General features: G+C 41.1%; 1 protein-coding gene and 2 pseudogenes across 4 annotated transcripts; 2 read left to right on the plus strand and 1 right to left on the minus strand.

Annotated features, from left to right (window-relative positions):
- The first annotated feature begins 37379 nt into the window (after positions 1–37379).
- On the plus strand, positions 37380–119404 carry RNF24 (ring finger protein 24). 4 transcript variants are annotated; one of them, XR_012018364.1, is made up of 7 exons: positions 37380–37621; positions 82168–82317; positions 97668–97710; positions 99874–99915; positions 111242–111429; positions 112401–112480; positions 113408–113466. XR_012018364.1 is itself a non-coding variant. In XM_072800208.1 (7 exons), exons 2-6 carry the CDS (start codon positions 82175–82177, stop codon positions 112417–112419), a joined length of 435 nt encoding a protein of 144 aa, XP_072656309.1. In that variant the 5' UTR covers positions 37380–37621; positions 82168–82174; the 3' UTR covers positions 112420–112458; positions 113408–113546. The 4 variants fall into 4 exon arrangements, 3 of the variants coding, with proteins under 3 accessions (XP_072656309.1, XP_072656308.1, XP_072656307.1); XM_072800208.1 differs by having other exon boundaries at positions 112401–112458; positions 113408–113546; XM_072800207.1 differs by lacking the exon at positions 111242–111429 and adding an exon at positions 63997–64132 and having other exon boundaries at positions 37439–37621; positions 113408–119404.
- Positions 67937–68394, minus strand: LOC140617858 (ATP synthase subunit g, mitochondrial pseudogene; annotated as a pseudogene).
- On the plus strand, positions 103572–111230 carry LOC140618164 (small ribosomal subunit protein eS27-like; annotated as a pseudogene).
- Positions 119405–119835: the final 431 nt, after the last annotated feature.

The following is a 119835-nucleotide window of genomic DNA, read 5'->3' on the forward strand; positions in this document are numbered from 1 at the left end:
TGATACAGTACCACAGTCATGTCAGATGTAACCATTGGGGGGAGCAGGATGAGGGTTACAGGACACATGAGACATTTCTGTACCATCTTTGTAACTCTCTGTGAATCTATAATAATTTCAAAATAAAAAGTTTTTTTTTTTTAAATCAATATAGGATAGTTCATAGTGATGACAGCCTGGGTTAGACTGTGTTGGCTTTGAAGTTCCAGAATGGGAGAAAAGCAAGCATATATTTTTGGTATGTGGGAGAGGGGGAGAAGAACAGAACAGACATATGAGTTTCAACTGTGGCTTACACATCTTCCGTCTTGGTGGCAGAAAGTGGCAGGCAGGCTGTAAAGACCTAGAAAGTAAAGGCTCTAAGGACTTCTTACATAGCATTTCCTGGAGCTTAGGCGGGGGGCGGGGGGGTGGGTGGCTTTTACCTCACCATGGGGTTACTCTCTGTCCAGAAGGCAGCCAGCCTCTCAGAGCCATGACGTCCCAGAAACAGATCTGTTTTGGTCCTTGGCAAGCCTCTGGACCAACTTCTGTGACCAGGGAGCTAAGACTCCGAGAAGAGCAGCAACTTTCCAAATATCACACAGTTAGATTATTGCACCAGAGTGAGGACATGAATAACTCTGACATCTGAGCAAAGATTGAAGGAGTTTGGTAGTGAGGTAGCAGGGTAGTAAAAGAGGCTGTGGGGAGACCAGCTAAGAGCCACTGAAATAGTAAAGGGATCAGACAAGAGGATTCAGAACTTAGAGATTGAATGGGGTGGGGAAGGGGGGAAGAGGAGATATGAGAGTAGGAGACATGCCCAGGCTGACCTTAGCCTTCTGGCTTGTACACTAGTTGGATGAGGCAGCCATCTTACCAGGACATGGAGTAGTGTGTGGAATACTCCCCAAAACTGGATTTTGGAAGACTCTGGGTCCTATCTCCAATTTTCTCAGCTTGAGGTCCCTGGGAGACAGACATCCAGGGAGAGTTGGGAGAGTTATTTAGGAAACACTGTGCTACTTGAGTCCAGAGCTCCAGGAAGAGGTCCACATAGGTCATTGGAATAACCTTAGCACCAGGCAAGCACATGAAAAGAATGTCGAATTCCATCAGTCATGAAAAGAATGGCTGAATCCAGGCAGTAAAGGAACACGAAGAGAGGAGTAGTTCACAAAATTCTGAAATAGCCCATCAAGTTGGCAAAAGGTAGCCCAAGAACTGGGCATGGGAATTATTAAAGTGGCATTGATTCCTGCCATCACATTAACAGATTAGAGACAGAAACTAAGAATCAAAGCCATCCTCTAATAAATGTAGAATCATTTAAAAAGTGTGTGGCTCCCAGGTTCAGTTCAGGGACCCTCTATAGCCTCCCACCTCCCCAGCCAGATTGCACCCCCACCCCGAGTGCTTCCTTTATAGAAATTCTGGAGCTGTAGTGCCTCTTCTCACATCCAGCAGGGAACCATGATTCAGGGCTAGGCAAACTGGCACGAGAACCCTTTGGTTCATCCAAGTCCGCTGCCCTGGGTCCCAAGTCTGCTTTCACAGACCATTTGCATGTTAATTTCCACTGCTCTGCAAACCCTGGATTCTTCTATAAAGGGCTAGTGCCTCTTTTTTCATTTCATTCTCATCTCTTCACCCATACTCCTAGGTAATGTGGGCTTTGGTGATGAAAAAAAAAAAAAGAAATTGTCTTGTTTGTGGGGTCCCTAAGTTCCTGTATTCATTCAAAATGTAGGGATCCCTGGGTGGTGCAGCAGTTTAGCGCCTGCCTTTGGCCCAGGGTGCAATCCTGGAGACCTGGGATCGAATCCCACATCGGGCTCCCGGTGCATGGAGCATGCTGCTCCCTCTGCCTGTGTCTCTGCCTCTCTCTCTCTCTCTCTCTCTCTGTGTGACTATCATAAATAAATAAAAATGTTTTAAAAATGTCTTATTGAGGCTTAGAAATCCATTATGGGAATGCAGGCTGCCCTCAAGAACTGGGGACTCTGTTATTTTCTCCTACCTCCATTCTCTAACACAGTCCATATCATGGGGAGAGGGCACAACCCCCAGGCTCCTGGGTGGGAAACTGAGCTGGTGGGGTAGGGGGAAAGGATTGTGGTCTAAGGACCCATACGCGCAGTCGAGGATTCAACTCCTGGGGAGGAGCCCACCAATCAGAACTCCCTGCAACTCAGTTGAAGTGACCTATTTATTCATAAAGCCTAAGGCCAGATAATAAAGGTCCTTAACAGGTGAAGGGTGAGTCCTGTTTCCTGTCCTGGAAAGGAGGAAAAGTGTCATGGGACCACACTCTGGAGACTGCCACTGCCTTGGCTTCATGGTACAAAGCAGATCCCTCACACACTCCCTGCCCTGCCAAGGAGACTCCAGTATGAGAAAAAGATAACCCCTTGGCTTTGGAAATCATTCTTCATCAAAGTGTTTCTGTATCCACTGTGCTTGAACTTGACACACCAGCTGAGAGGCTACCTTGAGGATCCTGAACCCTTGTTTCAGGATGTATAAAGTAAAGACCAGATGATTCCTTTAGTCCCTCCCATTGGGCCTAATTAACCCACACCAAGCCACACTGTTCACTGTGGCTGGCCCCTGGGGCAGAGCTACATTCACTCAAGAACCCATATACTCCAGCCTGGCCATGGCCCCTCTGCACAGCCTCTTGAGCACTGCAGTCTTCTTCTTCTTCTTCTTCTTCTTCTTCTTCTTCTTCTTCTTCTTCTTCTTCTTCTTCTTCTTCTGCTGCTGCTGCTTTTACAGCTCCACTGTGAATGAAGCCCCCCCAGGGATACTCAGGACTCAATGCATTAATCTCAAGACGTCAAAATATGTGCATATGCTGCTCTGTGCAGAACAAAGCAGGGATGACTGCATTAATCCCTGAGGCACCAGCCTCCAAAATGGCCCCTATGACCCTCCCTTCCTACTCTTCATGACTTCATGCAGAACCCTACAACACTGAATAGAACTGATAAATAGTTGGTAGGATATACAGAAATGTCAGTATGTATCTTCCAAAGCTAGGTCATGAAAAGCATTGCAGCTTGGCCTCACTTTTTTGGATCACTTGTTCTGGGAGAGGCTAGCCACTATGTCATAAGAACACTCAAACAGCCCTACAGAGAGGCCCATGTGGAGAACAGAAGCCTCTCACTAATAGCACTAACTTGCCATATGAGTGAGCCATATCTTAGGAACAGGTCTTCCAGTCCTATCAAACTTTCCTGTTGGCTGGCCATCAAATTGACTATAACTTTATGAAAGACCTCCAGCCAGAACCACCCAGCTAAGATGCTCCTGGATTCCTGAACCACAGACACTATGAAGATAATAAGTGTTTTTTGTTTTCTTAAGCTGCTAAGTTTGGGCTTAATTTAATACACAGCAGCAGATAACTAATATCTACATCATAACTAACATGGGATGTTTCCATTTCTCCTGGGTAAATACAAGTAGAATGGCTAGGTCCTACAGCATATGTTTAACTTCATAAAAAGCTGCCAGTTTTTCAGTGGTTGTTCTATTTTATACTCCAGCCTACACCACATGCCAATCCAGCTGATTTTCTTCAAGACCCATCTCACCAAAGACAAATAACATTGCCTTTGATTATAGGACCCAGCAAGGTGTGGGACCCTCATCACACCAAACTGCTGTATCTTCCTCCCTAGCTCCTTTTCTTTATGAGCCAACCAATGTTCCATTGCCAGAATTGGAGTGACTCTCTGGTCCTTCCACAGAGTTGGAAACTTCCTGCCATCTGATCATGTGCATGGCCTTGATCATTCTGTACTTTAGAATTGCCAAAACCTTTCCCACATGTGCCTGGAGTTCCTACAGACCTGATCAACACATGGACACAAATGAGGTTGCATTAACAGGAAAGATACACATCTCATGGGCTTTTATTCCCATCTGCAGACCACAGGTGCTTCAGGGCCCCTCAATTGGTCCAGTTATTTCTGAAAGTCTCCGCCATTCCAGATGAACTTAGCATAGTGACTCCTCCTAGAAAGCCAAGTCCTTAGAAGCCGCTGAGGGGCAACACCTCACCACTGCTCCTGCCAGAGTACCCTAAAGATCAGCACTGTGGTCCCTCCTCAATTCCATCCATTCATGCCCTTGCACTCCCCAAGTCGCCAACCCCATGCTGTGATAAATCTGGATATCATGCAGAAATGTGGGGAGGATCCTTGTACTACGTTCTGTCAGTGCCCTGACCAGATCCCCTTTCCCAAGACACTGTATTCATCCACCAGCTGCTATGAGGCATCCCCCCCTCCTGAGAATTGCCCTTGACTGATGGTAACCCCAGAAAATCATACTCCTCACCCTCTGCCCAACAACTGATTGAAAAAAGCCTGCCCTGCTTGCTTCAAGGAGGGGACAACCCTCTGGTCCGTTCACACCCGAGAGCTCTCTGTGGGATCAGGGAAAGGCTAGATGCCAGCTGAGACCCCATCTTTGCTGTGCATCTTCTCCTGCCCTGTCCTGCTGTCCTCCCTCTTTTCTACACTTCTCTGAGAGCATGTCCTCAATAAATCACTTGCTCAAGAATTCCCATTTCAGCCTCTTATGCCAGAGAAGGAAACTTTGTGCCCAGTAACCCACTATAACCTCACTTAGGCCCCAGGACCTTCCAAAGGCCCTCATGAAATGAGCTCCTGCCTCTGCCTGTATTCCCCCTCTGCAAGCCTTGGGGCAGTCCATGGGCCAGGTAGGAGTAGAGATACCACACCATTTCTCTCACTCCACTCCTCCTCATCTCCACTCATCTCTCCTCGTGGTAGCCCACCCACCAGCTGCCACATGAGCCATTTCCTGCATGCAAAGCTGTCTTCCTGCTGGATGCCACCCACTAGGACACCCACTATAATATGAATATATGATATATGAATATATAGTGTATTCATCTGACCTTCAAAACAATTCTGTTCAACTGCTATTATTAACTCTCCTATTTTACTAGTGAGGAAGCCAGAAGCAATTTACTGCAAAGCTCACGAAGCTTACGCTCACTTGCCTGGCCTTACAATTTTGTAATCCTAGTCTTGTATCATTCTGCTTAAAGAGGACTCCCAACTTACATCAGCCTTGGGCCCCCAACACCTAACTTCATCCTTGGAGAACCTGAGGCTCTGAATGGTAAGGGATCTTACCTTACCAGGACACACAGTGTACCTTACCAGGTACACACAGCTGCTGAGCAATAGAAGCAGAATTTGGCCCAGGTTTGGTTCCAAGCCTATTCCTGTGCTCTATCCTATGATGCATCCTGAAGCTCTTCCCGGCCTACTGGGCAGACATCGCCCTTGGTCACCCTCAACCCCCAGCATGCACTTTCTTGGCTGCCAGCTGCCAGTTGCCACCCACCCGCTCTGCTCTGGTGTATTACTGTAGGAGCCTGCCAGGCCAGAGTGTGCTTGGCTGAGCTATATTTAAATATCAGGGTGGAAGAATGTCTGCATGCATGCCCTCAAGGATATAGACACCCACAGAGCCTTATTATAATCTGAAACAGGCCCTCTGTTTGCCTCTGTGTCTTCTCCATCAGCCAAGATGACAGGCTGATAGGGCACCGCAGAAGTTGGACTGTGTATCAGTTAGTTTTTGCTTTGTAACAAACCACTCCAGAAACTAAATGGTAACAACAACTACTTATTTAGCTCACAGTTCTGTGGGTCAGCAATTTGGTCTGGGCTCTGCTGGGCAACTTTATCCTGGCTGGGCTCCCTTGTACATATGCAGTCAGCTGCCAGATGGAGTGGTACCTGGCACCAGTTGACATGAGTCATCTCTGCTCCAGATGGTCCCTCGTCCTCCAGTGGTCAGTCTGATTGTTTACATGGTACAGGGCAGAATGCCAAGAAAGTGAGTGGAATTCTTCACTTTCACCACATTCTGTGGCCCAAAGCAAGTGACAGGCCAATCCTGGTGGTTAATTTTAGACTAATAATCTAATTTTAGATAATTCTATCTAGATCTAGGTCAATTAATGGATGGATCCTTTTGGGTCTGTTTCTCTAGAGAACCCTGATACACCAGCCAAAATTCAAAGAATGAAGAATAGATTACTAATGGGAGAAGCTGCAAAGCCACATTGCAAAGGGTGAGGGCATAAGGAGGGAAAGGGTACAGCCATCTTTGATAATCATCAATCATAGGCTAGGTTTAGGAATAGGATGGGATTTCATGGGGGTTCTGCTGGGCCACTCAGGTGGAGCTTCCAATCACCCCTACCTCCTGTTGGGTATCAAAGACTTCAGGAACAAAACTATTTCTAAGCCTCCCTGAGCAAAGAGCAACTCCACATCTGGATTTGAAAGTTTATCCCCCCCTCAGACTAAGGTCTCCCTGAGGGCTGTACTGTTTTCCACTATCCAACTCAGGATTCAATGTAGAATAGAAAATTCAGATGAAAGAAAGCTGATCTTCTCCCCCTACAAGATACAACAGGTTCTGAGAACAGCCAATAGCCTGATTCCTCCATGTTTTCTCCAAGTGGTTGGCACAATGACTGGGATGTACTGAGCCCCCATAGGTGATCCTTGAATGAACAGACAACCAAGTGGTTAACTCATGCTCAATTCTGAATGCACACAGACTTCTGTGCTAAGTCCTGGGATGTCTGCTCCCTACTATACAAAGGGTCCCGGGTCCCAAGTAACCAGGACAAAGGATAGGGGGCTCAGACCTTCCCAACCCACTTCACAGTCCCCTTGAGAGCCTTCCACACTGACTCCATTCCATTCTGTCTCTGCCTCTGCTCAGCACACACTGCCCCCACAGCTTGACCAGTTGGCCACCTCCCAACTCCTGGCCCCACTCTGTTGCTTACCTTCCTCCCAGGCTCCATAAGCCCCACATAGGCACTTGGTAAGGAAGCCAAGTCTTGACACATGTGCATGTTCCTACAACTCTTCCTTTCCCTAGATATGGCTCTGGGCTCTGGGTAGACTAAGGATGTGGGGAATATTCAGGGGAGAGAATGTAGCAGGTGGGCAAGTGGGGCAACTGGAGTTGGCCTATAAGACACTAAGGGCAGGGCCTTTCATGCTTAGAAGACTCATGACGGCAGGGGCTGGTCCCACATGCTCTGAGCTCTGGACTCCCAACTGTCACAAAGCTGCTATGTGATGTGGGCTGTCGCTTTGCTTCTGTTTCCCCATCAGTCAAAAACAGAGGATAATTATCTATAATGTATTTCTACAGGCATCACGCTCATCTCCTTGGGGCCTTACCACTTCACAAAGCTCCAGCTATCTTCCTACTCAGGTCTACACCTGAGAGTTTTCCTTCCTGAGCTGCGGAAAGCCAGGTAGCAGACGGCAAGTGCCAGGGAATTAGCATGCCTTGGAGAGCCCTCCATCTGTAACTCACAGGAATTGATGGGTAAATACCCCAGCTGCCTCACCCCTCAGACAGGATAACTTTGGGGTACATGTTCTACTCTGAGTCCAGAATTCTCCAGCAGGACTAAGCACATGCTGCCCACAGTGGAACTGCCTCCATAACTGCTTCCTTCCTGTCTCACTTCCCCATTCCCCCTCAGTGCGTTGAACTACTTGCAATCAAATCTTTGTCTCTCCCTCCTGAAGACCCCAAACTAAGACATCATTCCAGTCCTGTCTATGCCACAATTAGCCTGTGATCAAGATCATGGAAGGGGCTACCAGCAGGTGTCTGGACTCACAACTGGGCAAGGGACTTCCCAGATCCACTCTGGATCAAAAAGCCATAGAGAGGTCTCACTCATAGTCATCCTGGAATGGCCACCAAGTCCTGAAACTGAGGACAGCAGATGCTCAGCATCAATATTCTAGAATGAGCAGTCAGTGAGTCACCATCAGCTGGGCAGCCCTGACTCCTGGCTTACTAAGAAGCAGCAAGACTTGCTCTTCCATCATCACCCTAAACAAAGGACTGGGGAGGAGTTGAGGAGTGGAGTAGGGAAGTACAAGGGAGCCAGGAGTTCCAAGCTAAGCAGGGGGATATTCACTGTGTCAGTTTGCAAGCTCCTCCAGGCCTGGCCAGAATTTCCTTCTATATCCTGTCCATTCCAAATCTCTACCTCATCCCTTCTCTCCACCATGATGACTCCACGTTGGGCTGCCTGGCATCTTCCACCACCTCCTTTCCCACCTCTCTATCTGCTATCAGCCTCCTATCCACCCCCATCCATCCTTCTAAAGTGGATCTTTCTAAAACAGGCCAGCCAACTACCAAAAGCTGTCCGTGGCCTGTGTTGGTGTGGCCTATGAGCTAAGAATGGCTTTTACATTTTTACATTTTGTTTTTAAACAAAACAAAGAAAGCTATGTGACAAAGACGTTTGCCAAATCCAGTTCTAAACCATAAATCTCAGCCCGCTTAAGGGAGTGGCATTCCTGCTGACCTCGTCCCACACACTCACCCCTGCACACCCTAGGACTTCTCTCTGTGCCTGAAATACCCGTCCTTCCTTCCTCATGTGCCTGGAAACTACCTACACTTCAAGTCTCATTCTAAGTGTCCCTATGACTGAGCATTGGCCTGTTGGCCTCAGGCCATGCCTTGACTTCCCCTACTCAGCTCTATATGATGGGGGCTGGCCCATAGAGACTCCTGTATAGGTTGGATCACAACTAGATTTGGCCAATGGGTGGGAGATGGGAGGGCAAGAAAAAGGAAGAAGCCAGGATATTCCATGGTCTCCAACCACAGCTGAATCTCGTCTATGGTTCCTGCTCCCAGTAAACCCACCATGGTTCCCATTGCCACTGGGTCATCCAAGCCCCAGTAACACTACCTCTTCTCTCCTCCTCCTTCCCAGGGTCATAGCAGCTTCCTGCTGTTGCTTACCTCTGGACTGTCCCTGGATGATTTCTCAGCTCTTCCATTACCTATGTAACCAATTCTCTGCATTTAATTACCTCTATTAAACCCTGGTTTCTGTTTTCCTGGTAGAACTCTGACTAATACACCATTCCTTCAGGCACCACTGACCCCAAGACAAGCTCAGGCCCCTGCAACTGCTCACATAGCACCCTTTACTCATCACTGTAACAAGCAGGCATTGGATGCTTCTGGTGTTCTAGGGCAAGGAGCAGCAAAGCATGGCCTACTGGCCAAATCCGGCCCACTGCCTATTTTGTAAATAAATTTTTACTGGGACACAGCCACACCCACTCATTTAAGTATTGTCCAAGGCTGCTTTCAAAGGCAAAATTGAAGAACTGCAACAGAGACCATGTGGCTCACAAAGCTGAAAATATTTACTATCTGGTCCTTGATAGAAAAAGTTTGTCAATCTTGTTTCAGTTAGGTCCTGGCTACTCAAAACATCACCTGGGGCCCAACAGCCTAGCTTCGCCAAGAGCTTATAAGAACCCCAGAATCCAGGACTCCACCCCACCCCCTAATTGAGAATTTGCATTTTAATAAGATCCTCAGGTTGATGCAAGAACCACTGCTGAAGTTTGAGAAGCACTCTAGAGAATCCACCCCTTTTTCACAGTACTCTTCATGCTCATCAGAAATTATCAACCATCTAATTGTGCATCTTCCTCTACCAGGGGAGAGCACAGGGATTAGACTGAACTTTTCTGCTGGTCCCCAGCACTTGATTAGTGCTGGGTGCTGGCCCAGAGACGATCAACCCATGGACTCACTGATAAATAAATAGTTGAAGAGAGCCATGGAAGCTAAAGGAAGAGAAAGTTTTTCCTTTTTAAAAAAAAAAAAAAAAAATTTATTTTGGGGGGCACCTGGGTGGCTCAGTGGTTGAGCATCTGCCTTTGGCTCAGGTTGTGATCCTGGGGTCCTGGGATTGAGTCCCACATCAGGAGCCTCCTTCTCCTTCTGCCTATATCTCTGCTTCTCTCTGTGTGTCTCTCATGAATAAATAAATCTTAAAACAAAAAATTTATTTTCTTAAGTACTCCCTATACCCAATGTGGGGATCGAACTCACCACACTGAGATCAAGAGTCATGTGCTCCATTGACTGAGCCAGGCAGGCATTCCCTAAAGGAAAGAGTTTCAAAAAGAAGAGTTACTGGGACACCTGGGTGACTCAGTGGTTGATCGGCTGGCTGCCTTCAGGGCATGATCATGGAGTCCTGGGATCCAGTCCTGCACCAGGCTCCCTGTGGGAAGTGTGCTTCTCCCTCTTCCTGTGTCTCTGCCTTTCTCTGTGTCTCTCATGAATAAATAAATAAAATCCTTTAAAAAAAAAAAAAAGAGCAGTTAATATTTTTTACATTTCAAGTTGGCAAAGATCAGGAATTTGTTCATACATGGAATTGGTAGAATAGGGCAATAGGCCCTCTTACACCTTGTGAGCACAACCTCTGCGGGGAGGTTGATTTGACAATATTCACCAAAATTATAAAAGCATGTTGACTTTGACCCTGCATTTCCACCTGCAAGCCTCTGCCTTCCTGATAGACTCGCACCTGGAGGAAGTAACAGGATACCAAGGTATCCATTGCACTGCTGTCCACAAGGGCAAAAGACTGGACACAACCAAGTGTCCTTCAACAAGCGGTTTGCTCAGTAAGTTATGGTATATAATAAAAGTGTGCAACTTCAAAAAAGAAATAACTGGGGCCTACCTTTGAGGCATGCAGTTAAGTGAAAAAGCAAAATACAGAAGATGACTGTATCAGATAATACCCAGGACAGGGCAGGGAGAGAGGAGAGAATATATGGAGTTATTTGCATATTCATAAAATATCTTGGGAGGGATGTACACGAAAACCAAGAGAAGTGGTTGGCCACAGGAAGGGAGCACTGCATTGTGCCAGGCGAGGATAGGAGATTTTTCCGTTTACCCTTTTATACTTCCGGTCCAGTGCCTTACTACTCAAAATGTGGCCCACAGACCAACCAGCATTGGAATCACCTGAGAACGAGTTAGAAATAAGAAATCCCAGGCCCCATCCCAGATGGACCGAGCCAGAATCTGCATTTGAACATGAGCCCTAGGGAATTTGAGTGCAGCACACTTTGATACACACAGGTCCATGCAACCAGAAAACTCGCTCCCAGCAGCACCACCTGGTTTTGCATGGCCTGCCACTAATAAAACAGCTGCCTTTCCCCCTGTACTGGGGCTCCGTCCCAGTGAGACACAGGGGCCAGGCTGTTCCCATTAAGGGGGAGGTTTTCAGCAGCTTCTCTCAGGCCTTGGCTGGCCCAGAGCCCAGTGCCCTGGCAGGTCCCCAGCCAAGGAGACAGCTCACTTCCTCCTCCTGGAGCCACTGGGACTGCTCAGAACGGAAATATTTGAGAGTTCTCCACTCCCCGAGTTATAAGCTCTTTCCAACATGAATAAAGACGCATCTGTCTGGCTCAGGTTTATTCGTAACTGGTATTTATTTATCCATCCATCCGTGCCTCTAGGTCCCTGGTACCCTGACCCAGTGGTGAGAGGAAGGCAGGGGAGGGAGTGCACTGAGCAGGCCCCATTGGAGAAGGAGGGAGAAGGAAAAGCCAGGAGCTTGGTGGCTGCCTCTGCATCCCTGATCTGCCTGACCGACTCCAAACCACATCTGGAGGCCACATCTGGAAGCAGTGACGCCACTGGACTTCTCAGAGCAGCAGGGAGGAGGATGAAGCAAGGAGTGGAGGAGCTGTGTTGACGTAGGTCCAGACCACCCAGGAGTGTGCAATTGGAAGGCTAAGCAGGGAGACTAACCTTTCCCACCACACTCCCCCCACTGACTCCGGCTCTCTGAGCCCGACATCTGAGGGAGCACGGAGCTGGGAGCTGCCATGAGTGAATGCCCTGCCCTGAGGCTGTCCTAGGCCTTCCCCTTCCCAAGCTGGAGGGACTCGAGAAGGCCAAGACCTCTCTCTTTCTGGATCCTTCTACTCCTTCCACCTCCTAGGCAGCCCTTCCACTCAAACAGAACCCCAAGTCCTCATCTTCTCCCTTCATGCACCCTCCTAGGTCCTCCATAGGTCCCTCAGGGACACCATCCCTAAGTGGCTAATGTCTCTCAAATGAAAAACAAAACCAAGCCATAAAACCACTCAGAAGTGAACAGTCCAGAAGAGTTGACGAAACGCTTCCATGTACTGTGCCTTGGTTTGTGGCACAGAGCCCAGGAAATTTCAGAGGACTTGACAAGGTCTCCCAGCCTAGAGGTGGCAAGGACCACAGGGCTCAGATGCACATGCACACTGCTGTCTCCCACGGCCTCGGGTGCCTTCCAGTGCGGGGCTCCGCATCAGATGGGACTCTCTCCTGTGGCCACCTACCCACATCCCAGCTCTGGGAATGGTTATGCTAAGAGTTCAGTGCGGGATTAGTCATGACTGCCAGGATTGTAAACAGAGCAGTGGGCCTGTCGTAGTGCTCGTTTTCCTCCTGTGTTCCACTGTGAGGAGGCCAGTGTGTGCGTGCATACATGCATGCCCCCGTGAGCTCGCTCTAAGGCACAGTTCACACCTTGGGTTTGGTCTCCTTCTCTTGCTGAGACCCAGGCTCAGTTTTGCCCCAGGTGACATTCCGCAGGTAGGGACATGGGCCCCTCCTTCCTTGAAAGCTGCTCCTGCCCAGTGCTCCGTCTGGATTGTCAGGATCCAGCTCTGTGAGTTCAGGACAGGCCCCTATGTCCAGCGAGATTGGTAGGCCACAGTCTACACCTACCAAGCTGAAACTGGACTCCCTGGCTGGGCCAGCTTGGCCTGCAGCTGCCCTCAGCAGCTCTCCCCACCCTTCCAGGGGGCTCTCCCTGCCCTCTGGCTTTCCCTCGTGAATTGGGCTGGTCATGGGATAAGCTCCCTCTGGCTGCCTGATCACCAGTGTGGCAGGACTTGATGAACCAGAGTGACTTAGGACACTATCCAGGTCTCTCTGACTCAGCCCTGGGCTCTTTCCACACAGCATTTACCAGGCAGGGCGCTTGATCACAAACCACAAAAATGGCTCAAAGTAGCCCAAGCAGAAGAAGGATTTATTAGAAGATTACAGAGTGACTTATGGGATTGATTAGAAGGACTGACCACTGGAGGAATGTGGCTGGGCGCTGCCACTGTTGGCACCTCTGTCTCTGACTGTGGCCGTGTTCTCTGCGCTTTCTGCTTTCTGTGGCCTCATCTCAGACTCTGAGCTCTGGGAAGCGTTCCAGAGAGGCCGAGCTCGTTTCTGGATTTGCACTCTCTCGTCGCTGGAGAAAGCAAGTCCGCAGTGTGAGGTGCCCCAAGTGTAAGGGGAGGCTTCAATATGGTGCAACAAAAGAAGGTGAGAAGTACCCCCACACCACTCCATCCTTTTAGGATCTGTTATAAGGAGCTGGGTATTCCAAATAGACCCTAACTTCAAAGGTCATTTGTTCTTCATTGTGCCTTTTTTTAAAATTGAAGTTTAATTTACACACAGTAAAATGCATGCATCTTAAAGATTCCACTCAATAAATTTTAAAGGCCTGCTTATATACTGAGAAACCACCACCCAGATCAAAATATAGAACATTTCCATCACCCCAGAAAGGTCCTATATGCCCCTCCTGGTTAATCCCAACATCCTCCCCAGAGGAAATGACTGTTCTGATCTTAGCTTAGTTTAGCCTGTTTTTAACTTCATTTAAAAGGAATCATAAGGGGATCCCTGGGTGGCTCAGCAGTTTAGCGCCTGCCTTTGGCCCAGGGTGCGATTCTGGAGTCCTGGGATCGAGTCTCACGTTGGGCTCCCGGCATGGAGCCTGCTTCTCCCTCCTCCTGTCTCTCTCTCTCTCTCTCATAAATAAGTAAATAAATAAATCTTTAAAAATAATAAAATAAAATAAAATAAAAGGAATCATAAGAGGCGCCTGGGTGGCTCAGTCAGTTAACCATTTGACTCTTGATTTTGGCTCAAGTCATGGTATCAGGTTGATGAGATCAAGCCCCAAGTCAGGCTCCCTGCTCAGCAAGGAATCTACTTGAGAATTCTCTCTCTTTCCCTCTGCCACTCCTCTCACTCACATACATATTCTCTCTCTCTCTCTCTCTCTCTATGTCTATCATAAATAAATAAATAAATAAATAAATAAATAAATAAATCTTTAAAAAAAAATCCTATATCCTTCAACCAAGCCATCAGCAATCCCATGATACATGCCTTCCAAACACCTGACTACTTATCTCCTCCACTGCTACCAGCCAGTCTGGACCACCATCACCTATCACCTGGCTTGCTGCAGAAACCCTCTCCTTGTTTCTCTCTCCACCCCGAATCCCTATCCCTGGGTGATTTCACCACAGAGCCCCATGTGGAGGTTAAGCAAGACCATGTTCTGCCTTTGCTTGAAAATCTCCCATGACTCCTGCCCCACTCTAAACAAAAGCCACAGATATCCTTCTAATGTCTGCCAAGCCCTTCAGTGATCTCCCCCTGCCACTTCTCTCCTGTCATTACCCCTTCCCTTTCTCCTCGGTCACACCATGCATGTTCTTTTAATACACTAAGGATCCCCCTGCCTCTGGACTTTTGCACTGGCTGTTCCCCTGAATGCAAAGCTCTTCCTCTCATGTCCACATGACTCCCTCCTTTACATTCCTTCAGCCCTATCAACTTTACCAGCTCTATATATTTTTTAAGATTTTATTTATTTATTCATGAGACACAGAGAGAGAGAGAGAGGCAGAGACACAGGCACAGGGAAAAGCAGGCTCCATGCAGGGAGCCCAACATGGGACTCCATCCCAGGTCTCCAGGATCACACCCTGGGCTGAAGGTGGCACTAAACCACTGATCCACCTGGGCTGCCCCACCAGCTCTATTTTTCTCTAGAGCACTTACCACTGTTTGACACAGTCTGTTTACTAGTTGACGTGTTTGTTGTCTGTCTGTCTATCATCAGTATGTCAGCTCCACAAGGGTAGGGCTTTGTTAGTTTGCACATGTCCCCAGTGCCCCAATATCATCAGCCTTGTCATAGGCACCAAACAGGAGACACAGAAGGGCATAGGGTGCGCACTAAAATGAGAATCAAGTCTGGCATCTTCCTACCCTGAGCTCATTATCTGCATGTTGGATTCTTGAAGAGATTGCTAAGGGCATTGTTTGGGCTCTCTCTGCTCCCCACCTCAGTGATCTAGCTCACTTTGGCCCACAGTCTGACAGCCTGTGCGTGTCCAGCGCAAGCTCAGGGATTGGATGAGGCTTTGGGAAATGGTGAGGAGGAGCCCAGCCTGGTGTGTAGGTGGAGTGTGGGCAGGCAGCATGAGCTGTTGTGGGGTAGTGCCCCTTAGGTGAGATACGCATAGGGGGTAAGGATTTCAACATCTGAATTTTGGAGGAACACAATCATTCAGTACACAACACTGTCTATATGACCTTGGGTAAGCTACTTAACATCTGAACTTCAGAGATGATAATAGCACCTGTTGGGGACGCCAGGGCAGCTCTGTCGGTTAAGTGTCCAACTCTTGATTTTGGCTCAGATCATGATCTCAGAGTGGTGAGATCAAGCCCCACATTGGGCTCCGCACTGGGCATGGAGCCTGCTTAGGATTCTCTCTCCCTCTCCTTTTGCCCCTCCCCCCTTCCTCTCTAAAAAATAAAAAAGCAATAGCACCTGTTTCATGGGGCTGTCGTGAAAGTAAATGAGATCATTTTTATAAAGCAATTACCACCGCACCTGGTCTATGGTAAATGTAAAATAAATATTTACTATTTTAATCATTAGGGTTCTGGTCATTCAGTCCAGGGACAATGCATTCTATGCCCCTAGGGGGTGGAGCAGAGTGGGGCAGGGTGAGTCTGGCTTTTTAAAGAGAACTACACACTGGAAAAAGTTAGGCTGATCTGATTTTCAATGAATAGACTCACTTGAGCTCCGTGGGATTTGGAGACCACATGAATAGCAGATAACTGCTTTTGACTCTTACCACTTCTGACTGCCAGTACCAATGATTTTTTTCCTTTCTCTCTCTCTCTCTTTTTTTTTTTTTTTTTTTTTTTTTGCCTGAGAGCTTTCTCTGATTGCTTGACTCCACCCTGTCCATCTATAACCAGGGAGTTAACATCCTACCCTAGTCACTCTCAACTAATGACTGGTGGGGGTTGGCATATAAATAACCCAGCTCCCTTGCCCCTTGGATGCCGTAACACAGATGTGTGCCCTGCACTGTCCCTCAGCCTTTCCTCAGCAGGAGTAAGCTCTAGGCACCTACAATGACAACCTACTTCAAAATCCACCTTGCACAGGCTTCCTTCTCCTCCCTGTCTCACTTCCTGAATTTCCTGTAGGTGGTCCTGGGATCATCTTGCAAATAAGCTACTTTACTCTTGTACTACTTGTACACTCCTTTGTCTCAGGGTCTCCTTCTGAGGGTAGTGAAGCCTAAAAGTCCATCTTTGATGAGACTAGTCCTGCCAAACTAGTGGTCATCTGGAAGGTCCACACCAAGCTTGACCTCTGCCCAGTAATACAAGCTGCCTGAAAAGAATAGACCCTTTGGGCTGCTCAATCAGAACCATCTCCATCCCCAGGCATTTTAGCTAGAAGAAACCTTAAAGACAAATTTTCTCCCCTTTAAATTCCTCCTTGCATACTCACGCAGGGACTCCTACGTGATGGCTGTCAAGCCATCTTGACCTTAGGGCAAGGATGACACATACGTTCTATCTCAAGTGCCACCGCTGATCAAAAAAAGAAGCTACCTGAGGCTCTATCTGGGGTTACAGTTCACAGATATACCTAGTGATGTCTGCCTTGAGCATTGGAGTGAGTGAGCGGTGGCCTTATGTCTACCACCCTCGCTCTGGAAGCAAATTATCTCCTTCATGGTAAAGTTGGAGGAATTTTTCCTTAGCATTCTTCATCCAGCTATCTCTGCCTCTTGATGGTCTACTTCCTTCCTCTGACTTGTCCCATCTCAGACAGCAAGCCTGTCTGATGACCATGGCCACCCATTTCCTGGATGAAGAAACTGAGGCTCTGAAACATTAAGTGAACCTCCCAGCATCACATAATTTATAAGGATAGAACAGAGCTTTTTATTCAGGTCTACGTGACACCAAAACCCCCACACTATATTCTTTCATAGAGAAGGCAGTAATAAAGGTCTTTAACAAAAGAGAAGAGCCCAACATGTCTCTTTTTGTTAAGAGAAGCCTTCAGCCAGGGGTATCTGAGTGGCTCAGTCAGTTAAGTGTTAGACTCTTGATTTTGGCTCAGGTCATGATCTCAGGGTCATGAGATCGAGCCTCACATCAGACTCTGAGATCAACGGGGAGTCAGCTTGGGATTCTCTTCCTCTCCTTCTCCCCTCCCCCACTCTCCCTGCACATGCATATGCGCTCTCTCTCTCTCTTTCTCTCTCTCATTCTCTCTCAAAAAGAAGAAGAAGAAGAAGAAGAAGAAGAAGAAGAAGAAGAAGAAGAAGAAGAAGAAGAAGCAGCAGCAACCTTTAGCCAATGGGCACCCCTTTCTTTGTTGTCTCCTCCAGCCAGGTGGAGTGGAAGTTTCTTTGGGGGTCAGCGAGCCCCCCTTTCCAACCGTACCTTCGGTAATTTCTCTGCCAGGCTCTGGCTCCACTTTCTTGGGTCCAGACTCTCTCATCTCTACCTGGGACAGCTTGTTCTCACTTATTTGCTATCCTTGAGCAGCTGACTCTTAGAGTTGGAGCTGGAAGCCTCCTAGGAAAGCTGAAGGCAATATTCTAACTGGAGCAGGCATGACTGGAGCACTCCCAAACCTCTAAGTTATGGAAAAATCCAGCAGAGATCTTCCCAGGGTGATGAGTCAGCATTCCCATAGGCAGGGGGCTGTGAATGGGGGCTCGGACCACAGCCCAGTCCCAGAGCCTGCTGACCAGGCATCCTGCCCACCCGGGTCTGGCTCACACCCACTCCCAAGTTGTAACTCAGGACTTCCAGTACATTCCTATTACTGCACATCTGGCCTCCTGCTATTGAAAGCTGTGATCCTCTGCTCTGAGAAGCCTTAGGCATGAGACCCAGAGACCCATGTTCTCTTTACCCACAAGCCTAGACTTCAACTTGCCCCTCCCTGGCCTGGTGGAGGTACCTAACTGGGCAGCTCATTGCTGGTGCCGGGCTTTATGGAATAAGACAGCAGCAAGGGACAATAAGCAAATGAGGGAAGGAGTGTGACAGAGTCACCACCCTACTAAAAGCTAGGATTCTTCTCTTTTTCTCAGATGAGACCAGAGTCCTTCAAGGATGCATTCACCCCGGCCAGCTTACCACTCCCAGCTATGGACAACGCAGGAGTTCAGTGAGCCATCTTTGAAGTCGACTTGACCTGGCTTTAAATCCCTCACTATCAGGTATCTTAGATTGTACTCTCTAGAATCAGAACCTGAGATGGGGATTCTTGGGCACATGATTTACTGAGGATACAATCTCAAGAGAATGGGAGAGAGGGAGGGAGGCAGGACAAGGTAGGAGAAGATGTTCAGCAAGAGTAGGGTCTCAGCTGGTGACTAACCTCTGACTGATCCCATAGGGAGCTCTGGTGGGTAAATGGTCCAGCAATGTCTCCCTTTGAGGTAAGTAGGCCACACTTTTGTACCCCTATATCAACTAATCATTGTCCATCCCTGGAGGTTGGGAGCCGTGGCAATAGGAGAGGAGGGTGTAGGTTCCCAGAAGGTGCTGATAAAAAGCAATCCCATCAGCGACAAGCCATCCTCCAGAGAGACTCTTAGGTGTCAGTTTTTAGCCATCTCCCTGGCAGCAGCTGGAGGAAGGGGTCACTGGCAGGGAAAAGAGATCCAAGCAGGTCATCCACATTTGCTCTTACACTGGACAAGATTCAATTGACTCCTCTGTGAAAGGAACATAAAACTTACCAGACACATGGTAAGTGTTGGGTAGTAAGCACAAGGCCCCCAATAAAAGCTAAGTAAGTCCTCAGTTACCAAAAGCTACCATTCCTATTGCTTGGTGAAGTCATTTTAGAAAGGTTAATTTTATATGTCAACTTGGCTTATCATAGGGCATCCAGATATTTGGCCAAACATTATTCTGGATATTTCTGTGAGGGTGCTTTTAGATGATACAAACATTCAAATCAGTGGACTTTGAGGAAAGCAGATTACCTTCGGTAATGTGGATGGGCCTTGTTCAATCAGTTGAAGGCCTGACTAGAGAAAATATCTGACCTTCCCTGAACAAGAGGAAGTTCTGCCAGCAGATGGCCTTTGTACTGGAACTGTAACATCATCTTTTTCCCTGGGTCTCCAGCCTGGTGGCCCACCCTTCAGATTTTGGCCTTATCAGCAGCCTCCAAAATCTCATGAACCAGTCCTTTCCTCTTCCCCTTACCTCTCCCCCACACCCTCTTCTATTCTGTATCTCTATGTATATTGAATTGGTCCATTTCTCTGGGGAACCTGGACTTCTACACATAGAAAGGAGAGTAGGATATGGGCAGCTCAGGACTCAACAGCATTGTCCAAGGGCATGGCCCTATATACCACCTAACCGTCCTTGTAGGTAACTTATGATATTCCAAATCCCCACTTGTTCTGAGGCTTAACTCTTGGGAATCAAGACAGAGCCCCACTCTTCCAAACGGCCTGGCATCCACTCAGCCAGCTCCTGAAGCAGCCCCTTCAGGTAGGCACTGTGGTCCTGAGGGACCTTCCACCAGTCCCCACCAGCTCTGCCTCCTGCTTCTGTGCACTCAATCCCTCCCCAGCCTAAAGTGGTAGAGACATGAGCAGAGGGGTGAATCCCCAGAAGAGAGAAAGAGATCCAGAAGGGGCAGCACTTGCCAGAGTGCGCTGCTCCCACTCACTCCTGGTGTTCTCACCAGGATGCTGAGGACTCAGGCCATCTCAAGGGGACACAAAGGAATGCGAGGATGCCCAAATATCCTCCCTAATTAGCTTAGACTCTATAGTGTTCCTTCCTTTCTTCCTGCACTGAGGGCTCCCAACCCTTCCATATGTCATCAGGACCAACAAATGCGTCATTGTGCCCTGCCTCTGGCTTCCACAGAGAAGTTAGCACCTTGGGCAAGGGAACAATGGTGACTACTCTACCCCCAAGAGGACACCCTAGAGCCTTGGAGCGTGACCTTGCTGACACCTTGATTTCAGACTTCTAGCTTCTAGAACTGTGAGAATAATTTTCTCTGGTTTCAAGCCACCCAGTTTGTGGCACTTTGTAATAGCAGCCCTAGGGACCTGATACAGTGAGTCTACTTGCCAAAGTGCCAACCTCTAAATTTCTGAGGGAAGTCTGAGGATCAGATTCCAGAAATTGGTGGCCACACCCAGGTACTGTCCTCCTTAGGGAATCTGTCAAAGCAGCCAGCTGCACTTGCTCAGGCCAATTTTCTACCTCAAAACCACCATGGCCCTAATGAAATAAAGGTTCAGGGAGGGTTAGTTATTTGCTCAAGGTCACACAGCTGGCAAGCAGTGAGGGTAAGGACTTGAATTCAGGCTGATTTGAAAGCCTAGGTTTTCATGACATAAACCCCAGAGAGTATCCCCACCTGAGACCATCTAGGCAGGCTCATCTTCAGAGCTCCATCTCTGCTGGCTCATCTCACAGATGTTTCGTGCCATGAGTCAGAGAAGCCAAAGATTTTATGAGCCCTCTAATGGGCTAACTACCTGATAACTTGATTATGCAAAAAGCCACATGTGAAACTCCCGCCCTCATAACCACATTATTTATAAGGAAATGAGTCTACCTTCTCCTGAGGCCTTTGGCTGCCTGCCTTTCATGAAGGCTTGGTGGAACTTTTCAGGCTCGAAGGAACAACAAAGAGGGGCTCCATTCCATTTCCCTCAGCTCCCAGCTCCAGAGAGCCTCAACTGCCCCAGGCCCAGGTCTCCTTCCAGTCTGGGCCTCTCTGCTGTGGGGACCACAGGGAACAGGTGTTGAAGAGAAGACATGATGGGGGTGCTCGAGGGAAAGAAAAGGGAAAAAGGGGAGAAGCTGGTGACAGAATAAAGAGATGGACAGGCAGACAGACGGAAATGGGGCCTTTCAGCTCCTGCTGCTCATAAGCTGGGGCTGAGACAAAGCCTACCAAGTGAAACAGGAGTCTGTCCTCTCTGTTCCGGAACACCAGATCCAGACAGCAAGGCCAGGTCCAGAGCAGGATGGTAGCCAATGTGAGCTGCCCACCTCCCACCACCACCATCTCCACCTCCAGCTTTCAGGGTCTGGACTCCTCATTTTTCTCTGATTCTCTCTGACCGCAGTATCCTTCCCGGCTTCTTCCTGCCCTCCCCATGCACCTTAGGAGTGTTTAGCACATGCCAGGCATGATGCTGGAAAACTGAGATGGGCAAAACCACACAGCCCTGGCCTCTTGGAATCTATAACCAAGTCTTCCATCCTCCTCTTCTTCCTCCAGTTGTCCAGACCCCAGTACTCCCTAGGCAGCTCTCCTGCCCTCCCCCCTACTCTTTTTCTCACTACAATGTCATCCACTCTCCAGATGTCACGTGCCCATCAATGGGAATGTCTGTCCCTAACCAACACTGCCTTCACAGACTAGCCAATTCTCACCCATCTCAAAAGCCATCTCCTGAAAACAAATACTTTTCCTCTTTCTCTTTTTGTTTATGACCTAAAAAAAAGAGAGAAATTCAAAAGAGTTAAAGTTCCCTTTTCTCCCAGAGTTCATCATTCTGCTGATTAACAAGAATATAGCACCTACCACATGCCAGGCCCTGCCCTAAGCCCTTTATATACATTAACTTGTTTAATTTTCCAAATAGCACCCAGGAAGTAGGCACTATTATGCTATTATTTGCTCATAGTTACTTCTCCTCCTGTCCTTGCTCTGGTTCTCTGTGAGTGGAGCATGCTTCCTCTTCTCCACTAATATCAGCCTGGTGATTTGCTTTGGCCAATGGAATGTGGATGGAAGCAACATGCTGTTCTGAGCCAAAGATTTTGGAAAGCATCATGTGTTTCCGCTTTTCTCTCATACACTTGTGACCTTTGCCTTGAAAAGAACACACCCTGGATAGTTACTGATGTAGACACGTGGAACAGACCTTAACCCAACCCGCAGTCTGGAGCCAAGCCCAGTAGAACCACAGACAACCCATAGATGTGAATAAAAAAGAAATGCTTATGGTTGTAAGCCACTGAGCTTCAGGGTTGTTTGTTATACAGCATTAGTGCAGCAATTGCTGACTAATATAATTGTCATTTCCCATCTTACATATAAGGAAAGTAAAGCCTGTTGAGGTTAATTAACCTTTCTAAGTTACATAACTAGTAAGAAATGGAATGAGAATGCAAATCCAAGCAATCTGGTTGCAAGTCCTGCTACTCTATGTTGACTCTCTCACCATTCTTGAGCACATTTACACTGATACACACACACACACACACACAAATACATTATATTATTTTGCATGTTTTTAAACTTTGTATAAATTGAAACATTATGCATGTTGTTATGTAGCATGCTTTTTACACTTCAATGATACTTGTAACTCTTATTCCTTTTACCCTGCTGCATTCCATTGTGTGAATGTATCCAATTTCATATGAGATGAACATCTTATTTCCAGTTTCCCCTATTCCAGACTATGCTGCAACAAACGTACTTGTGTTCATATTCTCTTACACATGCAAACATTTCTCTAGGATATATGGCTGAGAGTGGAATTGCTGGGTCATAGGACATGTGAGTTTTCTATTCTACATTACCAAATGGCTCTCCAAAGCCCTATACCAATTTACACTCCATTGAGCTGGGTATGAGATCATTTGCTACTCCACATCCTCATTTTTGTGGACGCTGTGTGGTGCCTCACACAGATCCCCTTTGCTGGCTGGTACACCCCTGGCCCAGCTGCTGTGCATGCTGCTGCTAATGGCTCCCAGATGCCTCCTTGCTGCAGAATTGCCCTTGACCATGGGAGTCTTCCATCTTGTATATTCCAGGCCCAGAGTAAGCCCCTATTCATCTTTGCTTTTTGAATTGGGTCCAAAGAGTAGGAATTAAAAATAGAAGCAAGAGAAGGAAGCCATGGTCACTGTCTCCTCCAGCCCTGGTCCTCTGAAGCTCTAGGACAAAGGAAGATGTGGAGAGGGAAAGAGGAGGAAGAAAAGAGGGAAAGGCTCCTAGGAAGAAGAGGGTGGGGAACATATGCTTCAAAGCCACTTCCCACGTCAGGTGGGATAGAGGGTGGAAACTGGACAAGCCCCCCTCCGCAGATGATGAGGATACTGAAAACCACACACATCATCCCCTGTTTTGCTTCTGTCACTCCCTCCTCCATACCCTTGTCTTTCCTTTTCTTCCACACTGATCCCCCGAATCCACTCGCTTACCTCACTTGCTCACTGTATCCACCGTGCAGCAAACATTGCCCGGTGCCCTGTTCAATGTTTATTACACGAATTCTCAAATTAATCTAATTTTATATGCACAGAGGACTTTTAATAGGGGACAAAATGCTTTCCTGAAGTGGCAAATATCATTTTCCCCTGCCAGTTAATAAATTCTACACTCATACTCATCACACACAGGCACTTCCAACTGAAACCACAGTCCTATTTCCCATAACAAACCTAGTTTCTCTTTCCTTTCCCCCTCACTGGTCTCAGAGCCCCGCCTGCTCCCTCTCTGCAATGAGAAGGTTCCGCCCACCCTCTGCTCTGCCTGGAGCCTCAGACCACACTCCCTTCCTCTGTTTTTACCACATGTGCACATTCTTGGCAGCCTTTAACACTTCTCTCTGTAAAATCCATGGGCTCCACCCTCACTCCCTCTCTCTGCAGCCCCACCTCAGACAGGGCCACTTCCTCAGAAGTAGACCCGCCCTGCCTGTCTCCTCCTTACTCCTCCTCCTGTTCCCTCCAGGCCCCTTTCACTGTCATGTTCATCTTGCTTCCTCCAGCTCCCTTCCTCACCCACCCCCACCATGATCATGTATGCACACACGTGCACACACTCTATAAATATGTACTATATATAAAGCCAGTGAAATAGGTCTTCTTTGTATCTCTCCATTTCATTTAATAGCCTCTTTTTGCCACCTTTCTCTCCCTCACAGTGCTGACTTCCTCTGGAGAAGTATTGTCATCTCATGGCCTCTTCATTCTAGACTCTTGACCATGGGTGCTATGGTAGGCAGAATAATGGCCCACCAAGATGTTCCTGTCTTAATTCTCAGAACCTGTGAATATGTTACTTTCTATGGCATAAAGGTCTTTGTGGTGTGATTAAATCAAGGATCTTGAGATGGGGGAGATTATCCTGGATTATCCAGGCTGGGCCCAATGTAATCACAAGGGTCCTTATAAAGGAAAGAGACAGGAGAGTCAGATATATGATGATAGAAATAGAGGACCTGGGTGGCTCAGTTGGCTGAGCATCCAACTCTTGGTTTCAGCACAGGTCATGATCTCAGGGTCCTGAGATTGAGCCTCTAGTCAGGCTCTGTGCTCAGCAGAATCCACTTGAAATTCTCTCCTACCCTCTCCCTCTCCACACACCACGCTCCATGCTCATGCTCTCACTTTCTCTCTCTCTGTGTCTCAAAATAAATAATATTTTAAAAATAAAAAAGAGGGGCACCTGGGTGGCTTAGTGGTTGAGTGTCTGCTTTGGCTTGGGTCGTGATTCCAGGGTCCTGGGATGAAGTCCCACATTGGGCTCCCTGCAGGGAGCCTGCTTCTTCCTCTGCTCTGCCTCTGTCTCTCTCATGAATAAATAAATAAAATTAAAAAAAAAGAAAAACAGAGGAGAGAAAAATAAAGAAATTTTAAGCCATTACACTAATGACTTAAAAGATAGAGGGGGCGGGCACAAGCCAAGGAATACCGGAAGCCTCAAGAACTGGAAAGAGGCAAGGAAACAGATCATTTCCTAGATAGAACCTCCAGAGGGAACACAGCAGCCCAAACCTTGATTTTAGGGCAGTGAAACCCCTTTTGGACTTCTAATCTCCAGAACTACAAGATAACAAATGTGTGGCATTTTAAGCTACTTTGTTATGCAGCAATAGGAAACCAATTTGCCCAGCTCTGGGTAGTTGTATAGTGTTCTGCCTGAGTAGCTGTTTACCGTCGCCTTGTTCGGTACTGCCCTAGCATGATGCCTTTGCTGGCTGCAATCTCTATATGACTGAAGGACAATGGCACCCATTAGCAGATGGCTTCATTTAGGTTCCCCAGAAGCAGACTTACAGACAAAAAATTGGATCCAAGTAGTTTGAGAGGTGATGCTAAGAAATATTGTTAAGGGAGTGGGGAAGTGAGACAGGGAGGGGGAAGGCAGCCCCTAAGGGTACCTTACCAACCAGTTACCAATACAAGCAACTAGAGTTCCATCCCACAGAGGAATTCTGGGAGCCAATGAAGAACATGCCCTACTCCCCACCCTAGAAGGGAAAGGGAGCTAGAGTGTGATGCATCTGTTCCCATCAGTTATTGGTTGAGGGCTATACGGGGGGGTGGGAGAATGTTTTAATCTCTGGGTACACACACGGAGCCACCTCCATGCTTTAAAAAAAGTGCTCCAGCAAAGAGATGTGGATTTTAGCCACAGAGCACACTAAACTACTGAGTTCCAAGCAGTGAGGTGGGTAACTGTCCAGCCAGCAGTGCATCTTCCCTCAAAGAGGAGGCACCCCCATATCGTTGGCTTCCACATCTTTCTTGACTAAAGTAGAAAGGGTAGGGGCTCTGGTTTCTAATCCAGGCACCTCTGTGGGATTCTGTAACCTGTCTCTCACTTTGGGTTTGTCTGGTGTTTTATCATGATTAGAGTGAGGCAAGAAGCAATACTGTGCCCTTCTCAGCTCATCATGTCAGAGGTATGTAATGTCAATATGACTATTACTCGTGATCTTAACTTTGATCCCTTGGTTATAGTGGTGTCTGCAGGGTTTCTCCATGTCAATATTTTCCCTTTATAATTAATAGGCATGCTGAGGAGATTTTGTTTCTCATCAAATTTTCACCTAATTTTTACAATCATCAATAGATCTTGCCTGCAACTGTTATTACTATAGGGTTTGCCTTGTGGGGATTTTTGACTTCCTGCATTTTAGACCTAATTGTAAATTCTTTTGCACCTCAGTTTCTTCATCTGTAAATAGGGATAATACTTTCTCCTGCTAGAGACAAAGAGTAACACCACATAAAAATAAAAAAATCCATCCAAAAGGAAAGCACGAGGATCCTAAATCTGTACATGCTAAAAAGAGCTTCAAAATATATGATGCAAAAACTGATAGCATTGTAGAAAGAAATAGACAAACTCACAATGCCAAATAGAGACTTCAAGCCCATTCTCAGCAAGCGATAAAACTTTTAGAAAATCCATAAAGATAGAAAAAAACTCAACGTCACCAACTAGCAACATATCCTAAGGCTCTAAGGGGTTCTGCACCCAGCAATAGCAAAACACACATTCCTTTCAAGAATTCATAGGATGTTCACCAAGATAAACCGTATCTGGGACCATAAAACAAACCTCAACTAATTTAAAATAATTGAAAACATACATACAAAGTATGGTCTCTGACCATAATGGGATCAAAGCAAAAAATCAATACTGGAATGACAACATTAAAAGCTCCAAAAATTTAGAAGCTGACCACACATCTAAATAATCCATGGGTCAAAGAGGTCTCCAGGGACATTATTTTTAAGTTGAACTAAATTAAAATGAAAACACACACATCAAAATTTGTGGGATTCAACTAAAGCAGTGTTGAATGGGACATTTAAAGCACTAAAGGCTTATATTAGAAAAGAGAAAAAGCCTCAAATCAATAATCTAAGCTCCTACCTCGAGAAATTGGAAAAAAGGACAGCCAAATAAACCCAAATGAGGCTGAAATAATGAAATAATAAAGAGCAAAAATCAATTAAACTGAAAAACAAGAAAACAATAGAGAAAATCATTGAAACAAGAAGCTAGTTCTTTGACGAAATTAATGAAGTTTATGAACTTTAAGAAAAGAAGAGAGAAGACAAGTATTACCAGTTTCAGGAATGAAACAGGATTTCACTTCATTCCTGAATCCATTAAGAAGATAATGAGGGGAATGCTGGTAAAAGATTTATGTTCATGAATTGAACAATTTAAAAGAAATAAACCAATTTCAACCTACCTGGCTACCAAATTTCAATCAAGATGAAGTAGATAATCTGAGTAATCCTAAAACCATTAAAGAAACTGAATCTATAATCTAAAAACTCCCTCAAAAGAAATCTCCAGGTCCATATGGGAATTCCAACAAACATTAAAATTCCAACAAACAATTTATACCATCTCTTCCAGAAAATAGAAGTGGGAACATTTTCCAACTCATTTAGTGAGGCTAATGTTATTCTGATACCAAAACCAGAAAAAGACTAGAAAAAGAAAAAGGAGAAGGTGAGTAGGCAAAGGAAGAGAAAGTGAGAGTTATTAGATGAATACGTTCTGGGGGTCTAATGTACAGCATGGTGAGACTATAGTTAACAACACTGTACTGTATATTCAGAAGCTACTAAGATAATAGATTTTAAAAGTTCTCACCACACATACAAAATATTAAAGGGGTGCCTGAGTGACTCAATCAGTTAAGCTCCCAACTCTTATTTTCTGCTCAAGGCATGATCTCAAGGTATGAGATTGAATGAACCCTGTGTCAGGCTCAAGATCATCATGGAATCTGTTCAAGAGGGATCCCTGGGTGGCGCAGCGGTTTGGCGCCTGCCTTTGGCCCGGGGCACGATCCTGGAGACCCGGGATCGAATCCCACGTCGGGCTCCCAGTGCATGGAGCCTGCTTCTCCCTCTGCCTGTGTCTCTGCCTCTCTCTCTCTCTCTGTGACTATCATAAATAAATAAAAGTTAAAAAAAATTTTAAAAAAAGAAAAAAAAAAAAAAAAGGAATCTGTTCAAGATTCTCTCTGTCTCCCGCTCTTCCTGCCGCTCACCCCTGCCCCTACACGCATTCTCTCTTTCTCTCTCTAAAATAAATTTTAAAATCTTTTCAAAAAGTATCCTAACTATGTGAGGTTATAGATGTGTTAACTAATCTTCCTGCGGTAATCATTTTGCAATATATACATATATGAAATCACTATGTTTACACCTTAAATTTACACAATGTAATAAGTCAATTATATCTCAATGAACCTAGGCAAAAGTAAAATAAAATTTATATGGAAAGGCATAGGGCACAGAATAGATAAAATAACTATGTAAAAGAAGAAAAATAAAGAGGAATCAGTCTACCCCATTTAGAGAGTTATTATATAGCTATAGTAACCCAGACTTTGTGGTATTGGCACAAGGATTAGGCATGTATATATGAATGGAAATATGCCCAACTGATTTTTTACAAAGGTACAAAAACAATTCAACAGAGGAAGGATAGCCTTTTCAATGAATGGTGCTGCAACAATTTGACATCCAAAGGCAAATAACAACAAAACTCAACATAAATATAACACCTTATACAAAAATTAATTCAAAATGAATCATGGAAAAAAAATGAATCATGGACTTAAATGTAAAATGTAAAAGTTTAGAAAAAAACTTAGGAGAAAATATTTAGGATCCAAGGCCTGCTAGAGTTCATAACTTGACACCAAAAGCACAATCCATAAACGGAATATTTGATAAATTGGGCTTCATCAAAATCAAAAACTTTTGCTTGATGAAGGATCTTAAGAGGATGGAAATAAAAGCCACAGACTGGGAGAAAATATTTTAAAATCACATATCCAACAGGAGACTACTATCTAGAATATATAAAGAACCCTGAAAAGTCAACAGTAAAAAATCAAAACCAAACAAAAACCCCACAAATAATACAGTTAGAAAATGAGCAAAAGATTAACTAAGCGTTTTACCAAAGAGGTTCTACAGATAGTTAATAAGCACATGAAAAAAATGTTCGACATCATTAACCACTGGGGAAATGTGTTCAACATCATTAGCCACTGGGGAAATGAAAAAAACAAAACAAAACAAAACACAAAGTTCAACATCTCATTAGCTACAATGAGATATCACTACACATCTACCAGAATGGCTAAAATAAAAAATTGTGACAAACAAAATGCTGGTGAGAATGCAGAGAATTTGGATCACTTCTACATTATGGTGGGAATATCAAATAGTACAGCCACTCTAGAAAACAATTTGGCAGTTTCATCAGACATTGCATTGTTTTGACTATTCATAAGAGCCAAAGTTAGAAACAATCAAGATGGGACCAACTCAGCAGTTGGGCTTCTGCTCAGGGCGTGATCCAGGAGTTCCAGGATCGAGTCCCGCATGGGGCTCCCTGTGAGGAGCCTGCTTCTCCCTCTGCCTGTGTCTCTGCCTTCTCTCTGTGTCTCTCATGAATAAATAAATAAGATTAAAAAAAAGAAAGAAAGAAAGAAAAAGAAGAAAGAAAGAAAGAAAGAAAGAAAGAAAGAAAGAAAGAAAGAAAGAAAGAAAGAAAGAAAGAAAATCGAGAATCTTTCAGTGGGCAAATGGTTAAACTATGGAATACTGCTCAGCAATAAAAAGTAATGAACTATTGATACACACAATTTGGATGAACCTCCAGGGAATTATTACATGTAAGTAAAGCTAATCCCAAAGGCATCACATTGTATAATTTCATTTATATAACATTTTGAGATAACAAAATTATACAGATGGAGAATCTAGTAGTAGGATTTAGGGACAGCATAGAGTGGAGTGGGGTGGCAAGGATATGGGTATGATTTAGAAGGGCAGCACAAGGGATCCTTGTGGTGGTAAAATTCAACTATTGTGGTGATTACATGAATCAACATTTGTGATAAATTTCATAAAATGAAATACATACACATACCTGTCTGTAGAACTGGAGAAAACTGAGTAAGATTGGTATATTGCATAAAGGTCAATTTCCTGGCTCTACTATTGTGCTATAGTTATACAAGATGTTACCTTTGGAGGAAACTGAATGAGGGGTACAAGGATCTTTCTGTATTATTACTTACAATTTCATGTGAATCTATAATTATCTAAAAATAAGAAATTAATTTAGCTGCACCTGGGTGGCTCAGTGGTTGGGTGTCTCCTTTGGTTCAGGTCATGATCCCAGGGTCCTGAGATCAAGTCCCACATCAGGCTCCAAAATCTGGGGGAGAACTGAAAACAAGATTAGTAGTAATTTCTGGCTAGTGTATAAAACTAAATGCATTATGTTAAATGAAAGAAGCTGGACTCAAAAGACTTTATACTGTATGATTCCATGTCTATTATAAAGGAAAGATAAGACTATAAGTAGAGAATAGATGGTTTCCAGGGCTAAGGGGAGGGGAAATGGATTGACTACAAAGCAGTAGCATGAGAGCATTTTTTTAGGGTGATGGAACTGTTTTGTAACATGACTGTGGAGGTGGTTACATAACTATGTAATTTTCAAGACTCATAGAACTGTATATCATGAAGAATAAATTTCACAGAGGCACAGATAGCCTTAAAGACACGTGGAATTCTTGCGCATTCAAGACACATGCCCTTTCCTGACGTTGACAGAGGATGATCTAGAAGTCCAGGAAGGGAAAGAGACTTTCCCTTTCCTGTGAAGTAGCACAGCTACTTCAAGACAAACCCAGGACTAAATACCAAGTTTCAACAGTATTGGCAAGAGCTCTTTCCAATCATAAGTGGGGTCTCTGTCATTTAGCCAAAAGACCATACCTTGAAGAAAAATTTGTTATAAAGTGGTACATTGTCAGTGGTCATCTTGGGAATGACAATATTTAATATATCTGTGTCTTGAGTCCTGTGCAGCAGTCCTCCAACATTCACACTATCTCAGCCTCACAGGGATTCCCAGACTTCCCCACCATGTTGGATCTCCTTCTTCCTGTATTCTGTCATTCTATTTGGTTTACTCCCTCATTTTGGTAGGGTACATCTTTTAGTTACTTCCAAGTAAAGAAAGCATGAGACTGCATATCTGAAAGTCTTTATTCTACTTAGTTCTTGGTTGACAGGTTGGGCGGGTATAGAATTCTAGATTGTAAACAAATTTCCTTTAGAATTAGAAAGATATTACTCTAGTATTCTACTTTTCAGTGTTTCTGGAGCAGTTCCAGTGAAGAGAAGTCTGAAGCCACTCTGATTCTTGAGACTTGGCATATGACTTTTCTTTATTCAAGCTTGTGAGTTTGTCCCCAGGGTTCTGAAATTTCACAAGTATGTGTATTGGTTGGGCCAATTTTATGCAATGGTCTAGGCACACAATGAACCCTTTCAATCCGGAAATTTGTTTTTTTCAGTTTGGGAAAATTTTCCTCGAATTATCTCCTTAGTGATTTCCTCCCCTCTCTGGAATGCCTGGTATTCAGATGTTAAACCTTCTGGACTATTCCTCTTGCATTCCTCTTTTATTTCCTATTTTTCATTGTTTTCAGTCTTTTGGATCTATTTCTGGGAAATACTGAGTTTTTCATTTCCGCTATCATGTTTGTTTTAAAAGCTGATTTTTGTTTTCTGTCTTCTAAAACAGTCTCTTATGCTGTTTCATGTATCATCTCTTACCCTCTTACCCTTGAGAACAAGTCCTGGTTTCTTCCCAGTGACTTTTTTTAATGTTTATTTTTGTTTTTAATTTGCTTGCTTATTTGTTTGTATTATTTGTTCCTTCTCTTGCTGTTAGCCATTTTCCTCAGATATCTGGTAACCTGTAGCAGATGTTACGGTGTCCTACCCAATACCCCAGCTGCTGGGAGTGTTGGTTACTAATGGATCAGAGCTGCCCCCTTCTCTAGAGAATTGACCTCAGCCAGGAGCTGCCTTGCCTGGGAGATTGGCCTCCTCCCTGGCAGCCCACAATCAATGATTGATTAGTGTGTGGCACAAAACAGCCCTCTTACTTCATGGTGAAATCAATCTTGTGGTGCAATTCATACTCCAGGGCTCTCTGTGGGATCAGACTGAGGCCAAGACCACACCCTTGGCTCAGCCACTTCTGGAGGAGGTGAGACATGAGGCATGGGGAAGGCTTCTCCTGAGAGCCCACCTCTCAATACATCACGTGCTCCTGAATCTTCATTTCCATTCTGTTTCTAGGGAACCTAGCACATGATCTTTGGCTGTCTGCTCTTGATTAAGACTAAAGACCTTTCAAAAGCTTATTAAAAGTGTGGTAGTCAGACTTGTCAAGTCAGAGGTTCACCATAGGGAGCAATGGGTTGTCATTTATTGGAAATTCTAATGTCAGTATCCTTAGTTCTTTCCTTTGGGGCCGATCAGAATTCCAGAGACAAGGGGTGGAGTGTGGCTGCAAGGGATTTGGTAAGTGAGCAAAAAAGAAAGCTGAGAATCTATATGCGGTGAGTAAATATGCACTTCATGCCCGTTCTTCACATGAAACCTTTGTTTGAAGCCATCCTGGTGCATGCAATCCAGAGACCTGTTCTACCCTCCCTGGAAACTACATCTCTAGCCATCTGCCCATTGGGAGTTGGGGCTCTACAGCACGGAGGGAGGTAGAAGGGAACCAGGACTTTAAATGCTTTCCAGTCACCTTTCATCTGGTTTTTCTGATTGCAGCTTGCTCCATTCCAGAGCTATTGCAGCTTGCTCCATTCCAGAGCTACCCAGGACACCAATTCCTTTTTTGTTTGTTTGTTTTTTTGAGTTTTTGTTTTGTTTTGTTTTGTTTTGCTTTTAGGATTTTGCTGTGAAAAACGGGCTGTTCTTAGCTTTTCCTGGTTTTTTGCTTTCTTGAGTCTGCTAAGTCAATCACCACTCATCCATCTGTTTTCCAGCTTACAAAATTCTTTTTGCCATGGTTCCCCCTTCTATTCTCTGTCCTTCTCTTTAAAAAAAAAATCCCTCTAGAATAGTTTTAGGATGTTTCAGGGAGGAGCAAAAGTAGATGTGTAGGGTCATTTCACCATCTTAACCAAGGGGGGGTGGGGTGGGGAAAGAAGCCTCTGGTGGTATTGCTCAAACATATTGCCTCCCAGCATTGCTCTTCTGGTGTCCTTCTTTGGATGACAGACAGGCAGGTGAGAACTCTCTGTAAGGGAGCCACAGGCCGGTGATGGAAGTTGTGCCCCATGGTGGAGGACAAACTCCACCACAGAGTTCAAGGTTCTTGCCCCAGTCATGGTCTTTGCCTGTCTCCAAGCCTTCAGTGGGCATGAGGGACTGAGTCCCAATTATGATCATATGGGTTAGAAGGGTGGCAAGACAAGATAAACCAGGGAAGCCTGCTTATAGGAGGTGCTACAGCAGCAGGAGAAGCAAAAGATACTGAGTCTCATCTTTCTAAGGAGATAGTTCATTCCTTCTAGCTCTTCTTCTATGACTCTGTGATGCCAGAAGTCATTCCAAAAAACCTGCCTGCTTTCTTGCTCCCTCTCTTTCTTTCCTGTCCCTTGATTTGGGATGAGGTGATGATGGTAGAGAGCTGTATGGGTAGACTGGATAGGTTCAGATGGGGGAAGAACAACTATAGTTCCTTTTTCCTAGAACACTTTGTGGGCAAAGTGATCACCCTACTTCACTTCCTCTTACAAGCTCAGACCTCAGAACAAAGAGAAAAAGTAGTGATACAATTGGGTAAGAGAACTCAAGAAGGGCAGGAATATGGTGATGGTGGGATTCTGACGGTGGTGGTAGTGGCAGAGGCAGGAAAAGCTGAGCTAGGTAGCTTGCCTTGCTGCACAGCCATAATCAGAAAGTTCCATCATGGTCATCTAGAAGCAACAGGAAGATGAAAGTCAGTAGATAAATATTCCACTCTCCTCATCATTTGAGAGGACTGTGCCACAAGGTTTCTCTGAGTTGCCAGCAGGATGGAAACACTGTTGCCCATGCCAATAACAGGCTCATCAGCCCACGTTGGTATTGGCTTTTCTCCTTTCCATATCCTGCTTTCCCATTTCTTCAGTCTTGTTTCCTGTGGTTACTTTCTAAGTGAATTACCTGCATCCCAGCCCTTGTCTTGGACCTCTTTTGGGGAGAATCCACACTAAGACAGGTGTACTCTAATCCAAGAGTTAGTCTGAGCAGGCTGCACCACCCCCTGGAAAATTGCACCTTCACTTCCTCCATCTGAAGCTAGTCTCAGGTAACTCTTGGCTGGGATCCTGAACACATTTATATTTTCAGGGCTCTGAGTTCTGTTTGAGTGATTGGGCCTGTGGGGGCCAGAAAGGCAGCATGGATTGCTGGTGGCTGAGGACAGAATCTATGACTTCTGTTTCTGAGGGTGGATGCAGTCTTACCCAAAACTACCTTGCCCATAAAAGTCTCCACTTCCTCCCACACTTGCACTGTTTCACAGTTGTGTACACACATCCTGCATCAAGAAGCAATTCAGGGCTCTATGGGCAGGGTCACATCCACATGTGCTACTGGGAGGGTTCTTGGAGGAGGAGGCCCAGTAGGAGACCGGAATTCTCAAATGAAGAGGTTCAGGGAACACAGGAGCATGCCTCAGGCTCTCACAGAAAGGGTGAGACTCCTCTGCTGACCCAGTGCAAAGGGTCAAAGCATTGATTGGTCAGCCCTTGAAAGGGTCATTCAGAGGTCTAGATAGCTAAGCAGCCAAATCATTGGCCAATATGAGGAATGTTTTTCTGGAATAGTGCCCATCACTCAACAGATGAATAGTCCTCACCAAGAGGAGATGATGGGCAGAGGGGTTGGGCTGAGGACAGACAACCTTTGATTTCTAGCTTCTCTTTGACTGACTTTTGCTTTTTTTTTTTTAAGATTTATTTATTTATTCATGATAGACATAGAGAGAGAGAGAGAGAGAAAGAGAGAGGCAGAGACACAGGCAGAGGGAGAAGCGGGCTCCATGCCAGAAGCCCGACGTAGGACTCGATCCCGGGACCCCAGGATCATGCCCTGGGCTGAAGGCAGGCACCAAACCGCTGAGCCACCCAGGGATCCCAGACTTTTGCTTTTATTCATCATATAGTCATTTGGCAAACTTGTGTTGATCCAAGATGACTAGAAGCAGCCCTTGCTCCCATAACAGTTACCATCCAGAAAATTACTGTTCCAAAATTGGTCACTAACACTGGATTTAAAATTCAATGTTATTTATTTTCCAGAAGGTAGAGGAGTCTTGAAACACTTTTGACCATGTAGGTAAGGGCAGTTTTCTGAGTCATGGGGTTGAAGTGAGGAAATGCTTTAAATGAAGTATAATGTAGGAAAAGGACGAGAGGGCTGAGGGAAGAGGAAAGAGAGAGCTATCCTCCGAAGTTCTAAACAGTGAAGCCTTTCCCATTCCTCTACCACAAGGAACAAGGGCCCATGTCAGCTGAGAAAGCCACTACTACTTCAAGTTCTGGATGTCTGCTGTTTGAGGGTACCCCCTGATTGCCCAGATCTTTCTTAATGTGCCCACACTCCACCCCCACATGTGTTTTGCCTAGGTGGGTATAATGATAGGGATGTAGAGTCTTCTGTATTAGTAGGCAGATAGGATCATGGATCATCTTGTGAATCTCCAGCTGGAGACCAGACCACCAAAAAGTCTGACTTCTCTCCCAAGAGGAACAAAGAACAATCCACTACTCGCTCTCTCTTTCTCTCCTGAGTTTCATAAGGACAAAGGACCTGAAGCTAAAAACCACTCCACCCTCCAGCCTACAGCCGGCTTGGACTAGAGAATTTCTAGCTAAGCTTTTTAAACAAACAAAACAGGTTTCCTAACACAAGGCAGTTAAGGAAGCCACAAGAAGGGAGGGAGAAAGAAAAGAGAGTTCAGCTTTTCTTACCCCTGTGGAATCTCCCTGGCCCACCAGGGAACATCACCTCCCCCAGCAACCATTGCTCCCTAATTGTTTGCCAATCACCTGCTAGATCTCGAGGAGACATTGTTCCCACTGTTGGAAGGCTCACATTTTGCTGAGGGAGGAAAATACTAGCAAATGACTATGAATCCTAAGTGTGCATAGGTCTGAGAGGGACTTGGGTACAGGACTCAGGAGGATTCCAAAAGAAAGTCTGTCAACAAGGTGGGGAAAGGAAGGAAGACTTCATTTTAAAAAATGACTCTTGAGTGTTCCTCGAGAAGTTTTGCTTCCCTAGCAAAGAGAACATCATGAACACAGGCACCAAGGGTGAAACACTATGGTACTGTTCTGGAAGTGCCTGGAAAATAAGGGTCAAAGTACTAAGTGGGGCACTTTAGAAAAAGACGGTAACATGGGCAGATCTGCACATCCTGAGAATTGATTTGCATGAGTATTAATGGGCCAGGAGAGAGACCAGGAGGCCTGGTTTAGACAGAGTGACAGGTATCAGCAAATCAGAGCTGGGAAGGCCCTTCTGACAACAGCTCCCATTGAGACCTAGAAGGGAAAGGAGAGAAAGAAAGGGCCCCTGAGGTTCTTGGCTTGAAAGGCTGGGGGTAGGTGTTGACAGCCCAGCTTTAGAGGAAGAGTGGGTCTCCCACATCCTTCCTTTTGCCACACTCTACAGAGCATGTGCCTCCAAACATCTCTCCAACTTTGGGCAACTGTAACAACTGGATAACTTGTTAAGGTGTTCACTGATGTTTCTGTCTTTATTTCCCTTTTGCCTTGGAGGCTTATGGTTTACCAAAGCTCATGGTTTGCCTTGGAGACTTACAGTTTGCCAAAGCAGAAGTAATTTGTCTACAGGCACTTTCCGTGATAACTCTGTGTCCCAAATTTAAGCCATTGAGTTGCTTATGGTTAACGTGAGGGAAGCCTGGAAGGTAGGAAAAGAAGGAAAACCTCAGAGGGGGACATGGAGACTAAGCTGTCCCTCACACTCAACTGAGGAACTTCAGAAGGGAAGGCTGTAAGGCCTCCTGCAGGCTCCCAGCATCACCAAAGATTTCCATGGCCTACGAGTGGCAGAGCTGAAGGGCTAAGACCAGGAGGGTGTCTCCACAGAACACACTGCCTACCAAGGATGAGAGGCCTCTACAGGTCCTTGGAGCTGCAAAACCCTAGGCCTTGATTTTAGAGAAATCAAGGTCAATTTCTTGCCTGCCCTGTGGAATGAGAGCTGGAGGCTGCCAGGTGAATGCAAATAAACAATGTAATGCGCTGTTTCTTGCACACGCTTCTCTCCACCTTCTGGGTGGATTCCGGGTCTCATCTACCGCTGTGGTGCCAGCGTTCAGCGGAGAGGACCTGCTGCTGGAGAGACAGATGGAGGATGGGGGCGGCACGTACGGTCTTTCCGTCAAACTAATATAATGGGCATCCCTGTACCCTCGGAGATTGGGAGGCTGGGTTCTAGGACGGAGGTAGCGTCCCAGACTCTCACTTAAAAAAAAAAAAATGTTCATATACATGTCAAAGTACTAAGCAGACGAGGGAGTCCTCTCACCGCGGCAGCTCAGCGGGTGGAATCGTTCCCCCGCCCCCAGGGGGCGGGGCGGAACCAGGCCGGCCACCGAGCGCCGCGCCTGCGCACTGCAGACTCTGAAGGCACGGCACCCTCAGCTGGGTGGGCGGGAGCTGCCCGGGCATCCGGGTCCCTCACCCCGCCCCCGCTGCATGAATGAGAGGCGCGGCGCCCGCCCCTCCCCCGCCGGGCCCGCCCCTCGTCGGGGGCCGCCGAGCGCAGTCCGCCGCCGCCACCTCAGCCGCGCTCGGTCCCGAGCGACGCTCGCCCTCCGCCGCCTTCCTTCTGCCGCCCGGCGCTGACGGTCCCGCACGCCCGCCGCCACAGCCGGCGCGCCCGAGTAAGTGAGGGTGCGAGGGCGGGGCGCCGGGGGCACTTGCCCCCCCACCCCCCCGCCTGAGGCTTAGGGGACCCGGCGGCTCCGGGCTTGGGATGCTGAGGAGACCGTGGGCCCGCGCCGGCCTCCCCCATTCACACTCCGGGCGTTTCGGCGGGGACGAGGAGGGGTGGGGCCGCGGCCCAGGCCGGGAGGGACGCGGAAGGGGGAGTCCACCCGGACCGGAGGCTCGGTCCCTCACAAAGGGCGGCGCGCGGCTGTCACCGGGAGGTCACAGAGGGAAGGCTCGCGGCGCCCCGCGCGCCCGTGCCCGGCGTCGGCCCCCGGGCTGGGGAGGCGAGGACGAGGATGGCGAGGCCGGCTGCCTCCGCGCTGCGGTGGAGAACGCGCCTTGGGGGGCGCGGCGTGGCAGTGTTTTCCTGGTCCCCACCTGCCCCTCCCCTTTCTTTGTGGCGTTTGTCTCGTGCCCGTTTGTCACTGAGGAGGGCTGTGGGCTGGGGTGAGACCTACCGCCTCAGCTTGCTCGTTAAAGTCAGGTGGGGGCCCCTATCAGTGGGCGGGGGGCGTGTGTGCGTCCCCACACCGGGGAATTAAGGACCCTCCTTTGTTTCCGGAGACCTAATTGTGTGTGTGTGTCCGTCCGTCCTCCCCTATGATATGACAGAATCCGAGATCATTAAAAAGGATATGAAGAAAAAGAGATATTACTTTATCAGACCTTCACCCAATTCTGTCCCTGATATTCTTTCAAACAATATTTTGTTTCTTACTGTAAAACCAGTGCGTCTTGTTGATTGAAAATGACTGTTTTTATGTGTTCGTTGGAAATTCGTATTCTCAATATATCTGTATACCTAGAACACTTTACTTTTTGGGGTTTAGGTAATATATGTGTGTGTGGGGGGGGAATACTCCAGAACATACAGGACACTGCTTTCTGGGTTTAGTTCATTGGTAATATGTCCATTTGCCCATATACACGTCTACTGAAATACTCCGATGTATCTAGGACGCTGTCTTCTCAGCTCCTCAGTAGAAGCAGATTTTGTTTCTCCGTCTCCCTGTGTTAAGAAGGTGGTCCAGCAGGTTCTCTCCACCTCCTTGCTTTTTTCTTCTGAGTGCTTTGGCAAAGGGTTTTATTGCATATTACCCTGGCATGCGTCCTTGCTTTGATCTAAATTTTCCTGTGCTCTGTTGTCTGGTTGTGTGGCCCAGCTCAATGGCTCCTCTTACAGGACTACTGGAAAACAGAACACCTTTTATCCTTGTCCTCATCCCCGAGAGAGAAGGAAGCTCTGCAGGTTCCCACAGACTTTGGTTCCAGGGGTTGGACTGCCTGAGTTTGTTGGCTTGATAAAGTTATGAAGAGTTACAGTTGATGCAGACCAATTAAAAGGAGGCATTTGTAATAGTACCAGTTATTCTGTGGTATTTCATTTGGACCTTTTTCTCTTTTTAGACCAGATTTAATTTTTTTTTAATTTTTTTTAAAGATTTTATTTATTCATGAGAGACAGAAGAGAAGCAGAGACACAGGCAGAGGGAGAAGCAGGCTCCATGCAGGGAGCCCGACGTGGGACTCGATCCCGGGTCTCCAGGATCAGGCCCCGGGCCAAAGGCGGCACTAAACCGCTGAGCTACTACTGGGGCTGCCCTAGACCAGATTTTATAAGTTTTAAAATATTGTTGGTTGCATTTTCAGTTTTTTTTTTTTTTTTTTTTTTTTTTTTTTTTACCCTTTTAATTTTGCAGTGATAGGAAATTAGCTAAACTTGTTTATAAGAAACCCATTTCCAGGGACGCCTGGATGGCTCAGCGGTTTAGCACCTACCTTTGGCCCAGGGCATGATCCTGAAGATCCGGGAAGTCCCACATCGGGCTCCCTGCATGGAGCCTGCTTCTCCCTCTGCCTGTGTCTCTGCCTCTCTCTCTCCCTCTCTGTGTCTCTCATGAATAAATAAATAAAATCTTTAAAAAAAAAAAAAAAAAGGAACCCATTTCCAAAGTAGATTTTTATTCTGATCTTTTATTGAAAATAGTGATGGTAAAATTAAGAGGATCTTATTGGGTGATAGGAATAATTGATCCAGTTTTAAGATTCTCTTTAAGATTATTTTTTAATCACATGTATTTTAATTCCTGGTAATTTTTAGTGCAAAATGAAATCCAAACTAAGCGGTCTTCCACAGCATCTGTTTATGAATGTTCCTCTATTAAAAACATTTGCTTTTAATTTGAAGGGGAAATTTTCCATTGGCTGGATAGGAATATATTATTCTTGGTACAAGTTTTATGTTAGCATAGTCAAATTCTTTTTTTGTAAAAGTCAAAATTAGTAAAGGTGGGTTTTTCAATTTGGATAACTTTTGGTTTTATGATGTAGAATTTAAATAAAATTTTAATATCAATGAACTCAAAATAAGTTAACTTAAAAACAAGGGCTTCATTAACTAGTGTCACTAATATCGAAGCAACCCCAATACCTTATAACTGCTTGCATGAGACTTTTTTTTTTTTTTACGAATTCCCTTAAAACAAACCATAAGGGGAAGTCTTAGATAAACAGTAGTATAACCGGAATAATCACTGAAACAAGCTTGCATAGTACTGCAGTATTGTGGAACTTTATTTTGCAAGAGTGACTTAGCTAGTATCAAGAAAGGAACTTAAAAACATCTTGGCCTTTTTAGTCAGCATTCTGTTAATCAAAATCTTTACCAACCCATAGTTTAGCATTTCTGTAGTATCATGTTTGAAGAAAAATTCTAAAGTAATTTCTGTATCATGAAGATAGATTAAATTAACTGCTGTCTTAGTAGTAAGTATATCCTTTATATTAGCAATACTAATATTGTTATGCCAGTGATGGTGATAGAATGCGTGGTAACACTTTGTTACTTCAAACTGCAAAATATTATTCCCCCAACAATGTCTGATAACAAAAAGTAGAGGGTTTTTTTCTGTTGAGCATTTTCAACTGTTTTTTGTGTCAAATGGCAGCTTATTCTAAAATCAATAATAATGTTATAATGTATTAAGCTATATGAAATTGCCATATTTTAAATTGGGGAGTAGTTTATTTATTTATTTATTCGGGGGGGCGGGGCAGAGACACAGGCAGAGGGAGAAGCAGGCTCCATGCAGGGAGCCCGATGTGGGACTCGATCCCAGGTCTCCAGGATCACACATCGATCGTCGGTCTCCAGGATCACACATCGGGCTGCAGGCGGCACTAAACCGCTGCGCCACCGGGGCTGCCCTAAACTGGGGAGTAGTAAAAAAAAAAAGCAACTTCAGAATGCTGAGCTACTTTCAACTCTGCAGAGAGTATATACCTTTATATTTACTTTGTTCTTAATGTATAAGCTTATTTCTTGATTTTCCATCTTTGAACATCACCTATGGACTTCTATTTTGGAAGTTGAGGACTTGGTTGTCCTACATAACCATCCTTCCATTCCCCACTCATAACTGCAGTTCCGAGTCAAATCAGTATTCAGTATTTATATGACTGTGACAATGTACCTGGTACTCGCAGATGACCCATATAGAGTACTAGTATTACATTTTCTGTCTTTTTTTTTTTAAGATTTTATTTATTTATTTATGAGAGACACAGAGAGAGAAAGGCAGAGACACAGGCAGAAGGAGAAGCAGGCTCCATGCAAGGAGCCTGATTTAGGAATCGATCCCGGACTCCGGGATCATGCCCTGAGCTGAAAGTAGACGCTCAACCGCTGAGCCACCCCGGCATCCCGCATTTTCTGTCTTGTACAACTTTTGTTTCTCTAAATTAATTACCTCTTTTGTTTTTCATTTGCTTAGTTTTCTTTGCACCAATCACTGATTCATCCTCAAATTCTGACAGAACTGATAATCTTTCAGTATTTTCAGGTAATCTGTTTTCATTTTTTTTCTGCCTATTATCTAGGACTTCCTTTGTCGTCATCTTGGGAATTCTTTTTGCCTTTCTCCTATGTTGGATCCTTTATTTCCTGAATCCTATGTCTTCCTTATTCTGTTTTACAGGGCACATATAAACTGAAATTCTTCCTGAATTCAGAAGTTGCATATCTGGAAATGTCTTCATTTAACCCTCACACTTGAATAGTGGTTAAGCTAAATATTGAATTCTAGATTGAAAAGAAGTGTCCCTCTTTTGAAGGCGCTGCTCCAATCCAAGTCTAATCCCCATTCCTATTTTTCTCCTACCCTGGAAGATTTTTAGGATCTTTCTGTTTTAGGATCTCAGTTAACACAGAGAAAGTTTCTTCAAGCAATGAAATGCAGTCACCTCTGGAATGTATAAGAAGACTATCAGATGCATTTTTAAAAATCTACCTTATAATAGTGGCAGAAGCATTCATGAACAAAAAGAAATAATTTTTTGGGGGGGGAGAAATAATATTTAAGCTTCATGACTAAATATGTCATGACTAAGTATGACAAATATATGATTTATAAGAATTTTTTGTGAGATGGTGGAGACAAATGGGGCTACGTGGGCCACTTCTTGATTGAACATTGTTAGTGACTATGACATGGATACATTTTTTTTTTTAAGCCATGATTTTTTTTTTCTATTTACAGCTGTTTTGTCTCTCATCTGGTTTTTCCATGAATGCACATAAGTGGTTGGATATTAGAGAAACTTCAGAGTCATGACCAGAAATCTGAAGTGGACTCACAGCACTATCCGGGAAAGCTATCAGATTCCTAATATTTTTTGTCTGTAACTATTTAGTAATTTCTTTCCACTCCTTAAACTCATGAGCAGCCCACACTTTCCCATGCAGATAAGCAAGCTTCATATTTCATTGAGGTTTAGAAGTGATTGGACAAGGTACCAGTCAACTTCTCATCAAATCTAGGAATCCACCTTCCTTACTGCCCATGTTTTATGTTTTCTTCCTATCAGAGGCAGCTTCCCTCCATTCTATATTCCTCCTCATACCTAGTCAAGGACTTGACTCCTGAATTTGGCTCTCTTTTGCATCATCAGCAGCTCTCCAGGGCACCATCCATGTCAGCATACACACATGTTCTGATGTTGCCCATCTTTAAAAATAATTTTAAGGAGCACCTGAATGGCTCAGCAGGTTGCCTTTGGTTCGGGTCATGGTCCCAGGATCCTGGAATGGAGCCCCAAATCAGGCTCCCTGCTTAGTGGGAGCCTGCTTCTCCCTCTCCTTCTGCCTGCCACTCCCCCTGCTTGTGTGCACTCTCTCTCAAATAAATAAATAAATAAATAAATAAATACGTTTTAAAACAAATCATTTTTAAAATTACAACAAAATTAAAAACAACTTCCCCCTGACCTCCCATCCATCCCCTTTATTTACCTTTATGGTTAAATGTCTTAAAAGAGAAATACACATTTCCTTCCTGTTTCCTCTGCAAAATGTATCACTCTCTGAAATTCTGTTGTTAACTGATTTTTTTTGTGCGTCTTACCCCCACTAGAACATCAGCTCCAAGACAGCAAGGACTTCCATCTGTCCTGTTTACCTGTGTCCCTTAGAATAGCAAACAAGCACCATATCTATTCAATATATGGGCAAAAAGGGGCAAAATGGACATTTTTAATCTGGCAGAATAGCTCTTTTTAAAAATGTCTGACAAAATCAGTGTTTAATTTTTTTAATTACCACTTAAAAAGATTTCTTTATTTGAGATATAGAGAGAAAAAACATGAGCAAGCATGAATGGAGAGAGCGGCAGAGGGCAAGAATCTCAAGCAGACTCTTGCTGAGTGTGCACCCCCTGCCACCCGCATGGAGGTGCTCTATCCCAGAACCCTGAGTTCGTGTCTTGAGCCAAAATCAAGAGTCAGGCACTTAACCGACTGAGCCACCCAGGGGCCTGTAATTATACTTTTCACTAAGAGTTGAAAAAATTACAAAGACTATATTAATGATAGAATTTTTCCCTATATTACATTTCATTCTTTCATAAGTATAACAACACAGGCAGTTTTGCACTGGATTCTTGGAGCAAGACTGCTTGGAACTGAATTCCAGCTGTTGTAATTTAACCATGTGACTTTGGAGGGATTTCCTGAAGACTCTGTTTTTTCATCTGCAAGATAGAAATAATAGTACCCACATCCTATATTTGTTGTGTAGATTAAATGAAATAATATGTAAAATGCTAAAGTCAGTACTTGCAATGGGGGCAGTGAAAATTAAAAGTATAGTTATTATTTATATTAGCCTTCTCCAGTTACTAATATTCAATTTAATATTTTTGCTCAGAGTACTTCTATCTTATAAAGTCTATTGGCTATAAATGCAACTCACCTGTTTTGTTTTTTTTTCTAATCCCATGTGTTAGATTAGTAAAACGATCAGCAATTGACAAATGAACTCCCCCCCCCCTTTTTTTTTAAGAGAGGGAAGTGAGGAGGGGCAGAGGGAGAGGGAGAATCCTACACAGACTCCATACTTGGCATAGAGCCCAATGTGGAGTCCAATCCTGAGATCATGACCTGAACCCAAATCAAGAGTCTGACGCTTACCTGACTGAGTGACTCAGGAATCATGACAGATGAGCACCCTGTAGCACTTCCCAACAGTTTGGTCACTTGATAAATCATTTTCATCACTTGATAAAATATTGTTAATGTCAAGCCAAGTCTTGTTCTTTATTTGGCTTGCATGGAGGAAAGATCCTTTCTTCATGTTATTCCAGATTAAGTTTTCTTATTTCTGGAAATGGAACTTTTAAAGCACCCAATATATCATTAACAGGTTTTTAATTAGCTATAAGAAAAAAAAAGCATCTGGAAGATACTGTTGTCTTCACTTGGTAATTGGCTGGTAAGATGAGTATATGTAGCAATACAAAGTTCACTTTTAGGGCCACTTGAAGGATACAGACAGGCTCTGTAGAAGTTCAGAGTAGTGAGAATCATGTCCTATAAGCCTCAAAGAGTTCTTAACAACTTTGCTACATGTTAGACATGCTAAACATTTCTGTTTAAGCCTATTTCCTTATTATTTGGCTTGATCTTTGTTTTGAAAGTTTGCTTAATAATCATGGGAATAGTTTAGATTTTAAGGTAGATAATACACAATCTAAAATTGAGAGCAACTTTTAACTTTAGTAATTATTTCGTGAAGTAATTGACTTAGTTATTCTTCCTCTTTCTTTTCTTATCTAGGTAGGCAGTGGGGATTCCTCCAATTATCTGAGCATTTCAGACATCAGAGTATAGTGCTGGGTAAATTGAGGGTTCGAAAAGAATGCCAGATGGTTTGAAAGGAATTGTGAGCACTCCAACTAGTGCGGTCCATCGAAAGCCAGCTGGCTGAGTTTCCTCTGCTCTGGAGGTAGGAACCAGACACTTTGTTCCATGCCAGCTGGCCCAGGAGTAGCTGGCCAGTGGCCTTACTTTTGGTTAGCCATTCCTGGGAAAACCAGCCTGGGCCCTCCATCTGCCCTGAGAACAGTGTAATGCCAGAGAGTTGCTCTGTGCCTCCATGGTACTCCAGACAGTTGGAGCAAGCCTGAGTGGCAAGGAAAGAAAGCCACTTTTTAGATACCATTACAAGTGAACCTCACCTTAAGTTGTAAATTTTCTCTGAAAAAGTGAAATGCAACTTGAATTTTTATGCATTTAGTGTGTTTGGTATATTAGGGTTGCTTACTACTAAAGTAATTATAGTGAATGTTTTTATATTGTAAATAACCTCCATTTTACCCGCTTTCCAAGTTCCTTTTTTTGTTGACTTTGCTTAAAGGGAAGTTTGCCTTTTCTTTTCATTGTCATCTTCAAAAGTTTTGGTCATTCAGGTTAGTAAATTTTCATCCTGTCATAAAGCTTGCTTCTATATAAACTATAGGCTCCTGTGGAAGGTTAATTATGTATGTTGCCTTAAAATCTGTGTCTCATTTTGTCTGTTATTTAGGTTTTTCCAACTAGGTAGGTGTTTGGATCATTACAGTTCTTCCATTAGTAAACTTAATGTCGGAATAATTTAACTGAGAACAAAAGAAGTGCAAATATGGCATTATATAAGCATTCAGTTCATTTGATGATAATGCTTATTGAATTCTAAAAAGTAATAATTTTGCCGCAGTCAGTATGCTTTATGTTACTTTCAATTCTTTTTTCAAATTTGGAGATTGAATATCTATGTTCATTAAGTTCCTATAGGCAAACCAAAAAATTATGAACTTCTTTTTGGTTCTCTCCCAACTCTGAGCATGAGAAATTCTCAGTGGTATAAACTTCAAATAGAATCTAGGTGTCCTATCCAAATAGGCTCTTCATCGTGAACTGAAAAAGCTTGGCAGATAATGAAACACCAAAGTATGAGCTAATGTAGTTTATAGGAAATGGGTGGGAAGGGAAATCGAAGTTGTAGGCTTTCATTCTTTTCCTTTAGCGCAAAAGAAATTGCAGACTTCTTCAGAAATATGCTAGAAATCTCCTGCTTGGCTATAATTAAAGTTTTTACTTAAACTTCTTGTCCCTAAAAAGAGGCCAGAATGAATTTTTGTGGGACTGAGAATGATTTTTTAAAAATCAAATAACAGTATATCAAAAGCCAGGGACAATATTATACCCGGAAAATCATCCTTCACATTAGCTTCACATGCATTGTTTATTTACTTCTTACAGCAGCCCTCAATGAATTGTTTATAGATGATAAAAGGTCAAAGAAGTATATCCTGTTCAGGTTCACAAAGTCAGGAGCTGGATTTAGAACCTGGGCTTTCATCCTCCAATCCACCACATGTCGCAGTTGGTGATGTAAGCTTCACAGGAATATAGCTCTTTCTTAATCAGATGCTATCTATCCTGCACTGGCACTTTCAGAAGACTATTGATAAAGGAAATTCAGAGACTGTTGCAGAAAATAGAATCAATAGAGATTTGGGGAGGCTCTACATATTTTTAAATCTTCTCTGATGCTCTTAAAATAATTAGCCATTGCAGAACAACTGCAATAAACAAAAAATGAAGTAAATAAAAATAATTTCCTATATAGTATCCTAGTGTTGTCACAACATATTACAGCAAAATTGGTGGCCTGTGACAACAGAAATTTATTCTTTCACAGTTCTGGCGGCCAGAAGTCTGAAATCAAAGTGTCAGCAAGGCTGCTGCATTACCTCCAAAGACTGCAGGATAGAATCCTTCCTTCTTCCAGCTTTTGGTGGAACACATTCTTTGGTTTGTGGTTACATAATTCTAATCTCTGCTTCTCTCTTCAAATAGCCTTTTCTTCTTTCTCCTGTAAAGACACTGTCATTGGAGTTTGGGTCCACCGAGATAATCCAAAATGATCTCATCTCCAGACTCGTAACTTAATTATATCTGCAAAGACCCTTTTTCCAGATATGGTCATATTCACAGGTTCTTCAGGTAAAGATGTGGACATACCTTTTGGAGGGCCACCATTAAGCCCACTACCAGGAGTAAGAACTTCTTTGGTAATAATTTTCATTTCCACTGCTGTATCACACAGAATCCCAGATTAGACAAGCTTTTGGTATAGACCATGATACAAAATGGGGAAAGATATTGGAAGTATAGGTTAGAAGACAAGTTTAGAGGAAGGTTTAGGGAATCAAGGAAGATTTCATGAAAGTTGTATTGCTAATGACAGATCATGAAGAATAGAATTGTGATAGCCTGGAATGTGCAGATAGTGGAAATACCCAGAACAAAGATAGTGAGGCATATTCAGGGAACCGTAACTAATGCATTTGACTAAAGTGTGGTGCTTAGAGAAATAGTAACGAATGAGGTTGAAAAGTCTGAGCTAATTCACAGGAGGCCTTTAGTGTTGAGTTGAGGAATTTGTACTTTGTTTAGAGTTGCTTGTCCAGAACACTGTATTACAATGGTTTCTTTTCTGTTTTTAAGATTTTATTTATTTATTCATGAGAGACACAGAGAGGCAGAGACATAGGCAGAGGGAGAAGCGGGGTCCCTGTGGGAAGCCTGATGCGGGACTCGATCCCAGAACTTAGGGATCACAACCTGAGCAGAAAGCAGACCCTCAACCACAGAGCCACCCAGGCATCCCTATATTACAAAGGTTTCTAATAGGGGCCTTCTGAGCTATGATAAAACTTTTGGGAAAAAAATTACATTTTTCTTTCTATAAAAAGATTTTCAGAGGGATTCATAACGCTAAATATAGGTTGAGAACCATTGTTGTATTAGAAATGAAGCGTTTTATGCTTTGAAGGTGTTTCTGGGACATTATTGATTTTCTGTTTGGTTTGCCTTGAACTACTTGGAAGATAATAAAATAGAACTCCAAAGAGCCTTAGTCAGCACTGCAGTGGAATATGTGATGAATGTTGCATACTAAAAGTTAAAATACTATTTCAGGAGAGATGTGAAGTAGGTCCAGGGTTCTTAGGAAAGTGATCAAATGATTACACAAAAGGAAAAATTCACAACATTCAGTTCAAAATGCAGCTGCGACTTCTGTTTTGTGTCTCAATTTTCTCTATTTCAATTCACTACCATTTAGAACTCCAGAATTACATAAAAGCATGACACAATTCTGAGGAGAGGAAACCAACAGCTGCGTTCTTAAAAGTTTTTATTTTTTTAATGTATTCTATAAAACTGCTTGTTCTCTGCTGTGGGTTTTCAGTGGAATAATCTACTTCAGGAATAAAACAATATATTACATAGCTGTTTGAATGTCTTTGTCCATTTAGTTTGCTATAACAAAATACCCTAGCCTTGGTGTCTTATAAACAACAGAAATTTCTCACAGCCCTGAATACTGAAAAGTTCAAGATCAAGGCACCAGCAGATTCAGTGTGTAGTGAGAACCCACTTCCTACTGCATAAATTGTACTTTTCACTATCTTTTTGCTTTGTCATCGTGTAGTAGATAAGGGTAAGGGAGCTATCTGGGCCTCTTTTATAAGGGCACTAATCCGAATCATGAGAGCTTCATCCTCAGATACCATCACATTGGGGATTAGGTTTCAATATATGAATTGAGGGTTGGGAGATACAAGCATTCAATCTATAGCACTGACCATATGATACAGGGAGAAAATCAGTGTTTTTCTATATAACTCAATTTCTAAATTATCAACTACCATTGATTTTTTTTTTATTGATCCATTTATTTTCTCCTTTAGATTAGTATTACTTGATAGGTTTACCTGTACTGTTGTTATTCAGGCTTCTCTGCTAGTGAGATTCTTCTTTTTCATTTATTTATTATAAAAAGTTATAAATACACTGAAAAATAGATAGTACAACACACTTCCATATGCCCATCACTTAGGTGTTCAACTGTTATCATGGTTTTGCCACATTGGTTTCATTTATCCTATTTTCTTTCACCTTCATTTGCTAAGGTATTTTAAAGCAAATCTCTAGCATTTCAGTATAGGTATCCTGATATATTTCTAAATGCATCTCTAAAAAGAAAATAAAGATATTATAGAACCAAAATGCCATTCTCACACCTAAAATTAACATTTATTCCCTGGTGTCATCTATTAGACCGAATTCAGGTTTGCTTCATTGTCTCAAGAATATCTTGTTTTAGGGATGTCTTATGCACACCAGGATTCAAAGTTTCTGAACCATATTTGATCATTTTGTCTCTCATGTCTAATATGATCTAGGGCAGTTCCTCTTCTCATCCTCTCTCCCCACCTTTTTAGATGTGTCATGGACTAGTTATAGGAACTGGGTCATTTGCCCTATGAATTTCTCACATTTGAGATTTGTCTGTTTTGTCTTGGTGTCAGTGTGTTGATGATCTATTCCCTGTATTTCTTACAAATGGAAGTTAGCTCTAGGGGCCTGACTAAAATCAGACCTCAGTGTTTTGGCAAGAATGTTTAGGAGGTGGCTAATATTATATCATATCCAGAGGCCTGCTGTATCTGGCTATGCCACTTGTAATGCTACAAGACCCCACTGATGGTCATGTCAGTATCAAATATTCCATCCATTGTGGCAGAATGGTGAAATTGTTATCTCTTCCACATTTATTAACAGGAATTCTGTAAGGAAGACTACCTCATCAAGTACGGCCGTTTGAGGTTACTCTGAAATATGCTTTGTGTGAGAGACTGTCAAGTACTTTCATAATATCATGTTCTTGGTAAAAGATAGTGAGTTGGAATCAGAATAAAAAGAATTGAGAATCTTTCGTTTTAATGAATTTTACAATGAAATTCTGAGTTCTATAGCAAAATGTGAATGAGTGCTTTTCTTTTACAATTAAGAATATGGACCCCAGTTCTCTGAAAGTTAAAGGTTGTATATGTGAAAGCCTGTTACAGACTAGAATCAAGTAGTGGAGAGGAAAGAGTATTAGATTAGGATTTAAAAATCAGGGGATTTCTAGAGTCAATTTGGCCCAGCTCCTGAATGTCTAAATCCATCCATCCTTTATAGGCTGAGTATTTTGTGTAAATTTCCCTAAAATATTGTCAGTGTTTTCATGAAATTGGATGTAGACTAAAGAAATCAAAGTTGTATGTTATAGTACAACTTAATGCTTAAATATCTTTAAAGACAGAATTCTTTATTGAATATCATTCTTTTTATTTAAATTGTACTTTATGGGAGTCTGTTGATCAGCAAGTCTCATAATACCTCGTTTAAATTTCATGTCTTCATGTTCTCATAGAGTAGAACTACTGAATCAAATAGTACTGAAAAATGGCATATTTATTTGTCCTGTTCCATTTTACCTTAAGCCAGATCGTTTTCATTCATCTTCTGAATTTGTTTGTTGTGGGGAAAGTAACCTTGATATCAAATAAAAATTAAAGGGATGCCTGAGTGGCTCAGTTGGTTAAGTGTCTGACTTCGGCTCAGGTCATAATCTCAGGGTCCTGGGATCCAGCCCTGCGTAGAGCCCCATGCGGAGCCCAGCCTTGGGCTCCAGGGTCAGCAGGGAGTCTGCTTTTCCCTTGATCTCTGCCCCTTCCCCCAACCCATGCACTCTCACTCTGTCTCAAATAAATAAATAAAATATTTTAAAAAATGAAAATAAGCCAATGTTCTTAGTTTAGTGACCATCTCTAGAGAGCCTCTAATGTTATTTAAGACGTTTAAAAGTTTATGCTAGTATGATTTCTCATAGGCAAACCCTTGCTATGGTTATACTGTGTATTTTTAAATAATAATACTGTGGGTCTTTTCTGAAAGACAGAGAATGCTGTTATAAAAGGATACCTCAGGGGATCCCTAGGTGGCGCAGTGGTTTGGCGCCTGCCTTTGGCCTAGGGCGTGATCCTGGAGACCAGGGATCAAATCCCACGTCGGGCTCCCGGTGCATGGAGCCTGCTTCTCCCTCTGCCTGTGTCTCTGCCTCTCTCTCTCTCTCTCTCTCTCTCTCTATCATAAATAAATTTTAAAAAATTTAAAATAAATAAATAAATAAATAAAAGGATACCTCAAAAGACCATAGATAAAATCAGTATGCTTATTTTTAGTCAGTTGAGCTAAGATTCAAAGCTAATTACTCATCAGGTCTCTAAAATGATTTTAGTATTGAAAATTACATTTTCCCCAGGTTTTAGCATCAAAACAAACCAAGAAACAAAAACAAGAAAAATCCATTGCATTTTCCTACCTGTAGAACAGATGCTTTTGGAACACCTGTTCCAAAGAAAGGTTCTTCCTACTCTCTTTAAGTTGTATTTGCTGAGTAATAGGGTTACTATTTCACTATTTGGATGAAGATAGTGCTATTTTTTATTTAATTTTTTTTTAAAGAGCTCTCTAGGCAATTGTGTTTCAGCTGTTGCCTCCTCACCTTCATTTAATGCAGCCAGAAGACCCTGGGCTTGGACCCCACCATGCACCCTTTGTCCTGTTCCCTTGCTTGTTAAATGCTGTGTGTGCTAGAAAGTCGTGGAGCACTGAATTAGTGGGGTTGAAACTCTGCTCTTTGAAGGCCACAAAGCTAGTATATTCTCCTTCCTCCCTCTGCCGGACACAGAATGATTTTTGTCTTTTAAGGAATTTCAATTATTTCACCCAGTATGCTGCTTGGATTTACCATCTTACCTTTATTCAGGTCAATAAATGCCTATTGAGTATCTTTTAAGTACCAGGTATTGTTCATTCTGAATTTATAGAAGTTTCATATCTTATGGTAAGAAACTCTTATTGAATAACTTCAGTACATTTAATGAAGTTAAGGTAAAGTTCAGTTCTGAATTTATTAGATTTGAGGTTGTAACTCTAATGTTTTTTTCTGACATTTTAAATATGATCTAACTTAGAAGTTCCTATAAAGCAAATGAAAACTGGCTCCTTATAAGGAATTTCAGTACTTTCTGCAGGCTAAGATAACTAACCACAAATGCAGTGAAATCAGTGGACCTGCATTTAGATTTTATTCAGACTAACTTTCCAACTCTCAAAAACCCAAGCATGTATTTTTTGCATAGTTAGTTCCAAGTTTATTTTCATAAAGTCAAAAAAGGCATGTGATATTTAAGTTTTGGCCCTACTATTTGTTAACTGTGTGGCTTTGGTGAATCACTACCTCTCTTAGCCTCAGATGGAGGTAATTATGATGGAATGCTTCAGAATTATTAAATTTATAGCTGAATTCAGAGATATTGTGAGTATAGTCTATCTCCTTTAATAAAGTGCTCTCCCAATGATTTTTGTTATTAGACAAGGGATGGGACATGGAAAGAGTGAACACAAGACCAAACAATCTTTGCTACATCTCAATTCCCTCCTTTACATAAGGATGGAACCAGTTATGCTGCATTTTAGCCTGGCTACTGAACTGTGGCTGGTTAGAGGTTCCATTCCAGTGGTGGTCAGATGATATTAAAAAAAAAAAAAAAAAAAAAGTTGTTACTACTTAACTGCTCTACATACTTTCTTAACTTTTTAGGAGACTCTGGATACATCTTTTCTGATGGTTAAGTCGGCTGTCTCTGCCCCACCCCCCTTTTAAAACAGCTTTTACAAGACATTTATAGCCCATATATTTAAAGTGTATAATGCAGTGGCTTTTGGTATATTCAGAGTTAGGCATTCATTACCACAATCACTTTTTTTAGAATATTTTCATTATTACCCAAAAAGAAACCCTTCACCTTAAGCCATCACTCCTCAATCCTGCCACCATCACCCCCCCCCCCCCCCATTCTCCACCCTAAGCAGTCACTAATCTACTCTTTCAGTCTCTATAGACTTGCCTATTCTGGGCTTTCATATGAAAAGAATCCAGCAAGGGACTCCTGGGTGGCTCAGTGGCTAAGCCTCTGCCTTCAGTGTGATCCTGGAATTCCAGGATCAATTCCTGCATCAGGCTTCTTGCAGGGAGCCTGCTTCTTCCTCTGCCTGTGTCACTGCACCTCTCTCTCTCCGTCTCTCATGAATAAATAAATAAAAATCTTAAAAAAAAAAAAAAGAATCAGACAATATGTAGTCCTTTGTGATTGGCTTTGTTCTACCTACCATGATATTTTCAAGGTCTATCTATGTTTCTCTTTTATAATGAAGAGATATTAAAGTTCCTAGCAGCATACTGACCTATCCTGTGGGAAGAAGAGATTAAATGATTTTTTTTTTAATAAAGTTGATTCATATTCCAGGACTGGTTGTCAGTCACAAATGATGAAAAAAGCACTGTAAATAGTTACTGTAGCTGCAAACCAAAGAATGGTGTTCTAACACTGAATGTGGAAAAGATTCATGTCTCAGCATTCTTTTTAGCTGCATTTGTGTATGTGAATAATGTCATAATTATTGGTACATCATTCAGTATGGATAATAAGATAATAATAACTCTGTGGGACTAATGTAACTAAAACGGTTGCACCACTGTTGTTTTTATTGGCTATTTTCCTCTTGTAACTAATTTTCCTGCTAAATATTCTGCATAATTCAGACATTATTATAAAATGTCTGTGGGTACATGCTAATGTGTTTTTTTTTAAGAGTTTATTTATTCATGAGAGACAGAGAGAGAGGCACAGGCAGAGGGAGGAGCAGGCACCATGCAGGGAGCTGATGGGGGACTCCATCCCAGGTCTTCAGGATCACACCCTGGGCGGAAGGCGACGCTAAACCGCTGAGCCACCCAGGCTGCCCCTAATGTTTATTTTTATGTGAGCTTGATGAGCTAAAGCTTAGGTGTTTTATTTGGGGATAACCAATGATTATTTGTATAAATGTTGGAAGCAGGATGCACAGAAATATAATCTTCAGAGCATATTCCCTCCAATTTTGTGGATGTAGTTTAAAAAGCAGGGTGGTGGTGGGGGGAATAGCCTTTTGACTTTGAAAAACCCAGCCTCTCTGTGCCTCAGGTTCTTCCTCTGTAAAGTAGAGCAGTTGGACTATGATAATTAGTACTGATGATCTTTAACTCTGTGGCTCTCTGAAGGTAATTGGCAAAAGTATTACTGATGGTCCTAGAATATTTCCTACATTGCATCAAGATGTTAGCATTGTAATGCAGATTTCCTGTGCTCTAATTAGTTGTCTAATGTGGTGTCATGACAGAAGGCTAATGATTTGTCTTAGCAAAAATCATATTTTTCTGTACTAGAATTAGAAGCCATGGTCTATTATTCCAAATGGTCTGTTAATACAAAATAATTTAAAATAACACTTACCTAGAACATCTGTATATTAGATAAATTGGTTCAGCTATGAGTGGCAAAAAACCCAAAACAACAAAGTGGCTTAAAACATTAAATTATATTTCTCACTCATGTAAAAGTTAGCATAAGTCTGGTATGGAGCTTCATGGCATCAGGGACCTCTTACCAATTGTCCCTTTTTCCTTTTTGGCACTCTACCCTCTCTCTTGGGTGTAAACCATATTCTTACTGAGCAAGGTGGTGGCATCTGCATTACAGGAAGCAGGATGGAGAAAGGGATGAAGCAGAAAATAGAAGGTACCTTCAGTGCCCTGTAAGCATGATTTCCATATATTTCCATGTAAATCCATGAGACAGGTGGCCATGAGTAGCTTCTAGGAAAGCTAGGAAGTATGGCCATGTGTCTATTTTATTCCAAATTCTACCTACCATGGAAGAAAGGGAGAAAAGATATTGGGAGGTGGGGAGTCTGCTAGTCTGGTTAATGATTAACAAAGGGAAAACTAAGGGGCATTTGCCATTGTATCTTTCCACCAAAGAAGTGTTTTATATTTCTGTACATGATCCTGGTTCTTAAAATGAAAATGTCATTTTACAGGTGAAGAGCTGACAATGTAATGGGAACATCTCAAGAATATATGATTCTCTTTTCTGTAATTGAGTTAATGTACAGAATCTTTCAAGAGAGGACTGCTAGATATATTTCATAGTTTGAATTCATGAACTGATATTATGATTTATGAGCTAGCCTCTTGTGAGTTTGGTTAGTATGGATTTTTCCCACTGAGCCCAGTAGCCCCTAAGAAAACTGATCAAACAGAAAGTAGACCTAACCCTAAATATACAGTGACTTTACTTACTTTTACAGGGCAGGAACATATGCCCTGTAAGACTTCATCTGACCTGAGCCACCCATCTCTTATCCTTGATCTTGAAGGGGGAAAAAATTACAAACTTGTAAATGTCTTTACTATATCCATATACAAAGTCAAAATAATAGTATTTTGCATGATGAAGATTAGTAGTGGTCTTATAAAATGTTTTTATATAGGAAAGAACTTCCAGGGCTAATGATATTGCAAGTCTTGACTCTTAAAAACTCATTTTGAGAGAATTATTCACTGTTCTGGAATGGTTGTGACCTTTTCAGAATTTTTAAAAATCCAAAATCAGCAGAACCAGACTCACCCCCAGAATATTGAACTAACATGTTTCATTTGTGCCATTATCTCAGCTGTTCCATAGTCTGCCTGAAATCAACCTAACGATGAAGTCTTCTCATATCTGTCCTAAAAGAACAAAGTGATCCCAGTAAACAAAGGAGAGACTTTGAGGCCATGCATAGGACCATAATATCTGGGATCCCTGGGTGGCGCAGCGGTTTGGCGCCTGCCTTTGGCCCAGGGCGCGATCCTGGAGACCGGGGATCGAGTCCCACATCGGGCTCCCGGTGCATGGGGCCTGCTTCTCCCTCTGCCTATGTCTCTGCCTCTCTTTCTCTCTCTGTGACTATCATTAATAAATAAAAATTAAAAAAAGGACCATAATATCTAGAAACTTAAGGTAATTATCACCAGTGTCAAAGAACCAGGCAGCCTGAATACTTTGCTGGTTTCATAACTATTTGGGATTTGCTGAGTTAGTTGTGAGCATCTTAGATGCTATTTTATGACTGTAGAATTCTACAAAATTAAGATCTAAAAACTGATAGGCTTTTCATTTACACAGATTAGACATCTAGAAGCAGTTGTTGAAGATATGTAGCTAAACAAATTCAGAATTCCCTACTCCAAATCACTTTAGAAAGCAGTCCACTCATGGCTCAGGCTCAAAGATTTGGGTTGAAACAAAGTGGCGCAGGAAATTGTAGCCTAGGCTCAAATTGTCCTTGATGCAAGAAACCTCAGACACCAACTCAATGCTAACCTCACACCACAGAACTAGAGAAGATCTTGATAATGCTGATGAACACTCTGTACCAGGTACACTTTCCAGAGACAGATGTTGTTAACTTACCACATGAGGAAATTGAGACTTGCCTGCAGTCCTAGCGAGGGGAGTAGCTAAAGTTGACTCTACACTTAATGCCTCTTCTTATGGCATCATCCATAGAGCTTACTTATTGTGATGGAGCCCTCTGATTTACCATCATTTCCTGGCTGGTGAATTTCTAAACCACATATATATTGCTTTCTCTTATTTTTAAGGTTGTACAATAACAGACTCTTCAAACAGAATCTTTTTCATTTGTTAGCTTGTTCCTGTTTTATCACTCTAGAAGTGCTTGTGGTTTATTTAACTTTTTTAGGTTTTAGTACATATAATTTATGCCTTGTAACTTTTCTTCTTCAGGGATTCATAGTTCATGTAAAAATTCTGAAAAACCATTACCTTTACTGGGTAATTGAGAATTCCCCATTAAATTTCTGGAATTAATGTGCTCAAAGAACTCTCAAGAATAGGAGGTAACCTGTAAAGGTTTATAGAGAACCTTCTTGCCATGTATCCCAAAGTAACTTGGATAGGGTCTAGAGACTGCACTTTCTCAGTGGTTCAGGGTTTGAATTAGATCACCCACCACTCAGCCACTTTTATGCTACAATTTACAAAAGGGGTCCCATATATAAAGGAAATTATATATATATATATATATAAAGGAAATTAGTGCCTTCTAATAACCTTTTGTATACTTGAATGTAATTATTAAGTTAACTTACCTATAGACTGAACAAAATCACATCCTTTAATTTAAAAACAAATTTATCTTTCATGACTGCTCCGTTAGAGTTGTATTGATTTCTGTCTGGTACTCTGTGTTTTTCCAGGGTATTATAATTGTTGATAAATTTTCTGTGGGCAAATGCTTTAAATACAACTGGCTTCTCCAGAAGATGTTTACCCAACATTCCCCTTTATTTAAAGACTGACTCTTTTTCTGTCTTTAGGGCCACTCTTGCTCCTTATTTCAGGATATTTTCTTGGTTATTGCATACACTCAGCAATTCCCAAGGCAAGTTTTCAATATTCAGTGCTGTTTCCAGAAATGCCATGACATTTTCAGAATAAAATAAGCTTTGATTAATTTTAATTTAAAAAAAAAACAGTTCTTTGTCACAGATTGGAGAAGACTAAAGAGACATAACTAAATGTGACATAAGATCTTGGATTGGATCCAAGAAAAGAAAAAGAACATCAATAGAAAAACTAGTGACATTTGAATCTGCAGTTTAGTTAATAGTATTGTACCAGTGTTGATTTCCTGTCCTTATACCATGGTTGTGTAAGAATTTAACTATAGAGGAAGCTAGATGAAGAGTTTATGGTAACTTGTGCAACTTTTCTGTAAATCTAAAGTTATTTCAAAATCAAAAGTTTAAATATATATATATATATATATTTTTTTTTTTTCCCACAGTTCCAAATTGGCAATTCTGGTGTTCGCCTTTCTTGAGTTTCTCTCAAAGGCACTGACAGTGACCCAGGATGTATCAGCATACTGACTGCCCAAATGAGCTTGTCATAGAAATCATTTTATTTGTGCATGCATTCAAACACTAATAGTCAGATACAAGCTTAGTAAGGTCTGTGGAAGGCAGCAAAATCTCATGGGATTCAGATAGGAGTTTCAGTCCCTCTTCCACCACTCAGTGGTTTCAGTTGGGAGTTAACTGGACTTTTTAAGTCTTAATTCCATCATCTGAATACAGAGTATAATACCCACCCCACAGTGATTTTAAGGATTAAATAAAATTTATGTAAATGCTACCCATAAACTCTAAAACACTATGCAAAATGCTTATTTTGGTTCATATCCTAAAGAATTGTTTGAAGAAAAAGGATTCTCCAGTTTCAGTAATTTTTGAGGTGATTTTTTTCCTAGATTAATTGTATTGCAGCACTGAGTGCAATCAAAATCCATAGGAGTTAACATTTATAATTGTGCTAATAATATTTTGAATCTTTTTCATTAACAATCATTTTGAGGGCAGCCCCGGTGGTGCAGCAGTTTAGCGCCACCTGCAGCCAGAGGAGTGATCCTGGAGACCCCTGAGTCACATCAGGGTCCCTGCATGGAGCGTGCTTCTCCCTCTGCCTGTGTCTCTGCCTCTCTCTCTGTCTCAATAAATAAATAAATAAATAAATAAATAAATAAAATCTTAAATATATATATATGAAACATTAAAAAAACAATAATTTGAGCTTGAACCAATATGATTAAGAAACATGAAGCAGTAAACTGAATATTATATATAGTCTATTTAACATAGAGATTTACATGCACATTATTTTTTCTTATTTAAGCCAATGTCTAGCCCTTTTGCTTTAGAAGTCATAACACTAAGAAAAGAATTTCAAATATGAAAGCTCCAAATTTGTTGATTTTTCCTGAAATTTAAAGTAAAAGCCATCAATGGAATCTATGTAGCTATTTTCAAGAAAGACCCTAGAAAGTTAAAATGTTCAGTCTACTAATTATATGAGACTTGTAATCCTGTAGTTTGTTTCCAAAAGTTATTCTATAATAAATTGGAAAAAAGGAGCTCAGTCAGAATATTTAAGTAGTGCTGCCAACTGTCTGTGGTAAAATTTTATTTTTTAATTTTATATCTGAGGGGTGTAAAGTTGGTTCTAGTCCATATTTTAGATGGTTAAATGCTCTGATTCAGTGTCTGGTGGAAGGCTGCTGTGTCACTTCAATCATATGTTAATTCTTCTTGCTGTGTCTGTCTCCTGATTTAGTTGCTTCACTAAAGCAGCCTCACATAGATCAACCAGGTTCTTTTTAAAAAAAAATCCCAATCTAAAGCCAAGACCAAAAGATCAAAGCAATAGAAGATCTTCTAGTGAAGTCAAAGCTGCTCATCAGTAGTCCCCAAGTGCTTACCTTTGAATAAGAGAAAAATGAAAACGATGAATTGTTACTGAATTGGTAAAATAAAGTAAAATCCTCAAGGAATGCATTTTCCAATTCAGTAAAAAGTAGTTTATTAGGAACAAATGGAGACTTCCTTAATATATGGTGTCAATGTGTCTGTCTCTGTGTCTCATGCTATGAACATTCTATTTATTGATAAACAGCAATCTCCTAAGATTACAAATAAGACAACAATATCCATTGTATTTTTAACATTGTTCTAGAAATATTAGACAACTCAGAGAAGAAATATATTTACTTGTAAAGGAAGAATTAAGATCATCATTAAAAAATTAAGCAAATGTCGATTTAAGATGGGTAGCTATAGGATATTTATCTAATAAATCTTGTGGAAAATTTTCCTCACCATGTCTATCCAGATAAGGCCAAGATTTTAAACAGGTCCTTGAAATAATAATCAAATTTGAAAAATCCTTACAAATCGTTACAAATAAACACAGGGAACCTTTTTCTATCTCCATTTACAATTAAATTTCTTTTTTATTCTCTTATAATAAGTAATATGTTCACATATTATAAAATACAAAAGGTATTTTAAATAGCTATTCAGTGAAAAATCAGTCTTCCAGCCCTGTCAGAAATAGTCACTGATACCAGTTTTTTATGAATATCCTTCTAAGAGACATGTTTGACATATACAAAGCTAGCTTCTCAATCTTTTTACATTTATGGTAATGTACCACATAAACATTTTTATACCTTGTTTTTATTTTGTTTACTTAGTGATATTATCATGAAATGATGACAGATCAGCACAATCTACATTTTTAAAATCTTTTAGGGGCACCTGAGTGGCTCAGTGGTTGAGGATCTTCCTTTGGCTCAGGTCATGATCCCAGAGTCCTGGGATCAAGTTCCGCATCAGGCTCCCCGCAGGGAACTCGCTTCTCCCTTTGCTTGTGTCTCTGCTTCTCTCTATGTGTCTCTCATGAGTAAATAAATAAAATCTTTTTTTTAATAAATAAAATCTTAATAAATCTTTTTTTAAAGCTTTTTAAAAAATCATCTGGTGCTCATCATGACAAGTGCACTCTTTAATCCCCATCACTTATTGCATCCATGCCCCCACACACCTCTCTTCTCATAGTGGTCAGTTTGTTCTCTATAGTTAAGAGTCTGTTTCTTGGTTTGCCTCTTTTTTTCCCCTTTGTTCATTTGTTTCTTCAATTCTACATATGAATCACTGACCTTCACCTCCGAAACAATAATATGTTATATGTTAATTAACTGAATTTAAATTAAAAGTTTTTTAAATTCCACATGAGTGAAATCATATGGTATTTGTCTTTCTCTAACTGGCTTATTTTGCTTAGTGTTATATTCTTTAGCTCCATCCATGTTGTAAATGGCAAGATTTCATTTTTTATGACTAATATTCCATTGTATATTTATACATCATCTTTATTCATCAATCAATGGACACTTGGGCTGCTTCCAAATTTTGACTATTGTAAATAATGCTGCAATAAACATAGGGGTGCATGTCTCCCTTTGAATTGGTGTCTTTGTATTCTTTGGGTAAGTACCCAGTGGTGTGATTGCTGGATTGTAGGGTAGTTCTATTTTTAACTTTTTGAGGAACCTCCAGAGGCTTTCTAGAGTGGCTGCTCCAGTTTGCATTCCCACCAACAGTGCAGTAGGGTTCCTTTTTCTCCACATTCTCCCCAACACCTGTTGTTTCCTGTGTTGTTGATTTTAGCTGTTCTGACAGGTGTAAGGTGATGAGAGCTCATTGTAGTTTTGATTTGCATTTCCCTAGTGATAAGTAATAGTGAGCATCTTTTCATGTGTCTATTGGCCATCTGTATGTCTTTGGAGAAATATCTGTTCATGTCTTCTGGTCATTTTTAATTGGATTATTTTTTGGGTATTGAGTTTTAGAAGTTCTTTATATATTTTGGATACTAACCCTTTATTGGATATATTATTTGTAAATACCTTCTTCCATTCCATAGGTTGCCTTTTAGTTTTGTTGATTGTTTCCTTCTCTGTGCAGAAGCTTTTCAAAATTTTGGTATAGTCCCAATAGTTATTTTTGCTTTTGTTTCCCTTGCCTCAGGAGACATATCTAGAAAAAAATTGCTACAACTGATGTCAAAGAAGTTACTGCCCATGTTCATTTCTAGGATTTTAATAGCTTCAGGTCTCACATTTTGGTATTTAATCCATTTCAAATTTATTTTTTTATATGTTGCTGTCCAGTTTTCCCAACACCATTTTTTAAAGATTTTTTATTTATTTATTCATAGAGACAGAGAGAGAGACAGAGAGAGAGAGAGGCAGAGATACAGGCAGAGGGAGAAGCAGGCACCACGCAGAGAGCCTGACGTGGGACTCCATCCAGGGTCTCTAGGATCACGCCTGGGGCTGCAGGCGGCGCTAAACCGCTGCGCCACCGGGGCTGCCCAACACCATGTTTTTTGTTCTGTTTTGTTTTTTAAAGATTTTATTTATTTATTCATGAGACACAGAGAAGGAGAGGGAGAAGCAGGCTCCATGCAGGGAGCCTGATGTGGGACTCGATCCCAGGACTCCAAGATCACGCCCTGGGCTAAAGGCAGGCACTTAACCACTGAGCCATCCAGGTGTCCCTTGCAACACCATTTTTTTTTTTTTTTTTTTTTTTAATTTTTTTATTTATTTATGATAGTCACAGAGAGAGAGAGAGGCAGAGACACAGGCAGAGGGAGAAGCAGGCCCCATGCACCGGGAGCCCGACATGGGATTCGATCCTGGGTCTCCAGGATCATGCCCTAGGCCAAAGGCAGGCGCCAAACCGCTGCGCCACCCAGGGATCCCTCAACACCATTTTTTGAAGAGACTGTTTCCCATTGGATATTCCTCCTGCTTTGCCAAAGATTAATTGGTCATGTAATTGTGGCTTTATTTCTGGGTTTTTCATTCTGTTTCATTATCTTTGTGTGTATTTTTGTGCCAGTACCATACTGTTTTGATTGCTACAGCTTTGTAGTATAACTTGAAGTCTGGAATTGTGCCTCCAGCATTGTTTTTCTTTTTCAGGTTCCATACAAATTTTAGGATTGCTTGTTCTGGCTCTATGAAAAATGTTGTTGGTATTTTGATAGGGATTTCATTAAATGTAGATTGCTTCGGGTAGTATAGACATTCTAACAATATTTTTTCTCCCAATCCATGAGCATGGAATGTCTTTACACTTCTTTGTCATTTTCAGTTGCTTTCATCAGTATTTTATAGTTTTCAGAGTATAGGTCTCTCACCTCTTCAGTTAGGTTTATTCCTAAATATCTTATTCATAGCATTTTTTTTTAACAATTGTAAATTTAGGCTGTGGTGATAAACTATAACCAGTTACATATTTAGGTTGCTTCTAGCCTTTTGGCTATTATAAGCAGGGCTGCAAAGACCCTGGTACATATGTGGTTTTGAGTACACATGTAAGCATATTTGACTGTTAAATTATTGGGGCACCTGCATGGCTCAGTCAGTAAGCATCTGACTTTGGCTCAGGTCATGATCTTGAGGCCCTAGGATTAGCCCCATGTCTGACTCCCCACTCAGCAGGGAATCTGCTTGTCCCTCCCTCCCTCTCTGGCCCTCCCCCCAGCTCACAAGTATAGGTACATGCACACTCTCAAGTAAATAAAATCCTTTTTTTTTTTTAAAGGAAGTTAAAATACTAAATGTAGAGTTGCTGAATCAATGTAAATCCATGTATAATTTTGCTAAGTTCTCGTGGAGGCTGATAGTTTTACTAATTGGCAATAATGTATGAGAGTGCTTGCTAATAAGTAATATCAACTATTGGGTAATATCAACTTTATGGTATATTAGATTCCTATATGAATTTGGACTGCTCTTCAGCTTTTTTGTATCTACCAGGGTAGGCTAGGTTATACTATAGTAACAAACAACCTCAGAATCTTAGTGGCTTAAAAAAATCTTAGTGGCTTAAAAAAATCTTAGTGGCTTATAATAAGAAATATCTTTCCTTTTGGTACAAGGCCATTAAAGGTCACTTGGAAGTTCTGTGCCATGACTTTCACTCAAAAACTTTGGCTAACAGAGTTGCTGTCATCTTGAACATTGCTGGTTGTCCCGGCTAAAGGAAAGAGGGCTCTGGAGAGTCTCACACCATCAATACAGTCATGCATGTATTGACTGTACATACAATGTACAGTCAATGTACATGAAAAAATGAAGGTGGAAGATGGAAAGATGAAGGTATTTGGCAAACAGCAGCTATGATTAACTACCATATCTCTATTCTGTCCTGTTAATCTGTCGGTTCATATGGTAGAAACACAAGTTTTTCTTTTTTGGAATGTGTCTGGCTGTTCTCTCATTTTCATATTTCCTATTGAACTAGAATTAGCTTCTCTAACCACCTTCTGCCCTCCAAAAAAGCCAAATTCTGTCAATATTTTTTATTTTGTTTGCATTAGATTTAAAGAAAATTGACATCTTTATAGTATTGAGTTTCCACTGCCAAGAAGTAGATACATGTTTTCAATTATTTACATCTTTTGTGTCTTTCATATTAATATATTGTTTATATTTATTAATAAGTATTCTTTTTTATTTTACTATCATCTGCAAATGGTTATTTTAATACCTTCTTGATAATTAGGTTGGTTTTCTTGAAGAAGTAGAAAAGATATAATTCCTTGAAATAATTTCTCAAATAACATATCCATTACAAAATCGAAAATTTTTTCAAAAAAGTTAATACTGAAGATTTTTCTTTTCATAATCCATCTTTGTATTCTAGTAAATAAGTAGATTACCATTACCCCAACAATAATCTATTTCCTCTGGCAACTGGAAGCTTTTACCAAATTTTTAAGAATTATATTTGTTTTATGCTCTGCAGGTGTCTATTATGCCCACATGCACAGGAACTCAGGAGATGATGAGCCATTAATGTAGAATATGATCTATCTCTAAAGAAAGAGGCTCACTGGCCCATTCATCAAACTTAAGAGATGTTGAAAATTAAACATCCCCAGGTAATTAGAGTTTTGAGTGACATAGGCATTGTTCTCCTATTGCATTTTGAATTCTTTTGTTGTGAGAAAAAACATGTTGTTTTCTTGGGGGAAAAATCCGATTATTTCTAAAAGTAAGCAGGTATTGTATTACACCTAAGGTTTGTTTCATGTTGAGAATGAGAACTTCTCATTGCATCTTATTTCTTTTCACTGCCTTTGTAATTCTGATGTGAAGTATTTTCCTTCCTTACAACTTGTTTCTCATTTCATACTCCTTTTATCTCAGCATTACTCTCCTCTTTTCCTACAATCCATACTCTTTAAGAGTTCCATCCTTAGTTAACCACAAGACTGTGAATTAAATAGAAGTTGGTCATTAAGTGCCGCTAAGAGATTATTTGTGAAATTATAAGGCATTTATGGTTGTGCTTGGGATAAAGGTCAGAGAGGAATAGAAGACATCAAATTTGAATACCTCACTGTTATCAAAGTAAATCTCATAAAAATTTGATGGAATGGGGCACCTGGGTGGCTCACTTGGTTAAGCATCTTGCCTTCGGCTCAGGTCATGGTCCTGGGGTCCTGGGATGGAGCCCACATCAGGCTTTCCTGCTTAGGGGGAACCTGCTTCTCCCTCTCCCCACCCCCTGCTCATGCTTTCTCTCACTATCTCTCACTATCACTGTCTCAAATAAATAAATAAAATCTTTATAAATAAATAAATAAATAAATATCTGATAGAATGATTTAAACTGAATATGGAGACTTTATCATTACACAAAAATGGAGAAAAAGTCTTTATAGAGCCAACACAAAATAAGTAGTGGGAATATGACAGAGTAAAAAGAGACCCACTAAAATAACAAACATCTGAAATATAAAATGTTTAAGGAGACAGACTTCAGTTGTGGTCAGCAAAGATAGCACCACAGCTTGAATTTAGAACCTGGGCAACACCAACAAAGAGAAAAGCTTTATGTAAACCCAGAGAAAACAATGAATAATGAAAAATAAGAAAAAAAAAACTAAAATGCAGAAGGAATGGGATTATCAATAATAGGGCTGAAAAGGATAAATGACACAGTGACTATTAAAAACTGGCTAGGGGTAGCCCAGGTGGCCCAGCGGTTTAGCGCCGCCTTCGGCCCAGGGCATGATCCTGGAGACCTGGGATAGAGTCCCATGTCGGGCTCCCTGGATGGAGCCTGCTTCTCCCCCTGCCTGTGTCTCTGCCCCCACCCCCCCTCTCTCTCTGTCTGTCATGAATAAATTAAAAACAAAAAAACAAAAAACAAAAAACCTAGCATTAATAGCATTAAAAAAAAATCCTGGTTAGAATTAAAAAAAAAAAAAAACCTGGAAGCATGGTGATAAAAGTATTTAAAAATTTATATCCCTTAATTTTTTATTTATTTATGATAGTCACAGAGAGAGAGAGAGGGGCAGAGACACAGGCAGAGGGAGAAGCAGGCTCCATGCACCAGGAGCCCGACGTGGGATTCGATCCCGGGTCTCCAGGATCGCACCCTGGGCCAAAGGCAGGCACCAAACCGCTGCGCCACCCAGGGATCCCAAAAATTTATATCCCTTAAGAGAAAAAATGTCATAGGAATAGTGGAGTGGTCAATAAAATTGAGGCTAACTGGAAAAGATCAAGATTAAAGTACAGATGGAGGGATGCCTGGGTGGCTCAGCGGTTTGGTGCCTGCCTTCGGCCCAGGGTGTGATCCTGGAGATCTGGGATCCAGTCCCACGTCAGGCTCCCTGCATGGAGCCTGCTTCTCTCTCTCTGCCTGTGTCTCTGCCTCTTTCTCTGTATCTCTCATTAATAAATAAATAAAATCTTTTAAAAAATAAAATGAAATACAGATGGAATGGACAAATAGGTTATAATAAATCCTATATAACTAGTTTTTTGTTTCTGCAACTCTGCTTTAAATAATGGCAGGGGAAGGGGGGTGTTGCAAATAGGAAGAAAACTCCAGTAAAAGAAAATTTGAAGTTATTGTAGAGAAAACCAGACTTTTGCCTACAGATTGAGAGTTTGGCATGTACTTATTTTCCAGACTTGACACTTAAAGCCAGTATACTTATGCAGCCTGGGTAACTCAGTGGTTTAGCGCCGCCTTCAGCCCAGGGCATGATCCTGGAGACCTAGGATGGAGTCCCACATCGGGCTCCCTGAATGGAGCCTGCTTCTCCCTCTGCCTGTGTCTCTGCCTCTCTCTCATTCTCTCTCTCTCTCTCTGTCAATCACGAATAAATAAATAAATCTTTAAAAAAAGATTTATTTTTATGCAAGCAGTTAGTTGCACCTACCCTAAAAAATTTTCCATCTTAGGCTCCAAAATAAATATGCAAAAAGCAGTAGCTTTTTACTATGCCAGGAATGACCAGCTTAGAAAATATAATGGAAGAAAAAAGAAAGAAAATAAAATAGAAGAAAAGATCCCATTTATAATAACAACAAAAATATGTATAATAACTGGAAATAAACTAAAGGAAAGTATAACTCCTATATGAATAAAGCTATACAAATCTATTGAGAAGCGTAAAGTAAAACTAGAATAAATGAAAAATAAGGTCCCTAAAATAAGCTATAAATTTAATATAATTTTAGTCAACTTCCCAACAGTATATATTTTTTAATTTATCTAAATTTAATTTAATTAACATATAGTATATTATTAGTTTCAGAGATAGAATTTAGTGATTCATCAGTTGCACATAATACCCAGTGCTGATTACATCAAGTGCCCTCCTTAATGCCCATTACCCAGTTACCCCATCCCCCACCCACCTCCCCTCCAGTAACATTCGGTTTGTTTCCTATAGTTAACAGTCTCTTATGGTTTGTTTCCCAACAGGCTGCTTTATAAATTGCTTATGTGAAAAAAGATGGTATAAAAAAATAGCCTTGAAAATATTTTTTAAGACTATTAATGGAAATAATGTTCTATTGTGTATGAATTGTTGGTATGCTAGAACTGTATTAAAACAAAACATTGGGAGCTGAAGCAGGCCATTATCATAGAAAAAGGGGAAGGGACTACAAGATCCAGGAACAGACTCAGGCATATATAAAAGTGACTCTGGGGGATCCCTGGGTGGCTCAGTGGTTTAACGCCTGCCTTTGGCCCAGTGTGTGATCCTGGAGTCCCGGGATCGAGTCCCACATCCAGCGCTCTGCATGGAGCCTGCTTCTCACTCTGCCTATGTCTCTGTCTCTCTGTCTCTGTCTCTCTCTCTCTCTGTCTCTCATGAATAAATAAATAAAATATTGTTTAAAAAAGTGACTCTGAAAAAGGTAGAATTTTTTTTTAAAGATTTTATTTATTTATTCAGGAGAGACACAGGCAGAGATACAGGCAGAGGGAGAAGCAGGCCCCATGCAGGGAACCCGACATGGGACTCCATCCCGGGTCTCCAGGATCACGCCCCAGGCTGAAGGCGGCACTAAACCTCTGAGCTATCCGGGCTGCCCAAAAAGGTAGAATTTTAAGACAGAAGAGAAAGAACTTTATAAATGCTATTGGAACAAATGACTAACCATTTGGAAAACCAATTTTAGGTCTTTTTTCCATGCAGTAGTTTCAAGATGGATTACAAATTTATTTATTTTTAAAGATTTTATTTATTTATTCATGGGAGACACAGAGAGAAAGAGAGAGAGGCAGAGACACAGGCAGAGGGAGAAGCAGGCTCCATGCAGGAAGCCTGACGTGGGACTCGATCCTGGGTCTACCAGGATCAGGCCCTGGGCTGAAGGCAGCGCTAAACCGCTGAGCCACCCGGGCTGCCCAGATTACATATTTAAATAAATTTATTTGTTTGTTTGTTTGTTTATTTAGATACATTATCTTATTTTATTCAAATACCAGTCTGATCACATATGGTCCAAGAACACTCAAATAATAAGCCACATAGAAAGAGATGTTAAAGATTGGTCTTCAAACATTATAGCCAATGATGCCACGCTTGCCTATGATCTCGCCAACATAAAACCACATCCACACCTCGTTGGCCACCAAACCATTCAGCAGAGCTTCCTTAACTGTGAGCTGTTTGAAGCTACCAGTTTGAGCACTCTTGACTATTTTTTTCAAGCTCTGAATAGCTGTTGGGATCTCAGCAGGGGTTGGAGGAACCAGCTCAACCCTGGCATAGTGCCAAAATGTGGCCAATCGAGGCTTCGAGTAAGTCACAGCAGCGTTCAGCAGCGCCAGAGCGGCGAGGTTACGGACGAACTGGGCCATGGCTCCCAGAGGGACGTCCCATCCCCCGCACGGCCGCTGAATACATATTTAAATTTATGATGCAGGGCAGCCCCGGTAGCGCAGCGGTTTAGCGCCGCCTGCAGCCCAGGGCGTGATCCTGGAGACCCTGGATCGAGTCCCACGTCGGGCTCTCTGCATGGTGCCTGTTTCTCCCTCTGCCTGTGTCTCTGCCTCTCTCTCTCTCTCTCTCTGTGTCTCTATGAATAAATAAATAAAGTCTTAAAAAAATAATAAAATAAATTTATGATGCAAAACCATGTTGGTATAAAGAATATAGATGAGAATTTCTATAATCTCAAATCAAAGACAAAAACCATAAGCGAGGGTCACAAACTTTGCGCAACAGGGCCAGGTAGAAAATTGAATTATTCAAGTGCACTTTGGTAGAAAACAAAATCATGTAATCCTTGATTTCTTTTATTTTTTGATAGAAGTAGAAATATTTATCTTCTTTGAGAAAAGTAACAGGATAAGTACAACAATAAGTGACCACTGACATTTGGTTCGGAGTTAGGGAGTGTTAGGGGGTGGTGGAAATTGTGACAAAGGAGAGCATACTGACCAAGGCCCAAGGATGCACTCACCCTAGTATGTAAGAATATCTCCTCCTCTCCTCCCTCCCATTTGTCCAACAACATGGCAGCTTGGAGGCCCCAAGGCCACTGAGCAATTGCTGCCATGCAAGAATGAAGCCCAGAATCATCAGATCTTCTGATCTTTTTCCGTGTAAAGCTAGTAGACATTGCAAATTATATATAAAATCTCCCAAATTTAAACTGTTATCTCAATTTTTATAACTTTGTATAGGCCAAACAAAATATATTCACAAGGCCAGATTCAGCATATAAGCCTCGAGTTTGTGAACTCCACTGTATAGTTTTGGTTTTGGCTTCATGATTATGCTTACCTCTTTAAATGAGTTGGGATGTGTTCTTTCTCTCAACCTCTCTGTCTGTCTGACTGTCTCTCTCTGTATCAGTTTATCTGGCAGAGGAATTATCTGTACAAGTTTAGATGGAGTTCCACCTCCATTGCCATCAGGTCTGAGCTTTTATTGTGAAGACAGAGTTCTATATTTTCAGGATTTCTTCTTGAGCCAGTTTTGGTTGTTCATATTCCTGTAAAATGGTACATTTAATCTAGGTTTAAGTAAATTCTCTTATAGTTTTTTTTTTAATATCAGCTTATCAGTAGCTTTTATCTCTTCCACACTTTAATATTGTATTGGTTAGTTGGTTGATTTCAGTTCCCCTGTAGATATTTTGTTTGTTTTAATTCACCTATTTTTGTTTGACCTATATTAATATCTTCTGTTTTATTTTGTTTGATTTGTTCTTTTTCTAGCTTCCAAAGTGAATTCTTTTGTTCATTTATTTTGATAATTCTTTTTAGATTGATAATATAAGATTGAAAATACGAATTTTTCTCTTAGTACAAGGCTTTTTCCTCCAATGTGATTAATTTCTAAATGGTCTGTAATTTGTTTTGATTACCTCTTGAACCCACATCATTTCAAAGATTATTTTTTGAATTTCCAAGTAGTTAGTTTTCTTTTGTTTACCTTTTGTTGAGTTAATTTTTCATTATGAGCACAGAATGTGATCTGTTTCTACCCTTTTAAATGTTCCTTATAACATAAACAATCAATTTATCTAAACATAGATATTCCAGAGTCATTTGAAAAGAATGTGTTTTCCTGTAAGACACAAAGTTCTAAATGTATATTATTTGTTAATGATATTTTTATATTCTCTCTCTCTTTTTAGGCTCCCGTGTTTTTACCAAATTCTTAGTGTGTTTCTAATAATGTTTGCTTCTGTATTTTGATGCTGTGTAAAGGTTTGTGTTTGTTATCTTTTTTATTTAAGATTTATTTATTTATTTATTTATTTATTTATTTATTTATTTATTTGAAAAAGAGAAAGAGTGCACAAGTGCAAGGACAGAGGGAGAGAATCTTCAAGCAGACTCCCTACTGAACACAGGGCTCAATATGGGGCTTGATCTCACCACCCATGAGATCTCACTACCCACCCATGAGCCTGAGCTAAAATCGAGTGTCGGATGCTCAACCAGCTGAGCCACCCAGGTGCCCCATTTCTGTTATATCTTATTTGGTTACATATACAGCTCTAATTTTTTAAATCACTATAAGACATCATTGTTCCTTGTAACCTTTTTCTGCCTTCATTTCTACTTGTCTGAAATTGGTACTCCTACAATATTTACCTGCAGTATTTTTACTCATTTTCTTATTGCCACCCTCATTTAGAAGATTCTTAGAATTGTTTTCAGTGTTTTCTTATAAGTAGCATATAGCTGATTATTGTTTTTATGTAGTCTTAGTCTTTTAATAAGGAGATTTAAACCATTTAATACCCTCATAATTAACTGCCTACCATTTTATTTTATATTTCTTTAATTTGCTTTCTTATGCCTACTCCCTTCCCTTTTTATCCATTTTAGATTTTACTAAAATGATCCAGTTTTCTTTGCTTCATTTTCTTCTCTCCTAGTCATGCAAATTATACATCCAATTTGTGGTTCGCTACATTTTAACAAACATATTGTGTTGTTTGATTTTTTTTGTTTAGTTTTTTTTTGTTTTTTTGTGTAGATGCTTTTTATCAAGTTGATGAAGTTCCCTTCTATTCCTATATTTCTAGGAGTTTTTATATTGGGTGGATGTTGAATTTTGTCAGATGCGTTTTTTTGCATCAATTATCATGGTCATGTGATTTTTAAATTCTTAAGCTATTAATATGGTGATTAAATTGACTTTTAAAAAATATTAAGCCAGCTTTACATCCATGAAATAAGCTCCACTTAGTCCTAGTGTAAAATTCTTTTTATGTTGATGAATTCTACTTGCTAAATTTTGTTGAGAATTTTTGTGTTTATATTCATGAGACACTATCCTTATCTGCTTTGGCATCTGCTTTGGTCTTAAAAAATACCAATTCCTCTCTCTCTGTGTCTCTCATGAATAAATAAAATCTTTTTTAAAAAAAATCACACCTATTTATTGTATTTATAAGATTTTATTTATTTGAGAGAAAAAGAGCATGATCAGGGGGAAGGGGCAGAGGGAGAGGAAGAAGTAGACCCCCTGCTGAGCAGGGAGCCCAATGAGGGACTCAATCCTAGGATCCTGAGATCATGACCTGGGCTAAAAGCACATGCTTAACCAACTGAGCCACCCAGCTGCCCCAATATAGTTGTGATTTTATTTTTTATTTTTCTTTTAAAGATTTATTTATTTATTCATGAGACACAGAGAGATAGAGAGAGAGAGGCAGAGACATAGGCAGAGGGAGAAGCAGGCTCCCTGCAAGGAGCCCCATGCAGGACTCTATCCTGGACCCCAGGATCATGCCCTGACAGAAGGCAGACGCTCAGCCACTGAGCCACCTAGGCATCCCTAGTTGTGAATTTAAACAATTAAATGTTAGCACTGTGGGAAACTTGGCAAAATATAAGAAAGATCTGGGCAGCCCAGGTGGCTCAGCAGGGGCAGCCTGGGGGGGCTCAGCGGTTTAGCACTGCCTTCAGCCCAGGGCGTGATCCTGGAGACCTGGGATCGAGTCCCATGTCGAGCTCCCTACATGGAGCCTGCTTCTACCTCTGCCTGTGTCTCTGCCTCTCTCCCTGTGTCTCTCATGAATAAATAAATAAAATCTTTAAAAAAAAAAAAAAAAGGAAGATCTGTTATTTTTTACAACTACCTATGAATCTACAATTATGTCAATAAAATATCAGGGAAAATTGTTTTATTCAAAAAAGAGAGTGAGAGGACAAATCTGCAAGTCTACAAGTAAAATTGTGGAAGGTTGGAGCTGTGGAGAATTAATTTGGGGGAGATAAGAACTGCAGGTGCTGTGGAGGGGATGGAGCTCTGCTTATGGAAACTACCACAGGTATCATAAGCAGTTTTAGAAGTCCACCACCAAGGTCATGCCTGGCTTAAAGGTGCTTCAGTGGGGAAGGAGGGTAGAGATGTGGGAGCAGACAGCACGGACTGAGGATCCCATGGGTCACAAGAAGGAGTGGTCCCAACATGCTGCACTGTTACCAGGCATAGGAGCAGATAAAATTATGGAAAATAATGAAGCTGAAAAGAAGAGGGAAAGAAAGATAATGGATCACGAAGTTGGACTTAGGGAACTCAGTGACGTATTAAAATGTAATAACATTCATTTCATGGGAGTCCCAGAAGATGCAAAGAGAGAAAAAGGGGCATGTTTATTTGAGCAAATTACAGCTGAAAACTTCCCTAATCTGGGAAAGGACACAGATAGCAAAATCCAAAAAGCACAGAGAACTCCCATTAAATTAAACAAAAGCCAGACATTGCCAAGGCATTTCATAGTCAAAATTCACAAAATACACACACAAGGAAAGAATCCTGAAGGCAGCAAGGGAAAAAAAGTTCTTAACCTACAAGGATAGACACATAGTCGCAACAGCCCTGTCTACAGAATTTGGCAGGCCAGAGGGGATTGGCAAAATATATTCACTGGGCTGAATGGGAAAAATACGCAGCCAAGAATACTTTATCCAGCAAGGCTGTCATTTAGAATAAAAGGAGTGATAATTTCCAAGACAAGCAAAACTAAAGGAGTTCGTGATCACTAAACCAGCCCTGCAAGAAATATTTAGGGGGACTCTGGGGGAAAAAAAGACCAAAAGCAACAGACTAGAAAGGAACAAAGAACATCACCAGAAACACCAACTTTACAGGTAACACAATGGCACTAAAATATCTTTCAATAATCACTCTGAATGTAAATGGATTCAATGCTTCAATCAAAAGACACAGCATATCAGAATGAATAAAAAAAAGAAAAGACCCATTGATATGCTGCTTACAAGAAACTCATTTTACACCCAAGACATCTGCAGATTGAAAGTGAGGTGGTGCAGAACCATCTACATCATGCTAGTGGACAACAAAAGAAAGTTAGAACACCATACTTATATCAGACAAACTAGATTTTAAAACAATTCTGTAACAAGAGATGAAAAAGGGCACTATATTATAATCAAGGGATCTATCCAACAAGAAAATCTAACAAATTGTAAATATTTATGCCCCTAGTGTGGGAACACCCAAATAGATAGATAGGTAGGTAGGTAGGTAGGTAGGTAGATAGATAGATAGATATCAATTATATATATATATCAATTAATAACAAACAACTCATTGATAATAATACAATAATAGTAGAGGATTTTAACACCTCACTTACAGCAATGGACAGATAATCTAAGCAGAAAATGAACAAGGAAAACAATGGCTTTGAATAACATACTGGACCAGATGGACTTAACAGATATATTCAGAACATTTCATCCTAAAGCAGCAGAATGTACATTCTTTATGCATACACATGGAGCATTCTCCAGAATAGATCACATACTGGGTTGCAAATCAGCCCTCAACAAGATCAGAAAGATCAAGATCATACCAAGCATATTTTCAGACCACAATGGTATGAAACTTGAAGTCAACCACAGATTTCATTCTGATTCCCAAGTAATATTCCACTGTGTACATATACCACTCTTCTTTACCCTTTCATCAGTTGATGGACATTTGGACTCTCCATAATTTGACTGTTGTTGATAATGCTGGTATAAGCATCAGGGTGCATGTACCCCTTCGATCTGTATTTTTGTATCCTTTGGGTAAATACCTAGTAGTGCAATTGCTGTGTCATAGGGTAGTTCTATTTTTAACTTTTTGAGGAAGCTTTGTACAGTTTTCAAGAGTGGCTGCCCCCGTTTGATTTTCCCACAAATAGTGCAAGAGGGTTCCCCTTTCTCCACATCCTTACCAACATCTGTTGTTTCATGTGTCTGTTAGACATCTATATGTCTTCTGCCCATCTGTTAACTGGATTATTTGTTTTAGGGGTGTTCAGTTTGATGAGTTCTTTATAGATTTTAGATACTATTTATCAGATATGTCATTTGCAAATATCTTCTCCCATTCGTAGGCTGCCGTTTAGTTTTGTTGATGGTTTCCTTCCTTGTGCAGAAGCTTTTATCTTGATGAAATCCCAGTAGTTCCTTTTTGCTTTTGTTTCCCTTGCCTCAGGAGACGTGTCTAGTAAGAAGTTGCTGCTACTGCTGCTGAGGTCAAAGAGGTTACTACCTGTTTTCTCTTCTAGTATTTTGATGGGTTCCTGTCTCTCATTTAGGTCTTTCATCCATTTTTTTTTTTTTAATTTTTATTTATTTATGATAGTCACACAGAGAGAGAGAGGCAGAGACACAGGCAGAGGGAGAAGCAGGCTCCATGCACTGGGAGCCCGACGTGGGATTCGATCCCGGGTCTCCAGGATCGCGCCCTGGGCCAAAGGCAGGCGCCAAACCGCTGCGCCACCCAGGGATCCCTTTCATCCATTTTTTTAAAGATTTTATTTATTTATTCATGAGAAACACACAGAGAGAGAGAGAGGCAGAGACACAGGCAGAGGGAGAAGCAGGCTCCATGCAGGGAGCTCGATGTGGGACTCCATCCCGGGTCTCCAGGATCACGCACTGGGCTGAAGGCAGAGCTAAACCACTGAGCCACCCGGGCTGCCCCTTTCATCCATTTTGAATTTGTTTTTGTGTATGGTGTAAGAAAGTGGTCTAGTTTCATTCTTCTGCATGTTGCTGTCCAGTTTTCCCAACACCATTTGTTGAAGAGATTGTCCTTTTTCCTTTAGCTATTCTTTCCTGCTGTGTCAAAGATTAGTTGACTATATAGTTGTGGATCCATTCCTGGGTTCTCTATTTTCCATTGATCTATGTGTCTGTTTTTGTACCAGTACCAAACCATCTTGTATGACTACAGCTTTGTAATACAGTTTTTTTTTTAATTTTATTTTATTTATGATAGGCACACAGTGAGAGAGAGAGAGGCAGAGACACAGGCAGAGGGAGAAGCAGGCTCCATGCACCGGGAGCCCGACGTGGGATTCGATCCCGGGTCTCCAGGATCGCTCCCTGAGCCAAAGGCAGGCGCCAAACCGCTGCGCCACCCAGGGATCCCTGTAATACAGTTTGAAATCAGGAATTGTAATGCCGGACAGCCTGGGTGGCTCAGCGGTTTAGCGCCACCTTCAGCCCAGAGCGTGATCCTGGAGACCGGAGATGGAGTCCACGTCAAGCTCCCTGCATGGAACCTGCTTCTCCCTCTGCCTGTGTCTCTGCACCCCACCCCTCTCTGTCTCTCTCTCTCTGTGTCTGTCTCTCATGAATAAACAAATAAAAAGATCTTTAAAAAAAAAAAAAAAAAAGGAATCATAATGCCTCCTTGATTTTCTTTTTCAGGATTGCTTCAAGTGTTCAGGGTCTTTTGTGGTTCCATACAAATTTTAGGATTGTTTGTTCTAGCTCTGTGAAAAATGCTGGTGATAGTTTGATAGGAATTGCACTAAAAGTGTAGAGTGCTTTGGGTAGTATAGACATTTCAAAATTGTTCTTCCAATCCATGAGCATGGCATGTTTTTCCATTTCTTTGTGTCCTCTTTTATTTCTTTTATAAATGTTCTATAGTTTTCAGAGTATAGATCTTTTACCTCTTTGGTTAGGTTTATTCCTAGGTATCTTGTGGTTTTTGGTGCAGTTGTAAATGAGATTGATTCCTTGATATCTTTTTCTGTCTTTTCATGATTGGTGTACAGAAATGCAACAGATGTCTGTATGTTGATTTTATATACTGTGACTTTGCTGAATTCTAGAACTGGTATCAGTTCTAGCAAATTTTTGGTAGAGTGTTTCAGGTTTTTTATATAAAGTATCATGTTGTCTGCAAATAGTGAAAGTTTGACTTCTTCCTTGCTTTTTCTTTCTTTTTGTTGTCTGATTGCTGAGGCTAAGACTTTCAGTACTATGTTAAATACTAATGGTGAGAGTGGACATTATCATCTTGTTCCTGACCATAGAGGAAAGGCTCTGTTTTTCCGATTGAGAATGATATTAGCTGTAGGTCTTTCATATATGGTCTTTATGATGTTAAGGTATGTTCCATCTATCCCTACTTTCTTGAGGGTTTTTATCAAGAATGGATGCTGTACTTTTTCCAATGCTTTTTCTGTATCTATTAAAACAATCATATGGTTCTTATCCTTTCTTTTATTAATGTGGTGTGTCACATTGGTTGATTTGTGAATATTGAACCACCCTTGCAGCCCAGGAATAAATCCCACTGGATCGTGGTGAATAATTCTTTTAATGTATTGTTGGATTCAATTTGCTAGTATCCTGAGAATTTTTACATCCATGTTCATCAGGGATACTGCTATGTAATTCTCCTTTTTAGTGAGGTCTTTGTCTGGTTTTGGAATCAAGGTAATGCTGACCTCAGAAGGTCACAGTAAAAATTTCTTCCACGAAATCAATAACAAAAAAATGGATAACAGGAATTTTGTATAAAAAGAAATATCAAGGGATTAAACCATAACATTGATATATTCAAAGATGAAGTTAATGACCTTTAAGAGACCATAACTATAGATAATATGATAATTAGAGCAAACTGGGAATATAATGTGAAGTATTTTCTATAACTATTTGTTAAGAGTCTTTCAGGGGTGCCCAGGTGGCTCAGTTGGTTGAGTGTCTGACTCTTACTTTCAGCTCAAGTCGTGATCACAGGGTAATGAGATCAGGCCCCATGTCAGGTTCCACACTCAGTATGGAGTCTGCTCCAGCTTCTTTCTCTCTCCCTCTCTCCCTCCCCTTCCCCCAACTCACTATATCACTTGCTCTCTTTTTTTTTTAATTTCTTTTTTTTTTTTTTATTTATGATAGTCACAGAGAGAGAGAGAGAGAGAGAGAGAGGCAGAGACACAGGCAGAGGGAGAAGCAGGCTCCATGCACCGGGAGCCCGATGTGGGACTCGATCCCGGGTCTCCAGGATCGCGTGCTGGGCCAAAGGCAGGCGCCAAACCACTGCACCACCCAGGGATCCCCATCACTTGCTCTCTTTAAAAAAAAGTAAATATTTTATTTTTTAAAGGGTCTTTCAAGGACCTACTGAGTAACCAGATACTGAATGTTAAAGAGTACATACTCTGTGATTCCATTTAGCTCTGAAATTCTAGAATAAGGAAAATTAATCTGTAACGATAAAAATCAGATCAGTGATTGGAAGTGGTGATTAACTGCAAAAGGCTACAAGGGAGCTTTCCAGGTAAATGGAAATGTTTTATGCCTTGATTAGGGTTGTGATTAACATGGGTGTGGTGTGTTCATTTGTCCAAACTCTGACCTGTACACACAATATGGGTGCTTTTTTAAATGTAAATTATGTCTCCTTTTTTTTTTTTAAAAAAAAAAAAAAGGTTTTGAAAGCCTAAAATAATTTTTCCTGAGGACTTTTGTGTTATAAGACACAAGTATGTGGGGTTTTTGTTTAATAGTTTGTGAACCATAAATTGTAAAATACAGGGATCCCTGGGTGGCGCAGCGGTTTGGCGCCTGCCTTTGGCCCAGGGCGCGATCCTGGAGACCCGGGATCGAATCCCACATCCGGCTCCCGGTGCATGGAGCCTGCTTCTCCCTCTGCCTGTGTCTCTGCCTCTCTCTCTCTGTGTGACTATCATAAAAAAAAAAGCTCAGAAAAAGAGACACCAATAATTAGATCACTGTATTTTACAATTTTTTAAAAAATTTTTATTTATTTATGATAGTCACAGAGAGAGAGAGAGGCAGAGACACAGGCAGAGGGAGAAGCAGGCTCCATGCACCGGGAGCCCGACGTGGGATTCGATCCCGGGTCTCCAGGATCGCGCCCTGGGCCAAAGGCAGGCGCCAAACCGCTGCGCCACCCAGGGATCCCTTTCTGAGCATTTTTAAAGCAAAAGTAGAATGCTAACTACTGGGAAGATGATGATGTGGTATTGTCCAGGGAATAGTAACTGGCCTACCTAGGAAGAATGTGGCTTCTAAACACACTTCAAGAAACACTGCTATAGGGGGTCCCTGGGTGGCTCAGTGGTTTAGCGCCTGCCTTTGGCCCAGGGCACGATCCTGGAGTCCAGGGATCGAGTCCCGGGATCGAGTCCCGTGTCAGGCTCCTGGCATGGAGCCTGCTTCTCCTTCCTCTTGTGTCTCTGCCTCTCTCTCTCTCTCTCTCTATCATAAATAATAAATAAATAAATATTAAAAAAAAAAAAGAAAAGAAACACTGCTGTAGCCTTTCTGGCTGTGGTGCGTTATGTTTAACTCAGGTCTTCTATGCAGCCAAATCTTGTACTCTGTCCCTTTTGTATATCGATGTGAAATCCCATTGCCCATAAAATATTCAGATCTTCCCATCTCTTTCTTTACTTTTTTTAAATAACCTGATTAGATGATTTAAAATTTAGGCTAAGACTAGAGATTTCATAAGGAAGTAAAAGGTTTTTATGTGAATGAAGTCAGAAATGCCAAGTAAGATCCAGCAGTACACTGTATGTTCTGTTTTTCTTCTTTACTTCCACAGGAGCAGTTCCTAAATAATTTTTACATTTGTAATACTTATATAACAAAGTATGCTTATTACTAGGATGTTAATGGTGGCTCTCTTTATTTTATATTTTTAAAGGTTTATTCATTTATTTTAGAAAGTGACTAAGTGGGGGGGGGAGTAGCAAAGGGACAGTGAGAGAATCTCAAGCAGACTCCTTGCTAAGCATGGAGCCCAACATGGGGCTCAATCTCCTGACCCTAAGATCATGACCTGAGCTGAAATGAAGAGTCAGCTGCTTAAACAACTGAGTCACCCAGGCATTCCAATAGTGGCTCTCTTTTTAAAGATGACCTTATTTTAAAAGATTATTAATACTCATTGCTGAAAAGATATTATGATGAAAATATTATAAAACTAAAATGTCACTAGACTAGGATTAACATCTTAGAATAATATACCAACTATTTAGACTTTTGGACCAACATTTCGGTTGTATCTAAGCAATTTCATTTATCAAAAGAAATGGAGAAAATTCCTAAAATGTATTTTGCATCAGCATATCCTCTGCCAGCCCTACCCCTAATAGGTTGTAAGGCCCTGCCAAGAAGAGAGAACTCAAAAGAAAGTCTCAACATCCAGGTCTCAGGAGTACGGAGGTAGATGTCTCTTCCCTCTAATGACACCCCTACCTATAATAATACTCTGCTTGTCTGTGTACCTGTTCAGAATTCCTCAAGTTTGTTGGTGGTGCCACCCAGTGTAAGGACTCCTGAAGGGCAACATTCTCACACCACTGACACACTCCTTACTGGCCTATGTTGATGGCTGCCTTTAGCCAGAATAAGTTGCCAGTTCCTGCCTCTGGGGATCAGGTTGGCAGGCCACTTGACACAAAGGTTGACAGTGTGTGCAGAGGAGCTCCCTGAGAAAGGAGGATTTGGTGAAATCCTCACCAGAGACTTGATCTTTGTTAGGGCTTCTTTTATGTTCTTTTACTCAATGTCACCCCTCCTCTTGTCCCTGCCAAAATGTGCATAAACACACACAAACAGACTAAAACCTTTGTATTTTGTCCTAACTCTTAGAGTTTTATCTGAGTGAAAAAACACTTGCAGAAAATGGCTAAAGGCTCTAAACTAAATATTACCCACAACTTCTGTTTGAAAGTTCTCAGAGAAGAGTTTCCATGGGAGGCAATTGTCCTTTCCATTCATGGAATTTGAATTGTGTGGTGATCTGTAAATATCACCAAACAAATTAATAGAAATAGCCCCGTTTTTAACATTTAAACAATATTTACTATTTTCTGATTATAAAAACAGCACATGAGAAAGACCATAGAGTATATATATAGGCTGTGGGTGCACTGGCTTTGGAGTTGGAGAAGGCATGGCTCCTGTACATACTTGGTCAGTCATGAGTATGTGACCAAAACTCTCTAAGCTTTGGTGGCCTTATCTACAAAATGGGAGATATGGTACCTATATATAGAGGTATTTTGTGAAGATAAAATAAAGCCAGTAATAAAATGTTTAGAACAGGGCCTAACTTAATAAAGGGAGCTTAAAAAAAAAAAGGAAAAAAAAAATCAAAATGACTAAACCACAAGCCACTGTTAACATTTTGACACGTTGGCTTTTTTCTGCCATACACACACATACCAACCAGTATGTTCAGCCTTTTCCAAAATTGGGATCATATTTTATATACAATCTATATAGCCTGCTCAATTTTTCCCACATATCTTTTTTTTTAAGATTTATTTATTTATTTGAGAGAGAGAGAAAGAGCACTTGAGTAGGGAGAGGGAGAGAATCTCTAGCAGACTACCCACTGAGTGCAGAACCTGACTCAGAGCTCAATCCCATGGCCCCAAGATTATGACTTGAGTCAAAATCAAGAGCCAAATACTTAACCAAGCCACACAGGTGCCCCGCACCTTACTACTTTTACTTATTAATTTCCAGCTTCTAATAACTTATACTAAGAAGTCAGCAGCTGCAAAGGACAACTGCATCCCATGGAAACTCTTCTCTGAGAACTTCCAAACATAAGTAATGGGTAATATTTAGTTTAGAACCTTTAGCCATTTTCTGCAAGTGTTTTTTTTTTTTTTTAAAGATTGTATTTATTTATTCATGAGAGACAGACACAGAGAGAGAGAGACAGAGACACAGGCAGAGGGAGAAGCAGGCTCCATGCAGGAAGCCTGATGTGGGACTTGATCCCGGGTCTCCAGGATTAGACCCTGAGCTGAAGGCGGCGCTAAACTGCTGAGCCACCCGGACTGCCCTGCAAGTGCTTTTTTACTCAGATACATAAAATTTCCTTTTTCATACACTCAGGCAACCCACCCACATATCTTTATATTTCCCTTGACAGTAAAATTTACAGAAACATGTTCATGACCTCATGGTACTATAACATTGATTCAACATAATTAATCTTTACCTCCTTGTGAGATATCCGTTGTTTCTAATATTTTACCATTATTAATATTGTTACTTTTTAAAAAATATTTTATTTATTTATATGAGAGAGAGAGTCCACAAGCAGGAAGTAGGGGCAGAGGGAGAGGGACAAGCAGATTCCCTGCTAAGCTGCTAAGCATGAAGTCCAACATGGTACTCGATCCCAGGACCCCGAGATCATGACCTAAGCTGAAGTTAGATGCCAACTGACCCAACTGAGCCACCCAGGCACCCCTAAAATTACTGTTTTAAAGGTTACAGAGCTTTTAAAATCTTCAGACTTGGGATCCCTGGGTAGCTCAGCAATTGAGCGCCTGTCTTTGGCCCAGGGTGTGTTCTTGGAGTCCCAGGATAGAGTCCCGCATGGGGCTTCCTGCGTGGAGCCTGCTTCTCTCTCTGCCTGTGTCTCTGCCCCCCACCCCCTGTCTATCATGAAGAAATAAATAAATAATCTTTAAATAAATAAATAAAATAAAATCTTAAGACTTGTTCTGTTTTGGGGGATGTAGGGTACTTTCAGGTTGAACTTTTTCATATGTTTGATGATGCCTGGCATTGTTTCAGTGAAATATCTTTTTATGAATGAATATAACTTGTAAAGGTTTTTTAGGTAGGCTCTCAAGCTTCTAGAATAGTGCCAGATACATAGTAAGTATTCAGTAAATATTTGTGGCATGGTAAATGGATGAATGGAAAGAATATTACCTCTTTATAATATTTGTTTCAGATGGGGTCAAGTCTTTTTTTGGGGGGGGGTCAAGTCTTAATGAAATTGTTGCCTTTGTCTACAAAGATAATGCTATCTTGGTTCTTAGTCTTAACAACCTAATTTTTTTCCATTCTTTTCTTCCCCCACAGTTCATCCATGAGCTCGGATTTCCCACATTACAACTTCAGGATGCCTAATATTGGATTCCAGAATCTGCCTCTCAACATATATATTGTGGTCTTTGGCACTGCAATATTTGTCTTCATCCTTAGTTTACTCTTCTGTTGCTACTTGATTAGGTAATCAATTTTCATTCTATGTTACTTCAATATATGTTAAACAACCAATTATAAATCAGCTATCTGCCCTTATGTTAAAAAATTATATAAGTGCAAATTCTTTTTTAATTCGTTTATTTATTTTTTTTTTAATTTTATTTATTTATGATAGTCACAGAGAGAGAGAGAGAGTCAGAGACATAGGCAGAGGGAGAAGCAGGCTCCATGCACCAGGAGCCCGATGTGGGATTCGATCCGGGGTCTCCAGGATCGCGCCCTGGGCCAAAGGCAGGCGCCAAACCGCTGTGCCACCCAGGGATCCCCAATTCGTTTATTTATTTAAGCAATCTCTACACCCAGTGTGAGGCTCAAACTCATGACCGCAGGATCAAGAGCCACACGCTCCTCTGGGTAAGCCAGCCAGGTACCCCAATAATTAGCAAATTTTCTAAAATTAAGGCTGCTTAACATTTTAACCTCTGTGAGTTACTTACTGATCAGTTAAAACACCTTTATGAAGTCTTCAATCCTATTTGCTGATTAAATGTTTTACTCTATAGAAGAAAATTGTCCTCATTTATTTTTCTAACATATTAACACCTGGTCCAGGTACACTTATGAGATTGTCTGTTCCCAAGATTTAATCTACATTCACAGAGATTTAGTATCTTTTCTTTCTTTTTTTTTAAGATTTTATTTATTTATTCATTAGAGACACAGAGAGAGAGGCAGAGACACAGGCAGAGGGAGAAGCAGGCTCCATGTAGGGAGCCTGATTCAGGACTTGATCCTGGAACTCCAGGATCACTCCCTGAGCCAAAGGCAGATGCTCAACTGCTGAGCCACCCAGGTGTGTCCCTTCATGATGTCTTTTCAAGGAAGGTGTTGCATCATTGTTAGGTAAAATCATTAGGGATCAGAAAACAATGTCCAAGACATGATCTAAGCCTTTGAACAGGTTCTCGTGGTCTCTTAAAATTTTAAGCTCTTTTGGTCAGGTGTTCAGGTGATTGATTTTCTATATAAAACATTAAATATTCTACATGACACATGTACAGAAAATTGATAAAGGATAGAACCTCACTTGAAGGAGTAATAGATTTGGCCAGTAAAGATTCACAGTTGACTTACTCATAATTGTTTAAGCAAACATCTTCCTCTTTTTGAGTTTTAAATTGGGTCTGATTTTCAAAGCAAAAACTCAGACTATAAAAATTCATATTGTTTTGATTGTACTGTATTGTTGAAAGTTTTATGAGTAAAAACTAGAAAGCTGGGTTTTATTAAACAACTATACCTCTAACAATTTTTAGTGTTCACACGGTATGTGATTATGGTTAAGGTAAATACTATCATCACATATCTTTTAGCAATAATTAATTGTTGCCACCAGTGACCACTTACTGATGGACAAATTCAAATGAATTTAGTGTGTATTTCTGATATTCTGACAAGTGAATGTATGTTCTTCATAGAAAGTGAATCTTTTCTGAAGCTCTCACAAACTGTAATCACTTCTTTTTCACAGGTATGCTGGATGGTTATGATTTTTAGGTCTCAGAGTAATAAACACTTTAATATAATTATAGGATTTTAATAAGGAAAAGCTTTTTTAAAAATCTATTTCTAGAAATTTCTTTTTTCCAGCATTTCTTTAATAGTAGTTGATAGGGACCTGGGTAGCTCAGTCTGTTAAACGTCTGCCTTCAACTCAGATCATGATCCTAAGGTCCTGGAATCAAGCCCCACATCTGGCTCCCTGCTCAGTGGGAAGTCTGCTTCTCTCTCTCTCTGATTCTCCCCTGGCTTGTGCACGTGCACGCGCTCTCTATCTCTCGCTTACTCTCTCAACTAAATAAATAAAATCTTGTAAAAAAAAAAGTTTGATAGGGGTGCCTGGGTAGCTCAGTCAGTTAAGCATCTGCCTTTGGCTCAGGTCATGATCCCAGGGTCCTGGGATCAAGCCCTGCACCAGGCTACCTACTCAGCAGGAGAACTTGCTTCTCTCTCTCCCTCTGCTGCTCCCCCTGCTTGTCCACTCTCTCTCTCAAATAAATACATAAAATCTTTAAAAAATAAAACAAAGAGGATGCGGAGAAAAGAGAACCCTCTTACACTGTTGGTGGGAATGTGAACTGGTGCAGCCACTCTGGAAAACTGTGTGGAGGTTCCTCAAAGTGTTAAAAATAGACCTGCCCTACGACCCTGCAATTGCACTGTTGGGGATTTACCCCAAAGATACAGATGCAATGAAACGCCAGGACACCTACACCCCAATGTTTATAGCAGCAATGTCCACAATAGCCAAGCTATGGAAGGAGCCTTGGTGTCCATCGAAAGATGAATGGATAAAGAAGATGTGTTTTATGTATACAATGGAATATTACTCAGCCATTAGAAATGACAAATACCCACCATTTGCTTCAACGTGGATGGAACTGGAGGGTATTATGCTGAGTGAAGTAAGTCAATCGGAGAAGGACAAACATTATATGTTCTCATTCATTTGGGGAATATAAATAATAGTGAAAGGGAATATAAGGGAAGGGAGAAGAAATGTATGGGAAATATCAGAAAGGGAGACAGAACAAAAAGACTCCTAACTCTAGAAAACGAACTAGGGGTGGTGGAAGGGGAGGAGGGTGGGGGGTGGGGGTGAATGGGTGACGAGCACTGAGGGGGGCACTTGATGGGATGAGCACTGGGTGTTATTCTGTATGTTGGTAAATTGAACACCAATAAAAAATAAATTTATTAAAAAAACAACAACAAAACAAAAAAAAAGTTTGATAAATGCTATGTAAATATTCAGCATTTTTTTAAAATTAGGGAATTAGCCATAGCAAAAATAGGACCTCACAGTCTTAAAATATTTTCTGTGAGGAAGAAAGCACAGGACTGCTGATTCTTTTTGTTCCTTTTCTCAGACCTATTAAATTTTTTGGTAATTGCCCTACAAATAGTGGTTTTTAACTAAGAAATCTGTGAATTTAATATTTGAAACCAAATTATATTTTAAAAGAAGATAAAAATCACAAAAATGTAACAAAATATTTTTAAAGATTCATTAAAGAAAGGGTTTTATTTTTTTTAATTTATTTATTTATTCATGATAGACATGGGGTGGGGCAGAGACACAGGCAGAAGGAGAAGTAGGCTCCATCTCAGGAGCCCGACGAGGGACCCGATCCCAGGACCCCAAGATTACTACTGGGCCAAAGGCAGGTGCTAAACCGCTGAACCATCCAGGGATCCCCAAAAAAAGGGTTTTATATATATAAAATATTCTAAACTAGCTCATAATATAGTTTTTATTACTATGTCAAAGATTTAATTAAGCCTTTAATCTTCTTGTTTTAAGAAAAACACTAATATACCTATTGTGATTCTGAGTAAATTTTTTAAGAAATCAGTTGTGAAACACCATTTTACTTCATTGTATTCCTTTTAATAATCAGGCAAATAGGTAAAGAGAAAGGAAAAATTGATAACATTTGTTTTCATACATTATCAGTATACTTCTTTTCATCCTTTCTGTATGCTTTATTATTTAGCTAACAGAGCAAGTAAATAGGGATCTGCAACACCAAAATAAAATTGTCTTGCCTTATCAGAGGAACAAGTCATGTTCAAACATTTCTAAACTTCATTTACAAGTCAGTGGTACCATTTTGAAAATTAAATCATGATGTAAGGAACTTTTCCTTTCTGATGATCCCAGTTTGTTAACTTTTAACCTTTCCTATGTTAAATTTGGATTTAACAAGTCATTTGCAATTAATTTGGAAATTCATAAATTCAGCTCCTTTAAAATGATCCTAGCCCATTTTTTAACATAACTTAAGCTCTCTAGCACCTTTCCAAGGGGGGCTCTTCTGTTCTTAGGCAGAGATCCCTCTAGACACACCAGATTCATCAGAACCTTAGGAGGAACACAGGAATTAGGTCTGAACAAGACACCCACCACCAACCACAATCTTACACAATACTGTATAATAGAATCTGCTGCCTATGATAGGGTTATGAATAGATCATTACGAAAACACAAAAGGAGGGCATCTTAACTTCCTAGCAATGATACTATTTTATAATGAATCATGTAATAGTCTGTTATCTATTTCTCTGCCCCAGTAAATATTTGTCTATTCTGTTTACTGTATCCCAAACAGTGCAGTGCCTTTGGTACTTAATAAATGTCTGTTGGGTAAATCAAAGAATGGTGTCCCTAGTAGGAAGTTATTAGATATGCATAAAAGTAAAAAAATCAAGAAACAACACAAGAAAGGTATTTAGAAACAGAAATAAACATCAAAATAGTGAGCTAACAGAGATAGGGCAGGGCAGCCCAGGTGGCGCAGCGGTTTGGCGCCGCCTGCAGCCTGGGGTGTGTGATCCTGGAGACCCAGGATCGAGTCCCACATCGGGCTCCCTGCGTGGAGCCCGCTTCTCCCTCTGCCTGTGTCTCTGCCTCTCTGCCTCTCTCTCTCTGTGTCTATGAATAAATAAATAAAATCTTTAAAAATAAATAAATAAATAAATAAATAAATAAATAATAAAGAGATAGGGCAGGGACACCTGGGTGGCTCAGTTGGTTAAGCATCTGCCTTTCACTGGGGTCATGATTCCAGGGTCCTGGGATTGAGCCCTGCATCGGGCTCCCTGCTCAGCAAGGAGTCTGCTTCTCCCTCTCCCTCTGCCCCTCGTACTTGCTTGTGTTCTCTCTCTCTCTCAAATAAATAAATAAAATATTAAAAAATAAATAAATAAAAGAAAGGATAGAGGGCTGATTTTTTTGTTACTAATTTTGTAGAACTATATATGACTTTGAAATTTGTGCATATGAAAAAAATTTGTGCATATGTAATTTTGATAAAAATATAAACTAAAATTAGGGGGAAGGCTATGAGTTACCTAATAGAAATTATAAGGTCTTGAATCAAGATAATGACAATAGAGCTAGAGAGAGTGTTATGGATGGTTGTAATATTTGGGAGGTGAAAATGAACAGAATTTGGTGACCAGATTTTTTTTTTAAAGATTTATTTATTTATTCATTCAGAGAGAGTGAGAGAGAGGCAGAGACACAGGCAGAGGGAGAAGCAGGCTCCATACAGGAAGCCCGATGTGTGGGACTCCATCCCGGGTCTCCAGGATCAAACCCCAGGCTGCAGGCGGCGCCAAACCGCTGCACCACCAGGGCTGCCCTGGTGACCAGATTTTAATGATGGACAGGAAAAGATGTGCTTAGAATTTTTCCTGGACTTCTGGTTTAGGGAGCTGGGTAGCAGTCTAGAGATAAAAAATGGATAGGAAAGTTTGGGGTGGAAAGATGATAAATTCCATTTTAGATATGAGAGGACTGAGTTTTCTGTGTAACAGTCAAAATATTTAGTATACAGTTGGATAAATAGGTCTCTAGCTTATAAGAAGTCTGGTCTGGAAATAGGGGGTCATGTAATGAGGTTGAGGTTGAGGTCAGGAGAGTCCTAGAGAGAATGTGTATAGTGAAATAAAATGGCTCCAGGACAGAATCCTAGGGAAACGTTGATATTTAAGAGGAGCCCAAAGAAGAGACTCAGAGGGGACAGCAGAAGATAGGAAGAAAATTATGAAACAGGTACCCCACAATTAGGGTTTCAGTGGATTGAATCAGTTATGTCAACTGCTCCCAGGGATGTCCAGTAAGAAGAATTGAAAAGTTCCCATTACATTTGATAATTAGGTTTGCATCTATAATTTTAGTTTGAAAAGTTTCAGTAGCATGGATATAGGGGTGATGAAAGGTGGGCTGTAATGGGGCAAAGCCTGACCAGCAGGTGAAAATGAATACAAGAAATATGACCTCCTCTCTGAGGAATCTTGGCTGAGAAAAGATGAGGTTGGGTAGTGTAGGGGTGTGGTATGCTGTAGAATCAAGGGAGTATTTTGGTCTTTGTTTTAAGAGATTTGGGCATATTTGTAAATAGATATAATATTAAGGAGAATGAGCTAGTTGTGGAGGATTTGTGAGAAGGAATGAACCATGGAGGTGAGAAGAGACCCACATAAAAGTTATAGTGGTATTAGGTCTGAGCAGGAGAGTACCTTCTTAAGACAGAGATGAAAATAATTGTAGTAGACGATATATGTGTACAGGTCTTCCTCAGCTTATGATGGGATTACATCCCAATAAACTCGTGATAAATTGAGAATATCATAAGTCAAAAATGCATTTAGTATATCTAACCTACTGAATACTATAACTTAGCCTAGCCTACCTTAAACATGCTCAGAACACTTAAGGTAGCTTACAATTAGGCAAAATCATCTAACACAAAGCCTATTTTATAATAAAGTATTGAATATCTCATGTAATTTATTGAATACTGTACTGAAAGGGAAAACTGAAAAAGGTTGTATATGCACAGAATGGTTGTAAACAAATGGCTTGTTTACCCTCATGATTGTGTGGCTGACTGGGAACTGCGACTGCTACCACTGCCCAGCATCCCAAGAGAGCATCAGACAGCATATTGCTAACCTGGAAAAAGATCAAAATTCTAAGTAAGGTTTTTACGGAATACATAGGACTTTTGTACCATCTAAAAGTCGAAAAATGCTAAGTCAAACCATATTAAGTCAAGGACTTGGAAGTATGTGGGGCTGGGAGCCAGAGCTTGCGTATCTGATAGACTCTTCCCTTCACTCTAAAGTAGTTGAAAATGTCATGGAAGGAGGTGGTAGGATAAAGCTTGAAGACAGTGGCAAGTGTTTGAATGACTACTACATGGAAGCCTGAGATACTGAGTGTGAATAGGTGGAATCAGAGGACAATGTGGAGAGTCTAAGCTGAGAGTGATGACCACAGATTTATTGTGGCCATAACCTACATGGTTTTATCATTTTCACCAGCATTCAGCATTGTTAATCACACCCTCTTAGATACTTCTTTAGAAATCGATATTTATTCAGCACTTACTGTGCTTTAGACCCTGTGCTCTGCATTGCAGTTGAACCAGGTAATTTTATTATCTTTATTTTACAGAAGTTAAATAATTATCTTACAATCACACACATAAAAGTTGGTTAAAGCTGAAACTCAGACCAATTTGGGTCTGACCCCAGAGCATGTGCTCTTAACCTTAAAAAATTATTTTTATCAGGCTTCATTTCAAAATAACCATTTCAGAATTTCATAATCACTCTTACAAGACAGATTTGCATATTGGGGATATTCTAAAACTGGTTTCTTTGTTTTAATTTTGAACCTGGAATTTTTTAGTGAAGACAGCACCTATTTTGCTTTTCTTTTAAATACTGGATAACAAACTACATAAGAAAAAAATATTATTCCCCATTCTCGCCTCCTTCACCAAAAAAGTCACAACCTCTATTATTAGTATGTTCCCTGGAAGGAATAGCAAAAAGATAGGTGTTAGATGCATAGCAAATACAACATAAATATTAGGTAATTAATGGGACTTGGAGTAAAGGAATGATCAGAACGGTGAAGTTAATTTAAGTAGGATTTCCTAGAAGGGATAAATGATAAACTATGGATTAAAGAAAAAGGTGAGCACAAATTGGCCCATGCTGTGACTAGAAGTAATGATGCTTTGGAAAAATATGTAGATCCAATTAAAAGAGTCAAATAAGCAAAATAAATACAGATCAAGCCTCATTTTAATGAACTCTGATGGGATTCATTTTATTCCTTTACATAAAAATGTACTGCATGCTTTTCTTGGAAAATAAGCAGACCAAAAAAAAAAAAAAAGCAGTAAGGATTATAGATGATTTGAACTACATGATTAATAAATTTGACCTAATTAAGAGAAATTTTAGTTTTAAAATTATATATTACACAGGGGCACCTGGGTGGCTCAGTAGTTGAGTGTCTGCCTTTGGCTTAGATTGTGATCCCAGGGTCCTGGGATAGAGTTCCACATCAGGCTCCCAGTGGGAGTATCTGCCTGTATCTCTGCCTCTCTCTGTGTGTCTCTCATGAATAAATGAATAAAATCTTTTTAAAAATTATATATTACACAAAGACTGAAAACCAATTACATGTTTTCCTTTAATAGAGCTGTAAAAAAACAATTAAATCCAAAGGAAAGTAGAGGAAGAAAATTTAAAAAGTACAGAAATCAGTGGACTAGAAAACAAATGTATAATAAAATCATTGAAGCCAAAAGCTGATTCTTTGGAAAGATTAACAAAATTAATGAATCTCCAGAAAGATTGTTCAGGAAAAAGAGGAGAAAAAACCTAAATTACTAGTATCAGAAATAAGGGGCCCCTGGCTGGCTCAGTCAGTAAAGTGTGTGACTCTTGATCTCAGAGTTGTGAGTTCAGTCCCATCATAGAAAATAGAGATTACTTAAAAATAAAATCTTTAGGGGATCCCTGGGTGACTCAGCGGTCAGGCTTCCTGCATGGACCCTGCTTCTCCCTCTGCCTATGTCTCTGCCTCTCTCTCTCTCTCTCTCTCTCTCTCTCTCTCATGAATAAATAAATAAAACCTTTAAAAAAATAAAATAATAAAATAAAATATTTAAAAAAGTAAATGAAAAAGAGGACTGTATACAAATCCTACAGATATTATCAAAATGGATATTATGAACAACTTTATGCCAATAATTTTGAATTTTTAGTTGAATTGGACTTTTTCCTAGAAAGAATATAATACATCAAACTGACACAAGAAATAGCATTTACGAAAACCAACAACTAACATCTTACTCAATGGTGAAAGACTGAAAGCTTTCCCCGTAAGAGCAGTAATAAGACAAAGATGCCTGTTTTCACCACTGCTATTCAGCATTGTACTAGGAGTTCTGGCTAGAGTAGTTAGGCAAGAAAAAGAAATAGAAGGCCTAGGAAAGAAGGAAGAAGGAACTATCTCTTTTTGTAGATAACATGATTCTATTTAGTATTCCAAATCCCATAGAACCCACACACCAAAAAAACTAGACCTAACATATTAAGCAAACTTTCACAGTACAAAATCAACACACAAAAATCAGTTGTGTTTCTATACACCAAGGAATGATCTGAAAAGAAAATAAAAGAAACAATCCCATTTACAATAGCATCCAAAAGAATAAAATTCCTAGGAATAAAATTAACCAAGGAAGAACGAGACTTGTACATTGAAAACTACAAAACACTGCTGAAAAAAAAATTAAAGACTTAAATAAATGGAAAGTGTTCTATATGTTCATGGATTAGAAAACTTAATATTATTAAGATGGCAGTACTTCTCTAGGCAACCTACAGATCCAGTATACTTCCTCTCAAAATTCCAGTAGCCTTTTATATGGAAATAGAACTGACCCTCAATTGGTTAGGAACTGCAGTGGCCCCTGAATAGCCAAAACAGTATTGAAAAAGAGAAAAGAGGAAGACTCACGCTTTTCAATTTCAAAACTTACTACAAAGCTATAGTGATCAAAACATTATGGTACTGGCATAAGAATAGACATTTAAAAAAATGAAATGGATTTGAGAGTCCAGAAATAAACCCAACAGCTATGGCAAATTAACTTTTGTCATGGGGAAAGAATAGTCTCTTTAACAAATGATGGGACAACTGAGTAATACATGCAAAAGAATGAAGCTGAACTCCTACCTCACATCCTATATAAAAATCAACTCAGGGACGCCTGGGTGGCTCAGCCGTTGAGCGTCTGCCTTCAGCTCAGGATGTGATCCTGGAGGCCCGGGATCGAGTCCCACATCAGTCTCCCTGCAGGGAGCCTGCTTCTCCCTCTGCCTGTGTCTCTGCCTCTCTCTCTCTCATGAATAAATAAATAAAATCTTTTAAAATAAATCAACTCAAAAATAGATCAACGACCTAAATATTAGAGCTAAAACTATAAAACTCTTGGAAGAAAATAGGTAAGTCCTGGAGCACCTGGGTGGCTCAGTGGTTGAGCATCTGCCTTTGGCTCAGGTCGTGATCCCAGGGTCCTGGGATGGAGTCCTTCATCACGCTCCTTGCAGGAAGCCTACTTCTCCCTCTGCCTTTGTCTCTGCCTCTCTTTGTGTGTCTCTCATGAATAAACAAATTAAATCTTTAAAAAAAGAAAACAGGTAAGTCCTAATGACCTCAGATTGGCAATGACTTAGATTTGACATCAAAAGCACAAGCAACAAAAGAAAAATAGATAAGATTTACAAATATTAAAAACATTCATACATCAAATAATGTTATCAAGCAAGTAAAAATGAAGGGAGCACCTGGGTGGTTCAGTCGTGTCTGACTCTTGATTTCAGCTCAGGTCATGAATTCAGGGTCATGAGCCCCATATCGATTCTGCTCAGCATGGAGTCTACTTGAGATTCTCTTCCTCTGCCCCAATTCTAGCACATTCTCTCTCTCAAATCTTTAATTAAAAAAAAAAGAAGTAAAAAAAAAAAAAAAGAAAAGTAAAAAGATAACCGACAGAAGAGAAAAATATTTCCAATTCATATGTCTTTTTAAAATATTTTATTTATTTATGTATTTATTTATTTGACAGAGAGTGAGCACAAACAGGGGAGCAAAAGAGGGAGAAGCAGGTACCCCACTAAGCAGGAAGCCCAGTGTGGGGCTTGATCCCAGGGTCCTGGAATCATGAATGGAAGGCAGATACTTAATTGACTGAGCCACCCAGGCGCCCCTCCAATTCATATATCTGATAAGACTTTAATAAGCAATATATTTTTTGAAAATTTTTACAATTCGTCGACAAAAAGACAACTGAATTTTTAAAAAGACAAAGGACTTAAATAAATAACTATTTCCCCCAAAGAAGATATACGAATAGCCAACAAGTACATAGAAAGATCAACATCCTTGGTCATTAAGGAAATGCAAATTAAAACCATTACGAGATAACCACTTCACAACTTCCAGGATGTTGTAATCAGAAATATGGAAAATTATAAGTGTTCTTCATAGAAATTGTGTAGAGAGAAATTAAAGAAGATCTTATAAATAGAGGAATATATTATGTTCATAGGTTGGAAACTGTCTTCCAAAGATGTCAGTTTTTCCATAGCTGATCTATAAATTCTATATACAACCTCAGTTAATAATCCAACAGATTTTTTTGTGGAGACTGACTACCTCATGAAATTTATATGGAAGTGCAGAGGATCAAGAATAGCCAATACAGTAGTTAAGAGCAGAGCGTGACTTACACTGCCAGACCCGAGACTTGTTTCAAAGCCCTACTACTTAAAACAGAATACTATTCACCTAGGACCCAGGACTTGGTTTCTAAATACTATTCTCCAATAAAAGGAGCCAAGATTCCTTCGAAGAAGTAGTTTTCCACAACTGGGGCACGGAAAATACAAAATGAGCCTGGAACACCTTTTGGTACCAGTAACCAAAGACATGCATGGAAACAGATGAGGGCATGTTGAAAGGACACAGGAGTCAACCTGATGGAGCTTCTAAAGGCCAAACCTAGATCAGTTTGAGCAATAAAACAAATGTGACCATATTGAATTATAACCCATAGACTAAAACAAATACAGGGATTAATACTGATAAAAATAAATGAGGAAGAAAGGATATCTCTTCTACACAGAAGAATTCCAATGAATGCACAAGGAATTAGGAAACTGTAAAACCACCACCATGCAAACACTACAGTTCTTGTTACAAGTAAGATGGGTGCTAAAATCAGTGGGCAAAAGATTGAGCAAAAAAAAAAAAAGGATATTTGCATAGTTTCAGCATCTCCCCGCAAGATACTTATCTGTCACAAAGAGAAAAATAGTAACTTTTTACAGTGGAGAGACCCAATAGACACCAGCATAACCAAATGATCATGGTTAGTGTGTCAAAATCTTGAAAGTCAAGGGAAAACTAAAGAATTGTCAGAGATTGGAGGAAGCTAAAGATACATAAATACATGAAAGGTAGGATCTTGGATTGGATAATAAAATAGGAAAAGGACATTAATGGGAAAACAAACTAGTGAAATTCAAATGAAGTCTCCTATTTAATATTATGACAGTATTAATGATATATCCGTACTAATTTCCTGGTTTTGATCATTGTACAATGGTTGTGTAAGATGTGAACATTGGTAAAGCTGGGAGGAAAATATAGATGAATTTTATTTTTTTGCAGCTTTTCTTTAAGTTCAAAATTATTTCAGAATAAAAGTTAAGAGAAAAATTAATGTGGCAATGATACCAGGTGCATTCATTTCCCAGGGCTGCTGTAACTAAGTACCACAAAACCAAGTGGCTTAAAAATAACAACTTTCATGTCACAGTTCTGGAGTCTAGAAATTTGAAATCAAGGTGTCAACAGGCCTTGCTCCCCACCTCCTCACCTCTTCCTAGTTTTTAGTAGTTACCAGAAATCTTTGATGTTCTTTGACTGGTACCTTTATGATTTCAGTTTGTCTCTGTCTTTACCTGGCCTTCTTCTCTGTGTCTCTGTGTGTTTTCTCCTCTTCTTCTAAAGGCACCAGTTGTATTTGATTTAGGATCTCCCCTAACCCCAGTAAGACCTCATTTTAACTACTCTACAAAGACTCTATTTCCTTTGAAAAAAAAATTATTTATTCATGAGAGACACAGAGAGAGGCAGAGACATAGGCAGAAGGAGAAGCAGGCTCCCCATGGGGAGCCCGATGCAGGACTCGATTCCAGAACCCTGGGATCATGACCTGAGCCAAAGACAGATGCTCAACCACTGAGGCTCTAGCAGACATGAATTTTTGACACTATTCAACTCAGTATACAAGAATAGGCAAATAGACCGATGGAACAGAATAGAAACTTTAGAAACAGGCCCACATATTGGATCTGATTTACAACAGATGTACCACTGCTATGCAATAGGGAAAATAAGGTCTTCAATAAATGAATCAAGTGAAAATCTGCATGTGGATAAAAAGAATCTTGACGCCTTCCCGCATCATATATAAAGACTAATTTCAGATGGATCATAAGTAATTTTAGTTGGATACCTAAATGGGAGAAGTAAAATAACAAATTGTTTTCATAATATACATGAGAGAATATCTTCCTAACCAAGGGGTAGGCAAAGATTTCTTCAACTGGACACAAAAAGAACTGACATTATTGGGAAGAGTTTATAAATTAGTGTGAACTTAAATTTTAAATTAAAAGCTTCTGTTCATCAAAAGATACCATCAAGAGGCAGCCCGGGTGGCTCAGCGGTTTGGCGCTGCCTTCCGCCCAGGGTGTGATCCTGGAGACCTGGGATCGAGTCCCACGTCGGGCTCCCTGCATAGAGCCTACTCCTCCCTCTGCCTGTGTCTCTGCCCCTCTCTCTCTCTCTCTCTCTCTCTCTCTCTCGTCTCTCTGTGTTTCTCATGAAGAAATAAATAAAATCTAAAAAAAAAAAAAAAAAAAAAAAGATACCACCAAGAGAATGAAAATGCAAGCAGGAGTCGGAGATAGTTGCAGTACATAGACCTAACAGAAGACTTATATCTAAAATATATAAAGAACTCCTACAAATCATTAAGAAAAAGGTAACTCATTTTTTAAAGACAGGCATTTTATAAAGGAAGTTATCCAAATGGACAATAAGTATATAAAAGGGTTCTAAACATCATTTGGGAAATTCAAATTAAAACAAATGAGATACCACTGAATAACTTACCAGATTGGCTAAAGTTTTTTAACTGATCCTACCAAATATTGGCAAAGATGTGAAACAGCTAGAGCTCTTGTGCATTACATGTAAGAGTAGGTAGGAATCAGTACAAGCATTTTAACTAGCAGTTCTACTCCTAGGTATGTACTCGACTGAATTGAGTCTATATGTCCACTAAAAGATATGTAGAATTTATGTAGCAGCTTTATAATAGCCCCAAACTGGAAGTAACCTAAATATTCATCAACAGTGGAATGGATAGTCTTATATTCATATATTGGAATACTATATGTCAAAGAAACTACTGCAACCATGTGTATGGATTTCACAAGTAATTGTTAGCTAAAAGAAGTCAACACAAAAAGTATATATCAAGGGGCAGCCCCAGTGGCGCAGCGGTTTGGTGCCGCCTGCAGCCTGGGGTGTGATCCTGGAGACCGGGATCGAGTCCCGCATCGGGTTCCCTGCATGGAGCCTGCTTCTCCCTCTGCCTGTGTCTCTGCCTCTCTCTCTCTCTGTGTCTATGAATAAATAAATAAAATCTAAAAAAAAAAAAGTATATATCAAATGATACATTTATGTGAAGTTCAAAACAAGCACAGTTAATCTGTAATGATAGGAATTAGGATAGCAGGTACCTCTTAGGGATAGATATTGATTGGGAGGAGTCACTTTAGGGGTCCTGGAAATGTTCTATATCTTGAGCTGAGTGATAGTTACGTGTGTGTGTGTGTGTGTGTGTGTGTGTTTAAACATTTAGCTGTATTTTTTTTTTTTTTTTTTAGACTTCGAAAGTCCAGATTTCTTTGGGAGAGAGAGAACACAGACGGGAGGGCAGAGGGAAAGGGAGAAGTAGACTCCCCACTGAGCAGGGAGGCTGACATGGGGCTCCATCCTAAGACCCTGGGATCATGACCTGAGCTGAAGGTAGGCTTAACAGACTGAGCCACCCAGGCACCCTATATTTATCTGTATTCTTAAGATTTTCATACATTATTAGATGGATGTTATACTTAATTTTTTCATTAAAAAATTGATATATTGGGCAGCCCAGTTGGCTCAGCGGTTTAGCGCCGCCTTCAGTCTGGGTCATGATCCTGGAGACCTGGGATCGAGTCCTGCGTTGGGCTCCCTGCATGGAGCCTGCTTCTTCTCCCTCTGTCTGTATCTCTGTCTCTGTGTGTGTGTGTGTCTCTCTCATGGGTAAATAAATTTTTAAAAAAATCTTTTTTTAAAAAGTGATATATTAAATATTATTGAAATAAATAGACTATCACCAATATAAATAGAATTGAGGCTTCTTCATTAAAATATTTGTTGTGTTGGGGATCCCTGGGTGGCTCTGCGGTTTGGCGCCTGCCTTTGGCCCAGGGCGTGATCCTGGAGTCCTGGGATCGAGTCCCGCATTGGGCTCCCGGCATGGAGCCTGCTTCTCCCTCCTCCTGTGTCTCTGCCTCTCTCTCTCTCTATGTCTATCATAAATAGATGAATCTTTAAAAAGATTTTTAAAAATATATTTGTTGTGTTAAGATTTGGTTTTAATGAGATTTCACTTAACATTTGGATAACATAACATTTTATGGTTCATTGGCTACTTTCTCATAACATGGTAACAGATATGTCATTTGGGTGTTTTTCAGGATAAATATTTTGGATTTTAAACTAAATGATATAAATTTCAAAAATCTGTTTAAGAATTTTATCAAATTGTTACATTGGAAACCTCAATATTGCATTGCTCATTTCTGTCTTTTAGGCTAAGACATCAAGCTCATAAAGAATTTTATGCCTACAAACAGGTAAGAAATTTATTTCAGATTGGCTTTGATAGTTTTTTTGTTGTTTTTTTAATCAAAAAATGAGAACTTAGATTTCCACTCATATTTTAAACTGGAACTGGATTTACTTGTGTTCATTTTAGCATTTCACTTCCAGTTTGCAAAACAAAATAGATCAACTTCACTTTAAGTATTTTCTATCGTAAGTATTTGAAGTTATATATAGATAGATAGATAGATAGATAGATAGATAGATAGATAGATATAGTTATATATAGTTGTATATAGTTATAACTGTATAACTGATATATATATAGTTCAGATGATATAATAATATAACAGAGAACTTTAGACAACATTGCGAAAAGGAAATGTTATGGCTTATAGTCCTTAAAGTTACTTTTAATCTAATGGAGTTCAGAGATTTCACTAAATGAATTTTTTACCTCTTCCATTAGAAGACATGTCAGTTCCACAGAGGTGACCAGTTGCATTATAGTGATCTCATCTCCTCCTTTCTACTAATGTTACCTTACATCATACCACCAGAAGTCAAACTACTGTGTCATTGCTGTTAACCACTACTCTTTGTACTATCATTCCTTTGTTGATTTGTTCTTTAAGGGAATAAACTTAGCTTTTCCTGATGGCCAAGTAAAATTTGTTTTTTCTTCCATGTGTCATCATCCATGAACATTTTACCACTGACACCAAACAGTGGGCCTAGGTGTTCCTTAATCTTCTTTTGGCCTAAAGTATGAAATTATTTTTATTGTCCTTAGTTGTTTTTTTTGTTTTTGTTTTTGTTTTTTGGTTTTTTTGCTTTCTGGTTTTTGGGGTTTTGTTTTTGTTTTGTTTTGTTCTTGTGGGGTCGTGGAGCAAGCTTTAGTTTATTTGAGTTTTTAACCTTGCTGACACTGATGCTATAGGACCACGTCACCATTTTAGGATTATGTATCTCTGTCTATCTCTTGTTTGTGCCTCTTTGAAATCTGAGCTCATTATCAAGTCTCTTAGATGTCCACACTGATGTTCATAGATAACCCCATGCTCTTCCCCATAGGTCTCATGTGGGATTCATACAAAGTTGAATGTCTTGGTTTTCTAAATGAATGAATCCTTTTGTTTCAATATTATCATAAACTTGACAACCTATAAGATATTTGTATGTAAGCTAACTAGAAAATAAAATTGGCATTGGTGGTCATTTAACAAGTGAAATTGACTGATAGAATTAATAGAGTAACAAGACAGTAAAAGTGGTCTTTAAAACATACTGAATTGGAAATTTAGTAAATCCTTGGATAGCTGGATATAGCTTTTGTTTGTGATTTCTGAAAATGTGATTTTCCTTGAAAACCATTTTTGATTCAGGAATATAAGATATTCAAAACTGGGAGATTTTCCCCAAATTTCACTTGCCTACTTTTTCACTTTAAGAATGGCATATAGTTCTAATAAGCTCAAATTTTTTCCTTTTATTTTTTTAAGGATTTTATTTTTTTAAGTAATTGGTATACCCAACATGAGGCTCACACTCACAACCCCGAGATCAAGAGTCACATGCTCTACAAACTGAGCTAGCCAGGCACCCCTGGAAATTTTCCTTCTAAAAAATAATCTACTGCCCTCTTATCACTTGTCATTTTTTTAAATTGGTATCTAGGCACCACAAAATCAGGTTAGAGACACCTGGGCGAATTTTAACTTAATTTACATAACTCTGGGTAGAGCTAAAATTTTCTAAGGATAATGATGTATAAAAATAAGCAAAACTTCCAAGATTAAGCTTGACCTTGTTTTTTTAATATTTTATAAATTAATAATCAGTTCCCATCCACCAGTACTATGTCTTAGTGAATCATGAGGATCAATCTCATTTATTTTCCTCCTAAATTAGCACTTAGTCCAAATAAGCATTTATTTATGTCTTTTCCTGAATTTTAATCTATACTCAAAAGTATTTTAAAATTGCTTTTCAGGAGAACATTGCTCACTGCTCAAAAATTTTTAAAAATGTTGCTTAAAAAATATATGGCTACAATGTTCTATCTCAATATAAGAGAAATTTGACTGGGAGGAGAAATGAGCTACATATACACAAAAGGAAAATGTATATGAGTATAAAGAGAAAATTTTAAACTATAGATTTAAATGGGCATAACATACTTTTTTGTCTAACAGGTTATATTAAAAGAGAAAGTAAAAGAGCTGAATTTACATGAGGTAAGTTGCCTATAAGTATTTTAATCTTGAACTGTTATCTAATGAAGTAGTATGCTGTGGTATGCTTAACCATCTTTATTTTCAGAAGTTAAAAAATGTTAGGCTTATTTTGATCAACTTGCTAGAATATTTGAGAGTGAGGTCCATAAAAATCAATTGTGAGATGAATCTCAATCATGAGAAGATTTCTAATAGAGATGGTGCTAATATAAGATTTCATCACAGTAGGGATGCTATGTGCTGTCCCTGATATGAGTAGGAAATAGATATAAATTAGGTTTTCTACTCAAGACGAATTTTTTTTAAATTTTTTATTGGTGTTCAATTTACTAACATACAGAATAACCCCCAGTGCCCGTCACCCATTCACTCCCACCCCCCGCCCTCCTCCCCTTCTACCACCCCTAGTTCGTTTCCCAGAGTTAGCAGTCTTTACGTTCTGTCTCCCTTTCTGATATTTCCCACACATTTCTTCTCCCTTCCCCTATATTCCCTTTCACTATTATTTATATTCCCCAAATGAATGAGAACATATAATGTTTATCCTTCTCCGACTGACTTACTTCACTCAGCATAATACCCTCCAGTTCCATCCACGTTGAAGCAAATGGTGGGTATTTGTCATTTCTAATAGCTGAGTAATATTCCATTGACTCAAGACGAATTTGCACTAATTTCACTCTTGAAAATGTTCCTAGTAATCTTTTGTATAAATGGTACAAAAGAGGTAGTGATTGCTTCATGGGGGTGGGGTTTCGGGGAGATAAGGCAAGAGGATAGAATAGAGAAGAACCTAAGAGGAGATATGATTCCTTGGGATTGCCTACTAATGTAGTTGCATGGTTGGTTTCCAGGTGTTCATTATGTTATGATGCTTTGTAACATAAATACAAAAGTGTGTGTCTATCCTGCTGTGTGCTTTCAGACACATGCCTGGAAGAATTTCCATTTTACTCCTTGTATTTCTGACTATAATTGTTGAGAATTTTTAATTTTAGGGTCCTTTTCTCTTCCTTCCTCTGAGTTTTTGAATTGGTTTGTAAAACAAGGACTTGGAAAGCTGCACATTACATTATCTATTTTATATAACTGTGGGGCAGCTACACTGCAGTCTCCTCAAAGAGAGTTAATTTGTGAAATTATTTGAATAATAATAAAATAATGGTTTATATTATTGTAAAATATTTTGAAAATGTCTACTACTCCTTTGTTCTTTTTGCATATTTTTTTTTTATCAAAGAGTTGGTTACAGTGTTTTAGACCTAACCTTGGATTAAACCCAAGCATCATTTACTGTTTGATTTTTAAATTTTCCCAAATTAACATAAAGTAATAGAGGATGATCTCTTTTCTGCTTGGGGTCTCATTGAGGACCATAAATACAAAGATGACATTCTGACAAATGTTATCAATATTAAAGAACCACGTTCCTCATGAGCAGAAGTCTTCCTTATTGGTTTGATCCACTAGTTTAGAATGGGTCTTTATCTGAATGAGTACATTGTGTTGCATCATTATGTATCAAAGTTAGCATCCCATTTGTACCCACCCATTCCAGTTTTGCTGAGTCTGACCAGCTACTGATCCCCTCTCCCCATTATTTGAAACTGGTAACTGGGAAAACCTAACTTTGCTCGACAGCTTGTTTCTAGGGGCAATCCTGTATTTTTTGCAATTCATCTGGTCCTTTCCAATTACATTTCTTGGTGATGAAACTATTTTGTCAGACTTGTGTGTGTGTGTGTACATTACTGTAGCCTAATAATATAGCTTGGTCCTGTGTAAGCATGTGGAATTTCAACATGGATACTGTTATTAGTGAATAATTACAATAGTGAAAAATCAAAGACAAGTTAAGTGTCCGTCAGTGGTGGGTGAATACATAAAACACCATATACTGGAATATTATTCACCAAGAGAGGGAGGGAAGGAAGGAAACCTGATACAGTGATTGATTCATACAATGAGGTACTATAAAATAGGTAAAATTAAGTATTGAGCTCTGTCTGTAAATGTGTCAATTGGGATAGATCTTTAGTGGGATGCAAAAAAGCAAGTCACAAAGTGATATAAATGCTTATATCACATATGTAAACTAAAATAAACACTATATTGTTCAAGGATTTATATGCATACTACAAAGTATTTTTTACTGGGTTTGAAAAGGACATACAGTTATCTGGAGGGAGAGAAGAAAAAAGATTAGGGGAAGTTGATCGAAAGAGATGTTAGTTTTGTATGTAATGGATTCTTAAAGAAGGAAAATAAGCTAATATATTACTTTTTTTAAAATTTTTATTTATGATAGTCACACAGAGAGAGAGAGAGGCAGAGACATAGGCAGAGGGAGAAGCAGGCTCCATGCACCAGGAGCCCGACGTGGTATTCAATCCCGGGTCTCCAGGATCGCGCCCTGGGCCAAAGGCAGGCGCCAAACCGCTGCGCCACCCAGGGATCCCGCTAATATATTACTTTTAAAATAATTTTAGAGTTGGGGTACCTGGGTGGCTCAGTTGGTTAGGCATCCAACTCTTGATTTTGGCTCAGGTCATGATACTAGCGTTGTGAGATTGAGCCCACACTGTCAGGCTCCACACTGGGTGTGGAACATCCTTGGGATTTTCTCTTTCCTTCTTCCTCTGTCTCTACCCACTCCCCTCTTCAAAAAAAATAATAATAATTTTAGAGTTATTGAATACATAAAACATGTCAGACACTGTACTAAACTACAGACACACAAAGAAGCATAAAATACTAATTTCTGCTCTTAACCAGTTAATAGTCTGGTAGAGGAGACTCTAAATGAGAAAGTCACACTGGAGGGTGCAGAAGGGTGCTGTGTGTTATGTGGGATATATGCTGAGAAGTTCTTGAAAAGGGTCTGATATTGCAGTCATACAGCTACTTCTTGGCTATTGCTCCCCTAAGGGAGCTTTCCTGGGACCTTGCAGACTCAGATGCCCAGACACCACCCCCCCCCCACCCCAGCTTCTTAGACAGTTGGCTCTGTAGCTGTGACTATATCATTTTTGTTTAACTTTTTCTACCAGTATAGGAGTCAAATAACACTTATACTAAGTGAAGCCAAGGAAATACTATATACATAATCAAAACATAAGAATATATTGTCCTTCTATAAGGAAAAATAATTCTCTCAGTACCCATAGTCTTCCCTGTTTTTATTTCTCCATCTTTTATATATATATAATTGAAGGCCCTTTCTTCAAGTTTTTTTTTTTTTAGAGAGATTTTAATTATTTATTCATGAGAGACACAGAGAGAGGCAGAGACATAGGCAGAGAGAAAAGCAGGCTCCATGCAGGGAGCCCGATGTGGGACTCCATCCTGGGACTCCAGGATCACACCCTGGGCAGATGCTTAACTGCTGAGCCACCCAGGCGTCCCTTCTCCATCTTTTCATAGAGACATAAATCTAAAGGAGATCTCTAAGAGAAACAATAGAACAATCATGCAGGTGGGTTAATAAATGGCATCTTTTTTTTTTTTTTTTTTTTTTTTATTGGTGTTCAATTTACTAACATACAGAATAACACCCAGTGCCCGTCACCCATTCACTCCCACCCCCCGCCCTCCTCCCCTTCTACCACCCCTAGTTCGTTTCCCAGAGTTAGCAGTCTTTACGTTCTGTCTTAATAAATGGCATCTAATGAAGTCTTGGTGTCAAGAAAAGGAGAAGGGTGCTGTGGAAGCTGAGACACACTGGGGCATGCAAGTCCTGTTAAAGAAATTGCCAGCATTCAGATCTAGCTGATTGTTGCCATGGGAGAATACAAGCCAGTTGTTGCCAAATCGGTTTCTTCAAGAAAAGCCTGGGAGTCTTGACATTAGTTTATGATCTGCTCTCTATTTGCATTTAGTCTTTGATTTGTTCTCCACAGTCACCCAACTTTAGTTTTGGTGAGTAGTTGCTTTCTCCATTAAATTTCCTTTGTCAGAAATCAAATGGCCATATTTAATGACTCTATTTCTGGATTCTCTATTCTGTTCCATTGATTTATACACTCATTCCTTTTTCAATATCACATCTTAATGTAGATTTACTAATAAAGCTTACTGTAGTTTTATTAGAAGTCTTAAAATGAGGCAGTGTGATTCCTCTAACTTTATTCTTCTTTACTAAAACTGTTATAGCTTGTCTAGTCCCTTGCTCTTCCACATAAATTGTCGCATCAGCTAGTCTATATTTCCAAAAAAGAATAAATCCTTCTGGGATTTTGATTTGTATTGCATTAAATCTGTATAAATCAGGGGGAATTTGGCATCTTTACCATGTTGCGTCTTCTAATCTATAAACACATCATGTCTTTCTGTTTATTTACTTATTTGTATAAGGCTCTGTTAGCTGCATACAGATTTAGGATTCTTAGGATTGTGTCTTCTTGATGAATTGACCCTTTATTGAAATTGTAATATCCCTCTTCATCTCTGGCGGTTTTCTCTGCTTTGAAATATTTGCCTGATATTAATATAGCACCCCCAGCTGGGGCGCCTGGGTGGTTCAGTCAGTTAAGCATCTGACTCTTGATTTTAGCTCAGGTCATTATCTCATGGGTTGTGAGATCAAGCCCTGTGTTGGGCTCCCCGCTCAGTGGGGAGTCTGCTTGAAGATTCTCTCCCTCTGCTTCTCCCCCCTTTCGCTTTCTTTCTCCCTCTCGCTCTCTCAAAAAAAAAATAAAATAAAATAAAAAGAATGAACTCCTTTTTTTTAAAATTTTTATTTATTTATGATAGTCACACAGAGAGAGAGAGAGGCAGAGACACAGGCAGAGGGAGAAGCAGGCTCCATGCACCGGAAGCCCAACGTGGGATTCGATCCTGGATCCCCAGGATCGCGCCCTGGGCCAAAGGCAGGTGCTAAACCGCTGCGCCACCCAGGGATCCCAAGAATGAATTCCTTTAAAAAAAATACATAGCACCACTAGCTTTCTTTTGATTAATGTTTGCATGGTATGTCTTCTTCCATCTTTCTATTTTCAATCTACCCTATGTAATTATATTTGAAGTGAGTTTTCTTATAGATTGCATAAAGTTGGGTTATGGTGGGGGTTTTTTTCTTTAACCCATTCTGCCAGTCTTTGTTTTAATTGGTGTGTTTAGACAATTTTTGATGTTTGGAATTAGGTCTGCGGCTGTATTGTCTTCTGCTTTTCCCTCTGTCATTCTTTTTCCCTATTCCTGCTTTCTTTGGGTTATTTGAACATTTTTAGTAATCCATTTTAGTAATCAATTTTTAGAATCTATTGTCATTTTGACTTTATCTTTTCTATGTAATATTTTAGTGGATTACAAAGAAAATACTCAGAATCCGGTTTTTAGCACTTCAATTGAAATGTAGAAACCTTCCATATACAGATACCTTCACCTTTTTCCCTTTATGCAATATCTGTCATATTATGTCTGTGTACATTGAAAATCCCATCAGGATGTTATATTTCTTTTTATTTATAACTGTCAAAGCCTATAGAAGGTACTGACAGTATACAGGACCCTAGAGATTGAGTGGGTAGGATATAGTAGTCCCTCCCTTCTATCAAGGAACATTGATCCCATGGGAAAGAAGGTTACAAGTTAATGAGGTATATAGAGTATGGATCAAGGACACAAACACTTAAGGACCATTGAAAGGACTACCCACTATACTTCAGTTTGGAACAGGAAAGTTGGATCTTTCCTGAATAGCACAGCCATATTTAGGTTGCTTTCATAACTCTCAAAGATTCCAACCTTAAATGACTCCTCTGAACTAGAAATGTTGCCTCTGCAGAAGATGTGATACCCTCATAACCATTCAAGGAAAGGTATAATGATATTGAGTGCCCACCATAGGATCTGTTTAAAGAAAACCATTGGGCATCCCGGGTGGCTCAGTGGTTTAGCACTGCCTTCAGCCCAGGGCGTGATCCTGGAGACCCGGGATCGAGTCCCATGTTAGGCTCCCTGCATGGAGCCTGCTTCTCCCTCTGCCTGTATCTCTGCCTACGTGTGTGTGTGTGTGTGTGTGTGTGTGTGTGTCTTATGAATAAATAAATAAAATCTTTTTAAAAAATAAAAATAAAACTATTTTGGCTGAATCACCTGAGCTATGGGTCATTTTCATTGTGTGACATTGTCTTCCCCACATAACTCTCCATTCCCCAGTTTGCATTTGAGGTAAATTTATAGACTGTTATCAGCCACCTGGAAATTATCAAAGCCTGCCTTCTTAGGCATTTTAGAGATCGTGCACTAGTTGGATACTAGTCCAATATACATTCTATAGTCCCCATAAAGCCATTGTTTCCTCAAACATGTCTTATTTACGGATATAATCTCTGTGTCATGGAATGGAATCAGCATACAAGGTGGCAAGATTATCAAGATGTCCATTACTTCATATAATTATCTTTTAAGAGCAAGGGAACTCACATTTAAAAAAAATTTAGATAAGAGAGTATTATTCCTTATTTTGCATTTGTAGAAACTGAGATTTAAGGAAGTTGAGTAGAGGGGCACCTGGGTGGCTCAGTCTGTTAAGTATCTACCTTCAGCTCAGTTCATGATCCTGGGGTCCTGGGATTGAGCTCCTCATTGGGCTCCCTGCTGAGCTCTCTCACAAATTAATTTAATTTAAAAGTCAAGTAGAATGGGCATGGACGTGTTATCCAGCTTCTGAGCATGGAGAAAGAATGTGACTCTAGCTTTTTCCATGGTGACAATCTCCGCACAAGAACATGCCCCTCACAAAGAATCTTCTCCATCCCTGTCCAGAAGAAAAGAGGAAACATAAGATGCACCTAGTGCAGAGCCCCACTTCCTAATTCACAGATGTGATATGCCCAGGTTGCTATAAAATCACCACCAGATTTAACCATGCACAAATGGTAGTTTTGTGTGTTGGCTGCTCCACTGTGTTCTGCCAACCTACAAGAGGAAAAGCAAGGCATACAAAAGGGTGCTCCTTCAGACAAAAGCATCCCTAAAAGCACCCTGAATCAAGATGAGTGGGAAACCATCCCAATAAACACATTTTGGACACAAAACAAAACCAAAAGAGCGTGACCCTATCTGTTTGAGTCTGGAGCCATTACATTATGATGCTTACTGCCCCCATAGACTTGAAATTTCTGCTGTTCCCCAAGCTGCAAAAAATTACTTTAGAGGTACTTGACCCACCACCTTCCTTCTGCTTTCTGCAGGTACCCATCAGTTAAGAACTTTTCTGACTTTTAACATGTAAAACGGGCAAACTCAAGTACCTATAGACTGACCAGTCAGTAAATATATATCCCTATCCCAGCTTCTGGCAGAGCTGATATTATCTTAGGATATATTCTTTGACTTAAAAAAAAAAAAAATGAAGAGTGATGAGGAAGTCTTCCTATCTCATTCTATCAGGTCCTTAGTGTCAAAAACAAAGGCATCACAAAAAAAGAGAACTCAAAACCAATATCCCTTATGAATATAGGTGAAAAAAATCTTCAAGAATACTAGCAAACCAAATCCACAAGCATATACAAAGAATTATATACTGTAACCAAATGGAATTTATCCCAGGAATACAAAGTTGGTCAACAAAGGAAAATCAGCCAATATAATACACCCTATTAACAGATAAAGGGAGAAAAAAACCACTTCAATAGATGCGGAAAAAGCACTGGACAATAGTCAACATTCTTTCATGATAAAACCATTCAACAAACTAGGAATAGAAGGGAATTTCCTCAACTTAATAAAGGACATCTATGAAAAACACAGAGCTAATGATGAAAGACTGAAAGCTTTCTCCCCTAAGATCAGAATAAGATGAGGATGTCCCTGCTCTTACCACTTTTATTCAACATTGTACTGCCTAAGCAGTTAGGCAAGAAAAAGTAATAAAAGGCATACAGACTAAAAAGGAAGAAAAAACTATATTTGCAGATGATATAAATTTATAAAAACTGAAAACTCTATAAAATCCACCAAAGATTATGAGAGCAAAGGAATTCAAATGTCTAGAATACAAGACAAAGGAAAAAAATAGATCAATTGAACTTCATCAAAATTTAAAAACCCTTGTACTTCAAAGGACATTATCAAGAAAGCAAAAACAATCCACAGGGAGAAAACATTTGCAGACCTTGTATCTGATAAGAATCTAGTACCCACAATATAAAAAAAACTGTTAGTACTCAATAATAAAAAACCTACAAAATAAAAAGATCTGTAAATATTTTGGATCAGTCCTTTCATCCTAACAAGGTCTTTTGCAGAACAAAAGTTTTAGTTTGATGAATTCCAGTTTATCAATATTTTTTCCTTTGGTTGTTTATGCTTAGGGGTGATATCATGCTTTTGATGTCTATGGATGTCCAGTTGCTCCAACACTCTCTGTTGAGAAAGTTATCCTTCTGCCATTGAAATGCTTTTGCACCTTTGTCAAAATCAGTTGGCTATCTGATAAGGGATTTGTGTCTAGAATATTTATAAAGAACTCTTACAACTCAAAAAAAAAAAAAAAAAAAGAACTCTTACAACTCAACAATAAAAAGAAAAATAACCCAACCAAAAAAACGGGCAAAGAATTTTGAACATTTCTCCAAAGAAGGTATACAACAGACCAATAAGCACATCATCATTAGTCATTAGAAAAATGCAGATCATGGGCAGCCCGGGTGGCTCAGCGGTTTAGCGCCGCCTTTGGCCCAGGGCCTGATCCTGGAGACCCGGGATCGAGTCCCACGTCGGGCTCCCTGCATGGAGCCTGCTTCTCCCTCTGCCTGTGTCTCTGCCTCTCTCTCTCTCTCTCTCTGTGTCTCTCATGAATGAATAAATAAAGGTTTTAAAAAAAAAAGAAAGAAAAATGCAGATCAGAACCTCAATGAAATACCACTTCATACCATCTAGGATAGTTATAATAAAAAATAATAATAATCTGATGATATGGAGGAATTGGACCCTTCCTACACTGCTGGTGGGAATATGAAATTATGTAACCACTTTAGAAAACTGTTTAGTAATTCCTCAAAATTATAAATATAGGGGCACCTGGGTGGCTCAGTCGGTTAAGCGTCTGCCTTCGGTTCAGGTCATGATCCCAGAGTCCTGGGATCAAGCCCCATGTCGGGCTCCCTGCTCTGTGGGGAGCCTACTTCTCCCTCTCCTCCCTGCTCATGCTCTCTCTCACTATCTCACTCTCTCAAATAAATAAATTTTATAAATTTTTTTAAGTTATAGTTACCATATGATCTAGCAATTACTCCTAGCTACATATCCAGAAAATTAAAAACTCAAGTTACTTGTTTAAAGCAACATTATTCACAGTAGCCAAAAGGTAGAAACAATCCAAGTAGCCATCAACAAATGAATGGATAAGAAAATATGGTATATCCGCAATACTATTTAGCTTTAAAAATGAATAAAGTATTGACTCATGATACACCATGAATGAATGTTGAAGGAATTGTGCTAAGTGAAAGAAGGCAGACAAAAAAGACCACATATTGTATGATAGCATTTCATGATTTCATTCCATTCTGGAAATGACCAGAATAGAAAAATCCATCAAAATAGAAAGTTGATTAGTGGTTGCCAGGAACTGAGGAGAAGGGGGAATGGGGAGTGACTATGTATAGGTGTCAGCTTTGGGGGCAGGGAATGAAATGTTCTGGAATTAGACATAGTGGTGATAGTTGCACAATTCTGTGAATATACTAAAAACTGCTGAATTGTATACTTTAAAGGGATGAATATTATGTGACCTACATCTCCATTTTAAAAAGGTATGGGAAATTACACTGGAGAAACAATCTTAGTGAAATACTGAAAGATAAAGCCGATTTGCAAAATATGATCTATAAAGTTGTAAAATTAGGGGATTCCTGGGTGGCTCAGCAGTTTAGCACTTGCCTTCAGCCCAGGGCGTGATCCTGGAGTCCCAGGATCGAGTCCCACATCAGGCTCTCTGCATGGAGCCTGCTTCTCCCTCTGCCTGTGTCTCTGCCTCTCTCTCTCTCTCTCTCTGTGTGTGTGTCTCTCATGAATAAATAAATAAAATCTTTAAAAATAATAATAATAAATTTGTAAAATTAGAGGGTGCCTGAGTGGCTCAGTCAGCTAAGCATCCGCCTTTGGCTCAGGTCATGATTTCAGGGTCCTGGGATTGAGCCCCTCATCAGGCTCCCTACTCAGCGGAGAGCCTGCTTCTCCTTCACCCTCTGCCACTCTCCCTGCTTATGCACATGCTCTCTGTCAAATAAATAAATTTTTTTTTTAAGTTATAAAATTAGTTCAGCCCTTCACATAACTTGTGAGAGAAGTCAGATCTGAGTCTTTTCTCTTTGTGACTGCCTTTCGCTTCTGGACACCTTTAGCACTTAACATGTCAGAATTTATCTTTTTTTATTTTTTCAGGTGTCTATGGTTTTGGAATTTAAGTACATAATAGTATATTATAACCATTAATCATCCATTTTGAAAAGGCTACAAATCTAATTTTGGATCCTTGAAAAATAAGCAAATTAAAATGAGTGGCTTGACCAACTTCTTGCCCTTTGGTAGGATCAGTGCTGAATCTCCAGAAGCAGAGCCAGCAATCCTGACCCACTTTCCCTCCGTGTGCTAGGAAGAAAGCTTGGTGTTTAAGGCCGAAGGGTCTGTTCATATAGTCTAAAAAGTGGGAACATCATCCCCTTTTATAGATGGGAAGCTAAAGGCCAAAAAGACCATCCCCAAGGCTACTGCTACTGTCCTATCTTTACCCACAGCTTGTTCTCAGCCTTCCTCCAAAGGTCAAAAGTTGCCTTTAAAAAAGTGCTCCCAGGGTGGGGGTGACTGGGTGACGGGCACTGAGGGGGGCCCTTGATGGGATGAGCAATAGGTGTTATGCTATATGTCGGCAAATTGAACTCCAATTAAAAAAAAAAAAAGTGCTCCCATCACGAAATTTAAATAAAAACAACTGGTAATGGTAGACTGCCTTACTGCCTTCTCAGCCTTTCCCTCAGTCTGAACTGATGACAGTAGGGCAGGTAGTGTCCCCACCTTACAGATGAAGGAACAGAACTTGAGAGGCATCATGATGGCAGAGGTCCCACAGCTAGTGGGTGTCTGAGCCAAAGCCAACTGTCTTGCCTTCTCCCCTGCTATCTCCATTGTAATGCTGAACCTGATAAGACAGTTACCTATTTTCCTCTTCCTGTGAAGATCCTAGCTGCTGTATACACAAGGCCCTGTGAGCTCCCCAGAAAAGGGTGCTGGAAAGCCAACATTCACAGCACTGGCCGTGGGGCACCAAAAGCCATGTATCTTGTGACATAACCTAAGAAGACTGGGTTACATGTTACAGGTTAAAAAACGAGCAACAGGGAGGCCATGTCAGCAGGATGGACAAGAAATGATGATAGTTGAACCAGGATCCCTGGAGATGGACAGAGAAGCAGGGAGGAGTTCAACCTTTGGGCAGGAGACAAGTGATACAGCAGCACATAAGTGCAACAGACCTGAGTCCTCAGCCAGGCCCGGCTACTCGTCAAGGTGGTTATGGCTCTGAGCCTCTGTTTCTCATCTGTAAAGTAGGTATATGCAATGATGTTTAATGTCCCTGGGCGCTGTTATATGCCCAAGAAATAGTGGTTGAAACCCAGCACCTGATTGTGAAGGAGGCCTCTTTCCAGGCAGTGGAGCCTGACCACCTGTCAGAATGTGATCCTGGCCCCATCTTACATTTTCAAAAGTTTAACTTCTTGAATAACTTTTTTTTTAATTGCAAAGGACTCTGCTACTTTTTTTGTTTTGTTCTTTAAGATTTATTTGAGAAAGAGAGAGAGCATGAGCCAGGGGGTAGGAGCAGAGAGAGAGGGAGGAGACTCCTTGCTGAGCAGGGAGCCAGATATGGGGCTCCATCCCAGGACCCTGGAATCATGATCTGAGCCAAGACAGCCAGCTTAACTGACTGAGCCACCCAGGCGCCCCAATTGAATAACTTTATATATGACGACGACACTGACAGGACAGGGCCATGCAAGGGGCCCCAGGAACTATAAAAAGCATGTTTCTACAGGCTGTGTCATGGTTTATATTTTCTACCTTTGGTGAAAAACCAAAGGAGAGCCCCAGGGCATTAGCTGTCCCCCTCAGGGGCTGTGCTGCTAAACAGGTAAAGCACTCCTTGGGAAAGTCAGCCCCTCACCCACCACAGGAAAATTGCATTATGTTCAGCCTATCTACTGAGTATAAACCTAAGTCAGAGTCTTCTGACACACCGAAGTAGAGGAAGCTGCCTTTTGCTATCTTCTTCTGTCCATCATCTTGAAGACCTATGACAGGAAGAGCAGGAGACTCTTCTTCAAAAGACCTGGCCCATTCGAGCCTGTTTCTTTCACTTAAGGAGTTATGGAACCTTGTAAGTCCCTTCAAATGGCTGGCCTCAGGGATCTGCACTTTACTTTGGGGCCTGCAAAAGTACCTAACAGACACTTTATCTTATCTGTGAATATGTCTTTCAGCTCTGTGCAGTGTGTCTAGAAGACTTCAAGCCTCGAGATGAGTTGGGCATTTGTCCATGTAAGCATGCCTTCCACAGAAAGTGAGTATTGGTGTGGAATTTTTTAAAGGGACCTCAGTTGGGACGCCTGGGTGGCTCAGCGGTTTGGCGCATGCCTTCAGCCCGGGGCATGATCCTGGGGTCCCAGGATCAGGTCCTACATTGGTCTCCCTGCATGGAGCCTGCTTCTCCCTCTGCCTCTGTCTCTGCCACTCTCCCTCTCTCTGTGTCTCTCATAAATAAATAAAATCTTTTTTAAAAAATAAAAATAAAATAAAGGGACCTCAGTTTGAGGCACATCAAGCAACATGTGGGCTTGGGGCAGTGCCAGGCAAGCTTGACAGCTTCATGATTGATCTATAATGCAGAAAGCTGAACTACTCTATAGGGTGAGGGGTGTGCAATTGTACATGTGACATAAGGGATCCGGGTGGTGGAACATGACCACGAGGCAGGACTTTGGGCACAGGGCCAGATAAGCCCACACCTCCTTAGAGCCCAGGCTAGAAAGAGCTACTTAACTGGAACTTTCCAACAAAAGTTTCTATTACTAAAAACTTATTTTAATCAAAACCATCATTATTTTAAATCAAGATAAAGTTATGAATACAAATAGCGTAAGATAATCTCCCATGCAGACATATTAATATTCCCTCTTCTTTCACAATTTTCTTTTTATTTCTATTAAAAAGTTATTTTTTCTACTTCCCACCACCCTCCTCAGTATATTTCATTCTTTAAAAAGTTGTGGATAATTTGAGGATATTGCACACTGACTGCGGTTTCTTAGTATCACCTTTTGGAAGACTAGGGGCTCTGGTCTGCCTGTTGGTGGAGCTGCTTGGGACCTGGGTGTTCACATGGCACCCAGCAATAAGGGACAGAGGTGTTCAACCCATGAGGCATGTGGGCAGGGGGCACCATAAGTATGGGCCTCACATCTTCCTCCTGTGTTGTCTTGCCCTGCAGGTGCCTTATTAAGTGGCTGGAGGTTCGGAAGGTGTGTCCACTGTGCAACATGCCAGTTCTGCAGCTGGCCCAGCTGCACAGTAAGCAGGACCGTGGACCACCACAGGGGCCCCTGCCTGGGGCAGAGAACATTGTATAGCTCCCCCAAGGATCAAACTGCTGCGGGATCCGATGTCCATGTGGAGTCAGGAGGAACACAAGCGGTCTCTGTGTTGGCTGCTCTACCTGGGGCACCAGCTGCCACTTCCTTGCCTCATGAAGAACTCGGGCCAGCTAAGCTGGGAACCCAGACTTCTGGGTCTTGTGACAACCAAAGCACGCTGACACTACCCCATGCCAAGAGAAGAGGAGCAGACGATGAATGAGCCTTCAGGTTATGTTCAAGAAATTTCACGAGGGTCTCTTGCTGACGCCATTACTCTGTCTCCCAGATACTTATCTCCGTATCAAGGTGAATCTTTATCAAGCAGAAGGGAAGATAAACAGGACTGTTAGAGAAGGGAACTGAGAGCAGGTCTTTAAAGCCACCCCCACCCCCCACCTTGTGGACAGATGAGCTTCTATGCAGACCATGCATGCCTTTGCAGCAGCAGACCCTCCTGGCAGGCCCTGAGCCAAGTAAAACCAGCAGTTACCTCAGCTGAAGCACGACTGGTTGCCAGTAATTGGTGAGGCAGTGCCAACAAGGCTTTTCACATTATGTTCCTTTGATAAGGTCATCTTGGAACCCAAGGGCTTTGGTTACCAGAGCAGCAGTGCCCCTCGCCACCCCTTTTCCCTCAAGTTCACAACACTTGCTTATCAAATCATCTAAGAACATTAGATGTGCTCAGAAAGGCCTGGTCAGAAGCCATTTCCTCTTATTTACCCCCGTGACTCCCCAATGAGCCCCAGCCAAGCTGCCCATGAGGAGCCCCAGCCAGGCAGGGTTGGGCCTCTGAGCCCATGCTGTCCCTGTGACCCAGGGGACCTCAGAGTGCCACCCATGCCCCCATGTACACAGCGTGGTTCCAGAGCAGCTGCTAGTCTCAGCCCACTGCCTTGGTAAGGAGCTGCTGTGAGCCCCTCATAGGGCTCCCAAAGGGAGCTCCTTCCTGAGAACGACTAGTCTTCCCAGCCCTGCTGAGATGGGAGGATGCTGACCCCCTTGCCTCGCCCCCTCCTTCCCTGTTTTCTTCCCTCTTACCCTGTTTCTACTTTAGAGAAAATGCCTGTCGTGACTTTCTAACAATTTAAAGCATCTGAAATAAGATCCTTATGTAATTCTGAAACCAGGGATCCCCTTGAAATTGTAAATAGTGTCAGGAAGCTCCTGCAGGGTTCACCCGCTGGTGTGTGCCTCACTATTCAGACTTGGAGAGGAGTAATTGAAAGTGTCTTTATAGGAGAGAAGCAAACACATGCTGCTCTTTGGCTTTCTGTCCAATGTTTCTAGAAATGACTCCATCTGTTTGGATTCATGAATACTGTACAAATTAGCTATCGGAAGTGGCTTTAGGTCAGCTAGAACGTTCTTTTCCACAGCCCTGCTTTCTACCTCCACCTGTCAAGGGTGGACTCCTAGTCAACAGCTTTGCCTCTGCTCCATGCCCCAGGGGTGAGTGGGAATATCTCATTGGAAATGTGGTCTGCGTGGTTTGGAGAGAGGATGGAAGAAGCTTTGCTATTCTATTCACGGCATGTCTCCAGGGATTTTTCCTGGAATCCGTCTTAGAATGGGAGAGGAAACCTGTCCTTGGCTCAGGTGCCTGGGGTCAGAGGAGGAAAATCCCCCACGAGCCTAGGAAAGTGCTGGGCAGAATCCAGCTTGGAAAATTACAAATCCAGTTGGTCAGCATTGGCGGTTTCCTCCGTGTGACCTATTCATGGCACGCCAACTGGCTGCTGCTTAAACAGGGCAAAGGAAGTGTGGGTATCTTTATATGAAAGCCTTAGCCTGTTGGGCATCCTTGAAGAGAACCTTTCGTGCGCTACCTTCACCATTTCTGGGTTCTGTGTTGGTAGCACGATGGAGTTGAATTCTGCAAAGCACCCAGTTTACAGTGAAAGGTTTCCAGTGACCAATGTGAGAAATAAGCCTGCTTCTGGAGTAGCCTCATTAGTGGCCAACACCATTTCCCATGGAATGGCCCTGGGACAAATCTCACCTTGTCGTTATGGGGTTCAAACAGTAAAGAGAATTTCTCCCCTCAAAGGAGGAATTCTTGTGCTTTAATCTGCAAATGATTTCAGCTCACAGTTTCAGCAGGATTATTACCGATTGGTTGCAGCCTTTTCCTATTCCTGTGCATCAGTATGAGGAGACCGCCCCACAAGTCTCTGAATGTGTAGGGAGGTATGAGGAGTTTGTTTCCCTGTATCCCAGGAAGCCAAAGTCGACATAGTGCATAGTTCCGGCTGGCCGTTTGAGAAAAGCCAAGAATGCTGTGCACTCTCCACTGGGCACCAACCCCCCTGAGGTTCCATTAACATGACCTCGACACCTGTGAGGTAGAGTGCTTTTTAAATGCAGCTCTTCCGTCAGGGTGGGGCTGGCTGTGGAGCGGTCAGTGTTCCTCTGCTCCTACTCACTGTCCTTTCTGGGCTCTGTGTCTCACTGCAGCATGGCTAGTGCCACTCACAGTAGTTCATGCGACTCTTAGTAACACAACCTGAAGCACTCACGCCCCACATTGGGTCCTCCTCCAGGACTCTGCACTGCCAAAACTGCCAATGGCCAGTACTTAATTTACATCTTCCTTTTATTCTGATTAAAACACAGCTTTCTATGGCCAAATTTAAATCTCCATCTGGACATTTTTTTTAAAGAATGAATTAAGGACCCCTTCGTATTCTTGACACAGGCTAACACAGTGAGGCACCCTAGCCGCATCGGTCTTTTGTTGGTGACCTTTTGTTAACTGTAGACACATGGGGATTCTGCTGTGCTCTTGGGCCACTGGCTGGTGACATGGCAGTTTTTCTACTTTCTCTTAATGTGTCTTAAGCAGGTCAAAGATTGGATGTTACTTGTGTGCTGTGGGTTAAAAGAACCTAACTCAGCCCCAACTGAACTCCATGGGAGGCTGCATCATTACCTAGTTATTGCTAGGGGTACAGATGAACTCAGCTGGCTTCAGAAACAGGGAACAAAACCAGCCTGACTTGATTCCTGAATGAGTAGGCCTAAGATACTGTCCTCTGCCACTTCTCTTTGCCACAGTGTGATTTGGCTGGGCCTGTCCTTAGCCAGCCAGTAAGGTCCTTGTAGCTTGTGCCCACCAAGGTAGGGAACAGGACAAGACAGAAATGGCCAGATGGGAGCAGATGGCCCATGGGGAAGTCTGGGGTGAGGAATACAGGATACATCCTATCTTTGCCAGATAGCCTGTTCATGATATGTCTTAACAAATGAAGATCCTTTTCCCCAGTGCCAAGTCCCTTGGGCCCATTAGAGGAAGGGTTTGTCCCTTTCCACAGCCCTACTTCAAAGCCTGTCACCTCCATGGCCTGGTCCTGCTCTAAGCTATTCTGAAGAACTGTAGTAATTTTCTGGAAGTCTGAGAATTACAAAATGAACACAGGGAGGTATCCCCAGAGCTCCAGACAGAAAAAGTGCTCAGTGATTTGAATCACCCCATGCCATCCAGCAGCTATTTGTCTTTATGTAAGTTAGCCTCTCAAAGCTGGTTTCCTTATCCACACCTAAGAATTTTAATAGCATCTTCGCAGGTTCTTGTGAGGACCAGCCGTGTCCCAAGTCTGGTGGGCAGTAGGCCTGGGGTTGTGAAAGCTCCTTACTATAGGCAACATCAAGCAGGTCACCTGGGGCTCCTCAGTAGTTCGGGTGGCAACAGAACCTCAGCAGGAGCCTCCTGATGGACACGTGCTCCCCCTGGGGTCTGGGTTTGCCTGACTCCCTTCCTTTTCCTCTTGAGATCTTCCCTAGTCACCTCCGTGAACCGTTGCCCATAGTGCTCCCTGAATGCCATTCCTTAAGTTTTTGAATAGTTCACAAATCATAGTCTTCCTTGCATCCCTGACCTGGCAAGCCCAACTTTATCACCCTTCGAATGCTTTTAGTTTGTTCCATGTAGATCCTTCCAGTGACCACTTGTGCATATACCAGTGAATACACACATGTGCTTGTGTGTACATAATTTTTTTTTAACTCATGTGGTACCAGACCAGTATATCCAAGGACCATTCCTGTTAATGGGCGAAGAGCCATCCCAGAAGGCAGAGTATCTATAAAAAGTGAGCCCATAACTGGGGGATGTTTTTGCAATCACATTCCTTTTTGAATAAGGCATTACTTTTTATTGATTGCAGCAGATACTGGAATTCTAGTTTCCATACAAAGCAGAAACATCAATCCCTCCCCGGCCCTTACCACACACATGCTCGGATAATATGTGAGCACAACCAGTTTCCAGACTGGCTTTCTGGTTTGTGACAGGACACTCAAGAGTAGGCTCTGCCCCATTGCTGAGAGCAGCAGTGCAGGCCTCTGGTTCAGGTCCAGCAGCCTTTGCAGGAGCCTGAACAAGCTGCTCCCTGCCACCCCTGCCAAACCCTGAGGAGGTGATGTCCAGCTCCAACTGCCATTTCTTAGGCGAGCTCCTGTGTTTTTGAGGCAGCAGTTTGAGAAACAGCAGCAACTGAAGCCTGACGCAACCTTCTGTTTGGGGGTAGGGGGGAAAGATGTCTCAGATGATGCTAAGCAGGTAGGTGGATGGTCTCCTCAAAATTAACCATAGATCAACACAGTGTCCATATTTGAGGTCATGGTTTTGCTACCTTTCCCTCCCCACTCTATATGCACAAAAGAAAATGCTTCCCATAGAATTTTCTCCATTTGACAATAGAAATGACTCCACCAGTCATATCTTCTTTCAAGGAAAAAAAAAAAAAAGTCCGTTTTTGCCCCTGCAGGAGATAAAGCTGCTTCCTCCAAGTATTCCTGTGAGAAGGGGCAGGACTCCTGCCTTTTGGTCCTCGCCTACGTCCCTGGCATCCTGCCTTCCCTAGGATTAAAAGTGCAACGTGGGCCCTAATCTGAAACTTGAAGTTTATATGAAATGCCACCCTTCTGTTACTTGAGTATCTCGTCCTAGGTTCAACGGTCTTCCACATTAGCTGTTACGAACTTAAGAGATGAACAGGTCTAAATTCTGGTGAAATCTGCAGTTGAAAACTGGAAGTGGTTTTTAGTAGATAAAACGAATGAAAGATCCCACAAGCCATGGAATGTGCTTCCATTTGAGTGGGAGTATTAGGAGAAAAATAGAAATAGAGGGGCTTGTTCAGTGTTCACCTTTATAGCCCAACTTGTTGCAAGATGCAAACAGTTCCACTTTTAAACCAAGCATTGCACCCTTGGCTAACTAATCCAGCACTCACTTTGCAGCTCTTGGGTCAGGGAGAACACCCATCCTGCTCCAGGGACATGGACCTAGCATGTGGTCCCCACCAGTGTCAAGGGACCTGTCTGTAGTCTGCTGAAGCTCCCCTCTGCTCGCTGTGCCAGGACAAGCCTGGTGGACCTGTGTCTAGGGCCAGCTGCACCTGGGCCTTCCATGTGCCCCTCCCCTCCCAGACCCTGCTAGAGCAGGTGGGGCCAGTGTTAGGAAGTCCCTCCTGGTGAGGGCCTGGTCTTCCAAAGTGTTCCTGATAACTGTCCTCTCTGCGTTTCTATGACATCATTGCCAGCAAGGGGGGTAGTTTAAGTCCTCTAGTTTAGCCTACTGGGTTTTATTCACTAGATATTATTGTATAATTCCCTCAAAAAAAAAGGTTTATGAAATGCTGAGCCTCAGGTTTCATAGACGTGTTTGTACACTAAGAATTCTGCAGCAGAATATTTTTAAACATTCGCAGTTTTTTGTAAGCTATATTTTTGTATATTTAATTGCTATTTTAAAATTTTAATGCATTTTTTGCTAATTACTCTTGTTTTAAAAACAAAACATGCATGTAATGGACTTAAATGTAAATAAAAAGCAGGTTTTGAAAATACTTTGAGTATGTACCCTTCAACTCCAAGGGGCCCGAGGTCATCTACACCCCACTTAAGCCTGTTTAGCAAGAGTTGGAAAGTCCAGGTGAAGGGCTCTGATCAAAGTGAGCTGGTCACCAACAACACAGGATTGTGATGAAAGAGTTTGTGGCCTGCACCTCCCATGGGGTGGGGTTGCAGGGTCAAGGGTGAGGAGAGCACCAGGTCACAGGGAGAAAGAGGTCAAGGGCCTACCTGCCACCCTGACTTCAGCACTGCAGATATGGCTGGACACACTAGTGCTCTAACCAGTATGGACCACAGTGCTCAAGGGGGTTGAGGTGGTGGACTAGCCCACATGTTCCCCCTCTAGCTACAGCTCAGGCTCACAAATATTCGTATTCTGTTAGAAGAAAACACCTCTTGGACCAAAGCCATCCTGTGGCAACTG

The sequence above is a fragment of the Canis lupus genome, chromosome 26, assembly GCF_048164855.1.
Source record: "Canis lupus baileyi chromosome 26, mCanLup2.hap1, whole genome shotgun sequence".
Lineage (NCBI taxonomy): Eukaryota > Metazoa > Chordata > Mammalia > Carnivora > Canidae > Canis > Canis lupus.

Excerpts from the sequence above, each read along its gene's own strand:
- RNF24 (XM_072800207.1), top strand. The coding sequence starts at position 82,175 with ATGAGCTCGGATTTCCCACATTACAACTTCAGGATGCCTAATATTGGA. Across the intron at positions 97,711-99,873 it reads AATTTTATGCCTACAAACAG|GTTATATTAAAAGAGAAAGT; the intron begins GTAAGAAATTTA and ends TTTGTCTAACAG. Across the intron at positions 99,916-112,400 it reads AAGAGCTGAATTTACATGAG|CTCTGTGCAGTGTGTCTAGA; the intron begins GTAAGTTGCCTA and ends TATGTCTTTCAG.